This window comes from Neolamprologus brichardi, chromosome 16, assembly GCF_056152115.1.
Source record: "Neolamprologus brichardi isolate AB-2024 chromosome 16, ASM5615211v1, whole genome shotgun sequence".
NCBI lineage: Eukaryota > Metazoa > Chordata > Actinopteri > Cichliformes > Cichlidae > Neolamprologus > Neolamprologus brichardi.
The window spans coordinates 22,510,308-22,654,486 of record NC_142119.1 but is presented as its reverse complement, the minus strand read 5'-3'; the positions used below and the strand labels follow the sequence as shown (position 1 = coordinate 22,654,486).

General features: G+C 41.1%; 3 protein-coding genes across 3 annotated transcripts in view; 2 read left to right on the top strand and 1 right to left on the bottom strand.

The window, feature by feature from the left end:
• Positions 1–3,907, top strand: part of LOC102799207 (immunoglobulin superfamily member 2-like) — an 8,505-nt gene extending 4,598 nt beyond the window's left edge. Inside the window, exons 6-11 of the mRNA XM_087829711.1 lie at positions 1–82; positions 945–1,316; positions 1,417–1,800; positions 1,921–2,331; positions 2,892–3,284; positions 3,380–3,907. The exon at positions 1–82 is cut by the window's left edge and continues 284 nt beyond it. Of these exons, the coding sequence (XP_087685837.1) occupies positions 1–82; positions 945–1,316; positions 1,417–1,800; positions 1,921–2,331; positions 2,892–3,284; positions 3,380–3,579 (1,842 nt within the window). The 3' untranslated portion in view covers positions 3,580–3,907. The remainder of the gene's footprint in view (positions 83–944; positions 1,317–1,416; positions 1,801–1,920; positions 2,332–2,891; positions 3,285–3,379) is intronic.
• A 34,586-nt stretch (positions 3,908–38,493) lies between these two features.
• Positions 38,494–114,925, top strand: igsf3 (immunoglobulin superfamily, member 3). Its single transcript, XM_035906620.2, has 10 exons — positions 38,494–39,085; positions 39,252–39,409; positions 58,396–58,776; positions 86,271–86,690; positions 89,681–90,067; positions 95,923–96,330; positions 98,788–99,213; positions 110,061–110,471; positions 112,169–112,615; positions 113,736–114,925. The coding sequence occupies exons 2-10, from the start codon at positions 39,370–39,372 to the stop codon at positions 113,984–113,986; spliced, it is 3,171 nt and encodes a 1,056-aa protein (XP_035762513.2). The 5' UTR covers positions 38,494–39,085; positions 39,252–39,369; the 3' UTR covers positions 113,987–114,925.
• Positions 114,926–127,368: 12,443 nt separating this feature from the next.
• Positions 127,369–131,470, bottom strand: rpe (ribulose-5-phosphate-3-epimerase). The gene is made up of 6 exons (XM_006788371.3): positions 131,275–131,470; positions 130,843–130,922; positions 130,626–130,765; positions 130,316–130,450; positions 128,143–128,229; positions 127,369–128,040 (listed from the first exon to the last, which is right to left on the bottom strand). The coding sequence occupies exons 1-6, from the start codon at positions 131,394–131,396 to the stop codon at positions 127,918–127,920; spliced, it is 687 nt and encodes a 228-aa protein (XP_006788434.1). The 5' UTR covers positions 131,397–131,470; the 3' UTR covers positions 127,369–127,917.
• Positions 131,471–144,179: the final 12,709 nt, after the last annotated feature.

Genomic DNA, 144,179 nt, shown 5'->3' with positions numbered 1-144,179 from the left:
CGGTGTGCTGTGTCTGAGCGCATAACTAACAGCAAGACTCACAACCAGACACAAACTACCACTGTGACAGTGATTTCTATAGGTAAGATGTGTCTGTGTGTTTGTGTAGTGCAAACTATTCAAGACATATGATATTACCTTCATTGTAACAGGTGTTTGTTCTTATTGAGTGGTGTGATTTGTTGAGCTTTTCTAAAACCACTTTGGGAAGGTTTAACTTTCTATGAAGTATGATTTGTTGGCTCTGTCAAAACAGAAAAGGTTTGATGATGCTAAGGTTTTCATTGCATCTTGATGATGGACAGAATTACAAATGAGTATATCACAGGGGCAGTTCAGGATTAGCTGTTTCTTTGGACATATAAGTTAAAGAGGCAACGGTGAGCAGCATATGTGAAAAGGAGGGTAGTGGTTATAATAGGCAAACAATGCTGAATATCAGACTAATAGGCAGGATGGTAAAAGGAATTATTTAAATTTCTTTGCATTTTCATAACTATATGACAGGAGACATTAACACTCAGCAGGTAGGTTACACATTAACAAACCACAAGCACAAATGTTTGGGTTTTTTTGCCAAGCCAGGCTTTCAGGGAAAAAAAAGCTATCCTTAGAATGTTTGTGTTTGACTGAATATTTTGTTTTAGGGCAAATGTAGTTTAGGTTTCACTTACAGTTTTTAAAAATGACACGTAGTTGCATAAATACATGGCTAAAACTGGCTAATTCATACATTTATAAGCTTGAGACATAGATGTCATGACACATATTGGATGAAAGTCATTTTTGTGTATTCATTTTTATAAACAAGCTAACCTTTTCTTTTTTAAAAGATGAAATGATGCATGATTTTTTTTATTGTGCTTTCAACACTAATGATTGCTTGATCACCAGCTTCTACTTTCTTACTTGCTGTCGCTGACTATTTTGGATTTTTGTGTCAGACACGCTGATGGGAGTGTCTCTAATCAGTCGCAAGACTCGGGTGACTGTTGGAGAAAAATTGGAGTTGATGTGCCGGGTCAGAGGGCCACACACGCCGGTAACAGTGACTTGGAGCGTGCAACGTGAGGCTAAAACACCAGACACCATCCTGACACTTTCCCCTGATGGCACCATCAGTTGGTCTGCAGATCAGAACCACTACCAGCTACGAGTAGAAAGCAGAAAAACTGAAGTCATGTACTATCTGCTGGTCATTGGTACCAGCCACAGAGAAGGAGGAAGCTACCAGTGTAATGTGTCTGTCTTACTGAAGAATGTGCACAAGGAGTTGAAAGCATCCAATCAGCTTTCTGTGAGAGTAAACAACCCAGGTACTGCCAGCTGCAGCCATTTCGGGGCATCATTAAATAGAAAGAGTCATTTTTTCCCTCTTTCCTCAGAAAATAATGAAAATATTGTCTCCTTTTCTAGTAAGCAGGCTTGATGTGTCACCTATCCCTGCGTTGACAAGAACTATAAGCACTGACATAACAATAACATGCTCCATCATCACAAAAACGTCTGAATCATCACTCTATTCTATCACCTGGCTGCATGAGGAAAATGCAGGAAATAAGACCATTGTAAGCTTGGACCGGAATTCCATAGTAACAGAATCCCAGGTGGACCTGCGTCAGCGAATCAGCATGAGGCGCAGCAAAGGACCCACTTTTGAACTGACTATTCGGCAAGCTCGAATCTCAGATAAAGGTTTATATACATGCAAAGTGGACGAGTGGCTTCAAGATCCTCGTGGTGAATGGTATCTGCTCTCAACAGTGTCCAAAAGCACAGTGCTAACAATTACTGAGCCTGGTGAATACATTTATTTTTCATTACTTTATTACTTCACATGCCATATACAATAAGCACAAAAATAAATGAAACATGCCATTTAGAAATATATAACTTCATCTTCTTATTTCTATTTTCTAGCCCCCAACCTTCGTTTAGATAAGAAAGAGCAGCAGCTGACTGCCAAAGAAGGAGAGGAAGTCAAGCTCAACTGTAGCATCACCTCAGGAGCTTCTGGTTCTTCGGTTTTCTATCGAGTCATTTGGCATTATGCTGCACACAGTTCTTCTTTGAAGAATGCCTCCCTGGTGGAGCTTGACCACGCCGGCCTGGTGAGTTACCCAGAGAACGACATCAGAGGCCTGCAGGAGCGGCTACGCCTGTCCAGACCCACTCAGAAAAGCTTTTACCTAAGTATTCAGAAAGCCCATGAAGAGGATAGTGGAACCTACTGGTGCCAAGTGGATCAATACCAGCTGGATAATGAAGCTCACTGGCAGCTGAAGGCCTCAGACAGTGGTGGTGCTATCAAACTCAGTGTAAAAGTAACAGGTATGATCACACTTTTAGAAGAGTTCTGTTGGAATGTTAATGTTCTTAATGTTGTAGCTTATGTTTGCATGGATGTTTTTCTCCTCCTCTTTCCTGACTTTTCCTGATTTTTTTCCCTTCATTAGCCCTATAAATCTTTAACACACAAGGTAACATTAATAACTCATTCTAATCTCTTTATTTGTAATGAGAGATTATATCGAAAGAAGAGTTCAGATCAAGGAGCACGAGTATGTTTAAGAGCCCAGAGACAGCTGACATTAGTAAATCATTGGTGATTTGATCAGAGCTGTGTCTATACTGTGAAGTGTCTGAAAGTTAGAATTAAATATTTGGTAAGGTGAGAATACATTTATAAAACAACTGGACAAAAACATTTTCAAAGGATTTACACCAAGTTTCTTAAGAAATTGAATTATCAGGAGCAAAGTCAGAGAATAGGGATTAATGTACAACGTAAAATGTTTCCTGCCTGTGATTCCCCCCTTGTCCCCTGGAATTTCATTAGGTCTTACTGATACCTTGTTAAACAGAAATTTTATCCTTGTGCGTCTTCACAGAAAACAATCTCTCTATTCCAAAGGAGGAAGCAGAGATGAATACAAGCAGAAACCAGGATTTGACTATCCCCTGTAACATCAACAAACAATCCAGCCATGAATCCAAGTTCCAGGTCACATGGTTTTGGCAGAAAGAAATAGAAACGAAACAGCGCCCCATATTTACAGTCTACAGAAACTCGACTCTACAGGACAGGTTTGGGGAGAATGTTCGCCTTAGATACGACCACCCTGACCCCAGCCAATTCAGCCTCACGTTCTTGAACCCTGGTCCTGAAAATAGTGGCCTGTATTTCTGTGAGGTAGAGGAGTGGCTGCCTTCTCTGTCTCGTGGGTGGAGAAAAGTTGCAGTGGAAAAGTCAGGGCATTTCAATGTCAGTGTTCTCATGGAAGGTAGGCATGTCTTAACACATTTCTCTTAACACGTCATTTTTCTCAGTAAATATCAAAAGATGTGGAAATACCTTTCTTTGTCTTCGTCTTTGCAGGTGATGCTAATGCCGATTCTGAATGTAGCACAAGGACTTATATAATAATAGCTATTGTAATTCTCATCGTCTTAGTTTTAGTCCTACTGCTACTCGTAGTCACGATGTGCAGAAGTAAAGGCTCACTGGGAAACAAGTCAGGGCCATCTCTCTGGGGTGAATCAGTGCCTATGAACACCAGTCGAAGTGGAGATGACTGAACAGCAGAAGCTTTTTTTTTTTGTTTTTTTTAAACGCACATATGCAAAAGTTTTCAGTTGGACTCCACCTACTTTTAGACAAGTGGTCCCCCACACTTGTTTCAGAACTCGAGGGGACGGATCTTTCCAAGCTGTTGCACCAAGTCTGTGGAATGCACTTCCTCTATCTGTACAGCGTTTGGACTCAGTGGAGACCTTCAAAAAGCAGCTAAAGACATTTTTATTTCGAAAATCTTTTAATTAGACCAGGGCTTTTATGATGTATTTATGGATGTATTGTGTTTTTGATACCTCTCTTGTGAAGCACTTTGTGACATCTGTCTGTAAAATATGCTACATAAATAAACTTTTACATTTACTTTACTGTTCTTTTACTTTCTGCCTTTACAAGTGTCCACTTTATTTGAAATAAACAAACAAAAAGCATATATACAGGCAGCTTACATGTGTGGATCTGTGCAAAGTTGACAGCGTAAAATTTGCTTGAAAACCCCACGTGGGCGTGCGACATCATCTGTGAGTACCAGGTGAGTGGTGCACACGTATTCAAGGTTTTGTGAGCGAGGAGAGGTGTTACGTGTAGTTTCAGACATTTGTATGCACAGAAAGGGTTTTTATAGAGAAAATTATCCAGTTGTGAGCAGAACACAGGGGCACTAAAAGTGGAAGGGTCATCTCATACAAACTGCTCTTTCGGGTCCACATCATCTTCAAGATCAACAAATTGCATCAGGAGAGCCCCAGCATTTACTCATTGGTCTATTTTCACTCTACTTTTCTAATGGCAGAGCAAAATTTGTTCCTTATTCTTTCTTTCCTTTCTTCGTGTCACCTGTATCTTTTTTTAACATTACCCATTGCAGTCATCTGTATTTCTCCTTTCTTCTTTTTACATCACTTCTGTCTACTGTCTTTTCATGTGTACCTTACTCATTCTGTCTGCACTGTAGAGTCAGTGTTTACCACCTGGAATGCACTGGGTTGATTGGCTGACTAGTATCACGTGGGACGGCTTAACTCGCATCAAGTTGGTCTGTGCATTTCTTCAGCCACTGAACCTAGATCATAACCTTCTGTTTTGGCTGTAGGTCCGGGTCTGTATAGGATAACAGTCTGCCTGTTGGTGACCTATTGTCAATAACAGTCCATGAAATAGCTTTACCAGTTTACTTTCAGTGCAAATACAAATACTTTTGAAGAATAAAATCAGCACTTTGATAAACTAACATACCAAAATAAAATGTGTTGCTCTGCAAATACTCAGACTGCAATGCACTGTATATATATTCTCATATATTTATGTATAAGTACTAGTGAGATTCTGAGTGTCTGCTATTATTTGCCTTGGTTGTATGGTTGCTGCACTGGCACAAAACTGTATAAATCCAATCAAACTTTTGATGCTTTTCCTCCATCTGTCTCACACTCTCCTTCTTTCTCTCCTCCTCTTTCCTGACTCAATTTTTTCCCCTTCATCAGCCCCATAAATCTTTAACACTCCATCTGTGTAAGAAAATGGAATAGAATCTACTTATTGCGTTTGCTTTTGAGAGAACAGCCATAGACATCAGATTACTGTCATACTGAGGAAGGCTCTTGTGTGGTGATTGTGTGCAAGTTGGGGTAAAACTTGCAGTGTTTCTCTGAAAGACGCGAGAGACTGAAAGAACACTCAGGAACTTTATGGCAGACTGTAGTTCTCTCAGCCCCAGAGAGATGGTGTTGTGCTGCCTCCATGATGGTTTTATCATCATTTCACAGCCTGGTGGACTGGGCTCCTTGGTACAGCTACCCTCGAAAATTTTGTCTAATTTCACTTCCTTGTGTTTCCATGGCAATGCTTGTCAGTGCAAACAAAGAAACACTGAATTTGGGAGGCAAATCAATGCTTGTAACTGTGTAGTAAAGGCTAGCAGAGGCAAAATCGCATCCACAGCAGCAGCCAGCTTCTTTGTCTTTAATATGCTAATGTTTGAGTTTTTATAAACAGTCAGCACTTAATTTATGACAATTGTGCAACTTTTCTAAATACAGGAACAGCACTGCTGTGAACTTAAAACACACAAATGCTGTAGTGAAATCAGTGATTTAATAGTGGTAGGCATCCAGTGTCTGGCAAGAACACTACTCTTACAAAAACCAGTCTCTGTTCATACTCGTTTACATGACAAACTGGCAGTTGTACACTCAACAGTTATACTCTACAGTATCAGCATACCTGAATGGCACGGTGACACAATGTATTTTATTTTCACTTTTACTTGTGTTGATCCTGTGACCTCTCTAGCAACACCATGGGGACATTTTTGGTAAAATGTCTCCACAACAGATTTACTGACGTGAACCACGCTCCCAGTAGTTGGATAAGATTTGGCGTTTGTATGAAATAATTTCTTTGCTATAAAACACACACACATGCTAAAAAGCACAAATGAGCCAGATAAATGATCATTTCTTTTTTAAACAATAATACACAGAAAACCCCAACAATCAGAACACTCTCTTTGAGCCAGCACTTGGCAACGATGGTCCATATAAACAGTCCAGATAAACAGTGGGTGAGGGGGCTGAGTATGGAAAAGGCATCTGACAAAAAAGGTTTTGCCAAATCAAACATGTGGATCATAAAAATGAGATTTCCATACCAGATTGGTTGGAGCCCCGATTAAGGAATTTAAATGTGGGGGATATGGCTGGTATAGAGACAGAGACCTGGCTAATATAATTAAGAGAAGGGAGGAAGCTATCCTGTGTGCAGAAGATCGGGTGGCAGGGAAGCAAAACCAGGTACAGTGAAGAGGGATTCAAAGAGTTCTACCATAGTGCAGATAGGAAAACAAATAGGGCAGGGTATTCTTGAAGGAAGAGTGTACTCATGGTGTTGTGGAGGTTAAGAGTATCAGACAGGATCATGAGTATGAAGCTAGAAAGTGAATGGGGGATTTTGAATGTTGTCAGTGCAAATACCCTAAATGTTGGATGTCAGAAGAGAAAAAGGAATTCTGAAGCATTTTGGATAAAGTAATAGAGAGTGTCCAAAGGTGGGAGAGAGTAGTGTCTGGAGCAGACTTCAATGGACATGTGGTTGAATGGAAAACACAGGTGACGAGATGTTGAGATAGAAAGGGCTGCAATGAACACATACTTCAAGAAGGCTGAAATAAGAATGGAAGAAAGTACACACACAGGTAGACAGCTTATCAAGAAGGTGCAGTCGGAAATAAATACAAGACGTCAAGGTTGTCGCAGCTGATTAGGCAGGCTGGGGTCAAACACAGACCACATGGTGCAGAGGTTTTGGACATTTGAGTAGTTTTTTTATTTCCATCATGACACCAACACCCCTACTGGAGTGGTATAACTGTGTTAGGAGGTACAAATCTTTTAGTTCTCTTCACTGACATGTTGAGTAGGATGATTCTCCTTCACTGTCTAAGAAATGTATTTATGCCATGCTACCAGATTGGATGGCTGTCTTACCTGTGTCACCAATAAGGTGATATCTTCACTCGCACATCCTCCTCCCAAGTCAACCGACATGATGCTCCGCTCTCAGCCTTTCTCATATGTAAGGCACTAAAACTCTGTTTTTAATTAGCTAACAAACCATGTGCTGTTCCACAAAGGGGCTGGCACAAAAGTAATATTAAAACTCATCACTTCGCTAGAAAATTGTGTCTATAATATCAAAAGTAAAAATAATCAATCTGAAGAAAAACATTCCTCCAAAGTGGGGGGGAGGGGGGGGGGGGGTAAACTTTAGCTTTCAGCTATTGTTAAAACTCTGATCAATTTTATTCAACTCAATTCAAGTATCTCAATTTAATTATGACATGTTCAGTAACATCATGTATGCAGTAACATCATGATGAATTACAAAGCAGCACTAACAAAATGGATGGAGTGAGAATGCTGAAAACAAACAAACAGTTGTTGATTTGCCGTCCTTAGATTAAGTTCTCTCCTCATGTAACAGTAACAGAAATTATGCATTTACAGGTAAGAATGCGGCAAGGAAAGGTTAGATAGTAATCTGTAGGAGGATTTTGAAAAAGGAAGCACATGAAGGTAGCTGCAATGATTAAATGGTGGGAAATGAAGAAGCAAGAATGTTGCACAGAGTACAGGGAGGAGTTGAAACACGCTCTGGGTTGCAGGAAAAAGTTATCACATAACTGGGAGAGCACAAATGAAGTGCTGAGGAAAACTGCCAAGAAAGAAAGAGGGCGAGGAGATTTGGTGGTGCAATAAGGAAGTACATGACAGTATTCAAATGAAGCGGTTAGCAAAGACAAAAGGGGAATAGTCACTAGATGAAGAAAGTAGACAGGAGTACTGGGGGGCTTATCCTTAAAAACACAATAAGTTTCTATCACGAAAGTTGTGGGGCTGGAGCCTTTCCCAGGCACCACAGGGCGAGGTGTACCCCGGACAGGTTGCCAGCCTGCCACAGTGCCAAGGTTTTTAAAAGTAGAAACTGCTGCTAAAGTTCTTTATGCCTTTTCAAACATCCTTAAAATAACAATCAGAGGAGAGACTGACAAAAATTAAAAACGTTATTGTCTTTATTTTATGAGCACTTCATGTTTCTACATCTAAAAGTAAAGTTCCCCGCCATTTTCAAGCAGCCTGGTTATTGAATTGCCAATTTGAATAGGACTGGTTAAAACTGTATGTCTTTATGTTCTCCGCCAGGTGGCACTATTGCGTCATTAATATACAGCATCATTCAAACAAATAAATTCAAGCTTGCAGAGTTTGGAGAAAGGGGCCAAATTTAGATGGAGTGGTTCTAAGCAGCCTAATTAGCTACTTTATCTCTCAAGCTGCCTATGCAAGAATATAATCATGGATGTAAATACGTTTTTTAACTGAATCGATGAATAATTGAATCCAAAAAATCTAAAAGTTAGAAATTATTTTTGTATTTGTATTTATTGTCAGAGAGGAAGTAGCTGCAAAGGTACAATCTTTGTGACAAGGACAGGGGGACTGGGGAAAATTATCTTTCTCTGAATTTGTCAAAAACTTGCATTACCTGCTGGAAACAAGCAAAGTCATTGAATTAGTTTAAGGTGAAAATGTCCAGCAGGTTTTATTTTTGATTTATTATATTTAATGCTAAGTCTTGCAATGGTCAATTTATGAGCTGGACTGGGATGCCCTTCTCTCTATTTGATCCCCACACCTTTTTGTCCCTCCAGTTTTTCCACTTCTTCGTATGTTTTCTCACGTCCAGTCCCACAGGCTTGGCAATTTCATTAGATATGTATCCTATGAATCCTTTTATTGGGTTCGAAAATGCACAGGAGCGAACTGAACAGGCCAAATCACAATATTTGCCGTCTTCCTCAACGGGACACAGAATTACATTTCCAAAAAATTCATGCTATTATATTCCCATTTGCAGCGGGAAAGGTTTCAGAGGGTTCGTAACCTGAAGAGCAGGTAAATCAAGGTGTGAACAGACAGAGCGATTACACAGATTACACAGTTGCATTAACCAAGAGCTTGATCGCAGCGGAGGACGTACAGTGTTGAGCCTGAAGTTGAAGGTTCATGATGAGCCGTTTCCTGCTCTCTCTTTGGAGGGTCAGTGTGATGCTCTGCCTGGGTCAACTTTTACATTGTGGTAAGTAGCAGTGTGTAGTTGCATTTGAGCCTGATTGATGATCATGAGGAGTAATAGGAAATGTCAGATTATTAACTATGACCAATTTATAAAAGTCCAATATGTAAAAATAGATGTAAATGAAGGTTAATGTCTCTGATAATTCTAAAATGCCATCTGTGGTTTTTGCAAATTGATTTTCAAATTTTATAAAATGTAATTTAGCAAAAACAGAGTAAACTCACTGATAAATGTTCATTTTTTTGGTCTCAATAGTTTTAATATCAGTTTAATTGCTGCATGAAAACAAATTGGCTGTAAATTACTTTAAAAGTCTCGTTCATGAAGAAGTTGTAAAAAGTGTTTGCTTTCTCTGGGGAAAAATTATTTCCCACATGAAATAAAGTGAATCAAGCCAACATACCAAAAAAAAAAAAAAAAAAAAAAAAAAAAAAAAACGAACAAGAATAGGATTAAGTTGAAGAAATAGATGTAAGGAATGTAAGGGAAAAAAACAATCAAAAAAGAAGCCAAACAACAAGATAAAGTTACTATACTCCTGACAAGCTCGGTCTTTGTCTAGACTTGTATACATTATCTCATATAGTTTATAGCAGGAACTCCCAATTTTCAGAAATAGAAAAATTGTGACCAAGATACAGATGACATTTTTGACAAAACTTGCAAACATTTTTTAATCAGAATTACAATTAAATATATCTTTTTGAAAACATTCTTTATACCTGTAAAATTTGATATATCAATAGATGTTCGGTGCACAGTCTATATAATGTGCCATAACAGACAGTATATGATACTTTAATACTTTTAAATACATGAGTGACACTTTAATGTTTCAGGATTCCGATAACTTCATTTGTGTTTTGTCTCTGCTTTACTCAGGAGAGGCCAGAGTGAAAACTGAAGTACAAGCTGGGCCTCTGTATCGTGTGTTAGGCTCTCCCCTCTACATCACCTGCAGTGTGAGTGGCTTCAGAAGTGAAAACACTGACAAACATTTTGAATTCCGTATGACGAAGCCTTCAAACCCAAACTTTGAGATCCAAATCATCCGTTCATATGAAGATACTTTTGCATATTCCAATCACCTAATCCGTGTGAGAAAAAATGAAATTACTTTGAAACGTCTCTCACCAAACTCAGTCCGCTTCGAGATAAAAAGCCTGCAGAAAACTGATGAAGGGGAATATGAATGTACTGCAGTCAACTTAGAAGGTGCTTATGATGGAGAGTATTCTGCTAAGACAGTCGTTAAAGGTAATCAATCCCCATCCTGATTTTCAGTCATAACGCTTGAATGTATCTTCATGTAGGTATGGTTGTATGTTATCAGCTTAACAACATAAACGTATGCCTAAAAATGTGAGCTAAAGATAAAAAAGGAATATTTAGGTGTGAGCAAAAGACATATCCTTGGGGAACACCACAGACAACCAGGAGGGGTTGTGATCTGAAATTTTTTAACTTTTCATACTGATTATGATGTGAGCTATGATAAACCAGGCATGTGAACTGTCAATATTACCAACTCATTCTAATGTCTTTTTAAAAAAAGTTTTCTTTGTTCTTATTCACAGAAAATAATCTCTATGTTCCAAAGGAAGATACAGCGATGAATATAAGCAGAAACCAGGATTTGACTATCCCCTGTAACATCAATAAACAATCCAGTAATGAATCTAAGTTCCAGGTCACATGGTTTTGGCAGAAAGAAATAGAAACTAAACAGCACCCCATATTCACAGTTTACAGAAACTCCATTCTGCAACACAGGTTTGGGGAGAATGTTTGCCTGAGATACGACCACCCTGACCCCAGCCAATTCAGCCTCACGTTCTTGAACCTTGGCCCTGAAAATAGTGGCCTGTATTTCTGTGAGGTAGAGGAGTGGCTGCCTTCTCTGTCTCGTGGGTGGAGAAAATTTGCAGTGGAAAAGTCAGGGCATTTGAATGTCAGTGTTCTCACGGAAGGTAGGCATGTCTTAACACATTTCTCTTAACATGTCATTTCTCTCAGTAAATATCAAAAGATCATGTGGAAATACCTTTCTTTGTCTTCTTCTTTGCAGGTGATGCTAATGTCGATTCTGAATGTAGCACAAGAGCCTATATAATAACTATTGTAATTCTCATCATCTTAGTTTTAGTCCTATTGCTACTGGCTTATGGACATCAGATAAGGTGGAGACGACTGAACAGCAGAGGCTTTTTTTTTTTTTTTTTTTTTTTAAACACATGATGTTATATGCAAGACTTTTTAGTTGGACTGCACATACTTTTTAGTACCATTTAGAACCAGTCTTCAATCAACCTGTCTATAACATTCCATGAAATAGATCTAGTGATTTACTTTCAGTGCAAAAACAAATAAGTTTGAAGAATAAACTCAGCATTTTGGTAAACTACTGTGCCAAAATAAAATTGTGTTGCTCTGCAAATACTCATACTGCAATATATTGTATATATTTTCGTATATATGTGCTGGTGAGATTCTGAATCTTCTGCCATTACTTGGTTGTATGGCTGCTGTATTGGGGAAAAACTGAATAAATCCAATCAAAATTTTGATGCTTTTCCTCCATCTGTCTCACACTCTCCTTCTTTTTTAATATATTTTATTTTTGCTTTTACAACTGAACACAACATACTTATACAGATTCATTTGTAAACAGTTACTACAGTTAGCATATGTGGACTTGTAAGCATGAAGAAAAATAAATTAATGAAAAAAATAACTAAGGAGGTAAAGTAAATTTAGAGAAGAAAAAAACATAACAATAATAAATAAAAAAGTAATTAAATAAGGAGGGGGAGGAATAAAATTAAGATCAATTCATTTTTAAGAATTTTAGAAATGGCTGCCAAATTGTGCAAAAACGCACCAGTTTCCCTCTCCTGTCAAATCTTATCTGTTCCACCCTGGCCACAGACACCATCTCGTTAAGCCACCTCTTAAAACACGGGGCCGAAGGCGACCGCCACTGTAAAAGAATGCGTTTCTTTGCAGCAAGCATACCCATTGTGATTATCTGTTTTTGTGAACAACATCTATGTAAGAGACTGGAATAGAATCTACTTGTTGCTTTTACTTTTCGGGTAACAGCCATAGACATCAGATTACTGTCATGCCGACGAAGGCTCTTGTGTGGTGATTGTGTACAAGTTGAGGTAAAACTTGCAGTGTTTCTCTGAAAGATGTGAGAGACTAAAAGAACACTCGGGAACTTTATGGCAGACCGTAGTTCTCTCAGGCTCAGAGAGATGATGATGTTGTGCTGCACTTGCTCTTTAATTTTGCCAGCACTTCGCAGAGTGGTGGACTGGGCTCCTTGGTACAGCTTCTCTCTGCACCTTGCTGTACAGTTCACTCCCTTGTGTTTCCATGGCAATGCCCGTCAGAGCAAAACAAAGAAACACTGAATTTGGGAGGCAAATCAATGCTTTTAACTATGCAGCAAAGACTAGCAGAGGCAAAATCACATCCAATGTTTTTAACAAATTAAAAAACATTAACTTTACATTCAAACATTAAAATATTAAACAGTCAGTTCATACGTCTACAGTACAATCCCTCTCTTTTCTGAACTTGTACTTTTTGCCTGCATGTAGCTGAACACATTGCGCTGGTTATTGCTATTGCTGCAGTGTCATTCCAGATCTAATTTGACATCAGACTGATGTGCTGGCCTTCATGTTCCATGAAACGACTTGATTTCATGAGAATTTTTATGGCAATTGTGCAACCATTTTCCTATTACAACTTTTCTAAATACAGGAACAGCACTGCTGTGAACTTAAAATACACAAATGCTGTATTCACATAGTGAAATCAGTGATGTAGCAGCAGAATACATCTGGTGTCTGGCATTGTGAAAAAGTTTCTTGATTAAAAATGAAAGTAAAGAACACTACTCTTACAAAAAACAGTCTCTCTTCTTACTTGTTCACATGAAAAATTGGCAGTTATACTCTACAGTATCTGGTTTATCAACATACCTGAAAGGCACGGTGACACAATTAATTTCTTTGAACTCTCTAGCACCGCCATGAGGACATTTTTTGGTAAAATGTCTCTATATCATTGTTATGAAATGTGAAGCAGATATTATGGGAGTGCAGAGAATGAACACTAATCACTTTGGTGAGCACCTGACAGGATGCATAGTTGGATATCAAACTGGTGGCACTTCCTTTTTTAAGTGCCACCATCAGGTTAGCAATAAGGGTCTTAATAACCTGCCATGAAGCTCCTGAGCTGCATAGTTTGTCATGAACTTCCGAACAGCTACATCATTTATGACTTCTGTGACCTTTGACAGAGTCATCATCAGGTCAAGATTTCAATGTTTGAAACCACAAAGCTGCAAGAAAGGACATTCCCATTAGTGCTAAATACAAATATCAGCATGCAAATTCACAAAGAGACAGTGAACATGTTTAACATTAAATCTGATAACGCAACAGGATGGAAGCACAGATGGAAGGTTACTTTAGATTTCCCCACGTGTACCAGGCTCCCTGTAGTTGGATAAGATGTGTTGTTTGTATGAATTTCTGTCCTGTCAAACACACACACATGCTAAAAAGCCAGATAGATTATCATTTCTTTCTTTAAACAATAATACAGAGAAAACCCCAACAATCAGAACACGCTCTTTGAGCCAGCACTTGGCAACGATAGTCCATATAAACAGTCCAGATAAATGTGTTGTTGTTTTGCACATGTCTTTCCTTGTTTGTTTCAAATGTGAATTTTCCTTAGGGACTATTGCAGTCTTTCTAATACTTTCTTAACATTTCTCCTCTTTTTCAAACATCCCAAAAAATAAAGCAAGAGACTGAAGAATTTAAGGACACTGGGTAAAACTGTACTTCTTTTGGTTCTCCACCCGGTGGCACCATTGCATCATGAATCTACAGCATTACTCAATCAAATCAGTTCAAAAGGGGCAAACTTGGATTGGGGGATCAGATTAATTACCCACTACTACTTTATCTCTCAAGCTGCACAGGAGTACACAGGAGGAATCGATTATACTGAACTGCAACACAACTGTTGCTGCCTGTCTCACTTTATGCCGCAGGGTTTTGCGGGGGGAGCCCACAGTGGAAGATTCAACACAGAAGTCTAAATCAAGGTGGGAAAAGGCGCAGACAGATTTTGATACAGCTACACTGACTGAGGAAATATTGTTGGGCTTGTAGCTGAAGGTTTGGATGATGAGCTTGAAAAGTAAATTTTAAAGTAAAGAGTTAGTAAGTAGTGCTATTGGTGCTATTTAGTAAAATATAGATAAACACAGAATCACCATCATTAAATATGTTGTCTGTGTTGTGTGCAACTTGCCTTTTCAAATTTTATATGATTACAAACCTCAGAGATTAAACTCCCTGTTTCATAAATGAGAATTGTTCTTTGGTCTCTATATTTTAATATCAGTCTAACTATATAAACTTAAATTAACTCCAAATTATTTTCATGGATCACTTTTTATGAAAAAGTAGCAATAAGTGTTTGCAATCGTTGGGGAAAACTGTTTCCTGCATGACGGAAAATAAAGTGAATCATGCCAACACGCTCTTATTACTTGCATTGAGAGAAGATAATCATGAACATTTTATTAATTTAACACCATGTTTTTCTGAATCTACTGTAGGATTATCTTCTTCTTTAAACAGTAAGACTGAGCCTTGGAGCCACACTCCAAAAGAAAATGATTAAGACATGTACACACTGCCTCAGCCACTTCTTCATGATGGTAAACCACAGTATCCTTAATAAAAAATTAAAAAGCCACAGGTTAGAAGCATTTAATTGATTTTACTCAGTCATGCTATATTAATAACACATCTTGATATTGGTCAGCACATTAATGTTTACTTATCCTATAGACACCTGTGTGGATGTCTCACTGTTTTCATTTTTATCTTGAGTAGAGGTGGTAGAGCCATCGTCTCCGTCTCTGGCAGTGGAAATCTCAGCACAGCCAGCAGCACTGCAGGAGGGGCAGGAGCTGATGCTGTCCTGTGACATAAACACACAGGATGTGGAGAAAAGATTCTTCTCTGAAGCATGGCTCAAGGGAAGTGTGGAGCTGGCTCTCATTGGTCCCACAGGTGTGTTCACTGTGGCACCGGAGTACAATGTTCGTCAGAAAAATGTAGAGTTCAGAGCCGCCCGGACTGGAAACAGAGATTACCGTCTCATCTTAAAACCTGAGAGAACTGAGGACCAGGGAGAGTATATCTGTACAGTCTGGCCTCAAGAGAGAAGCCAAGATGATGCTTTTATTGAAGGAGAAGCCAAAGACTCCAGCCCACACCGGGTCAGAATTAACATATGCACATTGGGTTATTCAGGGTTTAATTCAGTGTACTTTTTACATTGTTAATTTTATCTGTTGTTATTAAGACTTACACCAAGCGTTACTTTGCTTATTTATTTTGTTTTCTGTTAGTAAAATTACTTTTTCATGAGTAACTTCTCAAACACAGCAGTACTATTTGTCTGGTACCTCATCTCCTCACAGAAAACAGGCTGTCAGTCAAAATGCAGCAGGCTGTAAATGCATCTCTCCTGTAAAGTGGATGGGGTTCAAGGTCAGCTCTCTGTCACCTGGCAACACAAACCAACACCAATGGCCTTGTTCACCAACATCATCAGTATAAATCGGGAGGGTGTTACAGAGATAGCAGAGGAGTTCATGAGTTGCAAAGTGAGGGTGACACGAAGATAATCGTTGGTCAAGCAAGAGAACCTGCGGCACCTACAGCAGCGTACTGGTTGCGCGGCAGACCACCGCCGCTGGTCGCCCGCTAAGGACAAGAAGGCACATGAAGTTACAGAAGTACCCATTTTGAGTTAAAACAAGATACATTTATAGAATCAGTTAATAAACATAGAGCTGAAAATGAGCGTAAGAAGCTATAATTAATCTAATATCTTCTTGCTGCAGCTTTGTTTCAGTTGCATAGCATTGAGAGTCACACTGATCATCTAATTTAACTCCTTGTAAAAAAGCATATTTCCCAAAACCCAGCAAAGTATGCCACCTCTCTTGGTCATCTTCTGGGCACAGCTGATGTCTGCACTATCTCTCTTTTTGATGTTGATGGAGTCATTTCTTATTCTGTCTCATTCCTGTGTGCAAGCTGCATGTGTCCTGCCTATTGTTAAATTGTTTTTTTCCCTCAGTTTGGTTGTTTACAAGTCCTCCTGAATTCTCTTTAATCTCCTTTCTCTTTTGTCTGCCAGTATATCCCAGAATTTCATTAAGTCTCACTGACTGGTCTGTTATTAAAGGTCTGTTAAACTAAAGTTTTACCCTTGTGCTTATTCACAGAAAACAGTCTCTCTATTCCAAAGCAGGAAGCAGAGATAAAGCAGAGGACCCAGAAAGCAAAATTTCATCATCCCCTGTAACATCAACTAACAACCCAGCCATAAATCCAAGTTCCATGTCACATGGTTTTGGCAGAAAAAATCAGAAACTAAACAGCGCCCCATATTCCACAAAACGCTACGTCTAGATGAACAGAATCAACTTTTGGAGATACCTTTCCTTGTCTTCTTCTTTGCAGGCAATGCTAATCACATGTCTGAATGCAACATGAGTACCTATAAAATAACTATTACAGTTCTCATCGTCATAGTCATGGCCATATTGCTACTGATGCTCAAGATGTGCAGAAGTAAAGGCTCAAAAGGAAAGAAGTCAACTCCATCTCGCTGGGGTGAATCGCTCCCTTTGAACACCAATCAAGGTGGAGACGACTGAACAGCAGAGACATTCTTTCTATGTGATGCAATATATGCAAAGGATTTCAATAGCTGTACTTTACCTTCTTTTAACTCACATTTTCCAATTAAATCACTCTTGTTTCAATTTATCTGTTCATAGCATTTCATGGAATAGCTCTACCGGTTTTCAGTGCAGCTGGGAATAATTTTAAAGAATAAAGTCATACTGTGGTAAACCAATGTGCCAAAATAAAAATGTGTTGCTCTGCAAATACTCACAGACTGCAATGTACTGTATATATTTGCCTATAAATGCTAGTTTTGATCTGAATCTCTGGACTTGCAAAACTGAATAAATCCAATCAAAATTTTGATGCTTTTCCTCCATCTGTCTCACACTCTCCTTCTTCCTCTCCTCCCTTTTCCTGACTCATTTTTTTTCCTTCATCAGCCCCATAAATCTTTAACACCCCATCTGTTTTAGAGACTGAAATAGAATCTACTTATTGCTTTCACTTTAGAGGAAACAACTGCAGACATCTGATTACTGTCATGCCGAGGAAGGCTCTTGTGTGGTGATTGTGTACAAGTTGAGGTAAAACTTGCAGTGTTTCTCTTAAAGATGTGAGAGACTAAAAGAACACTCAGGAACTTTATGGCAGACCGTAGTTCTCTCAGCCCCAGAGAGATGATGATGTTGTGCTGCCTTTGGTCTTGAATTTTACCAGCACTTCACAGAGTGGTGGACTGGGCTCCTTGGTACAGCTTCCCTCTTAACTTTACTGTAATTTCACTCCCTTGTGTTTCCATGGCAATGCCTGTCAGTGCAAACAAAGAAACACTGAATTTGGGAGGCAAATCAATGCTTGTAACTATGCAGCAAAGACAAGCAGAGGCAAAATCACATCCTGAGCGCCAGCCATTAGAACTCCCTCTTCATGCTCTTTGCCTTAATAAAGTCTCAAACATTTGCATATTAAACAGTCATTCCATCCATTTTTTTCTTTCATATTAGTGCTGCTGCATGCAGTGTAAAGTAAAAGCCTGGATTTACTAAAACAGTACAATCCCTCTCTTTTCTGAACTTGAACTTTTTGCCTGCATGTAGCTGAATACATTGAGCTGGTTATCGTTATTGCTGCAGTCTCGTTCCAGATCTAATTTGACATCAGACTGATGCTCTGGCCTTTGTGTGACATGAAAGCACTTGATTTATGACAATCGCGCAACCATTTTTCTATTACAACTTCTCTTAATACAGGAACAGCACCAACGTTGCTTTGAAAGGTTTCCCGCATAAATGTAAATTATAATAGCAATAGTAACAGTGATAGATAGTAATAGCAGACAGTAATAGTGATAAAACAGCAGTGGGCATACGGTGTCTGGTGCTGCGATAAATACGTCTTTTTGAAAAAATAAAATAAAAGAGCACTACTCTTACAAAACAACACCCCTGTGCTTACCTACATACATAAACAATGAAAATCCAGTTGTGTACTGTGCCTGTGTAGTTTATCAATGCACGTGAATGGCACAGTGGCAAAATAAATGCTAATAAATCCCCAAAACTCTTATTTTCACTTTTACTTTGCTCATCCTTTGACCTCTTCTCTGGCGAAACATCTCCACAACGTTGTCATAAAATGTGCAACACATAATCATGATGTGCACAGAACACTAATTGCTGTGCTGAGCCCCTGACTTTTAATCTAGTGACAAAAACTGGATGCAAAATTGGATTTTTTCTCCTAGTGCCACCATCAGTTTCGAAATAATGACCTTAACAGCCTGCCTATCTGACAGATGAAGATTCCAGGTCAAAACCCCAAACCTGCAAGAAAAGACATTCACATTAATGCTAAATACAAGTGTCTTGCATTCTATTTCACTAACAGTCAGAAAGTGAGGTATTATATTTGTATTTTATCTGCTAAAACAACACAAATTGGAGTTGACATTAGATTTCCTCACCTGAACCAGGCTCCAAGTAGTTGTGTATGACGTGGTATTTCCGTAAGTTCATTTGTGTCCTATCAAACACACATACGCATGCACACACACACACACACACACCGTAAACAGAACAAATGATCAAAGTTAGACCTAAAACACCCTCCTGAATGAGAGGATAATGTGTCCTGGCAGAGGTAGGGATATAACATAGGGAGGAGAGAGAGACACTCAACCTGCCATCTGCACAAATTACGTAACGCCTCTCATCGACACTGAAAGTCTTCTCTGAAGCACTGCCTCCTTTCACCTCATCTCGCTGAATCTCTTTGCTTATACCCCCAACTCCACTCTACTCCCTCATGACTCCTGTCTTGCCTTTGATATTCCCTTTTCTCACAAGAAGAGGACACAGCCTGACAGAGCTGCCTTCTGTTCCCAGTCTGAACCAAAAGCTTTCTCTCTCTCTCTCACTTGCAGACACTTTTCCCTCCCTCTCTCTTTCTCTTTTGCTCACAGTCTTATTCGTCAGCACCAGAGGGAGCTATTGTCACCCAGAATGACAGAGATCCACAGCAGTCATTCCGTTACCATAGAAGTGAAGTGCTGGCCAGCTTGTCATTGTAGCACCCAATCTGAAAATGTAAGACTTTGAAAACTGTCAAGTACTTTCTCTCCTTTCACTTGTTGATTTGAGGTCTCTTGGTGCTGGGAGCTTTGTGTGCAAGTTTTCTGTCTGTGTATATAAGAGAATAGAGGAAAACTGTCTGCAAAGTTGCAAGAAAGCATGAAGGCAGAGAGACGTATAGTCTCTATAGCTGTTTTCACACATGCACTTCAGCCCTGAACTTTTTTAGACCCTACCCAACGGACATGCATGAGTGAATGCAAAAGATTCAGTTGGAACTGGCATTGAGCAGTCTTTAACCTGTCAGCTCCCTGCTCCATTGTAAAAATTGTGAAGGTAATAGTTCTGTGTATTCATACAGACTGAGTGCTTTTTCAAGCCTCCAGCATACTTTACCCAAGCAGCACCCTCGCCTAAACCAAATGGTGAGAATGCATCTGAAGCAGAGTGTCTCACACTGTCGGCTACATGAGAAACAGGGATAGACATCTGAAAAATGACCTCTTTCTACTGACATGGTCTGGAGTTCATGTGTGAAAATCCCTTAAGGGTCTAAGGATGTAATGCTACTTCAAGCTGCACATTGTCTTCTGATACAGTATTTAGGAAAGTACTTGCTAACGGAGCGTGACTGACAGGTCTTTTCACACAAGCACACAGAGTATTACCTCATTTATCCAGGCCCACCGCTCAACACACAGATATGTGGGCACACAAACTATATACAACTCTCTAAACTGTTAAGAGCTGTCTGCCTTTTCTTGTTGAGGCCTGATTATTATCCCCAGAGACTGTGCCGGCTGGTAGAAGGAGCTGGAGAGTCCAAAATAAAAACAGCTTAAATGGTGCAATATGAAGTAATAGCCTGTTCTGCTCACTGTCAAGGGAGCTCTCAACAAACCCAGAACTCACTTTTTTTTTTTTTTTTTTTTTTTTTATTTCACAGCTTTACTCTCACATACTGGAACTGCATGAATGAATACCCCAAAGCTGCTTTATCTGTGTGCCTCCTGTTATTATAGTATAACTTACCAGCGTGTGTCTGTCATGTTTGCTTGTCTACATGTATGTGCATGTGCTGTCACTAAAACCTTTAATCATGTTAGAAATAATTGAGCCTCCCCTGACAGTAGATAAAAAAACAAGAACGAAGATTAAAAAAAAACACATCCAGCAAATTCAAAGTTCATTATAACTGCACCACGAAGCATTGATTCATGTGTCAAAATGAACTTGAGTTTGCTTTTTTTTTTCTCGGCATATTTTTTATATATTTATTTTTGTTATTGCTTCCTTTGTCATGCTGTTGGCGCATGAATAAAACAATGAATCCTAACTGACTCTTGATAGAGCATTTTTGTTCTTTATCATTCCATCTCGCCTATTCTCTACAGACCACTTCACTTAATCAGACATTCCCTTCCCACTGACAAACAAGAAATAGATTTGCTTTTTGGGGGATTACATGCTACATACCCTCCAGAGCTGATAAAATGATAACGCTTGCCCTGTCGTTGTGCCTTTATAGGACTGCTGGGGCTTTTCCTCTGGTGCGAGCCTTGCAGCTACTCTTGGTTGTTATTGTGACTATCAGCATTCGTGCTAGAAAATGCACTGCTTAAAAAAACATTAAGGGACACGCAATCCTGAACACAAAGTCAGTTAAATTTCAGAGATATTCGTCTCTCCCGTTAGGGAGCGTAAACCATTGTGAATCCACTTCAGCTGCTTAGGTGCAAATAAAAGTGGCGACAGGTTTACTGTAGAAGCAAGAACAAGACAATCCCTAAAAAAGAAAGTGGTTTTGCAGGTGGTAGCCACAGACCATTGTTATCTTCCTATCCTAACTGATTTTTCTCTTGTTTTTCTTTTTGCTGCTGTTTTTGTCGCAACTGGGAACATGAGATAGCACCTGCAGGTCATACAAGTTGCACAGGTAGACCAGTTCCTCCGGGATGGCACATCCAGACCTGTTGTCTCAAGAGGGTTTGCTGTGTATCCTAGCACAGTCTTAGCAGGCACACCAGGACATATGCCACTACACGAGGAGAGCTGGACAAGGCCGACAATCCAGCGGCAGTATCTGCTCCTTTGTGTGAGGAGGAACAGGAGGAGTGCTGCGAAAGCCAAAAAACGTCCTCCAACAGGCTACTCATGCAGCGATACCACGGCATCTCCAAATGTTTTACCACATCTGTCACATGTGTTCAATGTGAACGTGCTCTCATCTGTGAAGAGAACAAGGTGCCAGTGGCAGCCCAGCCAGTTCTGGTGTTCGCTGGCAAATGGCAATCAAGCTGTACAGTGCTGGACTGAGAGCACAGAAAGGACGTCGGGAGTCTCATCTGTGATCGATCATTTAACCACTCACTGTATACTGCATAGAGTCTGAGTATACATACATATATACTCCCTCAATTCTCTCCGTCACCTACAAACTCATCACTCTGATTAATTGAGATTTTTGGCCAGATTTCTTCTTTATGATTTCTTTTATTTTTTTCACAGTTCAGATTTTCTTGTGTATTTTTATTTCCTTGTGTTCTTAGTGGAGTCCTCCTGGTGTATGACCTTTTGCCTCGACGATGCACTTTGCCTGCTTCCTGCTGGAACTGGTTGTCCTACTGACTGCCTAATTTAGATCTAGGATTTTGCTCACCACGTCCTCGTCCTCCTACACTTGGGTCCTGTTCTCTACGAACCTTTACATCTTTAGAACATAGAAGCCAATCTAACCTCGAGATGACCGCTGCAAACAAGTGATACATAAATTCGACTGATTAAAAAAGTGTAAAAGGATCAGGGAAATTTAAAGAAAAGGCTCTTAGCAAATTCTAAACATTTAGCAAAAGCCAACATAATGGCACACAACTGGATTCTGACTGAAGTTATTGAATGAGAACTCTCTGTGGTGAGAAAATGGGAAAGCGGCTAAGCTGGTTCAACACTGTCTGTTTACAGTTTATCTGATTTCAATACTGACAGCAGTGCTACAGAGAAAAGGCCTCTTAGCTATAAGGGATGAGAGCCGAGAAAAATGTCAGCTGCCTCCAAAACATTTGTTCGCTGGTATCTCAGAGCGGGGCAACAAATGCAGCTATCAGGGAAGCCTATCAGCAGCAGCCTTCCAAGCTGCTAATCAGCCGACACATCACCCTCTGGCACTCAGGCTTTCCTCATAACCACTGTCCAACAGGGTCTCGCATCCAAAATGTTTCCCTGAAAGGTAGCAAGGCGAGAAATGTCATGGTCAGTTTGACTTTGACTACATGCTCCAGCTACAAATTTTCTTAGAGGAATGAGAATGAGATTGCTACCACCGTTTTTGGTGTTAGCTGCTAGGAAAATCTGGCACCTGTGGTGTCTGTTTGCCACCTTCCACCACAAATTATGTGTGAAATTATGTGCTGCTCTATGCAACTTAATATAGCTCCCTTTTACCGAATATGTTTCTTTACGCCCTTCTTATTTATAATTTCAAACCCTATGTTTTTTCCTTCAGGAATACATAATTATTTTTTCACCATTATGTGAACCGACATCAAACTGAAACTGACATTTAAGAGATGCAAGAACTGGTTCCTGTACTCTCTAAATTGTCATAATAATTCAAAGAGATAAGCACAACGACAGCCACCTGAAACTTAAAAAAATAATAGAAACTTTCAGTTGCCCTTGCTGCTTATGAGTCACTCTATTCCAGTCTTTGTGGATTATTGTATTTGCCTGTGTATCCAAATTATGCAGCAAAGTCTGAGATGACACAAATTGGCTCAAAGCTCAAATCAGACGCATCCATCGAGCAAACAGAGCCAATCTGATTGTATTTACTTTTTTCTTTACTTTAGTTTTGAACATTTGAGTAGCTGTGCACTGCCATCAGGACACCAACACCCCTACTGGAGTGGGATAATTGTGTGCTCGGAGGCACAAATGTCTCTGTTCTCCTCACTGGCATGTTGAATGTCTGACGATTCTGCGCTGTCTGAGCAATTTATTTACGCCATAATGCCAGTTTTGACGGCTGCCTCGCCTGTGACTAAGATGGCTGTGCCAACAAGCTGATGTCTTCATTAGCAGTGGTTTAGAAGCATTACCCCCCCCACCCTCCTCCCAAGTCACCAGAAATGATGCTCTGCTGCGCCCATCAGCTCCCATCAGCCTTTCTCTGCATGTGAGGCACTCCCCCAACTGCTGTAGCACTAACTCACGTTGCTAATTAGCTGACAAACAGTGCTGTTCCATGGAGGGGCTGGCATCTTACAACACATATTTGTATACATCAGCAACCGCATGCAAATATCCAAAATGTGCACTTATTTATGAAACTCAAGTATGCAGTGTCACATTCACATGGCAATAAAAGGTACTGCCATGTGCATTCATACATATGCACATAGATTTACTCGGCGTTTATAGGGTTTTTCATTATTAAGTGTATACACTATAGTTCTTTGATATTCAGTATATGCATGATCATCTCTTCTGTGATGGAGAATCTGATTACCATCCCCCATTTTAAATCACCCAGTGGCTACTATGGTAACCCACTCCTTGAGAATATTAAAGGCAACTGTGAAGAAAAAAAATCATAAACTAAATTAAACAGTAACTGACATTTATCTTAGATTTATCTCATCTATGATTCCTGTGATTCCTTTGTTTATACCCTGGACTACTGGTCAAATAAATGGAGAAATATAAACCATTATATCTTTTAATGTTTCTGTCACTGTCTCTTTCACTTGCACTGACATTTTGAGCAGCGGGTTGATGTGACAGTGAAGCATGCAGTCCTGTCAAACATTGTAAAAGTCTTAAAGAGCAGCACAGTAGGGCTTTAGGGCAAAGACGTGATCTGGTTCAAGTCCACATGTAGGTATATCATATTTCCTAGTATATGGAACAGGATTACTCAAAGTCCTAATGGAGCTAAGAAAAGATCACATGATACATTCCTTCATTATCAGCTAGGTAAAAATGTGAATGTTATATTATCTCATCTATAAATTCTATAGATTTATAGTTTCTCTCTTTATTGTCATTATAATCCATGCTGATTCACACAGGGAGGGAGGTTGGCAGTGCAGGGAAAGTTTGAATCGCTTTGCATCTGTAAGCAAACTGTAATTAGAGATGTAAATGCAGTTGATTTTCTTTTTGCTGCTAATTGAAAACATTACTGATTGGGATGTGGCCAAGAGTGTAGCAGCTTGACAGTTTAGCCCACAGAGAGCATTTTAGCAGCAGTTTCTACTCTTTCATTCAGGGTGAATTTCTAAACAAATTTTAATTCCTTAGACACATGTCCTGAACAATTTAGACAAGAGTAAATGTTCTCATCCTTTCTTTTCCTCTTAATTGGAATTTAATATGGCGAATATGTAGACTAGTTAGTTATTTACAGCTTGCCTAAGAGGGTTTTTATTTTACCCCCCAACCTCAACGGCATGAGACGAATGTAAAAAGAGAATGCAAGGGAATAAAAATAATTAACTTCAAGAAGAAGCTGGGCTTTTAAAATGGGTAAACTACTCTGAATTTACTTGAAGTAAACTAACCAAACCAGCCAATTCATACATTCAACAACAATATTGTTTTATACAAAATTCTAACACTATGAATGTCTAAATGTCACAGGAGACACTGAGACTCATCAGACCAGGCAATATTTTCCCAACTTTATGTTGTTCTATTTCACTGAGCCCGTGTGAATTTGGTTTCCAGTTCTTTACTGGGAGGAGTGACACTAGGTAGTGTCTTCCCATCTGCTTCGAGGTTAGACATGTTGTTTGTTCAGAGAGGTTTTTCTGCTTTTTTCTACTGTAGAATTAACGAGTTGTTATTTGAGCTACTGTAACCTTCATATTAGCTCATCAAAAATGCATTTTCACCCAGAGAACCATTGCTTATTGGATATTTTTTGTTTTTCTGACCATCCTCGGTAAACCCTAGAGAGGTTCGTGTGGGCAAATCCCAGTAGATCAGCAACTTCTGAAGCATTCAGATTAGCCTGTTTAGCACCAACAACCATGTCATATTCAAAGTCCCTTAAATCATCTTTTTTTCCCTATTCTTTTGCTCGGTTTGAACTTCAACAGGTCGTCTTGATCATGTCTACATGTCTGAATGCTCTGAGTTGATGCCATGTGATTGGTTGATTAGATATTTGCATTAATATTAATTTAAACAGGCATATCCGATGAAGTGGCTAGTGATGTCAGCAGAATCAAACAAATAAATCTAAATTATTTGTGCTAAACTGTATACTAAACAGCAAAGAAAATTAATCTAAGATGTGGAATAACCCATGCACCTGAATTTATGATTTGTGCTGTTGACTGTATGGGGAGAGTGCATGGATATGATCACATTTTTACTTGCTTTACAGCTGTGGATATATTTGATAACCTGTGTACAGTGGAAATAGCGAAATCTTGCACAGACACAGCTAACATAAACAGCTTACGCCTGGCAAATCTCAAACAGGAGATATGGCCCCATAGCATGTTTGTCACGCTTAGCCTCGCTTTTCTGGGTGAAAGTATTAAACCAACAAAGCTCATCCAAGTTTAAATCCTTGTCTAACAGCAAATGCTGTTGTTTAAATGAAGCATCTGCAGTATATTAGGGTTGTATTTGTGCTGAACAACATGCCATAAATATACATATACAAATAAATCAACCCAGCATGAACATTAGGTTGTTCAAAACCATAATGCCAGTGGTCTTTAAACAACTTGGTGAGGGCTGAGATACAGGTTTCACTGTAAAAGAAGCCTTTCATCCTGAGCATCTCTCCACCACAGCAGGCCCATTAGGCGTCATGATGCAGTGTGCAGTAATTGGTATTTCTGTTGGTAAGCAGCTTCCTTATCCCAGAGCTCAGCCTCACGCTGTGCTGGAGACAGTCTGATATCAGAGCTGCAGAAAACACACGACTGAACATGTACAGTGAGCAACATATCACTCCGATAAACACCTACCAGGATTTTTTTTTAAGACTCCAATACTTTACTAACAAAATTCAATCATTCTGTCGGGAAAGAATTTGTTTATTTTCCAGCCACGCTCTGCAATAATATCCATATTGAACATAACAGCAATCCCTCCCTAAAAGGTAATGGCTTTTGGATATTATGAGCATAGTTAATAAAATGACCCTAACGAAGCTAAAGGGAAGTTTAGAAATTACAATATTTAAATGGTCCATGTCATCAAAATTGGCTGCTCACTTTCCACGAATGGCACAAGGGTGGTCGCCCCTTTGATGTGGTAATAGGCTGTTTTGATTTCTGTGTGTCAAGCATGTTTTAAACGGTGAGAGGCATTCCCAACAGCTATTACTTCAAAATCAATTAAAACCTTTTTGCTAACAGCCCTGCCTGGTTCAAAAGGAGGAAAACTAATTCTCTCACTTTCCCCTCCCTCTCTCTTTGCCTCTTTCATACTCGTACACTCAGTCATTTGAAGAATGTAGAAGAGACGAGATATACAGAGTCCTGAGGGTCCTGGATTCAGATACTTTCTTTGCTTCGTGTGTGCAGTATGCTTACAGTAAAGCATGCACGTATGAGCCATGAGCTGAATTAAGCCCTGTTCTTGATTTTTTTTTACATTTTATTTGTTCAGTTTTTACAAAGGTTGAGAGCCTGTTTGTAAGTTTGTTGTTGCCACAGGGATTAAGTAAATCTACGGTCATTACCTCAGACAAAAGCTGAAAGGGAAAGGGGATTTTAGTCTTAATCCACCATTGATTGTTGCAACTAATGCTTATCACTTGTGCAATCCAAGCCAAATCTTTTCAATGACAATCTGATTAATTGCTCATCTGAACTTCCTGTAGCATTTGCAAGTCCTTGAACTAACATCCCATGGAACATTTAATATGCTTACACTAATATCATGTTTTGCTCATGCTGATCTAGAATCATATTTGCTCATTTAATCGTAACCTATAATTACTTTTAACTAGTATAAACTGTCATTATTTTCTTTGAAATAACACATTCGGTGCAAAGGGCTAACAAACCGAGTTGCAAATAGAAAATGTCAAGGCGTGCAAAGTGTTTTATGTTATGTTTCATCGAATTAAGGCCCCTCGTTGCCTTTAGTGCTTACAGTAAGAAGGCTTTGAGTTTTGAGGTGTATTTGGGCAAGATCAGATTTTGAGCACAGTCAACACATTCTTGTATGAGCCTGTATGTAGCCATGCATGAGTGTTTGTGGGTCCGCACAAGATGGTTACATGTTTATATTTTTGCACCTTTTCCCCCCTCCCTGCAGAACACTATTTCACCGGGAGCAAAAATACAACATTGTGTGAATCTGTTTACGGCTGTGGAGGGACATGAAAAGCACATGTGAACGTGACTAATCGATGCTGGAGCGGGGAAAAAGGGGAACAGGCTCGAAGGCATGATCGGGAAGGCATTTTTGCATGCAAGTGATAATATGAGATAATGTTTGCATCAGAGTTGTGGTTTTCACAGCTGAAAACTGGTGCGCAGACATGTATTCCTACACGTCTGCGCACCATGAGTCTCTCTGTGAATGTCCGTGCAGATAAATATGCAAGTGTGTTTGTTTAAGAGACTGAAGTGCACGACTCAGCCTGAGGTAGGCAGACAGCTCATGTTTCTTCTGCTTGGCAGGCAGCACAGATAAGATCGAACTGAGCTGACCATTTAAGAAGCCCTGGGCTTTACCTCTGCCAAAAAAGAAAACACGGCCAACTCAGAAATCCTTATCTGCAAATGCTCAACTCCCGTGTGACTGGTTTGATTAAGTATCAGTTCACAGATTCAGATGAACTCAACCAAAAATATATATACATATATATATACAGATATACGGACAGATAGATACTACAGTGAGACCGTGGTACTGTCATCAGTCTACCAAGTCAGATTTCACCACTGATGATGATGTCACGTTGTTTTCATGCCCTTGCAAAATTTGTAACTTTTGTGGTTTTAGGTTCAAGGAAACTCAGGCAGAGGCTTTCCCGGATAAGTGAATGCATTACTGAAATCTGGTTACTATTAAGTTTCCCCCTTAAAAAACTTGCTAGGTTAATGCTGCCATCTGGGCCCAGGGCACTCTTGCAAAATAGTTTTTGGATCTCAAGAGTTTCATTTACAAGTTAATGATTAATAAACTAGTGCTGTTTGAATTACTGCACAGTTTTGTTTTGGGCTTTCTTAAATAATATCACGACTGAATATTATTTGCCTTATCTATGGTACAAGAATGGCATAAGAATGGCCATAGTGCTAAAGGCAGGTGGTTCCAGCCTGTTGGCTGGGTGGAGTATATAGATACGTCAACTTATGACTCAGAATTGCTTGTAGGTGCAGGAAGTTGTGTGTCACCTCTTCCGTTTGTAGTTTTGTTGTCACTTACTCATTGTCCGTTGGTATGAGGGAGTGGATAATTGATGCAACCTAGTAGCTCAGTGATAAACACACTGTCACCTTAATAGCTTGACAATTTAAGTCAGTGTTCATTTGGCTTTATTGCAGAGATAATGGATTGATGCTGCTCTCATCTTTGCATGCTAAACATGAAGCTATAGGCAGCAAGCAGTTTGCGTTTCTTAATATATCAACCAGAAGCAGGGAGAAACAGCTCAGAAAAAGTTCACTAATTAGCTAGCACATTATGGCTTGTTTGTTTGGAGGATTAAATCATCTGTTACTTACTCTGCTCAGCGTGCTGGTAGGTTGATTTTTATTACCTTTTGGATGGAGCCAGGCTTTTTCTTATTCAATGTTTATGCTAAGCTAAGCTAACTGCCTGCTGGCTTTAGTCCTCTTTCATTTCAGGAGAGAAGTATTTGATCAAGAGCAACTTCCAGGGCTGGAAAAAAGAACCACCGCTGAAGTCCCAAAAAAACTGATTTTGTCAAATGTGCACTTGAGGCTAACAAAAATCCCTATTCAGTCCATTTTATCGTAAACTGCCAAACTTTACAGCAGAGATAATCATGACTAAAATCTGATATATATATATATATATATATATATATATATATATATATATATATATATATATATATAATATATATATATATATTTATATTTATATATATTTTTTTTTTTTTACAGTCTGCTATAAGATATAGCAAGCATGATTTTGTTTTATTTGTGTTGCTGGATCATTTTAATGCAATTATCAAATGCTGAAGCAACAGTCCATCTGCAAAGTCTACTTCAGTAGTAAAACACTAGTATTTATACTAAGCACTAATTAGCGGGTATCTGTGTCTGAGCCATGCATCTCTCTAAAACACTTGCTAGCATTGGTTTTGATAACTTGAGCCACCTCAGGCTTAAAACGTTCATTGTTGACAAGGTTTATAGCTAGTCCTGGATTAGATGGCCCTGAAGCACCCTTTAATTTTGCTGCTATAGGCTTAGACTGCAGGTGGACCTCCCAGGAAGCACTGAACACTTCTCCTGTTTTCCACTCCTCGGTTATTATATGCCACTACTGAATGTCATTCAGTTTTGCTTTCTCTCTCACACAGTTTGCATTTTAACTTGTTTGTTGTCTCTCTGTGCTCCTCTGCCTTTTGTTTCTCTTCACCACCCAACCAGTTGCTTTAAGGTACAGACACAGTAGAGAAAACAGTGTTTATAGACCAAAGCACAACCATATGCAATCCAATCACCTAGAAACCGAACATGGTTCAGTTGTTGTGCTGACCAGTCAGTCAACACATTTACTCCCTTACCACCAGTTTATCTTGATCACATGCTTGTTGCTGTTTTTAATTGGACATAGGTCTTTGGTGGCTGTTTCTGCCGGGGAACTTCTTCCTCCACACCACAACCCCAGTGATCCAAACCTCATACTTGGATTGTTGGAGTTCCCTTTTTAATATTACCTTTCACATAGAATTTAAAAAAAATGCCATGAGATTATATTGTCGCTAACTCACATTATATAGGTTGAAAATAAAGAAATAAAGCTTAATTAATTAAAAAATTAATTAAATCACTCATCAAAATATCGTCCCTTATTGCACGTAACATACAGCATGGCAGTGGCAAATATGCTAATATGCTTTTCTCAGTGGCTACATGGGATCTTTTAAATGCAGTGGGTTTGATTCCCAGCCATTGGCCATTGTGTCTCTTAGTACTTTGATGGAGTGAAAATTTGACTGGAAAAAGAAATCACAGGCAATGAATTGTTTGCACCGCCCTTATAATACAAACAGGTATTAAACATATGGCAAAAATAAAGATACTGACCTGAAAGCATGCTGTTTGAGACAGAAGTAATCGCCATTTCACACTCACCAATTATATGCCAGCTTGCTATGACATAATTAGTACTTAATGTTCCTGCTGTCAAATTAACCCCTTAAACCACTTTCATGCACAGACCCTTTATTTAACTCAGGATTATTTGAAACCAATTTGACCAATTTACCAATGGAACTGCTGCCAAGGGTAGGCGACATAACTCTAATGCTCACCATTGTTCCATAGAGATAATTACACACAATTCCCATACCTCTACCAAAGTGTTCAGCCAGTTAACACTGAGTGCTGCAATTTTATTTCTTAGATATTTTTAAGAATTATTTTATTCTTTTCATCTGTTAAAAAGGCCTCTAAAAACCTGTTAAAATATGCAAGAGAACAGTAACAATTATGGTTTAGATGACCAGCAGCAGACTAATAGTCTGAAGGTAGAAGTGCTGCTCTGGTAAGCACATATTAATCCCATAATTATTGTTTTAACATGTGTTAGCACCTTTTTATAAAAAGTAAAACAGTGTTAAATGCTTTCAATGCCCAATATGTTAATATTAGAATGAGGCTACGTCCACACGTACACGGGTATTTTTGAAAACTGAGATTTTCCGTTTTCGTTTTAAAAAATAATCCCGTCCGCACGTAAAGGCAGAAATGAAGGAAAACGCTGCTAGGAACATGCCAAAGCAACAGCTGGCGATATATTCCTAACCGTGCAGAAATGTTGGCCAATCAGAAGTCTAGAAGCCTCGGTGGGAAAAAGTAAACAAAGCTGGGGCATAGAAGCAGAACCGAGTTGTATGTGTGGAGGGACAGTAACTGTGTGTGTATATGTAAGCATTTAAACACTGCAGCGAGTACAATTAACAGTAATAGTATTGTAGAAATTCATTTCACCGAAACAATAACGTGGCGCACAGTGTGATTTTCTCCGTTTTTCTCGTCCACACGTAAATGCAAAAACGGAATTTTCAAAAATATCCACCCTGGCCGGAGTTTTTAAAAATATCCGTTTTCAGTGACCAAAAACGCCGTTGACGTGTGGACGAAAGGTGCAAACACATCTGCGTTTTCAAAAATACCCGGGTACGTGTGGATGTAGCCTCAGATATTATTAGAAATCCTAAATGTGACTGCTACTTCTCCAACAACTCTGAAGAATAACCTGCAGTGTACATACAATTTATTGCTTGGTTTATACTGAATGTAGGTAGTAAACACAATATAGAGTAAAGGTAAGTGATACATGTGAATGCAGCTCTCAGGATGATCCTCAGTGTCTATAAAAATTAATAAAATTCTGCATGGAGTGCTGCTCCTTTGTTACCAGCTTGGATAATGATGTGATTCAGTAATCTGGTGCTGTATTAACTCTGCCTCCAAAAGCCTTTATTGCCCACATGCTTTCTCTTCCAGCCATGAGTCATGTCAGTTTTACATGGGTTGTGCGGTGTGAATGAGTTACCTTGCTCTGCAAAGCAAATGCTCCAGTAAATGTGACCATGACAAGCAAATAATGTTTTGTAGCCTGGAGTTGATAGATAACATCTGCCTTTGTTGCTGTTACCCAACAGCAAAAAAAAAGAAAAGAAAAAAGGAAAAGTCTGTACCTGCGAGGGATGATGATGAAACGCGTGTGTTGTTGTGTAATGTCGTTGGTGTTTTGGGGCGTAAAGTCGAATGATTTCCCGAGCTCACCTTGATGCTCCTGCCTTCATAAGCTATTCCCTGAGAATATCTCGCCTGCGTGTGCGTCAGTTTGTGTATGTGTGTGTGTGTGTGTATACGAAAGAGACGGGCATGAACCAATGAATAATGCATGACATTCATCTGTGTTTGCATGTTGGGCAACACCCACATAATCAAGAAGAGAAAGAAAGACAAAGACAGACAGAGAGAAGAGATGAATGCAACACAAATGCATAAAGTCTACTACAATTACTTTTAATGAAGATCCCAGAAAAAAAAAAGAGTTCTGCTGCCTGCATTGAAGAACGAGTGTGCACAGCTGTCCTTCACTGAGACACAGGAGGATTTTTTTTTTTTATCCACACTGCTGCCAGAAACTACCGTAATTGTATTTGACTTGTTCTGCTGCTGACAATGTGTGTATGTGAACACCTGGTGTAACACTGTGTAATTTTACCTACAGACTAGTCTAGCCAGGCTGGGTGAAAACATCTACTGTGGTGTCCAAGGATTTGTTCATTTTATTCATGATTCATATTTAACTATATATATATATATATATATATATATATATATATGTATATATGTATTGTATGTATGTATATATGTATGTGTATATATATATATATATATAAATTCCCCGCTCGCCCCTGCAGGCAGTCAATCCTTCATGCTTGGGTCCTCTACCAGAGGCCTGGGAGCTTGAGGGTCCTGCACAGTATCTTAGCTGTTCCTTAGACTGCGCTCTTCTGGACAGAGATCTCCGATGTTGTTCCCGGGATCTGCTGGAGCCACTCGCCTAGCTTGGGAGTCACTGCACCTAGTGCTCCGATTACCAATGGGACCACTGTTACCTTCACCCTCCACATCTTCTCAAGCTCTTTTCTGAGCCCTTGGTATTTCTCAAGCTTCTCGTGTTCCTTCTTCCTGATGTTGCTGTCATTCGGAACCACTACGTCGATCACTATGGCCGTCTTATTCTACTATGTCTGGTTGGTTAGCCACCACCATTTTGTCCATCTGTATCTGGAAGTCCCACAGGATCTTAGCTCGGTCAATCTCCATCACCCTTGGGGGCATCTTCCATTTTGACCTCTTGACTTCCAGGTTATACTCAGCACAGATGTTCCTGTATACTATGCTGGCCACTTGGTTATGGCGCTCCGGCTTAGCGTACAACCTCAGGGTGCTGGACTTGGGGTGAAACCCTCCATGCATGGTCAGGAGCTTTCTTGTCTTGATGTCAATGGCTTCTATCTTCTCCTTTGGCCAGCCTATTATCCCAGCAGGGTTCCTGATCACGGGCAGGGTGTAGGTGTTGATAGCCCGGATCTTGTTCTTACCGTTCAGCTGACTCCTCAGGACTTGCCTGACCCTCTGAAGGAACTTGGTGGTTGCAGCTTTCCTAGTGGCCTCTTCGTGGTTTCCATTTGCCTGTGGGATGCCCAGGTACTTGTAGCTGTCCTCTATGTCTGCAATGTTGCCTTTTGGTAGTTCGATCCCCTCAGTTCTGACTACCTTCCCTCTCTTTGTTATCATCCGACTACACTTCTCCAGTCTGAACGACATTCTGATGTCATTGCTGTATATCCTGGTGGTGTGGATCAGTGAATCGATGTCTCGTTCACTCTTGGCATACAGCTTGATGTCATCCATGTACAGGAGGTGGCTGACAGCTATTCCATTACGTAGTCGGTATCTGTAGCCAGTCTTGTCAATGATAACACTGAGGTTAAGGGGTTAAGGCCTATGCAGAACAGCAGTGGGGAGAGAGCATCTCCTTGGTAGATGGTGACTGGCTATGGGTTTGAAGTTGGCTACGCCACATCCCCATTGAGTTCTTGATGAAGGCTCTTAGGGTCCTGTTGATCTTGTATATATCTAGCCATTCCATTTGTGGGGCATTGAGTCATAGGCCTTCTTTAATCAATCCAGGCAGTGCACGGGTTGGTCAGTCTGGTCTTGCAGTCTCGGCTGATTGTTCAGTCTACCAATAGCTGGTGTTTTGCGCCTCGGGTATTCTTGCCCATCCCTTTCTGTGCCCCACTCATTTATTGAGCCATGTGCCTGTTCATCTTAGCCGCTATGATGCGGAGCTTCCACGTGGTGCTGAGGCAGGTTATTGTTCGGTAGTTGGAGGGGACCGGTCCTTTCTGGGGGTCCGTGAAGATCAGAACTGGCCGGCCTTTGGTTAGCCATTCTGGGGGTTTCTCGTCAACTAGCAGCTGGCTCATTTGTTCTGCCAGACGCTTGTGGAGTGCAGTCAGCCTACTGGCTGCAGTCTTCAGCCAGTAGGCGTGAACCATGTCGAGGCCTGGTGCTGTCCAACTCTTCATACTGGAGACCCTTTCTTGGATGTCTGCCACTGTGATGGTTACTGGACCCTGTTCAGGGAGGTTGCTGTGGTCTGCCCCCAGATCCACCCGTTATGGGTTGCGTCCTTCTCCCATATGCTCTTCCAGTGTTGTTCAGTATTGTTCCAGCCTTGGTGGTGCTGTTCTCATATTGTTCCCCTGCCACTGAGAGTACACCTTGGCTGGTTATGTGTGGAACAGCTGGTTTATTCTCTTGCCTTCTATCTGTCCGGTGTACCTCTTTAAGTGGCTGGCCAAGGCTGTGAGTCGTTGTTTGGCAGTTTCCAAGGCCTCAGGTATGGACAGCTTCCTGTACTTCTTAGGCACCTTCTTCTTCGCACCTTTCTGCAACTCCAATAGTTGGCTAACCTCCCTCTGTGCTACCTTGATCTTAGCCTCTAGCCTCCTTCTCCATGGAGGGTACTGCCCCTTGTGGCTGTTCAACTTGTAGCCAAGCATCTCACTGATCACTCATTCCAACACACGTATAAGCACCAGTACATATTATCACGCAATCATGGCATCAAAGCAAGTGTAAAGAAGCGAGGACATAAAGTCCCACAAGGAGAATGCAGTAAGGGAGAGAAATAGTCTAAGAAAACTGAGGGATGGAAAAGGAGACAGAGATAGAATGAGATAGAAGGTCCAAAAATTTGGTAGCTTGACAGTCATTTCATATTAATACTCTACATTAAGAGCCCCTATGATGAATAATTAATCTGCTGGAAAATGTAGTGATTTGTGCGCCTGGCAGGCTAATGCAATGTAAAATAAAGCCCTGTGAGTGAGTCTGTGGATGTACACAGAATACATTTGATGAGTATTAAGTTTGAGCAAGAAGCTGTATATTTGCAGACCTTAGTCATGCATTACATTTGGTTTATAACACAAAGGTAAAATTACATCTTTAACTGCACCAGTCACTGCATGGTATAATAACAGGTCATCTAACAAAGCAGTGTGCAATCTTTCAAGCCAATGTGAAGTGTGGCATGAGAAAATGAGTAGTATTACTTTGACTGTGCAGTGACTCAACCCACATTAAATCCAACATGGAAGAGTGGCACTTGAATCTATCTGTTTTGACCAAACTGGAGAGCTTATCCCCCTTTTTTTCCTCACTTGAACCTGGGAGCCAAATATTACAAAACACATTCTTTTTTTTTCTTTTCTTTTTTTTGGCATACAAAATGCTAGAGAACACTTTCTCTGTTTATCTTTCCCTCGATCTTAACCCATCTGGATTATTTCCCCATTCCACTTCTGCCTCGCTCATTGTCTCTGTCTTGTTCCTCTTAGGGAAGCCTCTCAAAATAATTATAAGCAGAAGGAGTTCCAAAAGTTTACTACACATGCTTTCTGACTCCATCAGCACCCCCCCATTCCCATTTATGTCAAAGATCATTTAGGTAACCAGATTCAGTGTATCCTCTGTGTACCCCATATTACAGTCAGGATTCATCAGCAAGTTGGGTGGGTGCACATCTGATTCCATGCTAGTATGGGACTCCTCTTTTCAAATGCAAGTTTATTATCTCAAAAAGCAGCTTTCTTCTGAAATTTAAAGCGACAACAACGTTTGCGCGCACGTGTGTGAGCGAACTGCCTCTTTACACTATCATCTGTGCAATACTGACGCATTCATATGTTGCAGTAGGAAAAAAATGCTCAGAGAAACCTAATAAATCATTCATATATTTTCAAGACGTTGTATGAAAATCTGAGTATGATGAAATAATTGAACAAAACACCCTCGTTCCCCACAATGTGCCTCTGAGCTATACGACGTAACCTTGCTGACACCACCTCAATGGATAATGCCACAGGGTACTGAAATAGTAAGTCCATATTAATAAAAGTAATAATAAGTGGGCCTGTACAAGTGTCAAACAGTGCGGAACAACTGAAAGATACTAATGAGAAAGCTGTGGCTCTCAAGGCATCATCTATAAGGGCCCTGTTTGAAGTACACATAATGCAGACTTCTCTGTTTCCATGGAGACCTATTGTGATCCCTAGCACACACTATACTCAACATGCCCCTCAAGCTTTTATTCTTCTATAAGCACGTGTTTGACAGTTGTAAAAACAGGTGCAATTGGGTCAAAGGTGAACTTGTCTTTAGCACTGACATAATGCTAGGCTCAAACAATGCTACTCTGGCTTTTAGCTGCCCGCCTGTATAAAAACATGGCCTCACTTGGTTGTGCAATAAGGGCTCTGCGGAGAACTGAGCTAATTTTAAGTGTGGAGCAAAAATGTAGATCAGGAGTAACACACATGCCCTACCTAGCCAGCTCTTTTTGGATGTGCATTAACTCAGCAGCACTGGACCTGGACAAACCTTTGGAAAAGCTGAGGCAGTAGTCCACATGCTTCATAGCGGTGTTTAATCCCATTCTCACTTACATTTTCTTGGCAGCAGCGTCTGCTAAAGCCTTTGTTTGCTCTATAAGCACTCTAAAATATGTCTCTTTTTTCCCTCTTAATATCATGACACAGTTTAGACAGAGGGAGAGACAAACAGATGTATTCTTCCCATTAAACTCTCGTCTTTTAGATGTCATGTTGCGGTTTATTGACGCACTTGTGCTCTGTAAACATCTCTCTGTCTCTGGCTGTTGTTCAGGGCCCACACCCGTGTTCGTTAAGTTTCATTTGAGCTCAAATCCGAAGGCGAAATAAGAAGAGAATCATTTTCACTGCTTTCCAAAAAATGGTTTTCATGTTACATTCAGGCGATTTCGAACTTGCAATTCCCAGCTGATGAAGAAAATAACAGATGGGTCTACTGCAATTGCATTTTTTTTTGTACGCACATGCAAAAGGCCTACTCATTTATTTATGTGCTACACAGAAGGGAGCTTAGAGTTTTACTAAGTTAGAGCTTTTTGGGCTTTTCAATTCAATTTTTCAGAGAGCAGCTCTCTCACTTCACAGCTTCTCACCCGAGCAGTTTTATTCCACTTGTGCTATTTTCTGTCTCCCAGCAAACTCCCATTCACCCAGTCTATTTTAGATCCTGCTAATAATGGAGCAGCGTCACGAAAATCAATAAATCTGTGCTTATGTCAAAGCGATTCGTGGTTTATGTTCTCATAATCTGATTCAAAGAGGGATGGAGTTTCAACCCATGAAAGGTGAACTGCGTTTTTTTTCTTAGATATTTTTCTGCAGTTCCCAAACAGAGTGGCACCTCATTATGTTGATTGCCAGTTGTGTGTAACGCAGGTAGTGTATGGAGAAGAAATAAACAAACATCATCAAAGAATAGCCTGATATTTTATTTTTCAAGTGATAATCATCGTCCGTTTATGCAGTAAACAGATGTTGCGCGAACAATTCGTGTCTACCTCAAAAAAGTGGTTGAACTCTACCCTGCAAATAAAAAGCTGGGAAAACTAGTAGCTTAAGGGGCTTAATTGCCCTCCACTCCGATTAACCTATTCAATCTATCAACGGCCTGAACTAGAATTTCAACAAACAAATGCAAATGCGTCCTTGTCCCACTGCACCCCAGACCCACACGGCCGGGGCGTGGTTTTAGGGGTGGAGCAAGGCAGCACGCTTTCAAGTTTTCAAACTGCCAAAGTGCTTGGTCAGGCAGAAAACAAGGAAATAACTCCCGGAGAGGAAAAGCAAGGTCGTTTCTTTCTGAGGATGAACTGCTTCATTTGTTTGAGCTCGTAAAATCTTTTAATAATCTTGTCAAGATTTAGACGCATAGTGTCTTAAATTAGGACACAATGCCCACTTGAATTGGCAGTAACAACTTCAAATCACTTATTTTGGGTTAGAGTATTGTGATCAATCTGGTGTGGTTTTTTTATACAGAGTATAAAGCCTTGCTTGCCTCATCTGGAGCGCCCGCCCATTGGGCTTTCTGCGGAGCGATAGTGGAGAGATTGATTATAAGGTCTACGGGATTTGCCGTGGAAAAAAACAGAGCCTGCTTGGACTGCTTGCTCGTGATCTTGCGCTCCCATCAGTGAAGGAGAAGGAAAATTATCCGGGACTCATTCCAGTCTGACTCCCAAAACCGTCAGCACTCCCCGCCCCCCTTCGTGTATCCAGATACGCAGGAGTCACGCCGGACTTTTAGTTTTTACTGAGGAGGCTGCGAGTGCGAATCGCCTCCGCAGTCTCGGATGCGTAGTGAGCCGGTGCTGCGAGTGAGTGGGTTGGGTCGCCTAGGCGCCGGGCATACGCACACTTCATCGTCAGCAATAAAAGCAGATAGGTGAGGGTAAAGGCGAGAGGAAACGACATCCGAGGCTTTTTATTTATTTATTTTAAACAGAAGGACGTTGTAGAGAGGTGGGTCGCACATTTGGAAAGCCGCCGGCTGTGGATTTGACTCTCAAGGAAGCTTTTTTCTTCTTCTTCTTGCCTCCGGGGTTTTGTAGACCTCCTTATTTTCTGATTCAGGACCAGTAGCTGACCACACTGTCAGACGCCACCGGCTTCTCATCTAAAAGGAGGGAATATTAAAAGTGGATCAGCGGAGCAACACACACACATACAATGGCAACCGGTGCGCTCTTTCTAGTCTGCGCGCTGCTTGGTAAGTCATCTGAAAAAAGAAGGTGAAAAAAGCTTTCAGACTGCGTTTGTTATCTGATTTTTATTTATTTATTTATTTATTTATATCAGTGCTCAGATTTCCGAGATAAAATCGGCATCTGCTGTTTGTCTTTCACGGCACACCTGTATGAGACATGTCAATCAAACGGCTTTACAGGCAGGGGAACTGGGCTGGTAGTCATTCTGAGTCAGGTGGAAGTAGACTACTTCGGTTAAATCGCTGCAATAATAACAGATGCCCGTGAACAGCTGTGTGTGTGTGTGTGTGTGTGTGTGTGTGTGTGTGTGTGTGTGTGTGTGTGTACACGCGGTGAACTAGGTTAATGTGATATTTGGTCTTTAGTTAGAGACTAAGCTTATACAGTCCTGCAGTGTTAAATGGATTGATCATATAGGCAACCAGCTGCTGTCGCCACACACACGTGTATCAATACATCCCCTATAGATGCACATAATATAGGCACACCTGGATCTGTGCATAATAGATTCTGATGTCACCCAGTGCCTGCTCTGCTTTACAGTAAGTCATCATCATAAAAAACATTTGTCACTTAGTGTAATTTATGAGACCTTCCTGCAAATGCAAGTTTAGACACATTGATGACACACACACCACACACACACTAATACAAACATTCATGCAGACATCACTGCTGACACACACATATACATTTCATCCTGCCTGTGAACTGTCCCAAACAAACACCAGATGGCTTTTCTGTTCCTGGACTGGGTGGCCTGTCAGCACTGCTGAGGGGGGGCACAGAGGAGGGGGCGGGAGTGGGAGTGGAAGTCGGCCTGCTGGAGGCCCCCATTTGGCCAAGAGGATTACCAGCCTGTGCCTTGCTTCTCATCCCCTTTCAGCACATCGTGAGTCACTTTCACTAGGATCGGACCTCTGTGCAGGTTTTCCAATTCGAATGTGAGATGCGTTGGCCTTCACACGGTCACAGTACAGATGAGATATCGGTGGTAAAGAGGGATAAGAGAGGGGTTTTCATGTTGCATAATCATGATTCAATTTGGAAGCCCTTTGAGGTGGCGAAGAAGCTTTTGGGTGCAAGGAGGGAGACAGTAAAATGTAACAACTGTCTGTGTGGCTCCTGTTGAAGTAACAGTGTTTAACATGATACTAATGCTATTATTGCCAACATTATCAGTAATGTGAACCTGACAATTGGGACGTAGTCCAAACCAAAGGCAGAAACTCACCACAACGGAAAAATTACAGACTCAGAGTAAATTATCTGGAACCAGTTTGTTAACAAAAGTGCAAATTCTCTGGCTCTGGCTTTTTAAATTGGAGTCTTTTCAGACTATTCTGATTGTTCTGTAAACAATGTCTGTGGGATTAGACTGCTAGTCAAACAAAGGCATGACATGTCTTTAGGCTTTGGTAACTTGTGATTGGTATTTTTCACTGTTAGCTGACATTATAAACCAATCCCCCTCGAGAAGACAGAAAAAAAATATTGGGGTGGCAATCAACTGGCAAGCAGTCAAGTTCAGTTATTCCAAAATAGAAGTGGTAATTTAAATCAGCATGATGGCATCAGGAACTTTTTAAATTTTCCTACTTGAATCATTTCTGTTCACAATGATTTCAAATTCTATACCTGTCCTCCAATTTTAGAGCCATCAGAGCCATGAACTAAATAACGTGTCTGAAGGAAAAATATGCTTATATTTCATATTAGCAGTACTGGTATTGCTATATTGATAATGCATCACTAGCATATGCACTGCCATATACTTTCATATCATTTGTCTATCTGTCATCTACTTGCATACACAAGCAGCTGTGGTAGGTTAGAGGTACTTGTCTGGTGTGTGATCAGCTGTGTGATTCATTCGCAGTGTGTCAGCAAGCACATGTTTGAACTTACTTTTTTTATGTTTTAGTGTTTGTTTGTGTGTGTGTGTGTGTGTGTGTGTGATAAGGAAGAACATAATAAAGATGGCTGACGGCTGTGATAGATGAAGGCTGTATCAGTCATTATTAAAGACAGAGGTGCCACTTACACATTTTTTTGGCAGGCAAATCTTATATTGGCTTATTTATGCTGCTGAGTTTGCAACCAGGTATGTGTGTGTGTGTGTGTGTGTGTGTGTGTGTGTGTGTGTGTGTGTGTATGTTTATTTGTGGCACCAGGGTATATGATATAAAGCTTATAAAAGGAGTTGCCTGAAGGAACGAATATTTATTAGCTTTACAAACAGAATGTCTTCCTTCTCTCCTACAGCGAGCGAGAAAGATGTCATGCTTTTGGTGTGGTGTAAAAGTGTGTGTGCTTTGTGCGGGCGTTCTTCTGTTTGTGTGAGTGTGTTTGAAACCGGGCAGCCAACGTGCTAGCCAACATGTTCCAGTTTATGTAACTAAACTGGAAGTGTGATATGTGCGAGGTTGTCAAGTTTAACTGCGAAATGCCCCAGTGGTTTCCGTTTACTGGGTTGATAGAAGAGCGGCCAGTGGATGCTCAGGTTCTGATGAGCTGCCATTGGTTCTGTTGAGCTGGTCTAAGAGCAGCTTCACACTGTTTAGCGCAAAATCCTGACGCCTGTGTGTGTTTCACATTTTGTATCTCTGTATTTGTCGAATATCTCTTCCAACTTGCATAACAGGATCTGTTTTTACCTTGTTCACATGACGCTTAAACGTGTTATGAATGAATTTGCATAAACCTGCATGAGACAGTTAGTTATGGGGATGGGAAGGGAGTAATACAGGTTTTTAACGTGTAGTATACCTAGTATAGCTATGTAACATCGATAAAATCAGGTCTCATATCAGGCACTACAAACTCTATACCAATGATTTATGTTTTAGCTCATCCCTTACAAACTATGAAGAAGTGGATCTATAGTATAATGGTTTAAGCATTTGTGGTTTACACATTGGCCTATCAAGTGTGCTATATAGCTCAAATATGCTGGTCTAGCGGCTGCGGTGGGCCCTTAAGAGGGAGCACTTGAACGTAGCTTGCTACAAAAGAATAAACATATAACCCTGCTGTAGTGTCACAGTTTTGTGACTTTAGTGTTTTTCTATCTTTTTCTTCACCTTTTTATTTTTTTTCCCCTAACACATTGGCATGCTAATCGGGTATTGTCTGCATTCATTTTTAAACACGGCAAAGTAGCTTTTCAGGTCTGACTACAGTAAATTGTCCTTACTGGAGTGTAATAATGGAGCTTCATTCACTCAACAGTCTCTTCCTTTTGCTATTAGGATTGTAAGGAAAACAAATTAAAAACGCAGAAATGGTATCTTTTGGGGAAAAACGTCAGCAGAAATATGAAGTTTTAGTGGAGGAAGTAAAACTTTCAAAAGTGATGGTATGATGGTGGTGTGTGTGCTGGCTGTTTTCTTTTTTCCTTTGAGCCATCTCCCTTCTTCTCTTGTGAGGATTTTGATGCTATTTTTTGATCACTTGTTTCAAGTCTGTAGAGAAACTGAAACCATAGCCTGTTATCCAGGCTCATTACAGTGCTATTGATTGAAAAGAGAAAAGTTTTAAGTACTTGTTGTAGCACCATCAAACTTTGTGCTTATCAGCCGACCCTTTATCAAGCTGGCCCTCTAAAACCAGCCCAATCAAAGAAAATGACGGTACTTATAAGCTCATTATCAGTTTAGACATATCTAATGTGTAGTGTTCCTTCCCCCCCCCTGTGTTTTTAACAGAAACAGAAGGGCGGTACTTGCAGCCATTCAAGTGCAGATTTGATTGTCCATATGGTGCCGTGACAATTGTCACAAATGCTTGAAAGTAGTTCTACTTTGATCTCATTTTTCATTCCAGACAAGCTCATTACAATGTTTGCATTTCTTAATGTGAACAAACTGTATAATTAACAGAGAAAGGAATTAGGAATCTTGCATATGAAATTGACTCATCAAGACAATTGCACATAACTGTTATAAGTGATGTTATGATGCAGGTTACAAGGGGACCCATTACTTTCTTTTGTCATTTTAAATCACACCTCTTCAGAGTCATCCTCCCTTTTAAGCCAACTTTATTCAGATTGGCTGCCTCTTGCAAACAGAAGATTTGAACAGCAGATACACTACTGTGCAAAAGTCTCAAGACATCATTCATTTCTCTATATGGAGACATGAAGCCAGACTTTCGTGTAGATTTTTTAAGGTATTCTTGAGCAATTGTTCACCAGACTTTCTGAAGGAATTGCAAAGTTTTTCTCTGGACATTGGTCATGTTTTCACTAATTTCAGTCCAGTTATTGTGCCTGTGTTGACTTTCAAGCATGTAAGAATTACACCAGCTTGTTTATGGCTTTATATATAGTATTTCCATTGCATGTTTCAATAAATTGCCTGTTTATTTCCTATCTTTGAAATTAGTTTCCACAGAGTTAGCCTCTGAACCTGACCAAAAATGGGTGTCTTGTATCAACAGTTTTTATTTTTTTATGACATAGTTGTTAAAGTCATCGTCCATAACATAATAACATTGCCATTGCAACTTTCACTGAACTGCAACCAAGATACACATTCATACATGAGGCCAACATGTTCAGATGCCAGATTAATGGGAAGAAGTACGTGTCCCAAAGAGGTTGTCGACATCATCCAGGTCAAAGAGCAGAAAATAAATCTGCTGTAAACTGAACATTTAAATTAGTCTAAAGCTTGAGCTTTTGACTCGTATGGCCTACTTATACATAATGCTGACCTCATTATTTGAAATCCTGGCCTTGTTTACTGTAATAATGGGTTCCCTTTGAGGAGAAGTAAGATGCTACATCATTGCGTCATTAACTGTTTACAAATAAAATGATTGAACTGCATTGCCAAAAACAAAAGTTGTCAGAGGAATACTTGATTTACTGGGGAAAAAAGTTTCTTTTTAGTAGAAAAATTGATAAAACCACAAAATGTTTCATGTTCTTTTCTGTTTTTAACCATGTCAACCATCTATATTAAGAGCAAAAAGTCCTTGGATATTCATCTTTTATTCTTGATTCATTCAAACTATCCTTACAGAAGCAGTATTGTTACATTATTAATCATCATCATCAATTAATAGCAATACTTTTCATGAAAAATGGACACATTTGAAAGTAATCCTTGATCATATAAGTATATTTTCACAACACATCTTTTGCAAATGTAATCTTCTCTCATTAAACAGATTATACACATTGAATGTGATCCATTATACCCCCACGCTTTTAAGGACCGTGCTAATGTCACTGATGCTGACTCAGGCATTTCAGATTTTGTTGGGATTCAAAGTTTGCCGTGCCACTCCCTGATGCCCACCCCGCCTCTCCTCTGTCCCGAATAAGAACAACAGCTGAAAGCCCCCCACCCGAAAATTACGCGCATTACAGCTTGTTTGCGGTCAAACCAGTACGTCCTCATGCTGAGCACCTTGAGTCAGCTGTTACAGCATGGGGGAATGCATTTCATGTGTGTTTAAGCCTCAGCTGACACAAGAGACAGTGCCGTCTAGACACTGAGGCAGAAAGCAATAACTCATCGGCTTGCTGTTTGCATAGCTGATCTATGTTTATGGTATGGGAATTTTTGGTGCGAGTCCCAAGATTTGTTCCTCATTATTATTATATTTTCCTGCTGTTGTCGCCAGAGTCAGAGGACCAATTTCTCTCTGTTAGGGGGAATACGAGCTTGTGCAGCTGTCTGATTGCAGCACTGTTTGCTCCCCTTGTTATTTTCTGTGCCTGCTGTATTCTGTAGTTGCACGCACGCTTGTTTGCATCATAAACACCAGACCCATCTCTTTGTGTATACCCATGACAGGATGCCTTTTGTGCTATTGTTTTTTCATATCATAACATTGTTGACTCGACAGAGGGGGGGGGGGGGGGGGACTACCAAAGCAGAAACAAGACTGACAGCTTGGCTATCATCCACAAACTGTGATAAGTTCCCAGTAAATATTCATTAAAGTTGGGATATATAATGACAAGAGAAGCTATTCGTCGGTCAACATTATGACTGAGATGTCTCATTAGGGATGGAGCTACATGAGTGGTGTTTTGTGATTGTGCCTGTATGGAAATGTTTTGTCTTCTGGGAACTTCCTGTGTCATGTGTACCTAAAAGCAAGTCAGATACTGGCTGGTATGCATGTCCTCAGGCTAAGGAATTGTTGCCCTGTAGTAGACTCCACAGTCTACTACCCATTTGCTTGCACCCAATTGAGACCACAGTTTTCCCACAACACCAGTGTTGTCTGTTGCCATTCGCCCTCCTCTGTCTGAGTGGTGAAAAGCTGCAATTAAACTCATGTTTCCTTCTAAGGGAACATCCAGAAAACATCAGGAAACTGAGCAAACTTTTAGTGCTCACAATACATTTAAAACAAAAGTTCCCTATACGTACCCCCACCCCACCGTGACCCACATCTGAGTTGTCTCTCTCCAACATGGGGAGATAAGTGACTGAAGACAACCAGAGTTCTTGTAGGAGACTTCCTGCCTGCCACGGTGAATGAGGAAAGTGGCTGGAGCTGGAGACAGAGCAGAGGCAGCGTCTGCTTTGTGTCTGATCTTAACTCTGCTGCGGTATCTCTGGTAAACTGTCAGGCCTTTCCTTACATCATAACTCTGCCACATTCTCATTCCCGGGCCTGTTCGCTCATTCACGCCTCAGATCCAATCTCGTGCTTTGCGATAACATCCCAACAACATCCCTTTAGCCATTCAGTTTGTAAACTGTTTAAGTGTTCTTTGGAGCTGATTTGCATACGTGCCCCTGCTTCTCCTCACTCACATGCTTAAAAGGTACTCCAGCATGCCTCTCCCTCCTCCTCCTCCTGCTTCTCCTCCTCCTCCAGTGAATAGCCCCTGACCTCCATCCCCCACTCATTTTAAACAATACTGTGCCCAGCCCACCCCTTCTTCAAAGAGCACTAATTAGAAACTGCCCTCAAGTGTGATCCAAACCAGATATTTATCTTTGGAGTTTCAGGGGAAGGTGCTATGTTTAACAATCGCATTTAGTGGGTCTATTTACATGCACCATTCTTGCTTAGTTATAAGACCAACAAACCCCCACCCCAAATCCCTGGGGGTTTTGCTGACTCCTCCCAGTTTGCTATTCTGTGTTAGGAGTCATGATGACTGGTTGACAAGAGGATTCCACTTCACTCCTACCTACGCACACACACGCACGCACACACACACACACACACACACACAGAAGTACCCACAGTACTGAGTTGCTGTCCTTCCACGCTGCTACACTCCCCTGCTCCCTGCTTGATCCTCCACCCAAGCAGATCCCATGCGGGTGGGATGCACACCAGGCGCTGTAACTATGGCGACCGCTCCCCCCCCCCCCCCCCCCCCCCACGTCCTCATCGTCTGACAGGCACTCATCTCTATACCCGCGTTTAAAGAAGCACGTGCGCATAATTAAATGTCTATATCAACGTTTCTTTGCCTTCAACATTTCCCTCGCGAAAAGCGCTTGACTCCCTTTGCCGCTATGTTCTGTTACGGCGCTCGCTTTTACACATAAAACCAAAGATGTGCTGGCGTGTGTATGTGTGTGTTTGTGTGTCTAATTGCTTATGCATAAATGCATGAATTTACAAGCGCATGTCTTTCATTGCCTGAGAGGCAAAATGACTGACAATGGCAGAAAAAGTCTGTTTGAAGTAGAGTAATTAATAGTTAATTAGCTTTCTTTCCAATCTGCGGCTTAATGCACAAACGTGGGAACTGATAGCAAGTTGCCAGTCATACAAAAAAAGAACCTAACCAGTGTACATAAAGTAGACGCAGCTGTCTGGCATAATTGTACACAAGTACAAGATGGATAATGACCAGAGATAGCTGTGCGGTTTTTATAGCTACATTTTCTTTTGCGACAATTAACACAAACATTCGACTCTTCTGTAAGAGTTAGTCACGACTGCATATATTGTGTACAGCTTTATTATTATTTATATATTTCCTTTAGTCTTATTTCTGGAGGAATAGCTTGGTTTGGGCGTAGCTCTGAGACCGCAATGCTTTGTCATTCAGACCGGGTGGGGGATGTGTGTGTGTGTGTGTGTGTGTGTGTGTGTTGGGTGGCGGGTGGGGGGTTGGGAGGAGGGAATCAGGTTGGTTATGACTGGGGGGGTTGGGGAAGAGGAGGTTAGTGTGGTAGCAGGTGTCCACATAGAGTTAATGCATTTGGGGTGGGGTGTAGATGGAAGCACTAAGTGCACTGAAGGTGTGTTTGTGTGTGCACACGTAGATATGATTGGCCCAGACAGACTACCTCTGTCCTCTGTCCAGATGCCTTTGTCTTCCTCACAGTGACAAACAGTAGTTGGAATTATGGCTGTATTTGCCATGGAAAAATTGTCACTTTCAGCTATTAATGTAGACACCTCAATGTGGCACAGACGGCCCTGCTTCAAGTTCTGCTCATCAGTCTACACTGACTGTAGCCATCTGTTACACTGTATGTGTTTACCCTGCCTTTCAGTAACCCAGATTCCATAATTCAGGAGTCGCACATTTCCAAAAAAGCATTTCAAACACCTGATGTGGACCTGTTATATTTATATAATTTCCAACGGCATATTTTTATTCTTAAACTCTGCTTGCATTATCTTTAATATTGTTGAAGCCCCTTTCCCCCTCCTTTTCAATTTAACGGTCTTCTGATTGGCTTTCCCTTGGAACCAAGATGACCATATTAGGGCGCTCTCTGTCATCATCTGTGAGCCAAGAGTAGGAAAAAATAAGGGGAACCAAACATTTAGGGAAGTTTGAAGCTTTTGGGTCACAGAGATCGCTTGTACATAGGCTGGTGTGAGTAACTGATACTTTGACCACACTAAACACCATCATCACCAGTAATTACTTGTTACAGCAATTATGTCATGAGATGGTGTTAAAAATCCAACTTTCTGCTCTTTTTTTTGTGATATAAATCGTAGAGCAAAGACACCTTGACTCATTAGCGATTCGTGAGTCACTGGTAAACAATGCTTTGCGGGGAAAGAGTTTATGAGCATCCACTATTATACAGGTTTATGACAGAAATTAGGAAATGCCTGCATAATAGGTTCCTTTGAATTTGCTGTAGCCTTGGCTGGAGCGTGGAAGAGAAGGCATTACTAGCCAGCTCTGTATTCAATCATTATGCGCCGTTGTTAAGGAATGACCTTCACACACACGTTTAAGGTTTTAATTAAATTTATATGTCAAGCTACTGCTCTAGCTGTGTATGTCACAGTAGTGACTGTGTGTTGATTATCCGTTCCGTATGATCTCTCTGGATAAAACAATAAAACTTAAAAGCTCTTTTTCCGACGTGGTCCAACAAGAAGGCGAAGCAGCTGAGGGTGTAGGAGGGAGGATGAAGAGGCAGCTGTTCTGTCGAGAAGGATAGATTATGATCTGCTCTGCGCTGTTGACACTACTGACGAAAAATGCCAGCACCGGAAATGGAGAGGAGAAAATATGAATCAGCCCACACACTGAAAAATTACATTTCAGCTAAGCAGGCGTATCCTTAATGCTTGGTTCCATTTATAGTGCAGCGGCCACTCACACTTCGAGCATTCAGTACCATATTGACGCAGAAGTAGGAATTAGGAAACCCCCCTCGGCTTCCATCCTGGTCTCACCAGCTGTTACGAGCAACAGCGCAGGTGAGGTCATGACTGCTACAGCCCAGGAGGCCCATAAATTAGAACTAGTTAGCATAGTGAGGCGTGAGGACAGCATGACCCAGGTGTGATTCAAAGCAGGAGTCCTAGTTTACACCGAGATTTGAGAATTGGATTGGATTTGAATGCAGTGAGACTTGAATGGCATTAAAAAAAAAAAGATTGTCTATTGTCTTAAAATCATTGTCTTTGAATCCAGATACAAGATTGGATCCAATGGCTATTTGTCTAGGCAATGCATAGCATAATGATACAAGGTTTTGAAATCACTATAAAGTTAACTATCAGATATTTTTAAAAAAATAAAGGATGTAACACATAACTTTCTGGAAAACTGCAACTTGGGCTTCTTTTATGACACGTTGGTCTGGAGGATGTAACTTGTTTTTATTTGTGAGCTTTATTTGTTGTTATAACCGGACAGTCAGACTAACCTAACTGGCTGCTGCCTGCGATCTTATGCTCACCACGTTTACCTCAGGTCTCCTGAAAGAGCAGGAAAGCAAAAAAGTATTCATTCACACACGGACACATTTGTATTTCACGAAATGTCAAACAATTTCTCCCAAACATTGGCTCCGTCTCACTTGTGTTCTCCCTGACCCCCCCCCCCCCAAAAAAAAAATAAAAATAAAAATAAAAATAGAACTAATAGAACTAAACAACACTACACAAGGTACTTGCCTGTGAAGTCTTTGCGTATTAGTTTAGAGGGAGCATAAATGCTTACACAGAATTGAAGTGCACACTTATTCACTTACATATACAAAAATGTGCGAGTTAGTTTACTTCTGATCCTCTTCTTGCCCTCTGGCTTTGTTTTCTTTCATTTAACACATCTACCCCTTAGTGAATTCGGCCCTGTGTATCTGTTATTTATTATTAGTCTTTTTTAAGTCTTGCAATCATTTCCTATGTACTACTAACATCACCTCTGTCTCTTTTCTTGACACATACAAAGACAAGATGGTGACATACAGTTGAACTGCTGTTCTACCAACCCCGCGGACATCCTGTAGTCTGTCGTTGTCGCTGTGATTAGAAATGTGTGGGTGTAATGGGCAGTTGTTGTAGCTGTTTGTCAGCAGTTGGATTGACCAGCCGGCCTATGTAACTGACCTCTCGTGGAAGACGTAACACTTGCTTTTTCTTTCTTCATTTTTTCTTTTATTTTTTTTTGGCCATCTCTCCCTATCACTCAGATGTTTGTTCGACAGTACCTTAAGGGAAAACATTTAGTTTTTCACTTAAGTACTAAAGAAAAGACGCTCCCTCTTCTGTCATTTAAAAAAAAAAGTCCCACTTAATAAATGAGGCTGTCAATATTAAAGATTCTGAAGCTGGAACAAGGGTCAGAGGTTGTTAAAAACAGCCCTGCTGCAGCGACTTCTACAATCTGAGACACGGCATGATTATCACTGCAGGACCGACACGGATGGCAAGAGGAGTAAGAGGACGAGGCCTGAATTGCAATATTCGATGCTGTCTAGAGTCTCTCCAATACGATGAGAAAACTATAGGAAATAAAGTCGGGTATTGTCATCAATCTATTGCTGGGTTTACATTTGGATGATTACATAGTGCCATGTGGAAAGCCTGACAAGCCGAATGTTAAATTTCTTCTGCAGAGGCAACGTGAAGAATTTTAGTCTGTTAAATCACATTTCTTTTGCACAGACACTTTCACGTAAGAGGCATTACAAAAATACAATTCGTGCTCTTTGCGGCGCACGATATGATTTAGCATGTAAAGCTTTATTTTGTTGGACAGTTTTGAGAAAGGCTAGAATTTGTATTGTGATCATACCCTTACTGACTGCTAATGTGTCCCTCTTGCATTAAAAAAAAAAATCTCTCTTCATTGATCTTCTTTCCTTCTGTTTTGCCTCATCTTGGAATCTCTCTGTGTCTTTGGCACTCTTGCTATCTCTGGTAATGATGTTAACAGGGTCAAATGCTTTCAGGGGCCTAGAGGGAGAAATATACAGAGTGATTTTGGAGTATGGTTAATGAGTGCAGGGAAGAGTGGACAGGAAAATATTCGTCATCGCTCTTTGGTCTTTATTTCTTTCTGTAACACAAATGGCAGCACATTATTTAGCAGCATGCCTACACACTCACTGGCCACTTTGTTAGGTACACCTGTTCAACTGCAGGTTAATGCAGATATTTAAGTAGCCAATTGCATGGCAGCATTTAGGCCATGCGTTAAAGCATGTGCACAACGGTAAAATGACCTGATGAAGTTCAATCTGAGCACCAGAACTGGAAAGAAAGGTGGTTTAAGCACCCTTGAATGGCATGGTTGTTAGGATCAGATGGGCTCGTTTGAGTCTGAAATTGCTGATCTACTGGGATTTTCCTGTACCACCATCTCTAGGGCTTACAGAGAATGGTCTGAAAATGAGAAAATCTCAAGTGAGCAGCAGTTCTCTGGGTGAAAATGCCTTGTTGATGCCAAAGCAAAATGGCCAGACTGCTGATATGAAGGCAACGGCAACTCAAATAACCACTTGTTAAAACCAATGTATGCAGAAGAGAATCTTTGAATACAAAAAGTGATTAACCTTGAAACAGACAGACTGCCACAGCAGAAGACTACACCAGACGCTTCACCTATCAGCTAAGAACAGGAAACTAAGGCTAGACTCACCAAAATTGGTCATTGGGGTGGCTGTAGCTCAGGTGGCAGAGCAGGTCAGCCACTAATCAAAAGGTCGGTGGTTCAATCCCAGGCTGCCTCCTGGCCTCCCAAATATCCTTGGGCAAGATACTAACCCCATGTTTGCCTACTGGTGGTGGTCAGAAGGCCCGGTGGCACCAGTGTCCGGCAGCCGCGCCCCAGCTTGCCATTGTGAATGTGTGTGTGAATGAGTGAATGACTGAATGTAGTGTAAAGCGCTTTGGGGTCCTTAGGGACAAATGCAGGCCATTTACCATTAGAAGATTGGAAAAATGTTGCCTGGTCAGATTAGTCTCAATTTCTGCTACAAAACATGAAAGTGTAGCTCCAGAGTGTACCCATCCTCTGAATACTGCCCATCAGGATATTGCATCATGTCACAAAGCTCAAACCATCTAAAACTGCTTTCTTCAACATGACAATGAGTTCACTGTACTCAAATGGCCTCCACAGTCACCAGATCTCAATCTAATTGAGCACCTTTGGGATGTTGTGGAATAGAAGATTTACATCATCAGCTCCTGAGGCAAAAGGGGGTCCAAACCCCAAGGTGTAAAATATATATTCAAAAGTTTTTGCATTTTGTAATGTTCTGCAACCTGGAGGCAACCGTTCTTCCTCTTTTGCTCTTTTTCTTCTCTGCTCCCCGTGTAATCCTTTGCTCTTATTATTGCTGCCTTACTCTGGATCATTTTGAACCTCCCCTGGGCAAACTGGACACTGATGTAGTGCACTTTTTTATATGTAGCATGTTCATATGTTTAAGTCGTGTTTCACTGAATCATTAGACGGTCCCCTGTTCAACTTTCCTAAATAGTTTTTGCCAAAAAGCATTAAGGTGAAGTTTAAGGGCCGGCAGTATCTCAAACACTGGCTATAATCCCAGTTTAAGATTCAAACCACTGTGCACTAAACAAAAATAGTCACAGAACTTATTTAGTTTTATGCATTGCGTATCTCCCTGTAATATTAATCATTCATGCTAAGTTGCAACCTTATTAGTCAATATTTCATGATTTCTTGTGGTGGAGTTTACCAAATGATTAAAGGTGGAGTAAACACAAGTAAACCAACTTGAAAAAGTGGCAGCTGTGAAGAAAAACAAGGAACCCACAGAGGGGAAACAGCAGTCAGTGGGGGGAGAAGCTAATCAGAGAACTGAGAAGTTCAACTGACACGTTATTAAAATTAAATAATAATAATACATAAAGTCATTGATGCAATGGTGCAGAGGGTAAAAAAATAATTTTTTGCCTTTTTGAGGCTGCTTTTTAGTCTTTCAGTTATAGAGATGATTTTCTTGCAGTGAATACAGTATCACAGAATCAGTGTATTGTGATGTCATCATTATTGTGGACATATATTGTCATGCCTTGACTTCTATCTCTACTGAAGAACAACAAAAAAGTCTTCCGTCTGCATCAAGAAATGATTGGAGCTATACAGTAGGGTTGTGGTAGAGTGGAGTTTACATGTTCTCTCTGTGCCTGTGTGGGCTCTCAGTAGGTTATTTTAACTGGTGATTCTAAAGTGGCTATAGGTATGAATGTGAACGTGAATGATTGTCTGTCTCTACGTGTTAGCCCTGTAATCAAGTAGCGACTTATCCAGGGTGTACAGCTGAAATAGGCTCCAGCCCCTATGCGACATAGAATTGGATAACAGGTTAAGAAAATGGATGGATGGATGGATGTTTGGAGTTGTGACCACCTTTTTCCACTTTAGAAACAGCCTGCTTCAAGCGAAAGAAGTAAAACTCTTAACAAAACAAACACAGAAATATAAAAACCTCTGATGTGAAAAAGCCAGAGCTTTTATTCTCGCTGAGAAAATCTGATAGTATCTATTCACTCAGAATAAGGCAATTGAATAAATGCATTTAAAAGGAGTCTAATCTACTTTTTTTGTATTAGAGCAGTCAAGTGTTATGAATTCACAGTAATTTAAACTCATATATTATTTTAGTAAAGCAAGGCTGACGCATCACCTTTATATCATAAACAGAGACATACTTTATTCAGTCCCACACTGGGGAAATTCACTTGTCACAGCAGCAAAAGGGAAGAACAGGTGAATTAGAGATGCAGATGGTTATTATATACAGTAAAATACACCAAGATTTTTCTTTTTGATATATACGTAAAGTACAGTGGAAGTGATAATAATATACATCATTTTTAAACGGTATTTATACTGTGTGGGTATTGTACAGCCTGACTGCGGTTGTGATGAAGGAACTACGTTAGTCTGATCCTCGTTAGGTTGCTTAAACTTTTTACGGGCGTCCCTGTGTGCACATATAGAATATAATCTGTATTTACATGTGTGGGAATGTAATTAAAAATTGAAGCAAAGTGAGAATCATTGATGGACAGCTCTGTTCTCTACATTAGCATGTGTTTGCACCGCTGTGAAAATGCCCTCTATATTACTTACGCCCTACAGTGTTTTTTATTATACACCTTTCAAGGTGTATAATTATCATGTGTCATAGAAGAGTGATGATGTGAGGTGTAGGTATGAATGAATGCGAGTGGCCTCACTGCTGTTTCCGCTGAGAATAAGACACTGGCCACGAATGATTGGATTAGTGTTTAACCCCCCCTTCTTCTTAGCTTAATCCTCTTTACAGCTCTCTCTCTCTCTCTCTCTCTCTCTCTCTCTCTCTCTCTCTCTCTCTCTCTCTCTCTCTCTCTCTCTCTCTGTTTTGTGTGTGTGTGTGTGTGTGTGTGTGTGTGTGTGTGTGTGTGTGTGTCTGTGCATTTGCAATCATTTGCTCCCATTTGCTATATCCTCCAACCGATCAACAGGAAGGTCAGCTAGCTTGTGGTCATTCTTCATCACCTGACATGGGACACATGTTTTTGCTTGGACCAAAGTTGTGTGGGAAGCAATGGGCCAGCTATGATGAGGTATGAGATACAGGAAAGGAATACCAGAGAAGGAAAAAGGTAGCAAAGCAGGACATCTGCGGTATGCAGAGGTGGAGACGAGCGTTAATAATAGCATATCTGAGGCCTTGTTGAACAAATATGGACACTTGGAGATCAAGGCAGCGCAGCCAGAGGTGAAAAAGTTGGGAGATGGGGGGAGGGGGGCGCTCAGGATTACTGTGGAAAGGTGGTGGAATAGAGCGATCAGTTGAAGGTCTGCAGGGTTTGGTTTGTCATTGTCATCCTTTCTAAACAGCCTGCAGAGCGATGGGCACTTTGAAGTTTCACAGAGCTGCTTAAATCCTGCTTGAAAAGATGCAGAGAAGCGTGAGGCACAGAAAAGAGACAGGAATATCCAGAGAAAGAGAGACTGCAGGGGCAGGACGAAGGGGAGGATTGATGATTGGTGAAACACGGAGGAAGGGAGTGAGAGTAATCAGAAATGAGGAGAAGCTTGTTTCATGAGGATGACAGGAGACAAGTGGAGGAAAGCTCTTAGTGCACCAACACAGTATGAGTCGTATGGGTTTTTTTTTTCCCTCGTTCTTTTTCTGGATGTATGAGTAATATGTTTCCAGCAGTTCTAGGTGAGAAACTGCAGTGTGAGGAGCACTAATGCAGCAGTACAGACTTGGATTTGGGTAGACCGGGTGCTGCCAGATTAGCACACTGACATCACAGCAAAGAAACACTGGGGGAACCAGGGTCTGAGTCATTACTGATGGCTCCTGCTCTTACATACTACATTCCATGCTGTGGTCAGCCAGATTTTGTCAGCACATTTCATTGTAGACGTTCTGTCTTGTTTTAAGTCTTGAGTGCTTAATGCTTTTTCTCTGTAGAAACATTTTTTATATCAAGTAAAAGTCAGTTGCCAAATTTTTAACAGGTTATGATTCATTGCAGTGTGGTACAGCAGTATGTGCAGGTCCAAAAAGATGTGCAAAGCTGGCAGATTAGCAGAGAAAAGCTGACGGCACAGATTGCATACAAATTGGATAAACAAGTATGCAAGTTTATTAACGAAAATATAATAAATAATAAATGAAAACATGTTGAATTCCCTCTCTGACTGGTGTGCGCGGTTTATTAATCCATTTCTGTGGATGCTCATCTAATTATTTTTCCTCTACCACATGACCCCCAGGGGGGCTCCACAGAAATCCGGGGATAAATATTTTGCTTAGTGACTTTTTATTTTTTTGAATTCCTTTCCATTTCCAAGTTCAAACAAAAGATGACTTGCCTAAATGGGTTGTGTGTTATTGATTGAATGTGTAAATAAAGCATTGTCGATGCGTTATGAAAAGTGACTCAAGACCGCATTCAAAATGTCAATATGATTATGAGCCCCACACACACTGCTTACGAGTGCAGCATTATTAAGAGTGGAATTGGAACACTAGTTTGTCATTTCAAGTCTTGTATAGTATTCCTATAATATTCGCACAGGAACGTAGCAAGGCTTGGTGACCTTACCGGAAGCTACAATGAGATTCCGAACTTTTATCTTGTTTCTATAGTAAAGCAATAATATCACAACATAATTGTGCTGTTTGAGCAATTTAACTTGAGTTATTTTTGCGTTTTTGTTTTTCATTTGTCTTTGAAGAAAAGGTCAACCTATCTACAGTGGCTGCTTTCATAACTATGAGGGTGTACAATTTTGAAATCCTTGCCTTGAGGAATTATTTTAAACAGTTTTTTACTTCAATCTAACTGATTTCATAGAGTACTAAAGGGAGGGACTCACAATAATAGATTTGTAAAACTTGTTCATTTGTGGAACGTGTTCAGGAATCTCAGGAGGCAAGGAAAACAAAACAACACACGAGCCCCTCATCGAGATAACGATGCTTGCTCCGACTCTATTGAAAGTCTTCTCCTACAGCAAAATCATCGTAACTTTTCCTCCCGTTCATCTACGTTTCGCAGACTCTGCGAGCACGATTTGCAAAAGGGCCTTTGTTTTTCTACAAGATTGACCTTTTTGTCGCGAGGCGTGCACAGTGGATCACTTGGATAGGCAAACATGGGTGTTAATGGACTTGCGCTAACAGTGAATGAAAGGGCGGGTGTAGTGCAAGTGTGAGAGAAAGTTACTATGGTAAGAGTGAGGATGTTAAAGTTAAAAAGCTGTTCTAGTGAATTATTAATGCTGAGCATTGTCCCTACAGACACAGCCTCTTACAGACTTTCTTTCTTACATGCACACACACACACACATGCACCCACACACGAAAACACAGCTGCAATCCCCAGTTGCTTGTGCAGACAGGAAACAGCGTACTTGTCACTCTGTCTGGATTTGGGGGTATGTGTAAATGCTCTGTTGTCTCTGGCCCCAATGAGAGGGATGTTTGTAGTTGTTCCCTGAATGGCGAATGTTCTCTGTGTGTGTGTTTGATATGTGTGGTTTTGTGTGTGTGTGCGCGTGTGGGTGTATAAGGAGTTAAGGCAAACTTCACATATGCTGAACGCCTAAATATAGGCTACAAAGAGTGATAATAATCGGTCTTGACAAGGGCTTGGTTTGCTCGCAGTTTGTTGCAGTCCCCTGTGATGGTTTAGTTCACTAATTATTTTTGTTTTAAATGAGAGCAGTGTGTAGCCAGGAGGGAGATGTTTTAAAGCTACATTCTTAGCAAATGACAGGCTAGTAGAATAACATGGTGAACAATGTTGGTACCGGATAAATCTGTATGATTTGACCTCAGACATTTCAATGTTAATGTGCGTGATTAATATACACTTTATGAAACGTAATTAATGTCAGTGAAAATGTTAATGGCCACATATATATTTTGCAGGATATAAAATGCTTAGTTACTCACAGAGAGTTTAAAGACTTGAGCAGCATTGTACATAAACATAAAACACCAAGTTATAATCCCCGCCCCCTAGTGAGTGAAAATTACTGTTTCAGCTTTATTTCTACTGGTGCTTTCTGGTGGAAGAACTACTAAATATAACAACAACTCTTTTCTAAATAGTTTATTTGGCATTCCTGTCTTAAAATTTCTTGCAACCACTGTATGAGGCTATATTTATCATGAACAACATATTGGATACCAATATGTTGTTCATAATAAATTTGTTTGATCATATAAACCCAGCTGATTTATGGGTTTGATTCTAATCCTTTGTCTGCTCACACCTCTACTCGTGATGTGGACTAAAGATTAGGGATGCATCAGGCCAACCAGTGTTTATTATCCGTTTCAACCACAGCTGTAGTCTGTACAGCTTGACACGCATTTTACCAGCTCATGCTGACCTCTGTCCTGACTCCCAAATGGCTGCTTCTCACCACAGTGTAGTAAAGCTGCGGTGCTGTCCATGTGGGGAAGGGTTAACATGCGAGTGTGTGTGATTGCCGTGAGCGTGATTAGATCATAGCTGTGAGTTACTGTGATTTTTCTTTTTCGTTTTTCTAAGTGGTTACTGGTGTTCAGAACTCGTTCGGGTGAGTCTGTGTGCACACCTCGACCTTGGTAAGCACACCGGTGAATGCTTAGTTGCACATGTCACACTGTTTCTGTATTCCTGGGAGATGTGGGGGGCATAAACTCTCTTAATGCTAAATATTTAAAGTGCAGTTTTGTAACCTATGCTCTCTCTTTCCTCTCTCCCTGCCTTCACCCTGTCCACTCCTCCCTTGCTCCCACTACCTCTCCATTTTTAGCCGGTGTCGCTGTGGCTCAGCGAGTGGTAACGGTGCAGAGTGGGCCGCTCGTACGGACTGAAGGCTCACACGTGACCATCTGGTGCAACGTGACGGGCTACAAAGAGGGGACGGAGCAGAACTTCGAGTGGTCCATGTACCTCCCTTCAGTACCAGACCGGGAGATTCGCATTGTGAGCACAGCTACGAAAAACTATGCCTATGCCGTATATTCCCAGAGGGTGACTAGTGGGGAGATCTTTGTGGAGAAGCTGAGCAGTGACTCCGCTGTGCTGCACATCACCAAAGTGCAGGCCAAGGACCAAGGTCTGTTTGAGTGTTACACACCCAATACAGACGGGCGGTACCTGGGATCCTACAGTGCACGCACCAACCTCACTGGTGAGTCTCTAAGAGCGCACGTGTACACACAGAAACAAGCTTATGCACACACACACACACACGCAGTCAAACCACATCTCGGTACCACAGGTACTAAAACTGTGTGTAGCTGAGCATGAGCATGCAGCTAATGTGACATCTGTGATACGCATACAGAAACATAACTGGAAGATTTTATACTGAATTAGCATTCAGCTTAGGCAGAGGAGGTTTGCTTTGCACCTTTCAAACAGAGGTTCATTAGCACTAATCTAACCTTTGCAGCAGTGCAGTTTATGTGCCACTTCACAGATATACAGTACTGTGCAGAAGTCTTGAGTCACCCCTCATTTCTTAATATTTTGCTAGGATGGGAACTACGTGCAGCGATTTGAAACATGTACACATAACATCTTGAAAGTCAGCATTTTGTATGAACTTTATTCTTCAACACAGCCTTTCTTCTAATTTCTTTAAATAATCTTCAACAATAGTTCTCAAGGCATTCTTGAGACATTCAAAGCTCTTCTTTGGCTGCCTTCTGTTTCCATTTCCTGTCAAGATGATCTCGAACTGCTTCAGTAATGTAGTGCTCTAGGGAGGCTAGCCCATCGATGAACATGATGGATGATTTCATCCTTTGTGTTAGGTGCCTTTTTAATGCTTGAATGATTCATAGGTCAGTTTTTAGTGGCTTAACAACAAAAAAAAAAAAGCATTCCCGTGAAAAAGATCAGGTACAAGAACTGGATGGAAAATTGGTGAAAAGGCTGGAGAGCTTTTGCTCAAGAGCACTAAAAAAATACAAGAAAGTGTGTTACCTTGGGACCCAAATATAAAGACATGTGGAGTGGCTTTTTCACATTAAGACTTTTTCACATTACTGTATATTCTACTGCTTATGATAGCTGCTAGCAGAAATGTGAAAACTTTAATTTATTAAATCAAATTAGCTAAAAAAAAAACATCCATTATGGCGTAATGATATAACAGTTTGATCAGTGACTGTTAGGATAATTATAATTGTAAAAAAAAAAGCACCTGCGCACACTGAAACATGCATTGAAAGACTTTCCCCTCCACTACATTGTCATGCATTTCCCACCTGTTTTGAACAGGGGGAAAACCAAGATGCATCCACACAGGTATTCCCACACCACCCATTTATCTATTGCCGTGGGCTCTTTCAGTGTACTGGCAGAATGTGAGACTGTAGCAGTCAGTAGTTTCCCCTCTCCCGCTCCTTATTTTCCGGAGTCATACACACATCTACCCAAAAGGCAGTACTGAAGACACAGCTGTCACTCCATTCCCCCCATAACTTCATGCCTTTATTTCTCTCGCAACTGACCTTCCTTTTAAGGTCAAAGCAGATTCCGATGAGATGAAAGCACAGTATCACTGCGAGCTGAGAAATGCAAATATTTGCATACTTTTTGAGTCACCATTGCAAAGACATTGTTTGCCTAGAAGATCAATGGTTAGTTTAGCTTTCTTTTTCACCAAATAAGTTATTATTAGGACTTCAGTGGTTTGTATTTTCTAGCATGAGCAGTATGATCTGAATGTGGGGCAGGGCTCAGTTGCAGGGCACTGTGAAACAGCAGTGCTGATAGCACATAGTATTTATAGATCAGTGTGTGAGAGAGAGCTAGACAGAGTATGTGAGCGGAGGTGTTGAGGGACTGTTATCTGAGCCTCTTTCTGTGTCTCTAACCTCTTAACCCAGTTTCTAGGGTCAGAGGTACGCAGCAGGGTCTCCATTTTTCTTCCTTTCCTCTACTGTGCTTTTGAGTCCCTGTGTATTCCCCTGGCAGCTGTTTGCCTCCCTGGACCGCTGTGAGCAAACAGTACCTTGTTCTCCCTCCTGCCACCCTCCTATTTCTCTTCTGGCTTTCATACTGTCACAGTCTGTTCCTATTCATCATCAACCCCGGCCCCTTTCTCTAATTTGATCTCCCTCTGATGTATTTAAAAAAAACCTTTGCTAATGGTGCCTTTGAGGAATTGTGTTTCAAGGGTAGTGTCAAAGGATGATCGTAAGCAAGGGAGTATTATGAAAGACATATAGGCATGTAGGAAGTGAGATAGAAAGGGAGACAGAAGGGATATGCCTGTGTGAGTGTCTGGCAGTGGGGTGGCTGGGTTAATTGTAGGGGAAGAAGGCTGCACAGTAATCTGTGCCCTGAGTACTACTGTATTAAGTCTTACTCAAGGTGATATGTTTCATCCACTGTCATCGTCCTGTACAAAGAGCAGGGAAGGGTTTTAATGTGGAACTTAACACCTGCTGCCTAAAGGGAAGTAGTTTCAGTCCTGAACCTGCACATTATTCTGCACAATACTGTGACCTTTTGTTTAACATCTTGTATTGTCTATCAGATGGATACAACAACTGTGTGTTATTGACTACTTGAAATGTGATACCTGCTTCTCTTTTTATCTGAAAGGGGTTGTTTGTTTTTTTTAGGGAGGGGGTAGATAGAAAGTTTGACTTTTTTATCCTCCATGAAGGTAAAGCCATTAATCAACTGAAAAGGTTTCTCTGCTTGGTCCCAAAAGACCAATATTTCACCTGTGCAAATGATAATTAGCCACCACTGCACACATTCTGGATTATATCCACTAAATTATGGAATGGCTCCAAACCGCGGGAAGATCCTTAGTATGTAGGAGAAAAGGTTAGATTTGACATTTTATTATTTTCCTCTGTGCATTTGGACACTTTGACAGCATAATGTTCTTTCACACCTTTGCTATTTAGAAGTCAGATTCATTTTGCTCTTTTGCGAAAAATGGTACCAGCACAACCGCATCATGGCCCTTTGGAGGAGGTGCTCTCAGTCTGGTTCCAGTTGAGCTCCAAAAGGGTTCGCATACATCATCTCGATCTAACCCAGCTCGGGCGTACATTACATATTTGAAGTAAATAACTGCTGCATCCTTGAACATAAAGCAATCTGACTGTTGGAGAAGTTCTATAGATGTACACAAACTGTAGCATAAAATATATATTTTTTTATTTAATAAATAATTTTCTGTTTATCCACTAATCAAAAACAGTCTTCCTGTATTTACTTATGTTGCTTATTTCTGAGACACTCCAGGCCAGTAAGCAGACCGAGTGTACTTCTGTGAGACATTTGTTCACTTGGATTTGTCTTAGTGTCAAAGGATACGAAACCAAGAGGTTAAAGTGTGAAAACACCCTAAAAATCTTTTCTTGCCTTTGTTAAACACACAAGCAGAAGTGGATTTTGATCTTGTTTTACATTTGGTTATTTAATGAATTGGTGGCACACTCATCGCAGCTACCCAACTGTGTTAAAATTGTAGATTTTCCTTTTGTTGCAGGGATGAAAATGTGTGTGGAATGTTTTAGAATTCTGTTAGTGAAATCAAATTTAGTAGTTTACTGTTATGATTTGAGTATTTGCTCCTTTGTGTCACCAATATGAATTTGCTAGAGTCATGACTGAAACACCATCTCTGTTTTTCCATTCAAGCATGTTGCTTATGATTTTAATCTACCATGCTTCTCTGTTTTTACCTTAGTCTGTCTTAGCCAGAGTGTTAAACTTAAGTACATCTAAACACTTAAGGGTTTATTACAGAAGCTTAATCACAGCTGTCTGCATGCACTTCACAGTTGCTGCAGGTTCTCCCACATCTGTGATGAGGTAAATGATTTAGTTTCTCTCATCAGTTAAACAGGAGTGCTGCTCACGTTGTTATGTGTTGAATGCTCGCCTGCTGCTTTAAACCTTCAGCTTTCAGTGGGCAGCTCTGATGGGAAGTCTGGACAGCAGCAGATGTAAAGCTCCACATGACTCTTTGACAGAGCAATAATTATGATTCACACCGCTTTACTAGATTAGCAAACTGGGTTGAGTGAACCACAATTTGCTATGGTCATCACAATGGAGGGATATGTCGCATAAATGCATAACCATTTTTCCCTTTTTTCTGTTTTTTAATCATGTGCTTTTACTGTAATAATTGTTGTTGTTGTTGTTGTTGTTGTTTATGCATGCTCCACTGTCATTGTCAAATATCACATAAGGCGTGCATTTAACCCGAGTGATGTGAAGCTTTTTAAAGTCAAAGATTACCTGGCATTTCCCTCTGTACACCTCCGTTCTCTTAAGTTGGAGGCTGACTAAGCTCAGTCTGTTTCACTTGGGTGTGATTTTTTTCTATATTTCTATGTGTGTGTGCTTGTGCCTGTTTGACTTCCTCCTACACATCAGATTGCAGAAGAAAAGGACAACAGCCTGACATGGCCGTCACGATTGTCCTTATCCTACGCACCAGCCTGTGTGCGAGCTTGTCCAACAACAAGCCCTCGCTGAGACACGCTGCTCTCCATATACCCTCACTGCCATAGAACACACAGGAGTCATTGTGCTGGCACATATACAGATTCTAGCCTCCATGTTTGGCAGAAGCCAGGACTAGTAACAGAGTAAAAAAGATGGATAATCAAAGCCATGGTAAGTTCATGAACAAATGGCTTTCGGTTATTCGCCTCCTCTAAATGAGAGAAAAGAAGAACATGTCCATCTTGAGATGTGTAACATCAGAAAAAAATACATTATGCAGCAAGCAGTTTTGAGGAAGTAAAATTTTTGATATATGGTGTGTTTTTTTTTGTTTTTGTTTTTTTTTGTTTTTTTGTTAAAGAAAAATAAAATAAAATAAGAAAAAAAGGCAAACATAAGGAAATTGGAAAAGAGGGGAATAGGGACAGAAGTAGGCAGTATTGGAAATAGGTAGTGGAGCGATGCTGAAAAGAGTGTGTGACCAATAAATGATGAGCTCTTCGTCTCACTCCGATGTGATTGGTTACGCCTCCTAGAGGCATTACCCACAATACAACTGGCGCTATAGGGGTGCATTTTTAAATAGTCTCTGTCTGATGTGACTCCCGAGGTTAATGCAGTTACCAACCGCCATGCAACTCCTAAATGCAATCAGCCCGCACAAATTGAGGCGTCTAAGAAGGAAAGAGGAAAAAGTGAAAGACTAGAGCTGAGACCTTGGAGATTCCCATTATTCAAATCCCGTTGGGCAAAAAACCCCAAAAACAAATTCATAACAAACAGCAGCAAAATACCCAATTTTTTTTATTTTGGTTATTTTTATGGCTCATATTTCATTTATTTAATTTCTTTATTTTTTCTGCTGTGTATTCTCTTACCCAGCTCATATTCAGTTCTCTGGCATAAAAATGAACATTATTAAAAAACAAATAACTAGTATTTGAATGCAAAATGAATCATTTTATAAGTTAAACCATGACTGAACAAATATTTTAAAAAAAAAGAATGCCAACATTGTATCTGTATAAGTGAGTCCATAGGATGCTGAACACTTGTATTTACTTCTACTATCTTTGTGCGTATGTTGCAGGCTCATTTTTTATTTTCCCAGCTTAAAGTTACCTGCGTGTGTTTTGATGTTTTTCCTACGTTGCTGAGTTTCCTTTGAGGCTATTTTAGCGTGGTGCAAAGCACAGGTGAATGTCGGTTATCATTACAAGTCTGTTAGCCTGTTTCTATTAATCATAATTCCCCGTACACCGACCAGCCACAATAAACAGCTGATCTGTCACAGTATGGACTTCAAGACACTTCTAAGGGCGCCCTGTGATATCAAATACCAAGGCAGTAGCAGCAGATGGTCTCCTTCACATGCATGTCTACCATTGTACACATTCTAGGAGTGGACGGGGTCACCACGGGTACTCTGATCAGTCTTGCGCTCATTAACTGTCACTTCCAGCAGTCTGCAGTCTTCTGCATGCTTTGCAATCTTTTTCTCTCACAGCCACATTTTTTAGCAGTTTGTGATGTTGTAGCTCTTCTTCTGACCTGCTGTTTGGAGATGTTTTGACCTACGTTTCTAGCTATAACTATTTGTCCCTTTAATGTCCTTTACAATTCCTCTTTAAATATGATTAACTTTGCCTCCTGATGTTTCCCAATGACAAGTACCGTTCTATTAGAATTAATAGTTAGTGAGCAGTGATCCAGGCACAGTCCAGATAATGAATTTATGCAATTATTGGTTTGCAGATTAAACCAATCTGCAAAAAAACATGTTATGTCCATTGCAGTGCTTATAGGTTCTGAAGGGGAGTACTTCTTCCCCTTTGTTGACCCAGTAATAAAAAATGTGCTTATGTAGTGAAGTGATGCCCAACAAAGGTCATAATGCAGTTATCTTTTCTGTGTAGGGAAAGGGGAAAAGAAGAGTGTGGATTTTTCGAAGCATCGCTGAGACTGTGCTCTGCTAAAAACATACGTTCCCAATGAGAGTGGCGGGATCATGCCTCTGCTGAGCTCAGCACTGTGCACGTGTCTGATTTGTGCGTTTCCCCTGCCTTTCTGTTTGCAGAGGGTTCAATGCTGCCAAGCTGCACTCCTCTGCTTCACTTAATGGGATAGACAGAACAGGAAAATGTCATCTCACTATCTTTCGTACAAAGACACCCTCCCTCCTCGCCTGTTTTCCTGTTCTCTATGCTGTCTCCCCATCTGAATCCCGCTCGCTCCATCAATCTACAGAGTCAATTCCTACTCCAGACTTCAGCCCCCCCAGCCCATGTTTGTCATGCAGGTATATGGTTTTGTCAATACAGCTGTTCACTGAGCTTTATCACAGGAGAAAGCTGTAAGGGTGATTGAAGCGCAAGATTGTGGAGGAAATCTGTGATTGAATAAAGGCTGATGAGGGAAAAATGGGATGAAAAATAGGAAGGGAGGAATTTCTTGCTCTTTTCTTTTTTTTTAAGGGAAGAAGGGAAGATGAAGCCCTGTGTCAAAAATAAAAAAGAAGAGTAAAATGTTTGCCTGTTGGGGGAAAGGGGCGAGTAGGGGAGAGAAAGAGCAGATGAATAGACAGGGGAAGCTGTATCTCTGTGTCTCTTGGTATTGATCGGGAGCACAGGCCTGAATGTGACTGGAGTTTTTTATCTCTTTTGTCTCTCCTTGCAGTGACACCTAAATTTCTTTGCTTCCCCACAGATTTGCCTTAACAGCCCTCTGTTCCTTTTTATAATTAGATTTCCTTTCCTTCCATTTGTGCACGCCTCTTGCACTTATACAGATCTTCTGGCCTTTGTGTGAGTGAACCAACACAGTGAAGGCATTCCTTTTGTGACCTTCAAATGGCTTTTTTGGCACGTTAAATTTGGTTTTCAGGCTAGTGCAAAGGTTGTGAAAGATTTGGATAAAAAGTTAAAAGGAAAGGAGCTAGGCAATGCGTTATGACTAAGTGTGTTCAGAAACAGAGAAACGTGTGTATGTGTGCGTATGCATGCACAAACTGGCTCTAAGCTGCCGACCAGGCAGGACTCCAGATGGAAAGAGATTTTATCTCTGTGGCTGGCTTGCAATTTCTTGCACATCTCATCCACTTTAGCAGACGGGGTTTCCTGCTCGATAACATTACTGCCACTCTTACCCACCATACGCAGACACATTTATGTATGCACACTGGAAACACAAACACAGCCACAGTCACACACTGTAGTGAGCTGTCAGTCAGGACAGATGTCGCACCCATAATTGAGTCTGAGAGGGATGGTGCTGTAGTGCTCCCATTGGAGCACACGCTTTCCACTGAACATCAGTGAAGAGGGCTTTAACAACTTGGTGGATCATCGTGTTAGACAATACAACCACTGAATAGAACATGTAGCACTGAGTATAATAGTGCCGCATAGGATACCTTGATTCTCTGTAGTCATGTAGGACAAGTCGGACTTTATTGTATGTACATGTGCAAACTGTGTAGTGGGTAGATAAAAATGATTCCGAAATTATATTTTCCTACCAATCTATGGCTCTTTAAAACTGGCAGTTAAGCAACTACATTTTAAATTTATCTTCAGACCTTTCCCAAAACAGTCAAGATCACATATGTCTTTCTGACACTAGGTACCGCTCTAAGATGCCTCTTAGGTCCTGCCAACTGTCTGACACTCGAGTGACTTTGAAACACTGAATAGACGCGTTCAGTTAGAAAGCAGTTTGGATATCGGAAAAATTAATTGTGTACATTGCCAAAGTCACAGAAGACCAAACTAATGAGGTTGCAGATACTAACAGTTCCAACATTTTAGACTCAAATGCAAGCGGATCAAACACTGGAACCTGACTTCCATAACAATATTTTTAAAGAAGGGATCTAAAATTGGTAAGGTCTAAGTAAACAGGCAAACAACCCTGACTCAAAATAGTGTTAAACAAACAAATAAGAAGAGAATAGTTTGTTTAAAAAATACAATCATGTTTTCTGTACTCAAAGTTTAAAACAGCAATTTTATATTGGTAACATTATGATAGCTGGGCTCAGTTCACACCGCTCTACCCTATTACAGTACACAGTACTGTACCTGTGAAAACTACTAAGGTGCAAGATGGGCCAGCTATTGCTGTTACAAAGCTGAAAACCATCATTGCCTACAGACACATTTTGAGACATTCACTGCCTTGCAGATTTTGACTGTAACACTTACAAAAATATTAACGATGTCAGTGGTGCTCTGCATTTAGCTCATTGCCCTACACCACTGAGTTTGGCAGATGAGAAAGGATTTTGTGTGTCAACAAATTAGAAAACTACAAAATGCATGTTTGTATGCACACAAATGCATGTGCACGTGGATGCACATGCATTTGTGTGTATTAATGTTTATGTAATGGGCTCAAGATACTCCACCGTTCCTCTGGTTGATTTGATTAGCTTAGCTAAGCGCTAACCCTCAGGGGCCTGCTGCCTCCTCTGTGAGATTAACGGAGCACAGCCACCGTTTGAATATGAATTCATCATAAATATGGATGTGAATGAATTTGCTAATGAGTGGTTGTATTCACGGTGTTAAAATGTGTTGGTAAAGAGTGGAACTTCTAGTGTAATATCCTCGAGCAGTCACACGGTTCTGAGTGCGTTCCAGGAGGGGAGGGGGAAACTTTCTCACTTCAGTATCTGATAACCCCTTTTAATATGGATGCACACCACCATCCAAATGTATTTACACATTATGTTATGTACAAGAGCATACACAAATACTGGCATTTACGGCCTGCCATGTGGCAGGGCATAACACTTACACAACTGTAAAAGACATAACGTGTCCTGTGTGTGCAATGGTAGAATAGTGGCATTGTTGAGTTACTCTTTACTCCACCCATACAAATTTTTTGTGCTCTGCCAACTAATCTTTGGCAACGATCTTACCATTTGTGCAGCACAACTGGCTGTAGTGGCAAGCACAGAAGCTACACTTCACGTGACTGGGCCTCCATGTTGATGGCTCATACATAGCATCAAGCATGTGGAAGAAAGACCACGCAGGATAAGAAGCTGTAGATTATGTTAAGTATCAAGTTAATCAAAAGGCTCTAATAATGTTATCTGCACAGAGCAAGTTGACAGGGATGTTGCACTACTTCATAATAATAATTTCATGGGTAACCCTGTTGTTTATAGTTCTGTATACTCTTAGCAGTCCTTATTGACAGGCATATGCAAAGAACGGTTAAAGGAGATGGGGACTAAATGGATACCGGTTTAAAGATTAGCATCACACCCACCTCATTAGCATACTAATCACGGCCTCGTTATTTGCAATGGGAAACAGAGATTTAGTTAAAATGTCTGATGTAGTGGATTTGAGTGTAGGATGAATGCCACGGGCTATTTTTTAAGTGCTGGTGTAGAAGTGAAAAATAAAAGTAGAGAAGCCCTGGAGGCTTAACTCAATTTAGTGAAGCAGCACCGAGGCAAGCAAGCTCATTGCCTTCAAATTCCAACTCGGGGACAAAACACTATCTTAAATCTGCTGTACAGATTCTAACAATGTGTACACACACGCACACACGCACACACACACACACACTTGCAAGTATCTAAAAGCTTTTGTAAGTACGGACTGACGTTTCACACATGAACAGACAGAGGCAGTCGGTTTCTTCCTCTCAGTTGACCTCAGAGCAGACGACAAACATATGCTGGCACCTGTGCCCTGGTGCCTGGGTGGCCACCTTGGGATGTGTGCGGAAAGAAGTGGGTGTGAGCGTGTGGGTGTGTTGCATGTGGGTGAGAGAGAGCGAGAGGAGCAGGGCTGGCACATGCCTAATTTCCCTCAGTGCTGGCAGCTCATACAGACAGTTGCTCCCTCATCTGCTGCCCTGCTGGATGGGTGCCTAGTGATTGAGCACTGCCCACCTCCCTTTGTCACCCATCTCCTTCAGTGATACCATTTCTGAAATGGTAACGGAACACGTGTACAGTTGCTAAGACTTTTCACCACTAATAGACCCCGACTCTGTCTTTAGCTTGATTCAGTGTGGTGATACAGGAGCCACGAAGGAGGAGCCAAGCAAAGGCTCTAGATGACTATTCCTGGACTTGTATGCCAGTATATGTTTTTTAAGCGAGAGGGACCATGGAACTGGCCAAAAAACAAGGCTTTGTAGTCTGATTAAAAAGCACTGATATCTCTCACAAGGCTTATACATGCACATACACACACTAGAAAACAGAAATGGTCAGATGGCTCGGGCTATAACTGGTTCTATCCTCAGGGAAGTCTTTAATTGGTCACAGTGCTTTACCATCTGGGGCTGGAGTGACGATGAAGGAAAATGGTGGGAGCTCCTGTAAGGCAGGAGTAGAAAAGGCAGCTAGTGCAGGACAGGGATGGAGCCTATTAGTTTTAATACTTCCACCTCCAGTAATATTGCAATCATAATATGCTTGATGAAAGCCGCTTGTAGTGTGCAAGAGGAAAAGGTGTGTGAATAATTGTGCATGTTGTATTCCTCTGCCCGGGTGCACTCATGTGTGCCTGTAGGTAGACAGAGTATTGCATGGAAGCATCTGTGTTTGTGTGTAGAAGTGCGCTTAACTCTGGGATGTTATTGGCCGTCAGAGCAAAAGCCTGCACATGTGCTAACAACCTTCAGGACAGTAGTAACGGATAAAAACTAACAAACCCTCACTGGGGTGGTGTCTGTTTATATTTCTCGTTTTCCGGGTGCAGAGTGTTTGCTGTAATTCATGTTATTTGAATACATGGCCAGATGGAAGATATTAAAGGAAGCGTATGACAGATGGAAAGACATATAAAGTTGGTCTTTAGCTGATGAAGAGAAACACGGAGAAAGCAGGGGGGGAAAGAGGAGGTTGATACCAAATCGGGAAGGGTGGGGTAGAAGGAATATTTCATGTGTTTAGGCATGATGAGTAAATCTTTGATGCTCTAAAGGAGTTCAGTCAACGATAGCTTTGCACACAGCTCTTCTCAAACGCTCTTAGGAAGATTTGTCTTTCATACTCCCACCCCTCTTCAGACTACCCCTCCTCTCACGCCTTGCCTTTTAATCTCTTGCTTACTCTCCATCTTCCATACTCACTCACTCAGGCTCATTTCCTGGCTGGTCCTCAGTAAGAGGTAGTGTCATATTTTGTGCATATGTATGTGCTCGTGTGCCCGTGCGTGTTCCTGTGCATCTTAGTTAGTCTTAAATCCCCCTCTTCTGCCTTTGTGTATACACCGTTTCATATTTGAAACACCGTGGATCCCTTTCTTATCGCAAAATTCAGCCTTTTAACTCTACGTCACCGTTCTCCCGCCACAATAACAAAGCCCACTCTTTCACTCACTGCCCGTCTTTCTTTTCTTCTCCCACTTTCTCCTTTTGTTATTCCACTCCCTCCATACCCGTGCTCTACAGCTCAAGAAAGTGAACAAATTCACATAAAGCTCATAAAAGCAAACTAGCGAGATACACCGGTGAATTTATACCAGACAAAACTGAAGAAAGAAATTAAATAAATGAGCAGAGAAAGACAATGAACACAGATGATTCCACACAGGAGCCCACATGGTACAATTAAGCAGTTAACATTAATTCATGCTCTGTGGCACGTATAATAATCCCGAGCATGCCTTGTTGGTTCTGAGGAAAAGATCTAAGTGTCTTTGAAAGAGGGTTCACAGTTGGGTTGGAGTGCTTGGATTTTTTAAGGCCACCGTTTCAGTTCATTAAAAAGATCAAATTGAATTAATTAATTGAATTAAAAAAAATATTTTTACCCCAGGCATAATCATTTGATCATTGCTGGATTGTAAGTTTAACTCCATAATTCTGATTATTATTGATATTGTTATTCATACTTTATATTGTGGTTATATTTCCAGCTCAGTTGTTACCTGAGAAATCTTTTAAATACCGCAGCTTTCACCAGACTACCAGTGCTGTGTTCCTTTCCAGCCAAAAAAAAAACAAAAAAAAACCAGTCTGTAAATGTCTTAAACCTGCAGTCTATCTGAAAGCCTTCGGGTGGAAATAGCTGTGGCTGCAAAAAGACTTCCGATGTCTATGGGAAAACAGCTTCCTGACTTGACCTCTGTAAACAATTTCCTGCTGAGTTTATTGGCCTGTTTACTCATTCTTAGGTTATAGCAATGAAAATTTATAACAGATTTTTTTATCCTGGGCATACTGCCTTAAAAAGGCGCCTTATCTGTTATAATATTCATGCGCATATTGGCCAACAATTTAATTGATAAAAACCAACGAGCAAGCAGTTTTACAGCGAGACCCGGTCCTCCACCTCACATCTGGTTTTTCTTTGTGAAACTGCACTGACAGAGGTTTCAGAGTGGGACTTCAGAAACCAGTGGATGATGTTTTTCTTATACTGTCTGTGGTTCCTGTTACTTTAGAAATTGGAACTGGGAGGGATGCTGTTTTAGTAGTCGTAGTAGTAAACTGGAGTCTTTCAGCCCTCACAGGCACTAAACTTTTCTGCAGCACATTCACAAATAGAACCTTCTTATTTCTGTCCTTATTTAGATACACACCACAGCAGTGGTATTACACATTACGAGTTTGACAGTTTTATTGGACAACTGTTTACATTCACTGCTGCCGTCTTCAACTGCAGTATGAATTTGGACTTTAAGGGGGAGATCAAAATAAAACTTCTGAGTGAGAACTCGAGATTTCTGATTTACCACACACGCCTTCACATTGATAACTAGTATGAGCATCATTCGCACATAGCTAATTAGTGTATCATTACATACATATAGATGCTAACTGCTATTTCTCAAATGCTATTTCTCAACTTTTATGTACACACATGCTGTTTAACCAACAATATTGCAAGAGGCTCATAGTTAAAAAGTGATCTATTTTAACAAAAAGCAGATAACTTGTGCTCCTGCAGTTGGCTACCATTTGTTCCATTTTAGCCATAGCTGTTGCATAACCCTCCTCCTGATTTGTCTCTGTTAACATTCATACACTGAATTGCTGCTCTTAACTTTTTCAAGGTGTGTATGTCCTGACACCTCTATTAGTCATGTAATGGAAGCTCAACTCGAGGAGCAATGTGGAGGCAGCAGGTGGGGCAGAGGTGTAGGTAGAGAAGAAGGGAAGACTACAACTCACAAGCGACCGTGGACGTTTGTATTGCAAATTCTATCAGAACCCCTGTAGTTGTTGCACAGATGGCAGGAGATTCATGCTTTTGGAAAGCAACTCATGGTATGAAGTACTCAATTTTGATATCAACTTACATTTTCTTCTAAATTTTTATGTTGATAAGCATCATGTCCGTTAGCGCTGTGCATGATTCAGTGACCCATCACCGCTGAGTCACAGCTCTGGAGGAAATGTTTGGGCACACAGGGGGAAATACCTCAGTCACTTATCCCCATCTATGTGTGTCAGAGAGCAGCTGTTCCCTCAGGCTTGACGTTCGATGTGTTTAGGTGAGTTTGTAAGAGAGGGATAAAGTAGAGAGTGAGAGAGAGTGAGAGAGAGAGAGAGAGTGTGAGAGACCGCCCATCTTTGATGCGCCTGTCCCTTCCACCTTTAGGTATAATGAGCTGAAATAGCTGCAGGGGCTTCGCTCTGTTTCTCCATGTCTGATTTCTTTTTGCACCGTGTCATACGGAGAGGATGCCACTCATTAACTAGTTTAGAATACACAAGAATTTAAAAAAAGGAATTGATAATTATGTGATGTAAAAAAAAAAAAAAAAAAAAATTTAAGTGGGATCGAGATGCCTTCCTGTTTTGAAAAAAAAAAAGATGAGCTGGAGGAGTACGTCAACTAAAAAAAGAAGGAAAATAAGTGATAATTAGGTGCTGACAAGCAACTTGTCTAACAAAGGAAACTCACCAGATCGTGTGGTGGGGAGGGCATAAGGGAGCAGGGTTTATAGTGAAGGTGTTGGTGTGTAGCTAGAATGAAACTTGAGTGAGGAGAAAAAATGGGACAGAGCCCAGACATGCATGGCAGAGAGAGAGACAAAGGAATGCTTGAGAGACCCCTTTATTAAATGAAGAGGCCTTTTTCCTTTCGGTCACTGTGACCTTTGTGTTTCAGCGTATGGCACACATTGACGCTCAAACACCCACCCAGAGTGATGTTCCAATAGCGGTAGAGCACCGACTCCTCACTGAAAATCTCATAACAGCATCTGTAAGATCTCTCATATCCTCTTACCCCTCTCAGCTCACCCCCCTGATTTCTATTTCATCTCTCTTCACATTTTTAGAAGATTGGATTTGGTGTGATATAATAGCGCAGTGCGGAGGCCTCTTTGATCGGTCAAGATAGTGTGAGATATTCCACTCATAGTGCCTGATTTGAAAAGCAAATTATCGACTAATTTGTTGTCTGCTTTAATACTTTTTCCAAATGAGGTGGTTTACACTACAGGGCTGCAATTTGTCAGCTGTGATAATAAACAATGGTTAATGCATTCATTATAATATATGAATTATATTATTTCTGCACACTCAGCTCAGAACATGCAATGCGTTCATCTTCAGAGGATATAATGATAGTTAACAGAAGTTTGATACATTTCTTTTTAAACAGCACTTTGATGATTCAGAAATTCTGTGTGTGCTTATGAGCTCAGAGATGATGTTGATACACTTATGTGGTAGTGATCACTATGAAAAACATTGTTTTCTGTTTTATTGAAATTATACTTTATATATACTTTATATATTATATTAATTTATTGGGAAAAATATATATATATATTATTCATTTTATTTAAAAAAAACCCAAACATTTACATGCCTCTGACTTTAGCTTTATCAACTATTTGATTTACAAATGTGGTGTTCAGACTGCCTGAGAACAGGAAAGCTGAACACCCAAGCAGTAGGAGAGCACGCTCTACTGAGGAGTCGTAGAAGGCCAGCAGCAGCTCTTGGTCCAGGTTAATATTCCTCAGGACACAGACGACGTGCAGCCACCGCTGGGCCTTCTTTACTGGGGCATTTGTGAGATCAGTGGACATGTGGGTGCCCAGAAACCTGAAGGTGAAGACAGATTCCACTTGTTCTCCATATATAAAGAGAGAGGAGTAGACCCGTCTGTGTCTCCTGAAGTCCGTTATGAGTTCTTTTGTTTTAAGGATGTTCCGCTTCAGGATATTTTCTGAGCCTGATGAGCCCAACCACAGTGGTGTCATTGGCGTGCTTGATGATGACGTTGGTTGGGTGGGTTGGTGTACAGTCATATGTGTACAAGGTGTAAAGTAGAGGGCTGGGAAGGCAACCCTGCTGGGATCCGGTGCTGTGTGACAGCGGGGGCCAAGTCGGACTGATTGAGGCTACGTCCACACTAATACGTTTTTGTTTGAGAACGCATCGTTTTCTCACCGCTTTGGCCTCCCGTCCACACTGAGACGGCGTTTTCCTCAAGGAAAAACACAGCGTATGTGAATGTGGTCTAGTTTGGTGGTGATAATGTCTGGGATTATAGTGTTGAACACTGTAGTATACAAAGAGCATCCTCATGTAGGTCTTCCTGCATCATCAGGCCGTGTTTTAATGACCTGGGTGCTTGGAGGAGTTTGTTTCCGAAGGGGGATGTAGTCAAGGATGAGGAGCAAAGAGAGACGGTCAGATTGTCCTAGATGGGGGAGGGTTGTTACTGTGTAGGCCTGCTTGATGTTGCTCTACACATGGTCCAGTGTCCTGTCCCCCTGGTAGGACACTTAACAGATTTCAAACATACCTTATTAAAGTCCCCAGCAACAATATGGACACCCTCTAGGTGCTCTCTCTGCTGTTTACTGATAATGTCATGATCCTGGGCGATGTTGGCCCAGCATTCTTAGTTTTCTTGTGTTTTGGGTTTTGTTCTTTATTTATGCCTTGGTTTCTAGGTTGTTCTGTTAAGGTTAGGGATGGGTATCGTTTAGGTTTTATCTGATACCAGTACCAAACCGCTACTTTTAAAATGGTGCCGGTGCTTAAACGGTGCTCGAACCGGTGCTTAAAGAATGGAGAACACAAAATTGAATGGAGAACACAAAACCTCTCATGTTCAGCTGGGGGTTTTTTTGTAAAAAGATAACAATGTTAGACTTTTCTGCAGCTATAGGGGATTTATGGCATCACTCTTGGCTGGAAGCAGTGCTTAAACAATGGAAAAAACAAACTTTGTCCAAAAACCTTTCATGTTTAACTGTTTTCCACTTTTTCTTTGGTCATTTTAGCTTTTTTGGCCAGGGTGAAGGGAGTATCTGCCATCAAACAAGAAGACAGCCGCATGTAACTACGACGGTGTTTGCTAGTTCACCTTACATACATTAATGTAATAACGTGGTTAGCCTACTCAACGTAAATTACACATGAACAACATTAAGCTACTCACGCAGAGAAGAACGGCTGCTGCTGCCATCGTCATCTGTCATCATTTCTGCTACACTGGCAGGGCTAGGGGCCAGGACTCTCCTCTTTGGGTTTTTGGGGGATGTTGCTAACTACAGGTCCGATAACAGGCAACCCACCCGCAGTAGATGTGCTCGGTGTGAGGTCTCGCAGCAAGCTATCAAATACGGTGCATTTTTTGGCTTTTAACAAAATGCTATACGTCGCCAGGTGTTTCATCAGATTCAAGGACTTACCTCCTTTGCACAGTATCAGCTTAAAGCACTTGTTGCAGGCTGCTGAGTTTGCATCTTTTGCTGTGAAGTACAGCCAGACTTTGACCGCTTCGCTTTGGGCATTGCGCTTTAATCTGTAGCTCTGCTCTAAAAGAACGTACGTACCTGGGCCTGCCTACTATCCTCGGAAAGGTAAAATGATTGGCTGGAATCCAAAGTGTATGACATCTCAGGGGGAAAAAAAAGCACCAAAATAAAGCACCGAAATGTGCGCTGCTTTTCGGTCTGGTTACTACCGTTTATGTCAGAACCAGTGCCATTACCGGTACCCATCCCTAGTTAAGATGTTTCTTATTTGATTACCCCCTGTGTACCCCTCTGTGTATCTGTGAGCCCTCGTTTCCCCATGTTTTCCCCAGCCCGTTATGTCTGTGCTCTCCCCGTGCTCTCTCTCCTCCTGTCTGAACCTCTGTGTACTTCCTGTTTTACTTTGACAGTCTCTCGTCAGTATGCGTCATGTTGTGTTCACTCCTGCCCTGTCTCATTATGATTATCTTTGTCAGCTGTCTCCCCGTGTGCTCCCACTTTCCTCGTTAACCCTCTGTGTATTTATGTCCGCATCTCCCTCAGTTCTGTCGCGTTCTCCCTCATACATGGCCATGTGTTTCTCTGTGTATTATCTTATAGTTTCCCAGTTTAGTTTGTTTGGTTTTCCTCTCTAGCAATAAAGCTGTGAATTTTGAGTTCATTCCTGCCTCCTTGACTTTGCAATTGGGTCCTCATCCAGCCTGCACACAGCCGCAATCATGACAGATAATAAGTTGGAGGTGGTTGAGTGCTGAGCTAACGTTAGCATCAGGGTGACGTAAACAGTCAGTACTGCACGTTTCTGTTTCCTTAAACAAAAACTCCCAAAATGTAGTTGAGAAGCCTGTGTGAGCTGCAGATGAGCCTGTCAGTCACAGCTGTCACAGGACACAAATCTTTAAATCTTATTTAGGTAGAAATGATTTCCAAAATCACCAGCAGAACACTTAATCGATGACCCAAATTACTTAGCAAATTACTCTTTTTTTTAAAAAAAAAAACAATTATTGTTTTAGCAGTTTTTGAGGAAAAAGTATCACTTTTTTAATAGGAGACAATTGGGAAAAAGATCAAGCAGCTAGTCATTGCGCTTCCATCTTCAAGCCAGGGTAGTAACAGCTTGAGCACATCCCTAATCCCTAATTCTAACCCTTACATATGGAATCCAGTCTCATTAATCCATATGCCTGAATTTATGTTGATGCTGATGATGCAAAGGAGTTCTGAAAGACTTTAAAACAGATATTTTTAGACTGACTTTTTTATAAAGGAATTTTGTTGGGTTAGGAAAATTTGCAAAGCTCTTGTTTGTTCAGTTTTTCCCTTAAATTTGCCAACACACCTTTTGCTACTGGATGGTTTTCTAAGCCGTTGCCACCACATGACCTGAAAACCAAAAACAGACCATGCTAGTAACAGAACAGGAAATATATTTCCAGAAAACTATTAAATTAACATTTTACATGGAACATAAACTAGTAAAACAATGTTCTTTAAAAAATTTACGGAACAAAAAAGTATAGCACAGAAACATAATAGTTTCCTTGGACAAGATATTGTAGGCCTGTGTTGTATAACACATGGAACAGAAAACAGAATGGGTGGAAGGAGCTTGCTCCATATCTAAGATTCAATTAGGTACAGCTCTCATCTGATCAGAAGCTTATGTTGTATTATGGATGTGCCCCCTGCTGTGGACCCAGATCCCAAAATGACAGGCTTTGACTCCTGTCTTCTTCTTTCTTTTTTCCCCATGCTCCCCCCTCCTCTCGGATAAAAAGGGCTCTTGTGTGTCTCTTTTTCCCTCCCAGTCCTGATCCGTTCTCTGCCCTTGCTTCCTTGTTTTGTTCTGTATCGTGTCCTTACTATCAGTACAGGCTCTTGGGGACTATATGTAGGCCTGAGTTCATCAGAGTTTGCTAGTTGTGCAGTGTTTCATGAACTTGCTTGTACACTATTTAAATATAGTCTACAAACACAATAATAATTTATTTATCCTGTTTTTTGTTTGCTTATTTTTTTTACTTCTTGCTGTGAAATAACAAAGCATTGATGCTGATCCATGTGGTTGGCTGTATCAAGCAAAAGAGCATTTTCCCTTTGTTTGTCTTTGCTTTTTTGCTCTATTTTCTTTGTCTTCATCTTGCTGTCTTTCTTTTTCCTCCCACTTTACTCTCTTATCTACTCTCTCCCATTTTCTTAGTTGAACCTCTTCATCCCTCATTCTGAGTCATCGACAGCTCCACAGAAAATAACAAAGGAGTGGAGGATGTGAATGGGCAGGATGTTGGGTAATAGGAATACGAAAGACAGGTGTAGGCACAGCTTCTGTATTTAAATCTCTTTTTCCAACTTCCTGACCCGGTATGCCTGCAACACAAGCAGGCATACTGGGTCAGCAAGTGACGTCTGTTCAGCAAGGAGGTTGGACTTGCATGAAGTGGAACGGCGGCTCGCCCACTTGCTTTGTTTTCCTCTCAGCAGTACTCTTAGTTTCAGAGAGTAATTAACAATAATTACCCTACTGGCTTTGCCAAATGGCCATTTGCTTTGCAGCAACACAGGCACGCACACACATCCACTCACACACTCACTCTCTCTCTTAAAGCTTTTACCCACTGATAAGTGGTAACCATTTCAGCTGTGTCTAAACATCTCTAGTGCTACGTCTTGCAGTACACTTGTGATTGACATACAATATAGTGCCAAAGGTATGTATGATCACACTTTGTTTGCTTTCGGGGTTTGTTTTTTGTTTGTTTGTTTCATTTATTTATTTATATATTTTGGTGTGTATTTATATAATTAGTTTCAGCTTAGCTATAGTCATGCTAGGGAAAATGATGATTGGTGTCCACGGCACAACCAAAATTATTGCAACTGTGTGCAATCACCTTACAATCTCCCTACTTTTGAAAAGGTTAATTCAAAGATGACGACCAGATCTGAGACCACTTGTAGTCAGTTGCCGTCTTCAAACCGTCTTTGGGGCATTAAGATGGCAACAGAAGAGCAATAAGACAGAGTCGGTCTACAACCAGTTTTCAAATGAATGGGGTCAAGTTGGTAATTGCATGCAATCTGTTTGTGATAATGTACTGTGATGAATTCCAAATCTGTTGCCGTCTGTTGCTAGTTACATCAGATTTATAGTGGAGTCTGTGGGAACTCACACCGGCAGACTGCACAAAATCCACACATAGGGCACAACTCTGAGATTGGGCCAGGTTTGCACTAACAAAAGAATAAACTGTTGGTTTGGCAGCATGCTGCAGCTACTGCGATACGCTGATAAAAAGGAACAGCCGCACTCTTGAGTTAGAAGGTCAACCTTAATCTCACCATCATTTAAAGCAGGAACGTGTGGTCCATGATGCTGTAAAAAAATTTTTTTGTTTGTTTACAAAATAAACAAAAAAATAATGTGCTCTGCTGCAGGAAAGCATAAAAAGTTAAACTGTTTTCTTAGAAATCTACTGTAGTGTTATACTTATTAATTCTTTAAACTGACACCACATTGTGTGTTGCATTTAGATATTATTTCAAATTAAAAACAGATGGTAAAGGCAAAATTGGTCAAATATATGTAAGATAGGAGATTTGATGTTGAAATATTTGTATTGCTGCATTTGACTCAGTGTCTGAAAAGGAAAGTGTGATGCTGGGAACATTGTGCCAAGACTAATCTAATCGCACTAACACAATCCAGCTAATAAATGCATTTTGACAGACATATGTTATGTAAAAGCGCCTATCGAAGGAAGTAAAAGACAGACAGCACGCGAGAGAGAGAGAGAGAGAGAGAGAGAGATGTTTTCACTGTGTGCTGATCTCTGTGTAGAAATATGACTAAGAGCCTAAAACACTGGAACCCGCTCGACTAACTTTAAAGAAGAAAACAGGATGTATTCTTGTTTCTGTCTTGCACTGGGATTCTCTTCCTTTCTCTCGTCAATGCTCTGTGGAGTTCAGCTCAGTTCTGATATGTTTCAATAAAATACCAATATTACTGTGGAGCAGAAATACGTGCAGTTCAGCTCTAAATGCTCAGAGGTGAGCACTGAGTAAAGAATGACGGGGCAGAACTCATAGCTTTGAGCTATCCAACTGTGCCAGTTACGCACTCTTTCTGATAATATCTCCCCCTCTCATTCCAAGCAAATACACACTTTTAGCAGCAACTATCACACACGCATTGGCCGCAAAATAAGACATGCTGTTTGGTGTTACATTTAGTTCAATTTACAGTAAATTGCCTGCCACAAACCTTAATAACTGACATTCGGGTGTTTCGTTATTGGATTGAGCAGACCAGTTGCGCTCATTGGCACAGACTGACTCGACTGATTACAACATGTTGGCAGTGTGTCTGCATTCATAAATTCGATGGCAATTATCTGTTTTAGGCTGATTGTAGTCAGTCAGTCGGACTGAGACAGGTTGCCGCGCAGCGGGTGACCTGGGCAATAACCTTGTAACCAAAACCCTCAACCTCTGGGTGACCAGCTGGTCTTCTCAACTATTTGCAATCAGTGATGACAACAGTGAGTCAGGCCTTATTACTAGCCAGTAATTCAATCCTGAATGGAAACTGTTCATTAGAACCACAGTTTGATCTTCCAGCTACACTTAAGGCATTGGGATTAGGAGCACAACACTGATGATGATGATGTGGGTGGGACAAGTACTACCGCTTCACTTTCCCACCCAGATTTTATCATGCAAACATGTTTCTGTAACGTTTATGACTCCGTACAATGCCTTCAAAGAAAAGCTGAAGATGTTGCACACTGGCACCCATGATTTAAAAATGATATCTTTGTGCGTGTTTGCAGGAGTTATTTTATTTGCTGAATACAAAGCAGGCCTGCTTTTGTGAGGACTAAAGATTTTTCTGTATCCTCCAGCATGGAGTGCTGAATGGTCGGATCTTTACAATCCACAACAACTCTAATATATAGGGGAAAAAAACAACAACAACAAATGCACAACACTGCTATTTGATTTGCCGTTGGTGCTTTCTTTTGGTGAGATATCTTTTCTGGTCCTGTTACTTCCAAACCCATCCTAAAATGTAAAGATCAGGCTTAATAAATTATCATCTATTTTTCCATGTGTCATCTTTGTGAAATCCTTTTCCCCATGGTGGTGTGTCCCCATGTCACCCCCCACTTCTGTCTCTATGTGACTGGACTTAAAAGGCTAGCTTGGGGGATGACAACCGTCACTCACATCAGAGAGCTGAAAGAGTAGGAAAAGATCTGGAATGGAGGGAGATGAAAGTAAAAATTGCAGATGAGGTAAAGCAGGAAGAGCGTAGTTTTAAAGATTTATCGAGGATTGACAGCTTCGCTGCCAGTCAAAAAAGGAAGAAAAAGGATAAGAAATGCAAACCATCCACACATGAAAACCATCTCAAAATGTAAGATTACCTGATTCACTGGTGAAAAATGCATTTTTTGGAAATCCAGTCTCCGTCAATGTTTTGCAGAGGGTGGAGGGTATCTGAAATCCTTCACAAACCACTGAAATGTTTATTCATCCTATGATAATAAAGGCTGATTTGCAGGGAACACATGCAGAGTGTTTTGCAGCTGAGAAATGACTGAATGTGATTTTTGATGTTTTGATGTTAATAATGAATTGAAATGAGTCACTCTCATCAATGTCAGCCTCGTATCTCTGGTAGTTTTACCAGGGTTAAAAGAGAAATTCTTAAAAAGTTTATGAATATCTGAAAAGATATTTTCTTATTTATAATATTCATAATGTATTTAAATTTCAAATTTTAGTATGTGAGGGTTACATGTGTTTTTATTAATCCTATTTGAAACACAGCAGGTCATGAGTCACATTTCTATATCAAGCCACTCCTGAACTAGAGATAACATCAGAAGCATCTTATCCAGGCTAAGGAGAAATAGAACTGGACTGTTGCTCAGTGGTCAAAGTCCTCTTAGATGAAAGAAAATTTAGCATTTCTTTTACAAATCTAGGTCCCAAAGTCTGAGGAAAGCAGGGAGAGGCACAGTATGCCGTCTGTTTGAAGTTCAGTGTGAAGTCTCTCCACAATCTGTAATGATTTGAGGTCACCTGCAGATGTTGGTCCAAAGTCGATGCATCATCTACCTGGAAATTCTAGAGCACATCATACTTCCATCTCCTGACAAACTTCATGGAGATGGCAATTTCCTTTTTCCAGCAGGACCTAGCACTTCCCCACAGTGCCAGAACTGCTACCAAATCTTTTGCTGACCATGTTATTACTTTTACTATTACTGTGCTTGATTGGGGTAGCCCACTTGCCTGACCCCATGTGAATATATGGAGCGCTGCCAACACCTAACACTGCAGAAGAGTTGAAGGCTGCAAAGCAGCCTGGGAAACCTCAACGGTGCCGCTCTCCTTTGATGCAAAAATTGGTGGATGTGGTTCAGGAGGTAGAGCAGGTTCCACTAATCGGTAGGTTAGTAGGCTGGCTGCTCCCAATACATTGGATTTGAATGTGTGTGTCAATGTTAGATAGAAAGCTAGAAAACACTTAGACACAGAAAAAAGTGCTTGCATGAATGTTGCGTAAAGTACATTGAGTTTAAAAGTGCTATATAAGAACCAGTCCATTTACCAAGCAATTTATGGTAGAAAATATAAATATAGGGGTGGACAACATAGCCAAAATTATACCACAACACTTCAGGGAAACTTGTAATAGTGATATTTGTCGAGATACAGGGGGAAAAAGCTTGTTTTATTGGTGATTGCAGTTTACCGGCATAGGCTTGTGTAAGTGCAAAGAAAATTATGTGCATTTTACTGCCATTGACAACACGCTGCCTATTTTGAAGTGTGAAACTATTGCCACAAGGTGCCAGTAGCAGGTCGCTGTACAATATTGTCACATAATAAATTTGAAATTAAAAAGTGTTTTTTAACGTGGCTTTTTGTGCAATGCAACCGCATCTGCAATTTCCATCCATCTTTCCGTCGTATGGACCAATAACTATCGAGTGCTCCAGAAATACTCGTCATTTGTTTAATTTCAGGGTCGCACATCACCTGCTGTTAGTATCTTCTGCTTGGATGCCTTCATAGCCTAGTTGTATTCAGCAGTGTATTTTTGCTTTCAGTTTGTTGTTTCCATATTCAGGAACAGTTTTCCTGTTTGTATGAAAGTTTGTTCAAAGTTTTGTGCTTTGCTGGAGTTTGTTGAAGTTCATTCTCAGACATGGCTGGACTTTTGTTGGTGCTGTGCACGCAAGGGAACATTGATATTGTTGATATCATGAAGAAAACGCGTTCTTTTTTTTCTTTATCACACAAAACATCATGCTGATATATCATGGACAATGTGACATGGTAATTTTTGTCTTTTCTTTCTTTTTTAAGGAAACATTTGAATAATTTCTGGTGATATAGTAGTGTGTATTTGTATGTATATGTATATTTATGTGTAATTTATTTCTTTTCTTTTTTTAAGAAGTACTGTTATTTATCCCAAAAGCTGAGATAGTACTATTTTATTGTTGGAAAAACATTTAAAAAACCAATAAAATAAAGACAATATCACAAAACTAAACTAGACACCCTTAAATGAACTGCAGTGCCTGTGTTTGTTGTGATGAAAATACTTTGCCTGGTCCAAAAGTGTGGGTATTGATGTTATAACAGCTCAGACAACAACTGAGGCCTTTAACTTCTGAAGTGAAAAGAAGTCAATATTTTTCTTCAATAAAACGAGTTATTTGCCCAAGCGCTGGGCTTCGGCTACCACAAATTCTTCTTCTGAGCTGTGTGATCTTCAAGAAAAAAAAAACACAGAATGTCCTTTGATTCCTTTCTAAAGGCTCTTGTAATGTTTGCAGTTAAGGACAGAACAGGTAAAATAAGTCCTCAGAAGTGTGTGCGCACGTGTGCATGCACGTTTTGTTTTGGGTTTTTTTTTTGGTTTTTTGCATGTATGCCAGAGAATGCCATCTCACGCTGTTCCTAATCCTTTGCAGATTGAGGTCAGTGGTACTACTGGATGATCCCGGTGTACAACTTCAGCCCGACTGCTGGAAAGGCTGAGATTGGCTGGTGTTATCTGATTTGTTCTGTCCTCCCGACATATCCGGTGTAGGGCTCTGATTGGCTCAGACGCCTTGAGATGAGGTCAAAAATATTAAATATGCCCACAATAAACGGGCCATCCGACAGGAGGAAGCACGTAACTGCTTTCACTGTCCATTAGTGTGTCTACAGAAGGAATGCAAGTCGGTTTCAGGATTGTGTTGGTGGGTGCGGTTGTTATAGTAACTAATGACTGTTCTCACAGGCCCTCAGCACCATGTGGGAGGGTTGCTATGGCAATGCCAGGTTGTAGCGTAGGTGTGTTGTATGTAAGGTTGCTGTTCACTCATTGTTGACAGGAGTGTCAGAGTGAGAGGACTTTGCTACAACCCGTGTTTGAAGTGCAGAACTTTCGTGTATTGAAAACACCACAGAGCAAAGAAGAGATATTATATATTATTAATATTATTAGATATTATTAATGTTAGAGGAGTAACTTGCACTGAATTATGAAACTGATGTCCAAATTAACTAACCAACTCCAAAATGTATAATCAGCTACTAATTTATATTTTAATTTCATCTTTGAGAATCCATCATTCAAACAACACAAATTTTAGAAGAGTCCCATAAGATCACACCAGAGCAATTCTGCTGAAGTTCATAACTGATAATATTTAACAATTATTTCCCAGCAGTTACCATCATTACCACTAATTGCTCTGTTTCTGAAACTGTTACAAATAAAGTATTTGAATATAAACACTAATCCAGGCTCAGTAAGATTCCCATGTCAGTTATTTTATTATTGCAAGAAACAAACAAATATATCAGCAGGATAGCTTTATTATTCCTGCCCAAGGCTCCCATTTGCATCCCTTGCTGCTAGGCGGTTTTTCAAGCACTCAATATGACCTCTAGCGAACTTCCAAATTACCTTGAATCAGACCTTGTCTGTGTTTTTGTAAGACACAAAAATGCAGAAACTGTTTATTCCCGTCTGGACTTTTTATACATCTTTACTTAAGACACTGTCTCCTGAAATGGATTATCAGATTGTGGCCCACCTGATTACTTACCGTATTTTTGTGCCATTACTATCTTATTGTTTTCTTTTTCTTTGAGTGCTTTGTTAAACTCTGGATAACCATATATCGAGTCTCTCTCAAAATCCTCTTTGGTTCTATGCACTTTTGTCCCTCTGATATCTCTTTCTTTTTTAAAAGCAAATGACAGACATCACCACAGTGGCCTCTACTTGCATACATTCAAAATAATGCAAGAGTAAAGCTTTTCTTTCCCGTGCATCTACACTTAGACACAGCAGGTTACTGAGCAGAGGCAGACTCAAACATGCTGAATTGTAATCTTCACAGTGACATTCCCTTAGGAGCGTGAATAGCCAAACACAATGCACTTCAATTTTCTGGCTTTTAAGAAGTGGTCACAGTCCCTGCATGGCAAAGCGCAGAATCCTCTGTGTGAATTATTTGCCCAATTAAATTTTGTCCAGTAACCTTCATTTCTAGCGTGATCCGCCCCCACCGCCTATGACTGACCTTATTGCCTTTTGGTGTTTTTGCTTGTCGTTAATGGATTCAGTTTTGGAAGCTCAGATCTAATGCTGTCTCTATTTCAGTCTTCCTGACACACATACATAAAGTTTTGCTCTGGTACCTATCTAAAAATACCTCTTTAGCTATTTCAGGTTCCCTTTTAAAGGCTATACATGTTTATTTCTGTCGGTGTGTAGAGTCACTCCATCTTCCTTTCTGAAATTATCACATTTTGATGTATCTTCTGCTTCCTTGTACCCCCCCTCTCTCTGATCTCTTCTGTTCTCAACCATCTGGCTTGGATCCCATCCTTTTTATTCTCAGTTGTATTGTAGATAGAAGGGGTTGGGCTGAATTTATTACAGTAAATTTCGGTCTTGCTGTTTTGTATATTTACTCTGCGTGATCCAAATGTTCCAAAAGTTTAGTGAGACACTGTAAGATGACATTTTGTTATGTTTTCTGTAGCCAGCCATATGGGATATAATCGGTCTGAAAGAAGTGCCAGAGGGGTCTCTGGAGGATTCTGTCTGTGTGAGATGGAGAAAATACCATCACCACACAGTAACATGTGAAAGTCATATATGGAAGAGGAAATGGAGGGCAGTCACCTCAGGAAAAAAAAAGCAAGGCTGCATTTACACCTTTTCTCACACCGCATAAAATTAATAGCTAACAGTGGAATGGACTTTATCACATGTATAATAGCTGAAAACCTTTCTATTGTTTAAAGTCTTTCTTTTTTTCTTTTCAGAGAGGTAAAGGGTTCATATATTATTTAAGGAAACAGATGATGCTATTCTAAAATTGAGTAATTACAGAATAATTACCATTATACACTCTAAGTAATAATCGCCCCTGTTCTTCTGTTTGTTTTTCAGTTATTGCTGACTCTTTGACAGTAACAGCTCCGGCCCAGACTTTGTCCAAAGTGGAAGGCGACACACTACAGCTTACCTGCGAGGTGTCTCGGACCACAGTGCAGCACACTCACTTGTCAGTAGGCTGGTACTTAAGGTCCCCAGAGGACCCAACCGCCCCGCCTCAGGAGTTAGTCACATTGTCAAGAGACTTCGTTTTGCGCTCTGGGGGGCCGTATCGGCAGAGAATGGCAGCGGGGGACCTCAGGCTGGATAAAACTGGCGCTACAGCCTACAGGCTGACCATTCACAAGCTGCAGCCAGTCGACCAGGGGCTGCTCTACTGCCAGGCTGCTGAGTGGATTCAGGACCCAGATGGAAGCTGGTTTGCTATGACCCGCAGGCAGAGCGACAAGACTCAGCTCCGTATTCAGCCCACTGGTGAGTGAATCGTAAATGGACTGCTTTAAAAAGAAAAAATTACCTTTGCATACACAGTGCAGCTATCATTCAGCTCTCTCACTGAGCCATTTATCAGTGGATAAAGCTTGCGTCCAACAAGACCGTTATACCTCTTCTCCATTAGCTTCTACTCGGCTCAACTCTACTCTGTTTCAGTCATTTTCCATTACAAGTGAGTACCACCGCAACGTTGGTGGGCTCGACACAGGTCGTTTGGAACCCCAGCCAAGTGGATATTAAAAAAGGTACCTGTTACCAGGTACTGTCATCCAATGGAACACCCTAAAACAGAGGTGAGCCTGGCAGAGTTGGTACTAGTGGAACAGAGGCTTTAGAAACACGGACATGAGGAACTGGGGTCTGAACCACTAACCTTGTGAAACCTAATTCCCTTTCTCTCTGCACCTCAGAGATAGGCCGAAAGGGATCGTATTCTGTGGGAAAGAAAAGGAGGGGTGGTGGGCAGGGTAAAGATATTGGTTAATGTTAGTCCCCTCTGTCCTCTTGACTGGCACACACTCATGCATGTGGGCCGGGTTCCACTGATTGCTGATCAGTATCTCCGGCTAAGCTCATTAGCTTTCTAAAAAGGGCTTAACTAAACCTCCGCAGATTCCCTACTTTTGTATTTGTGTCTGTTTGATGGGCAACATTACAAGCACATCCAAGAAAAATGTAACCAGCTCCAAATAGCGTGGGTGTTTGACACAGGAGACCTATGGCTTCCACATAAGCAGCTTCCCCAGCAACATGTGGCCCATGGTTCAGAAGGCAGAATGTGTTTTTCAGCCACTTCCTGCCAACAGTTTGTCCGGTGTTGATTGGGCTAGAATGCATTGCTATGAGAGAGACAGAGCTTTCTTTTAATGCTTCTGCCAAATGTAAAGGAAGAGACCTATGGAAAGCGGAAAGCATTAAGGGAGTTTCCAGCTTAGGGAGGTACTGCGGGGGTAGCAGTAACAAGGTTTGTGTGATGTGCAAGTGTGTGGAAACAAAGAATGTGTTGAGTGGGCTCATATGATAATTATTTAATAGGCAGCCAACCTCTAGACCAAAAAGATGAGGAAAAAAAGGCAGCTTAATATCTCATCACATGTCCTTATAGCTTCTCACCCGACTCGAGCCCATCACATTCATCGTCCTGCGTTCCACATACATAAAGTATCCCTTTGTATGCTTCCAAGAAAGGGCCAAAGAGATGGGTGATAAACTGCTTTGACATTAGCTCAGTTACCAAGAAAGCACGCAGTGGCGAATGTCTCATGCCAGTAAATCACTTCAAAGAGGAGTCATTTTGCTTTTCTCCATTAAGCATCAGATCCGCTCTGGACCAATGCAACTTGATGGTGCCCCAGATAGTCGTGCGTGGATGAGAAGGAGAGTGAGAACTCCGATGTAAAGCAGGTTTGTCAGATGAGCTCCTGCTACTTTAGTGAGGAGACAAAGGGCACAAAGAGCTCATCTCTAAACACCCTTTGTCACTCTCTGTCTTCCCTATAATCTATAATGGATGCAGGGTTGTTGCGTGACAAAGAGAATAAAGCAGTTGCATTGTGCAAGCTATGAATGTAACTGCTCAAACTTCAGTGTAATGCGTAAATTCATTTTGGTTTTCTTTCCACGTGCTTATTGCATGACGAAGGAGCCACTTGCACGCCTTAAGGCTGAACTGGTGTATGTGACGTTCCACCTGTCCAAGTCCATATTTGACAGAGAGCCAGGGAAATTTAGAAAGGAGAGGGAGCAGCTTCTCCATTAGACTCCTATTATAAAAGATGGAGTGGATCTCAAGACAGCCCCATCACTAGCTAATCACCCACTGCCGGCATCAGAGAGATGAGCAACAGACAGAATGTTAATGTACCTTTCACTCCCCCCCCTTTTTTTTTTCCCACCATACCTATATTTTTTGGTCTTTCCACTCATCTCCTCCCTTGTTCCCTTCTTTCACATATCCTCTCATTTTTCTGCAAACATTGCTCATCACTGCAGGTTTTTTTTCCTTCCTCCTCTCCTCCTCACTTTGGCTGCTTGTGCTTAGCATTTACTTCTTTTTTTTTTTTTTTTAATTACACCCCAACATGAATATGTGTTGGCTCTTTAAGATGATCTTCTACCAGATCTATACTGTATTAAATTAAAAAATAATCCCAGTAATGAATGCTTAGAGTTTCCGAATATGTATTTAATAATATGTTTGGAATTTGTTGCCAGCAGCACATGGCAGAAGGCAGATTTATACACATTTATGTTTTGTATGTGTCAACAATATCCTCTTACCTCTTATCATAATTATCTCTGCGTAACTAGCTCCATACTAGGGGCAGGCTTTGACCTTTTCCACACAAGTGCATTTCTCAGAAAGTCTTGTAATTACTGCTTGGGGCTACCAAGTCACTGAGATGTTTTGCAGCTGTCTCCGATACGTACAGAACTCAGGATCTGAACATTAATATAACAAACAGACACAAATGCAATTGCACATGCAGAGACAACAAGCATGATTTGGCCAGGTAGGGGGCCCTACCAGTGTTTATTCTGCTCTGTGGTTTTAGATCATGCAGGAAAGAAAAAGCGTGCCTGACTGTTTCAGACAGCTAACGAGAATTTTAATTAGAAGTGGGGTTTTTTTTCCTAATTGCAGAGGTGAAAACTAGAGAAGAGAGAGCAGACCTGTCTGTTATGCCACTATCCCACCGAGTGACCTCAACCATCTCTAATTTATATTTTTTTTCTCTGCACGAGCTGATGCCATGTTATTGCCCCATGGCTTTCCTGAATACATCAAACCCCACCTCTACCACCCACTTCTCAGTCTTCTTAACCTCTTTCTCTTGGGTAATGCATGTTCAGCTTACCAAGAAAATGAAGCAGCACTGTGCACTTCGGTTTTGAGCAGCTTTAATTGAAATCTCCGTGCATTATTAGCCTTTAACCTTGTTGTTTTCATTTGTTTTCCTTTCTTTCAGACCGGGATTTCAGCATCCAGGTGAGCACGGAGCGACGGTCCTTCACGGCCGGTGAGCCGCTGGAGCTTCGCTGCACCATTGAGGCGCAGAATGTCCCCGAGCGTTTCTTCTCGGTGTCGTGGGTCTTCAGCAGCTCACCGGTGGCCGTGGTGGGCCCCAGTGCCGTGCCTAATCTGGGCCCCGATTATGTCGCCCGGGAGGCCGCCGGTCAAATGACTGTGCGCAAAGAGAGCGTCAACGTGCACCTGCTCAAGCTGCAGCACTTGCGCCCTGAAGATGCCGGGAAGTATATCTGCCGCGTAACAGAGCGGGAGAAGACGCCCACGGGTGACTTCATCGACCGCAGCAAGAGATCCCGCAATGTCCAGATCACAGTCCAGGCACTGAGTGAGTAATAATCTGTTCACTGACGCCAGTTGTGTGGCTGTCCTGTCCTTAGTTGTCAAGTTCACTAAGAATGATGACATTTTGATAATGGCTGTTTTATCTTCACTTAGTCCACATGTAATATCGTGCTGTGATCCTCTGCTGCGTTTCTCTGTCACCCCACCCCCGTGTCCTGTCCTTCTAAGGGTGGCTATAACGGATAGCTGCAGAGGTTCTATTGTTAGCTGTGAGTAAGAGGGAATGGGATAATGCTACTCTTATTCCTGATGTATTTTCTGTTTGAGTGGATTGCTAAGGATTGGTAATGCAGCATTATGGTCCTTCCCATTTCCTTGGCTTAGTGGGGGAGATGGGGAGGGTGGGTAACACTATAGTAGGATAATGGAGAGCAGAAGAGTCCTGAGTGAAGGAGGCTGAGCTAACAGCCATGAAATGAAAGTGTGGAGAAAGAAAAGAAGCAGAGAATGGCATCTAGCTCTCCAGGGCCCTCTAAGTGGCTCCCTAGGCTAAATTAATGTGTTCTGCTGGGGCAAACCTCCTCAGCTGGGTTAAGCAGGGCTAGCCAATGGGGTGATGTCAGCCTTGCAGCTGATTGATACAAATATACAGTTAAACCTTTAAAACCTTGTTCCCAAATCACTTCTGGTGTTTTTTCTTCTACACACTCATAGCATCTGTGTCTGATGCTGCCTTCCCTTGTCTCTCTGTGCTACCATGCCTCTGAGGACTAGAACAGTGCATGGAGCCAGCCAACTGATACCAGCATAGTAAAACATAATGGCCACAAAGTAGTATCTCTGCTCAAGCAGCCGATGCTACCTTATTCTGACCGCTCTGCAGCCCCTGTTAAATCACCCCAAAACAATGGCCCAGAGCCTGCAGCAGTCTCTTGGGAATATCTCTGTATGGAAGGTTTGTTTTTCCAACAAAAGGCCCTAATGCCATATAAAGGATGTTTATAGGGTTTACACAAGATAATGGGCATGGTTATTGGTGGAGAACTTTCATGAAACACAGCAGTAGTGTTCGGGGAGCGTGTGTGTCGTATGCAGACTTGCCTTATGCCTCCTTTCACTTACATTCAGGCACAGACACAAAGCTCGAAGATGTGCTTCATCACTTTAATTTGTGGAATTGGGGGGAAAGCTGTTAATGGGTTGCGACAGGGGTTTATAGTTGATGATTTAGCGGCGGGCAGAGGTTACAGCGAAGGAAAACCAGGGGTAAACACTCATGACAAATGAATGTTGATGGATGGAGTTTACCTTTGCAATGAGAGAGGGAGGGAGAGCTCACTTGCCAGACTGAATCTCTATCATAAAGATGGAAGGGACAGGTGGTAAGGTAGGGAAAGAGAGTTGGGGCTCTTTGGGATTGGAGAGAAAAATGCATTTTGTTCAGCACAAAGGAAAGGGAGCCGGTGGGTAAAAATTGAAAAAATAAAATAACAGGGAAAGGAACGTTGACTAGACTAAGAGATTTTTAAGGGTAGGCAGGCAAATATATCTACTTGTTACAGTCTATTCTTAGCTGTGTAAGAAAACTATGAGCTATTCGAATGAAAGACAAAAGTAAAGGATGAAGCATTTTCCCTTTTTTAATGTGAATCTGATAGAAATAAGAATTGAATTCATTTCATATTCACAGAGGACTCATGCTTATTAGGAGGGCCGGTGAGCTGAGAGGGAGGCAGCAGAGCTTGGCCTAAGGGAAGGGGAAAAAAATGTGAGAATTGTTAAGCCGCACCCCCCACGAGACAGCAGCACTAGCTCCGCAGAGGGGAGGAGAGCTTATGGGTCAACCAGAGCTCCGTGATGTTTGATGGATGCTGAAGTGATACGAGTCTAGATAAAGCAGAAAAACAGAGCAGAAGAGTCAGTAAAGACTTTTATCCTTCTCCTCTGAAGTGCCACTGAGCCCTGTGATCTGAACCTGCTTTCCTGTGCGTATTAAGGACTTGGTGAGCAAGCTTCACAAGGTTCAGGAAGAGAATCTCAACCCACGCACACACACACACAACTTATCAGTGTGTCTACTGTGGCTGTCACTCTGATGTGCCTGGGGCCAGTTACAAAACTGCACTATCTTACCCTGACACATGCTTCCATACACACTCATAAGCATGCAAACAGACACACACAGCACTTTTACAGTGTTGCACTCCAGGGAAAAGCTCAGCAATTTGATTTATTGCCCGTGGCCACCTCTGCTCTCTGAATTGTTTGACACAGACAGAGTTATTCTAGCTATCTCTTGGATTCAGTTTGAGAAGGAGTTACGCTTTTGGATAAGTTCCTGTGTCCTAAAATCCGTATCAAATATAGTATCTAGATCCGATCACTTTTCCTTTTTTTTCCTCTTGTTTTCTTTTTGGGGGGCTTTTTGTGTATTTCATCTTTAATTGATATCATGGACATTTTGCCCTAATCGACACTTACACGTCATTATTTTCCATCATCTAATTTTCTATGAGCACAGTGACTGTGCTGGTGCAGTCATAGCTCTGCCTTGATCTGTGTTTTATAAACAGCCAATATTTCATCAGGATTGGGAACTAAACATAAATTATACAGTAATTTTCATACAAGCAAAAACATAGCAGACAGAAACCACAGGCTCCTATGTTCCCATTAAAAACAATGACCAGCCCCAGTGTTGTTGTTTTTTTCAGTATGGAACTGGTTCCAGATTTGGACCCAGCGCTGCACTAGTGGAAAAAAGATTAAAAAAAAATGTTTTGAAAAACCTCTACTTTACACAAGTTAGAGATTTGAAAGCTTTCAAAAAACTTTCTGTGCATTTAAAAGTCTAAAACTGCAAGTAACATCCCTTTTCTAAAAATAAAAATAAATATATTGGGGAAATCCGTTTTTTAAATCTACAAATATAAGTCTTGGTTTTGGTATCAGTCTTAAAAAATTTATCAGTTGGTAAGTAAGTAAGTAAGTAAGGTTTATTTATATAGCACTTTTCAAGAACAAAATTCACAAAGTGCTTTACAAAGCAGAAGTATGTATACACCAAATTGGTTTGATTGCACTGGACTGGCTGGTGCATTAGCATGTCAATTGAAACTAGTACCAGCTACCCCTCACACCTCTTGATTTGATATACTCGTTAGCCTCATGATCAACCAGTCTTTTCCAGTCGAAATTAAAAACAAAACAAAACAAAAAAAAGATCAAAAGGGCCCGGCGGCTTTCAAGAGAAGTGGGAGGCAGAGTAACTGATCACTAACATGAAAGGGTAAACCTCTTTGTGTGCGGAGCCGATGTGACCATAATTTTAAGAATATAGCATAAGATGACACTATGAAACAAAACACCAGGACAAACAGCTGAATCTTCAGAAGGCAGAAGAGATGAAAAGAAGTTTGGTGTCATGGCAGACTGTGTTCACAGAAGCAAAATTTCAAAGAGAGGCTGTTGTTAAAGCCAGTTTTATTGTGGCAGAAGCAATGGCCAAATCAGCCTGGTGACAAAGTGAGGAGGAATTTTTAAAGTGCTGCATATTTAAAGTGTGCAATCCCAGACAAAAAGTGAGCATTTTAAGTACTAGGAATACTGTTACCGGTTGTCTATTTGAGGTTGCCACCAATCTGCAAAAACGGCTGATGGAAAAAGGAGAAGGCTTCACTGCAAATTTCCTTCCTGTGACACGGCTGATACTGCCCAGCTCTCGATCTTCACACGTCGAGCTGACTCCAGGGGCACTGTTGGGAATTAAATCAATGCTATGGCACAACTAAGGGAAAAGACATATTTAAAAAAGCAATCGAAGTGCGTAACTTAAATGAAGCTGCTTTGGGGGAGCGCCAAAGGAATGACAACAGATGGACCGCCTGCGATATGTGGTGAAAAGAGTGACTTAGTGGACAGGGCGTGGGAGAAGACGCACTGGTGAAGTCACAGTTTATCACACCAGTAAGTGTTGTGTGGTAAAACCCTGAAAGTGGAACATGTAATTAGCGCGGTAACACCAACATTTATCATTACATGAACCAACGGTTTAAGAGATGATGTTTGGACATGAAGCCATGCCCTATCACACAGAAGCGTCATGGTTAAATGAAGGGAAAGTGCTGGAGAGATGTTTCAAGTTGAGTTTATGGAAAGCAAAGGGAAAGATGCCAAAGAGCTCCTGGATGAAAAATGGCTCTGTGAGTTTGAATTTTTGTGCGAAATACCAGTTCACTGTGGTAGGGGCAGCTTCGGGGGTAGGGCCATGTGATGATGAAACATGCAAGAGCTTTTAAAGCCAATCTGGCCCTGTGGGAAACACAGATGTTAGAAGGAAACCCGAGTCACTTGCTGTCAATCGATGATGGAGCAGATCTGTACCGCTGCATTGCCCGTTGCACTTTTTGTTGAAAAACTGAGCAAACAGAACTGCGCTCTTGGAGCGAGTTTTCTGACTTTGGAGCCCAGAAAATCAAGTTTGAACTTCTCAGCAATCCATTTGCAGTTGACATGTGAAAGAGCACCTATAAGCACACGCACACACACTCAAGTACACACAAGCTGCTCCAATGCTCTGCATGTTTGGCAACACTTAACTGCATTTGGCAACTTTCCTCTGTGATAAAGGCGAACACCAAACGGGAGTCTCCTTACTTGTGCACACGTTCAATCCATCCTGAAAATATTCACAGCACAGAACCTGAACCAAACACTGAACTTGCAGTTTGAAGAGAAAAACAACGACCAGGCATCTGGCTTAAGCTGTTTTGCATCACAGCAAAGTGTGGTTAAATATATATGCTTCTTTTTTTTTAAATCTTTCAACAGATTGATCATTAAAATGTTGTTTTGTTTGTTGGTGTTAATGAAATCAGAATAATTTTAGATTTCCATCATGGACAAAACTGTTTTAATAGTCTGCGAGAAAACATTTTTAATGGAAATGACTCAGAAAAAAAGTGCATATTGAGAAAAATACATCAAAAATAAATTCTACTGATACATTCTTTCATTTTTTTCTCCTTTTCTCGTTTGTTTGTTAGACATAAGTGTTCTTAATTCTTAGATATTGTAGGAGAGTTAGAGTTTGTATTTCTGTATGAATAATTCATAATACAAATAATTATAAAAAAAAAAATCATAAATAAAATAAAATATTTACCATGATTTGGACGTAGCCCTTCTATGACTGACCTTGACAGTCCTTGTTGTTTAAAGGCCACTCATGAGTTAAAGGATGCTGATCAGCCACAACATCAGTACCACTGATCAGTGAAGTGACATTCTGCTTTGTAATAAGATGAACAAACTTTGAGCCTTAACATTAATGGCCTCAATATGAAGCACCTTTAGCAACACAGTGGGGGAGCTACACAACATTAAGTAGGCAGATAAACTGTTGTGACTCGATGTTTTAGAGCCCACTTGGAATTTGACCTGACAAACAGACTCTGATGAAAAGGCTGAAGAAAACTGTTCTCTGGTCTGATGTGACAGAAGTACAGCCTTTTCGTCAGACAGCCCACAGTTTAAAAAACCACAGTTTTTTAAAAAACCACAGTTTTTTAAACTGGAGAGACCTGAAGATGTCACATTTTAAGTCTGTTAAGACATGAACTTATTGAAAAACACTGCGAGCCATGCTGAATAGACTTTTGCAGAGTTCTGAATTTAGTAATCCATCCATCGCATCCATTTTATTTTGCTTATAGGGGGCAGGTTACAGGGGCAGCAGCCCAAGCAGAGAAGCGCAGACCTTCTTCTCCCCAGCCTCCCCCTCCAGCTTATTAGCATTATTATTTATGTAAATGGGCGTGTGGATATTTTCTCAGTCAGCTTTCTCTCTGCATCACAACCAACTCACTGTCTATCTCTGTATTTTCTCTTCCCACTCAGAGAGCAACATCACAGTGTTCTTGTCCAGTAATTCCTCAGTGGTCCTAGAGGGTGACGTGATCCAGCTGACCTGCACAGTCCACGCTACCACGGGCCCCGTGTCTGTTGTCTGGCAGTGGACAGACAGCAAAACAGCTTCACTGACCAAGGAAGTGGCTTCCATTGATCGGGATGGCACAATATGGCATAGCCCCAGCTACAGAGAGCGCGCCAGTTATGGGGAGATACGCGTGGAGAAGGTGCGAGCTGACACATTCTCTCTTTCCATCCACAACGCCTTACCTGGGGACAGGGGCCTGTACCGCTGCTCAGCCACTGAGTGGCTTCACACCGGCTCTGAATCTGAGCTAAACTGGGAGAAGAGTGAGGAAAGATCTGACACCAAGATGGTCAATGTCACAACTGTTGGTGAGCAATGTCATCCTAATCTGATCTGTATTCTAATATCTTCAAGTCAGTAAGGCATGTAAATGCCCTGACAATTCCAGCATGTCTGTACACAGAATCAAAGGGACACACATGGTTTGTGATTTGTTAAAGACTGACAAATGGCTCAGGAAAAACATGGAGTCCACATGGTAGAATAAAGCATGTTTTATTCATGCACTGCTTAGGGGCTAGAGCTATTATGACACACACTCTCACACCACCTGCCTCATGTCAAGAGCAGTGCTTCCATGACACCCATGATAGACCCACACGTGTGCACACACACACTTGGATTAGCCAGAATTATTAGAATGGAAATGCAGTGGAAATGTGTTTCACAGTCTGTGGGTCTCCTCTGTCATTGCTGACTTAAGCTGAACATCCTCAGTACAGGCAGAGGAAGCCACTGGAGCAGAGCAGTGAGGCGCTGGCAGGGCAGGAGCACCGGGTGCAGCATTCGCACACACACACACACATAGACGCACAACTAACGGATTAGCTCCCTACAGCAGCAGACAGTGGTGCTGCAGAGAGGAGATGTCAGTTTTTAAGTGGCCATTTCTTAAGTTTGGGCAACAACAGAAACATTTGTTTGAGGAACAAGGGACATATTATGCAAATCCGAAAAAAGGAAGTCCAATGATGCTCATCTTTCTTCAGTTGCACTTCTCGACAACCCTCTTCTCCTCCATGCTTGGCTTTCTAAATAGGCATGATAGCATGACGGTCAATACGTGTGTTATGTCTGATTTGTTCTGGCCTGTGTTTTTCCTCACTTTAGCTTCCAAAAGCATGTTTATTGGACCTAAACCTACCATGTGAATGGAACATTTGATTTAATTAAGCATTATTCTTTTTTTTAATGTATTATAAAAAGAAAAAGAAGATCTTACACTTCCGTTCCTGAGCTTAAATTAGGCCAATAGTAGCATTTTCCGATTGAGACAAGGGATATACCATTGGACATATACTGGACATTCAAAACTTGCATCAAAAGCAGGGTTTGTCCCACCCAGCCACCAACAACAACAAACACAGGATTGATTACTGCTTGTAAAAACAGTGACTGACAGTGTGGTGGGTGAAATTTCATGCGGTCACTGTGCCCATACCGTATTCTATATCATCCTTATTCACAATTCCCTTTGCTTCCTGACAAGACCTACTGAAAATAGCAAGTGGATGTCCTCTGGGACTTATTTCCAGTTGACTGGCATTAGGGGCCCTTTTGGTGTTTGAGGTGGCACACATAAGCAGATACAAACAACAGTGGAGGGTAGATATTCACACACACGGTGTTCCAAACAATCAAACACACTTTGTACGGTAATGGAAAGAAACACAATGTTTATTCACACAAAAAGAGAGAGTTGTATGGGGAAAAAAATGGATCAGCGTGAAATCCTCTTTTCTGTCACTGAGGCAGACAGACTGTGAGGGGAAAATGGAAGAGGGTTGCCAGGCGATGAGAGATGGAGTGAGAGGGGAGAGTTATTGTCTGTTAGAGAATTATGGCCCCAGGCGGCTGTCCCAGCTGTAGCCAAGTCTGGACAGAAAGCCATTGATTACATCCTGAAGGACGCTGAGGATGATGACTGTCAGAGGACAAGAGAGGGTGAGGGACAGAGAGAAAGCAACGATGCTGTTGACAAGAACATAATGGAGAATGCGCAAAGTCTCAAGGAAACGAATTATCCGATCTGACAAAAGTCAGACTTCATCAACATGTTTTCATTCCACCTCACGCTTTCATTCTTTTTTGTTGTTGTTGTTGGTGTTGTATCTGTGTATGGCCATCTTTCTCATTTTCAAGTGCAATCAGTCACATTCAATGAGTGCCCTGAAATAGGTGCAGCAGGGCCAGAGAGAAAAGGGAATGTTTTTTTTTTATTATTATTAATATTTATTTGTTTCACCCAGTCTATCTCTTTTCTCTCTCCCTCTCTGATCACTCTTGTTTTCCAGTGTAGGTGTCTGTTGGCAGTAATATAAGGAGTTGGGAGATTGTTTTTAGCTTAATGAGGATAGTTTAGACTTGGCAAGCAGTTGAGCGTAGATCGAACATCGGCGCTTAGAGGAAATCTCCCCCCTGGGTTTTCTTTGTTGCATCACTGTTAATTTTGAGGCGCTCTCTCACAGTCAAGCTTACAAATTCAAACTCACGCACACACAGCTGTCTTTTGACACCTTCCCCGTAATGATGCTGGAGGATACTTGGAGACTGAGAAATGCTTTACCTGTGAACTCTTAGATAAGTATGGTCTTTTTCAGCAGTGGACTTTCTTCCTCCTGGTACCTATGCTGAAACAAACACTCTTTCCCGAATGTGATTACTTTTTAAACTTTATTATGTAAAGATTTATCATTAGTCCAATAAAAAGCCCATTTGACTGTGTGCCAGCCTAACCTTCTTTCCCCTCTCCTTCCATCATCTAGAGTCCTCCTTCTCGGTGTCAGCCTCATCGCGCACACCATCCATAACCTTCGGAGACTCCTTTGATCTCCTGTGCCTGGTTAAGCCCCGCCATAACCCACGCGTCCCCACTTCCGTCACCTGGCACTTTAAGCCAGCTGGAACAGAAATTGATGGCGAGGCTGAGGGAGAGTTCAAAGAACTGGTGACTTTCACGCGCGAAGGCACGCTGCAGTGGGGGGAGCAACTGCTGGGATTGGGCACCCGCACCACAGTGGACCGCTCCCACTCCCACACCAATTTCTGGCTGTCTGTGACCCGGGCCGGGCGCCGTGAGGCGGGCAAATATCGTTGCACTGCAGTCCTGTGGAGGAGGAACTACGACAACAGCTGGAGCAGAGTGGCCAATCGCACTTCCAACCCACTTGGCATCAGTGTCCTACAGCCAGGTAAAGCTGCAAGGCTGTGTTGCCAGGTTGACACACACCTAATTGGAGTGGACACAGACCAGCACACAAACGGGGATAAACACAGATTCAAACATACAGTCACACACATACAGACACACACACACAGACTTATACACTTTCAAATAGGGTGAAGGCACCAGAGCTTAGAGGATTTCTACCTGCTCTAATTGCTCTTAGTCTGTGGTTTAGCCACTAATTGGAGTTTCTGTGGATGTCCTTATGTGTGTGTGTGTATGACTGAGTATGCAGGGCAGGGTGGAGCCTCCTAATGGAGCGCAGTGAATGGATTGCTAAATATCCCACAGGAAGAGAAAACTGAGTGAAGGAGGGAGGAGAGAAAGTAGCAAAGGACAGAGACGGAGCGAGAGAGAAAGTGGGATAAAGGGAGTGAGCGATCTGTCCTTGAACCCTTTTCCTCAGCGGAGGCATTAAACTGTCTACTCCGCCCTCATTGGCCTTCTGTGCTTCACAGGCACACTCACATGCACGCACAGAACCCATTCAGACACAGCCCAATTAGTGGGCGAATGCAAACAAACCCCCCCCCCCACAAAGAAGCACAAACCCGCTTTCGCCCAATTTAGCCCAGTCTGATGTACCTTAACAGTATGATACTTCATTTGTTCAGGTGAATTTACCTCCGGAAAAAAGCTCATCCTGCTGATAAAATAACCCACTATTTTCGTAGGATTTAAAGCAGTCCAACTAAGCGTTGTTGTACCTGCTGTACAACAGGGGATCAGATTTGTTGGATTTAGCAGGAAGAATGTCAGCGAGATGTGTGGGTGGGATGACAAGTAGGCTTTCAACGTGTTGAAATAATATCAGCAATCATTGAAGTGAAATAGAAAGATTTGGTCTGCAGTGTTCTATGTGTGACCGTGACCAATGCGTGCCTGCAGGCACCTGTTCAGGTGGGGATAAGTGAGATGCTGTATTGAGTTCAGAGGCACTTTGTGATGATCAACAGCACTTTTCAAGTCGGCCAGATGAATGTCGTCGCATGTATAGTATGAATAGTCTTTCATTCTGTGGTGCTGTTAATTCAGATGCTGTTGCAGAAAGTCATACTGCAACAGATGAAACTTTCTTTAGCAAAGCATCTTATGGTGAAAGTCAGTTTGGTTGTTTTGACCAAGTGTCCCACGTCCAGTAGAATTTCAGCAAAATCATATTTTCATCAGAACATGTTCTTGTCAGTCAGTACAATACACTGACTCAGCTTTCGTACTTGATCCAAGGTCAAGATGACCCAGCCGAACATCACCTCTCTTCCTGTTCTCAAACTCAACTCAGACTTAATGTCTCTCTCGCTGCGGTCCTCAGTGTAACCCACGCATGCACGTCCAGATGAGTGCAGATGGGACTAAAACATGTAAGAAAGAAATATGAGCAATAAGAGTTCCGTTTCATTATCCAGAATGCAGCAATACATAATGCAAACATGTATTAAACAGACCTACAGAAGCACCACAGTGCAGAGACGGCGCTTTACTTGCGTGACTGATTCTGCTCTGACCTTAACCGCTCATGCAGACCGCGCTGCATCTCCGGCCCCTTCAAAAAGTATTTGGAAATCGACTTATCATCCTGAATGCTCATTTACCTCCTGCCCGTGTGCAGTTTACTTTGTTTATCCATAACCAGAAAAATGTAAAAGGACACAAACACACAGAGACAAACATTTCATAGCAATCAGGGGTCTCCTCCTTCCACTCTCTTTTCCAGCGGTATCTGTCTCTAAGACAAAGTGATCGGTTAGCTTGGTAATGCCATTAGTTACCATGACGATGTGATCAGTTATCGACTTCAACCCAATCAGTAACCGTAACGATGCAGTCATTCTGTGCATGAGGGCACTGTCGCACAGGGGAGGGCGAGCGACTGATTTCCTTTATCTCATTGGTTGCCAAAGCTTATTTCAGTCATGGTCACGCCGTGTTCATGTCCACTGCCTCTTACGGGGTTTTCTATCTTCTTCTTCTTCTACATTTCTTTTTTTGGTTGTGTTGTCAGACCTGCATTTAGGCCGATGATTCATTTGTCAAAATGTAGGACGTCTCTTTCTGCCTCACGCCTCTCCTCACCATCTGTTTTTCCTCACTGTTTTCCTAAATGTTAACCACTCCTGGCTAAATGAGCGGCTGGCATTTACTGTTCCTCTCCCACAGAAGTGGGATAAAGGAGAGTGTGTGTAATGAGGTGTGAGCAAACACAGCATCTGACCAGATACATAATTGAGAGACTTTAAACCATGCTTCCAGAGGTACTTTTTCAATATGTATGAGCTGCTTTGGCAGCGTACATACATACTGCATATGGGCATGCCGCACACCTTATGGTCAGCTTCTGAAAGCTTTCATGTTAATACCTGACAGGTTGACCAGCTTGTTAAAAATTTGAAATCTGGCTACTTTGACCTTTGACCTACTTTGATGCACCACTACATTCAAATAATAATAATAACATATATATATATATATATATATATATATATATATATATATATATATATATATATATATATATATATATATATTTATTTTAGTGGCTTACCAATGTATAAAGAATCACCCAACAGAAAAGCAGCTTCTCTCAGCTTTCTGATGGTCTATTATTCAATTCAATTCAATTTTATTTATATAGCGCCAAATCACAACAAATGTCGCCTCAAGGCGCTTAATTATACCGCTATCTTTAATTCAGAAGAAAGGTACATGTGTGCCAAGCATAGGGAGGTTTGTATATGTGAAATGGCGCTCTTCATTAAAATATCACTGAACTTCAAAAGCAGGGACATAAAACTTGTTTGCCCTTGATCAACAGAAGAAAATAAAAATGTTGGAAGTCGATGAAAGCCGGACCAAACCAGGAGTAGGCTGGTCAGCGTTATACACCGTTAAACTAGTGGGGTATCTGTAGCCTAGTCCAAACCTACATTTTCCAGATTTCATTAACAGTACCATGCCTGTCCCATGGGTCATATCAGACAAGTTCACCACCATATCTGCACACACATGCAGTTATTATATTCATTGTGAGAGGCAACTCTGTGCAGCAGTTTGGCTTGAATTATCCACCATAGCCTACATGGAGAAAACCATCGCTCACATAGGAGCATAACCATCATCATCCTATACAAGAGCACAGTGTGCATGTGTGCGTGTGTACACACATTTGGAGGGGGGTTGTCTCCCTGAGCAAAAGTGTAATTATCTTATGATGGAACATGATTCCGTATTAGATCCCACAGCAGAGTATAGTCGCCAACAAACGGAAATAACATAAACACGCCGTGGCTATACAGCTTCACGTACAGTGGTAGTGATATTAGATTTCACCTGATTGAGTTTTCTCTTTGTATCTTTCTGAAACGCAATAATGGCAAACACATGTTCAGCATGGCAGAACACCAGGGAAGCCTCAGTCTCTCTAACACAATCTAATATCATCTACTCATAACACAGACTACACACACACACACACTCGTACGCAGAAAACACAAAACTAATTATGCTGAATCTTCCCTAATGGAACGAGAATTTAGATTAATGATAATTTGGGGAGATCAATACATTTTTCTCATCACTGTAGTGTGTGCGTGTGCACTTTTGTGCGCGTGCGTGCGTGCGTGTCTGGTATGAGGAGCAGGATATTAAGGCCGGCTGGTTATTGGCTGAGTTAGAATGATGATGGTGATGATGGGGTGGGGTGTCCCACTTAGAGTTTCTCCTCATCTAATCTCCCACACATGCGTTTCCCTGGCTACCTTTCGCTCACATGATCAAACATCGCAGTGCAGGAATGGATTCCTTTTTTATTTTTGTTTGTTCCTAGCCTCCTCTCTTGTTTTGCTCCCTTGTGGTTGCGCTTTGAGTTAGAGAATATATGCCTCATACCGTCATGTCCCGCCTTGTGGGCCAGCAGTTGGAGATGCTGCATGCGCCCTCCTTTCATGCCACTGAAGTAGTTGCCTCCCAGGCTTTTATTGATAATGCTGCCTTCACTGCAGTTACTGGAGATTGCTGCGTATCAGGGAATAGATGGGAGCTGTCTGTCTTAGGGCCTGGCCTGTCACCCTCATGTCTTCCTTTTCTTTCTATATTGTGTTCTCACTCTTCCCATAAGTATCTAATGTCTTCTTTCCCCTTTACTCTCACTTAGCTGCATGTTTCCCGGCAAACGCCCCCAGCTTCTGCCTCAGTCTTGTGATTTTCAGTATTTTATAATTCCCTTCTTCCCTCCTCCTCATAATTCTTCAGATAGCTTCTTCACCATTGTTAGTATTTCCTGTATAATAAGGATAGGGAAGCTCTGCTTGTTTTTTGCACAATAGAGGCTTTACCACAGTGTCATTGCTGGTGACAGGGTTCTAAATCTTTTTTGTGCCCCTTTCTTTTTTCCCTTTTTTTTGTTGGCCTGCGATGGATGTAGTTTGGGATTGCCACAAGCTCACCTGAGGCAGAACTCTGTGTACGGGGCTGCTGCATCCATTTCTGAAACACATCACCTGCCTCATCAAATGTGTTCTTTGCATATGCAAATGTTCAACGTGCAGTCATGGGCCGTTTGTCTGCACACACGCGCATAAACGCGCAAGGTCGTGATGTGTGATAAATTAAGAGACTTTGAGGGGTGTGGTGAAACGGAAAATAATTTCCCAAAAAGGTTTTTTGATTAATCACGTCTGTTTCAGACATTCAAGGTCAGGTTCCCTCCGATCGCGTCTTCTTCTTTCTCACGCGAGCGAATCCTCACGTTCTCTCTCGTGCACTCACAACGGCACATTTTTCTGTCAAACCCAATCCAATCTCGGGCTCGTTTCCTTGTTCGGCCCTATCTGCCGACACAATGAGATTCTCTGTGTTGTGTCTCTCCATCTCTCATAAGCACCCGTGTGTGTATATGTGTGTGTGTGTGTGTCCTGCTGCTGCTGTAATTGAAGTCGTAACTCAGAGCTAGATACAGTGCTGCTGCTCCCCATGTAAATCAGCAGCTAATAGTAGGAGCGAGCAGAAAACGGCCCTGCAGTGCTGCCTCCTGAATACACACCCGCTCTCGCCCTCCTCCATCCTGCACTAACAGAATGGCCACTGTTCTGTGGTTTAATGTGCATAATGTGTTTTATGCTCATCAGCAGACCCCTTTCAAACACACACACACAGGCAAGCATGAAGACACATGGCTCAGTCTGATACATCTTGTGCTCTCCCCTTTGTGCAAAGTTTTTCTGGGTCATTAATGTCCCGAACGTTGCCCTGACCCCAAGAGGATGCACACCTCTTGTGCATCCTGTTCCTGCTGTCCAGCCTGCTTACAACAGTCAGCCTTTCAGACAGGCAGGCAGGAAGTAGGAAATGAATTTGGTTTGACATTGGGTTTTACAACTAGCTATGAATATATATTGCATGGGTTTGCCCTGTATGCGGATGTGTTCAAGGCTGTCCTTATGTGCAGATATCCCTATAATAGGCCCAGTCTTAATGAAATTATTCAGGGGGAGTTGTGGAGTAGAATTGAGAAGTGGTGATATTCCTTTGACACAATGGGATCATAGATACATCATGGTCGTTAGCATAGACATTAGCCTCCTAGTTCAGAAGAGAAGCCAATTGTCAGTCGGGTGAAGCCTCTCCCTCATTGTTTCTGACACTCTTATCTATGCCCCCGCTCACAGACAAGCTCCAGACAAGGTCCAGACAAGCTGGCATTTGTAGCATTGTATGTTGTGTGTAAAGTGGCAGGGGTTGGCAAGTAGCATCAGGCCAAAGCGTGCTGTCCTGCAGGGGATTGGGGTGTGTCTAAAACCTTCAGTCCTGACATGCTTGGTGTCCTGGCTGTGGATAAGCCCCAGGCTGTGCTAAGGCTAATGCTAAAGGCGGAGCAGGCAGCCATTAAGACTATAAGTCCTCTGGAGTGGAGCTGAAGAGGCTGCCTGCTGCTTTTCAAAATCCCCCCAGGAGCATGTTCTCACTTTCTGTCTTTTACATCTCTCTCATCTTTTCCAGGCTCTCTTCCTCCCTCTGCACCCTCACTTTCACTTGTCTTGTGAATATCTGTTCAGCTGATGATTTATCCCTTAACTTTTCCATTTTTCTCTCATCCTGTCTTCTTTAAAAAAAAAAAATCTCATCCCTCTCTGTGTTTGCCTTTTTTTTTTTTTGCTTTTATTCATTCCTTTTGTGTGTGGCTCTTTCTCCCTGTCTCTTGCCCACTTTTTCTCCCTTTAAAGTGGAGGCAGTATATTGTGGCCTAGTAGAAAGCTTGTCAGCTCAGTGGTCATTAAGTAATCATTAGACTATTTAAAAAAAAAGAACCCAAAGTCTTAGGCAGAGACCCAGCAGCACCTCTGGCGTTCACACTTCTGCCTCATTAAAATTAATGTATCTACAGGTTAGTCTGTTGAATATTCATGTAAGCATCAGGTAATTAGAGAGACTGGCATAAATGACTGTAGGGCAAAGAGGTTATGACTGATCAATACAAAGACTGTGATGAAGGCACAGGACGAGAGGGTTGAATCAGATTTTTTTTTTTTAACCTGAAACTCGATGTATTAAAAGACTTCACCTAAAGCGGCGACAGCACAAAACACACACGCAAGAAAAGAAAAAAAAGGAAAATGAGCTGCAATTTTCTCCCTTGACAAAGAAAAAAGGATAACTTTTTTCTTTGATTCACCATCTCTAGTTGTATTCTCCTCTTCTCAGCGCTCGGCCGGGCAGTTTTGTAGATCCTTTGAAGTTATCCTAAAATTTTGTTACGAGCGTGTGCTTGTGTGAGCTGTGGTTGGTATGCTCTGATGTGCCACAGTAGCATCCTTAGCTGTACACTTCTCCTCCCCCTGGACTCAAACTTGTTTTCATCTGCTATGCTTCATAAACAACAATTGTGCAGTGCTGCTTTTGGGATTTGCAGTGCACTTTGCTATCCCCCCCTTTTTTTTGCATCAAAACTGGGCTGTTGTTTGTAGCCTTTATGTACTTGCCTCCACTGATGACTAAATGGAATAAAGACAGTTTTGTCTCAACTCTGCACTTTCCTGTAGCTATTAAACCAGACAATATCCGCACACATGGAGAAGGGATGAGATGAGGGTTCAGTGAGCCAATTAGTGTGACTGCACTGTGTGGATTTGTGTGTACTGTAATGACTGTACATGCCCAGCAAACTGCTGAAACACAGTATTTCCAGTAGAGCCGAGACAATTGTGGACTGAGCCGTGCTCTGTCTCTCATTACATCTCCATTTCATCAAGTAAAATTCGTTTCAGGCTTTCTGTGGAGCAAAAATCAGACTTTTTGATTAAACGTTATTCAGTCATGGATGCTGATGTAAGGTTTAACTGAGTCGTGGGTTTTTTTGTTGTTTTTTTTTACTTGAGGATGAGCTCACTGACATTCTTAAATATATCCTGGCCACCCTTGTTGATCATGAAGAAAGCGTTGCCCTGGAAACCACAGAGGCAGGTGAACAGTGCAAGATGCTGTCAACGTTAATGCTCAAGGTTAAATAAAAAATTGTTATGTTTATTCCATGAGTTTAAAGAAGAGAATTCAAGTGTTACTACATAAAGAATTCCGTGCGTTGCTGTTCACACCCGACTAACAACTTGACTGGCACGTGAACTAATGCGGAGCAGTGAGAACAAGTGTTTCCAATTACGGATTTGTCTTACTTCGTGGATGAACCCTTGAGGCTTATTAAAGAAACGCTGTAGCAAAAAGCGTGTGATGACAGTTAAAAAAAGGTATCGACAGCCTTGCTGACACACAAGACTGCAGAACTACTCTCGCTGTTTAGGGAATGCACATAGATGATAAGCATCCTTGTTAACAATCAACGCTTGAACTGCCTCCCTGTGCTGGTTTTCTTCCCACAACATAATGAATCTTCCCCCATCAGTGCTGCACATAAAAAAGCACTGCACACTGTACGCACATCATCCTGAATTTTTAGCTCGTCTGCTGCTTGCATCAGCACATGCACTCTTGCTAGGAATGGCTATAGTGTAGCTGACAGAAGGAACTTCGCTCTCTGTGGGAATGGACACGTGTCAGGATTTGACAGGCTGATCTGTGAAGTCGCTTTCACAGCATGAGGATTCTGCAGGGAGCGGAGACTTTTAAGATGTTTTGGCATATGAAAAGATGCATTTTCTTTCCTTTAATTTTGCTTTCTGCTTTTGCGCTCATTGTTCTCAGATTTTCTTTTTCTTCTACTTCTTTTCCTTTGTTTTGGTTGGGGTTTTTTTTGTCCCTTCAGTGTATGCTTGACTGAGCAATAATAACTTGTAATAGCTCATGATGCTACCTAATAGCTCTTAAATAATTAGCCTATTTTAGATTTTTAAATGGCATATCTGTAAACACTGATGTATGAAAGAAGGCTTTCAGCCCCCAGTTTTTCTCCTGGCTGCCGATTCAAACTTCAGAATGGAAATGGCAGAGAATCGCTTTGTCCTGTGCCAATCCAATCCTGCATGGTTCCACTTCAGGAGGTTCGGAAGTAATTCTCCTGAAAAAAAAAGAAAAAGAAAAAAGGATTGCCAGGATTCCACAGGGCTCTACCGCAATTCCGAATAGGGACATTGTCGGGCTTCCTCCCAAGTCTAGTGGGTACAGAGGTAAAGGGGCAATGATGATGACTAATTTAAGATGTTAGCTTTACTCTTACGCAACATGGTGGTCTCACAACGTCTTGTAGACATGCGTCTTTTGAATGCAGCTAAACACACGCATACTGAATGTACGTGGCAGCCTTGAAATATCACAAACGGCTCTCATTTTAGCATGCTTGCCAATCTGTGGATAAGGATGAGCCTCTCTAGGCAGATGGCTATGACCCTAGGCAGTCAATCATTCAGTCAGTCATAGCAAAGCCTACCGTGAGCTAGAAGGGTGCATGAATTTGGGGATACAGAAGGTTGTTTTACAAAGGAGAAACATAAAAAGGAATTGGGAAGCTTTAAAAGGAGGTCAGATATAGTTCAAGTTATCAAACAGGAAACAAAATGTACATGACAACTCATTAACATCTAATTAATACAAATGCACTGCATATTGCACATCATATCTGTTTTTATTTACAGTTTTGGGTTAGTTTGTTTTTACAGATATGCCTGACTCTCAAAGCATCAATACCCAAATTTTCCTTTGAAAATGAATTTTTCAATAAAATCTTTCTTTTAACTTGGGGGAAAAACAAATGTCAAACTGTGCTTCCATCTCAAAATATAAAAAAGGTTTGGAAATTTTCGGATGGAGGATAAGTGGAAAAAGAATATGGATGTCATCCAGCATTTTATGCCAGCTTTAGGTACTCGACAGTTTTTGATATTCAGTGGAACAGATGCATTGCAGCATTGCCAAAACTGTAGGTTTGAGAATCTATGGTGCTATTTGTGTTCTCAAGTATATGATATCTAAGTATCAATTTTTTTATTTTTTTTTTTTATTTTTTTTTTTTTGTGGGGGGGGGGGTTGTGTCTGTTTAATCTTTATGTTGTTAATTACAATAAAAACGGCATCTATAGATTACAACAGGCAGTTTTTTTAAAACTGCTGTTTTAATCCATCCAGAAATCACCCATGTCCTTTAGATAATGCTAGTTGATACCTCAAAATGTCTTTTACACTCATTCTGGTGTGAAGAAAGATGGCATTTCCTCAAGATGCATGTCTATAGCTGCTAACATGTATGAAATCTGTTTCCCTGCACACGGGTTTTACCAGTCAAATTGTTGTTGTGCAGATAAGATGGTTAAAACTAGTTATAGAGGTGGTGTGCCAATTCCACTGGGGAAAAACTGCTAAAAAATAAACTATAAATGCAAAACTATGCAGACCTGTTTGGCTTAATGTATGAATATTTGATTGCTTGTAAGTACCCCTGTTGTTATGATTGTTGAAGACAGATCTTCACTGCATTATAACAAGTATTTTCAGGTCTCATGTAAATTACAGAAGCTCTTACATCATGAAAAAATGTGCTTTTCACGACAGGAACGGAAAATTATGAGGTGCAGGTGGACATAAGATGTATGAAAACACACGATTTCTGTCCTTGTGTTTTCATACATCCTATGACAAGGATGTACATGTCTACATGCATCTTTGTGGTTTTCTACATACTTTGTGCTCAACTAATCCCTCTCCCCCCAGGCATTTGACAGTGGGACTCTGGTTGCGGTCACACCTGATGTACCTGCAACTAATCCTATCGCACAACCAATGTCACTGTAACCAATCCTGTCACAGCACTCAGGGCAGCCTCAGTTCCTTCCTGACATCTCAGTCACACCTCACTGTCGTCTCCTTCCTCTCCTATCTGCTCTCTTCCCTCCTTGCTTGACTTTATAAATGGATCCCTACTTCGTTTACTTTCTGGCAGACTGACAAGACCCCCCCCCCCCCCCCCAAACTGCTTTTGTGTTATATCTTACTTAATAACGTAGCCCTACTTTGCAATCCACCCCACTACCATTCACCCTTGTCTCTTCTCCTGTTCTGCATCTTATCATACATTTTTACTTTGATACCAGCAGACCTCCCATCCTTGCAGCTTTGGTTTTCTTGACATTTCCCTCTCCTTCCTGTTCCCTTCTTTCTCTCTTTCTTGATCAACCGCTGCACCCACCCACACATCACTATCTTTTCCTGCCCTGGTGCCACCAGAAATAAACCTAGCAACATGTCGTCTGTCACAAAACAGAAATTGCATTGTGTACCTGTCACCAGCGCTCACATTTTCCTATACCCATAGAAATGACTGTCTGCTCCTTTTCCTTTTCTCCCTTTTCCCCCATCTCCCTTTATTCCTTGCAGAGAGTAAGCTGAGAGTGCAAAAGAACAACCAGTCTCAGGTGTACCTGGAAGACAGCCGTGTCAGGATCAATTGCTCCATCACCTCCCAGACCAACCAGGACTCCCAGCATACCGTGATGTGGTACGTGAGACGAGCGACTGGGTCGGAGGCTGACGAGCTCCTGCTGAGGATCGAACGCTCCGGGGCCTTCGAATATGGCGCCTACGCAGATGAGGAGAGACTGAGACGGCGTGTGCAGGCTGAGAGGTTGTCACCCCGTCTGTATGTGCTGACGCTGAACAGGGCTGAAAGCAGCGATTCTGGCACGTACTACTGCTTGGTGGAGGAGTGGCTGAGTGACCCAGATGGAGTCTGGTATCGACTCTCCCGGGATTCCTCAGAGTTCACGCAGGTTCTGGTCAGAAAACCAGGTGAGCAAGCAGTACTTTTCCCTTTAACCAAATCCATGTTTATTCCCACTGCAGCGAGGTAGCAGCTGCCACTTAAGCCCTACATTTTGTGATCCTTTAAACCACTTAACCATTGTTAACTCAATCCTTCCTCCAACTTGCTTTCCTCCCTCTATGACATGCTATGTCTCACTCCAATGACCTTACACCTGCCCCAGCCAGAGCTCAGGTGGAAAAAGATGGATTGAAGTCATGCCAGCTGATGGAAAACCCTAATCCTCTTGTCCAGAATTCAAAAACTTGAGCTTAAAGCTATGATGTTCCAACTGCCACCCACACTCTGACATCCCACCTCATTACAGTTATTTTAGGAACACTCCAACTTGTATCTTTTTCCTCTCCCTAACTGAATTTTCCCTTTTCTCATTTACCTAAACCCTCCTACTCTTCATATACAAAGAGATTCTTTGTCTCACCCCATAAACGCCAATAATAACTGAACAGTCCTGCTGAAGGTGACTTTTCAGGCACTTGGGGAGCAGTATTCATCTGCCAGGTGTGCTGTTTACAATGCAGAATTTATAACATTGATCAGGCATCTGTCCAACTAGAGGATGAAAACACCTCGTGATTAGCCCGTAGAGTATGCTTTTAAGTTGAATCTGGTCTACCAGTGCATAGCTGAAGCACTCAGCTACTCACGCAAATGAAAATATTTTGAAATATGCGCATCGTATACAAGGCTTGTTTTGGGGAGACTAACTCATCCCTTTCATGCTTCAGAGAGTTAACACAATATATGTGGAAACCCCTCGTGTAACATGGACTGTAACTTTTATTATTCATGACCCTATAGATTTCAACTTTTATGGACATGTAAACATCTTCATGAGCTAAATATAAAATGCGGTATAAACTTCGTAGATGTTCATTAAGGTGTTAAAACATTCACCCAGAAAGTCATCCAGAAATCTGCCTGTCAAGAAAAAAGATGAGGGGAGACGTGTGCCAGAACTCTCCTTTTTTCCCCTGCTTTCCTGCTGTGCTTTCTGCTTCTCATTATGCTTTAACAAGGAGACCGTTCCAAAACTGTGTGTGAGATGAGTCCAGGCATGCCAAGTCTGTACTGTCATTTTTTTTAAAACTGCAGTGGAACTGGGTCATAGTACCACCCCTGAAGGACTGTAGTATAACCGCACACCAGACACAGTAGCCTTGGGGTAGGATCCAACCCTGCTGGGAAGCTGAAAGACTAGTGATAGCTCTGGGCAGCGCTCTGAGATTTATTTATTTTTTCCTTTTTGTTTGTGCATTTGGGAAGTTTAGTGTCCCATTTTCAGAATCATTTGCTGTTTTGTAGTATTAATTTCTTTGGACTTGTTCAAATTAGAGCAATGACTGGCATTTATTTTCATTCATTTAAAAAGAACATCTCTTCATGATTTTATCAGTAAAACACTGAAATACAGCTACCGAATGCAAAACTGACAGCAAAGAAAAAAGAAAATCATCATCACAGAAGCGTTTTTTGTATGGGGAAAGATAATATTAATATGCTGCTATTCTGAAGATCTTCAGAATAGCAGCATGGTAACCTAATCAGTTAATTAACTGATTTGCTTGTTTTGTATTTGAACTTGAACTAAGCTGAAATTATTAGAAATTTCTTGGAGAGCTTCAGGGTCTTCAATTTCTGTTTATTTTCCGGACCCCTGCAGAGGTTCGCTTGCAGGTTGAAGAACTGGAGTCAAACATGACTGTGGAAGAGTCCGGTCCAATCCGACTAGGCTGCAGCATTCCCTCACAGTCATCCCGAAACTCCCGCTTCTCCGTGTCCTGGTATGTAGAGCGCCCTAAAAACGACAACAATGAGGATCAGCCAGGGGAAGAAGAAGGAGACCGGGAGTGCGTGTTCTCCATTGGACATGATGCCGTTTTTGGAAATGGAAACTGCAGCCCCATAGAGGAACCCGGGCCAAATTCTCGCTTGCAGTTTGAGAGGATGGCCTCTGATCAGTACAGCCTGACCATTCAAGGGGCCCGGCCAACAGACGGGGGCCGATACTACTGCCACGTCGAAGAGTGGCTGCTCAACCCCCGCAACGTATGGTACCGCCTGGCCACCAACAATTCTGGGTACACTATTGTCAATGTATTACAACAAGGTAAGCTCGTAAAAGACAGAATCTTTTGATCTGTCGTGACACTGAAGTTTGCACAAAGCTATACTTTTATCTAACAGCATACTGGTAATTTATTACCAATTAGCTATTGCTTATTTGGAAATCTAGGCTTATCGTATGTATTGTCACACTGTGCAGTCCTAATATCTCCTAATATGTGTTTTGGTGCAGGCAAATGGAAACTAATAATAAACAAGTTATGCAGCTCTTAGTTACTTTTTTTTCTTAATTTCTATCTTGTGGGATCTGGCTTCCTCATTTGCAATTAACAAGTAAAAATGAGAGCCAGACATGGCCGCTTACTGTTTAGCACTGAAGCTGAGTCATTTACAGTGTCAAAAACTGTGCTGGTATTTAAAGCAGTAAAATAAATCAAATTACAAGGCTCAATAAATGAGAGAAGATGATTTAGAAGTGCAAAAAGTGCAAGCTGTAAGAGACCTGCACTCTGTACTTATCAGTACTCAGCTATGTTTATGTGTTTGCTGGGTCCCCTGGTTTTATTGTGTAAAAATGCTTGTGTAATCTCATTTCTAACTAATACAATCTGGTTATATACATCTTTTATTCAGTAAATTCTAGCCTATTCAAATGTGCTGCAGTGACGCCAGGTGAACTTCTAAAAGTTTATGACTACAGACAAAAAAGAGAAAAACTCTGAATGTTCTCTATTTACAGTCATTAAGGTCATTTTGTTTTTCTCCATTACAGAGGGCCACATCATTTTCCTTACTTCCAGATATAGACTAGCTGATCAAAAAGGCACTGAGCTTATCTAAGAAACCTCTAAGTTCCTTCTGTTTTTGCCAAAACTTGGTAAAACTATTTTTAAAAGCCGGAAATCCTGTTAATTATTGTTTTGCACAAATTCTGAGAGGTGTAGTTTTCAATTTCTTTTCCCCCCCACTTATTCTCACATAACCACATATTCATTCATGCGACATCATAGCAGCTTACATATGCTGATACAGCAGCTTCTCAGGTGGAAGTAAGAAATATAGTATGTATGTATATATATCAGCAAAAGGTGATATTTTGACGCATGAATGAGAAACTTTTGAAAGAATAAAACAACTAACATGTGTTTATTTTCTGCCAACAGTGTCCACCGTCCAGTCAGTGGTGTGCTCCAATAGCTCCCTCTTCTACTTTGTCTTTTTTTATCCCTTCCCCATTTTTGGCATCCTCCTCATCGCCCTGCTGCTAGTCCGCTACAAGAGCCGCAACAACAGCAAGAGCCAAGAAGGCAAGAACGGTGCTCCCTTACTGTGGATTAAAGAACCTCACCTCAGTTACTCTCCCACCTGCCTGGATCCGCCAGCTCTCAGCCTGCACCCCGGCTCGGTCGACTAAGCAAGGGTCCTGCCCGACTGCCTCGCTTAAATCGTGGATTTAGCCTACACTATGCCAGGGAGCAGATCTGGACTCCACCTTCAGACCTTACTGTCGTTCACTGCTGTGTTGAATTAGTCAATCAGTTGATCAGTTTGAAAATTCACACCCTGGTGGCTGTCTGTTTTATGTTTAAAAAAGTGTGTGTGCGTGTGTGTGTGTGTGTGGATGAGGTTGTGTCTAGTGTGTAAGCACAATTAACTGTGCACGTGCAAAGTGTGGGAAAGGAAATATCATGAGGTTCTCTCATTTTCTTTTTGTTTTGTCTTTTTTTTGTGAATCTTTATTTCTTAGTTGCATCTTTATTACTCTGAATATTCGTCTATTTTTTGAAATAGTGCGGGGAGGGGAAAAAACTGTGCACATGAGATCACGGGCCAATCTAGGAAGAACATTTAAGAGAAGGAACTCTATAATCAACTCTGGCATTAAGAGTATGCCAAAAAAAAAGTCTCAGCACTGATCCAGGAGCAGCTACAGCCTTGCCCACTATGCTGGTTGCCATAGTGATGTTCTGCGCCCACTGACTTCGTAGCTGCCGACTTGGTTGCCAGGCTGCATAGAGACAAAGGCTAGGACACACAAGTCTGTGTCCTAAGTGAGGATGTGTGTATGTGTGTTGGCCCACCTGCCTTCACAATGAGTTTAGCTTGGCAGACAGAAACAGGTCCTGGTGTGCCACTTAAACACTGCCAGACACTCTGGCCTTAGTGGGAGACTGTCCCACTCTTCTTCTCCCAGAAAAGAAACTGCAAGCGAAAGAGTGGGAGATGGGGAAATTATGGAAACTAAATGAACAGCTCCCTCCTGCTGAGGATATATGTACTTTAACACAAGTGATTTTTTTTTCAGTGCCAAGTCCTCCTTATTTCCTCAACAGCTGCTCTTTGAAATTTTAAAGCGGGGGGGAGGGGGAGGGGGGGGGGTTCAAAGGCAGATTGTAAATACGTCTTCTTACCTCCTGCTGTGGATTTATGGGACTTGTTGGCAAAAACAAAAGAAAAAAATGTACTTATGTTGAATCAGTTGAGTTGTCCTGGTTGAATTTCCACATTCTTGATTGAAATTGAATTCTTGCACATTTCTTTGGATTCCCCCGTACGACCACTTGGTCCTACATCTTTAAAAGATATCAGATGCATATTTTTTTTAAGGGATTTGTATAGCGCCACACTAAAGATTAAACATGTGTAGATGTATCATAAACCACTAAACACATTATCTGCACATCAGAAGACCAGTTTATGATGACAAATGTTTGACTTTTGTGATTATTCTAAGGTTGTTGTTTTTTTTCTATTTATTGTTTTTTACTGTTTTGCATAGCTTTGTAAGATTTTCTTTTTTGCTTTGAATTTCAAAAAAGAAAAAAAACTGCTTTTGCTTGTGTTGCCAGGCAACTGCACCAAGCACATATGTCAATAGCCTGTGTGTTGACAATGTGGTAGAAGTAGAAATGCTAGATTTGTCCTGCGCATTGCAGTCTGTAGCATTTCATACCAGGTTGTCAAGTTCGGTCAGTGTCAAAACACTGTATATCTATAACTATAATGAAATTTACTGTGGCTTTAAATATACAATAGTTGACCAGGCAAGTCACAAAAATAGATTCACGTAAATGCTTATTCAATTTTTTTTCTTATTTTTTGCTCGAGTCGCATTTATTTAGTGAAGTGTGATGTAACACCTTAGGTAGGATGTTTGGTCAAAGACAGTGGAACTGTTTAACATGTCTTCTAATCAAGGATTCTGGCTGAAGGCATCCGCTTCAGCTCCCCTGACGCAAGGGAGAAGGATTGAAAACCTCTGTTGCCTTCTCTGGAGTGCCAGGGGAGGTGTGAAATCCTCTATCCAATGTGGGCCTAACCCCCATTCACTGCCAGACTGGACATGAAAACTCTTGAGAAACGTGACATTATTGTCGTCTCAGTCGTGTCAACGTATATATTGCATGACAATATTGCAGGAGGAAATTTGATGTTTTGTAAACTTCGAACTCTCTGTGAATTGTGTTCGTGTGACAGAGCCCAGCCCAGCCCCTCCCCCGTCCCCGCCCCGACCCCACCCCAAACTTCCTGAGCCAAGAGTGAATACGAAGCCCCGGCCCCAGTCATCATTTACGATATTTGACTGCCAATTCTACATGCCCTTTGAGCCTGTGAAATAGATCATTTCAAGAATGGGTGTTGTGGAGACTGTGTTTGATATTTATTGCTCCTATTCGTCTTTTTAATGCTTTGCTTTTATGCAGCATTTCATTAAACATATTTATGTCAAAAAAAACAACAAAAAAGAAGCTACAAGTATGTTTCCTATACTGTGACACGAGCTACACAGCTTCCTAGTTTTTTTTTTTTAATTTTCTCCAAACGATCCTTTTCAAGTAGACAATACCATTTTAATCTGAGTGAGTCTGGGAGTTAGAAATGTGATGCATGTGCAGCAAATACAGCTACAACTAACCTGATCAGTGTCATAACAGAACCTGGAGCATCAACTAGCCGTCCATCCGTTATTATGCATATGCCAACATGATTGGATAAACACATTTTTGCGGATCATATCCTATCCCGGGTCAGGTGCAAGGTGCTCGGGGGAGAAAAAAGTGCCACACAGTGGAAACGAGACAAGTAGTACCAGCTCAAAGGCCAGCAATATAACGAGGCAACATTTTGATTTTTGAAACTAAGCAAATTCTACATGCATAAAACTGGCCTGTTTTGTATACATAGCGAATGACTTCCCCTTTTTTGCATTATGGTTTCTCAATGGTCCTAATTTTCTAAGTGTTCTCTCACATGAGCTTGCCTAACGACGACCTCGGTGGTCAAAATATTGCCTTATTATTTTTGTGTTTGTTTACGACTACATCTCTTGACAAGATTTTAAAAAAAAACCCTCACAACAGGAAGGAAGTCAGTGACATAAATAACTGGTGTGGTTTGACAAAAATGGTTTCCACTTCTTATGGGCTTGTGCTATCGTCAGCGCTAAATCGAAAGCTAAGAAGGAAAAAACAAAAAGTCTACATGAACTCATTTGTTGGTTGAGTGATTGCCTTTTATGAATTTCAGACATTTCCAGGGATGCTGGATGGGTAAACGGTGCCCACAGAACAGCTGCTTCGGCTTTAATGTGTAAATCCCACAATCTGAGACTTAATTCATGCAACATTAATTGTATCTTTCTAGACTTTAGCCAGGAAATGGAGGATGCGGTTGTGGTTTTTCATGTCACGTTGCTCACTACCATCAATAGCGCTGTACAGTCAGTCTCTAGTGTTTCTGTGGTAATAATACCACCCATACCTCCCAAGATTTCTCCACACATTCTGACAGTCTTGTAGCTGTGTTTTGAGGGCTGCATGTTCTGGCTGTGTGCTGGCTCCGGATTTAGGTGTAAAACAGTGTGTGTTGATGTGTTCAGTTGAACCAGTGATGCTTTATTTTCACTGATGTATTTTTATATCACCATGGTTAATTTATTTTTCCTTATGTTATTCTATCGAATAGTTACCATTGTGACCATTGAAGAGACACTTAGCTATTGTCAGTTTATTGCAATAAAAATACATTGATTGCCTCTTCCTGTTTTGCTTCCAACCGTATACATTTTGCAAAGTTTGGAGATGCGTCATTAAACCGATATATCTATCAGTTCTTCTCACAAAAGTCACGACTTGCTGAGCTGCTTTCTACACCCTTGCAAAACATCTACATTTGCTTTAAATGATACTAGCACTATAGGAGGCATGGTTTTTGTTCAGCTAGTGTAAGATTTTTGTCCTTTGCTGGGCAAGAGTTACTGTATTCTGTATGTTCCGTGTTTATTTTATGAATGTTTATTTATTCATTTGAGTTTGTGCGTAAAAGGAATTTAATCATCATGTTAAAGTATATATGTAGATCGATATGTTTTTGGACACTTTTTTTTGTAGTTTCACCTCTGTATACCATTACAGTGAATTTTAACCAAACATTCAATTAATGTGATTGAAGTGCAGACTTTCAGCTTTATATCAATTGATTTATCAAACGCACAGCATTAACAGCCAGTTTTATACAAAGTCTTCGATTGTCAGATGCTCAAAAAAAAGTGAACAATTGACAATCGTTTTTAAATTCTAATATATACAAGGTATGAGGTCCAACAAGATGTAGATATAAGTGGAGGAAAAAAACAAATCTAACACTGTTGACACTGTTGTCAAAATCTACAGTCAAGAGATGCTTTCCTGAATGGATATACAGATTTTACAACAATGTGCAAACCACTGACTAATAGATTAACTTGTACCAGAATGATGAGAAGAGAAAAGTGTGGAGGAGACAAACTGCTCATGGTCTGAATTCACATTATTTCAAACATGGTGGAAGCAATGTGATGGCCTCGGCATGTATGACTGCCAATACCAGTGAAAGTGATGGGATGAATTCTGAAGTTTTCAGCTCTTTGCTCATATTCAGCTGAAAAGCTGATTTAAAAAGTGCTTCACAGTCTAAAGGGATAATGACCTAAAGCATGCTGCATAACAACCCAAGAGTTTATCAAGGAAAAACTGTGATGTTCTTCAATGGCCAAATCAGTCACCTGACTTTCAGTTACTGAAGACAGAACTAAAGGCAGAAAGAGAGCAGCACCCAAAAGTGGAAAACAAAGGACCAAACATGGCATTTGGGTGACGTCCATGGGTTCTAGGCTTCAAAAGGATTGAATACTTTTGTTAAACCTCTTGAATTAAAGCTGAAACTCAGCACTCCATTTATAGTAAAAACATGTTGTGGTGGTGTACGGAGAAAAAAATTACAAAACTTGTATCATAACTGTAAGTTGGATCTTGGAGATCCTCCCACAAATTAACCAGCAACCTAAAAAAACCAAACACTTCTGCAGTAACACAAGTCCAACACAGGTGGAATTTTTCAATCTTTTACCATCACTCCATCAAACACTGCGCAGTAAACTGTCTTCAGTCAGTCTATGCCATTTGTTTTTCTCGCTCACTTTCTCCCAAATTCATATTTACCTGTTATAATGCACAGAAATACCCAGTGATGCCAAGAACAAATTCTGAAATTATTTCCATAAAGCATGGCCACAGAAAAAGAAAGGGTGAGGGGGAAAGAAATTGTGGTTTGGTTTTCATCTGGTTTTGTTATTCATGCAGATTCTCAACTTGCCTGAAAGGGAGGCCACCGTTAAAGATCTGTTGATGTAGATAGCTAGCACACACTGTTAACACATTGATGGTTGTTGGGTGTTTTTTGTGTGTGTTCTTTTCTGGCAAACTGTGTCGCAACTTCACAGGATGCAAAACACCAATGGTCCCCCTTTGAGCACTATTTCCCTGTCCCAGTTCATTCAAGATTTCTGTGCTGTCTGTCTCCACTTTCTCAAGCATTCCCTCTATGAGGAAAGATGTGTTTTGCATACAAGTTACCAATAATCACAAATCCATAGTTCTTGCAGAGAATCTAGACACCTAAGGGCACACTTGGGCAGACAGTACTTAACGATCCAGAGCAGCAGGGCAGTAGTCGGGCAAATATATTATGATTTATTACCAATAGAAGAGAGAAAGTGCTGGAGAGAATGCAAAGAAAGGACATTTTCTCTTCTGCTTGCACTATGGTGAGCTTGGATGCATAACAAACAAGGACAGGGATAAAAATGTTTGAAGATGGATACAGATCATGTGTGAATTTCTGCAGGGAATATTCGCCTGTGTGCAAAAACATGTTAGCTTAATCACGGAGCTTAGTATCTGCTACAGACAGGTTGTTTGGTTCTTAGAGAAGAGACATAAGGGAGGCAGAGCTACAAAATTAACACTCTGTGAAGGGTGATTGGTAGATGAGGACTGTGTACAGCTTGTTGATCTCACTGTTGTATGATACCACATTGCTTTGTGTAGTATGACTCACTCGGTGATGTAAGGCTGAATCAGAAAGAACGGGCATGAAATGTTAATCTGCACATTTACTTCTCGAGACATTAGCGTGGATGATGGACAAGAAGCGGTAAAAGTAGAAAACAGATGTGCCACCTGTACTCTTGAAAATTGCACTGTAATTTGCTATTGATGCCTCAGCAGCAGTCTTTAATCTGTGATCTGTGTAAAAGCTGCTTGAGAAAAGAATCAATAGCTCCATTCAAGACGTGTTTGTAAAGGTTGTTCGTTGGGGGGGGGAAAGGTCAAGAGATTATCATGGACACTTACAGGCAAATGATGTAATGCAGAAGACACCTCTACTGACAAACCAACAACAAAAACCCTGATGGCCCCACATCATTCATTATAGATATAAAACATTCAAACACACACTGAAATATTTTCATCTTATTCATAATTGATACACAAAAAATGAGTCTATTTCCACTGGTTTGGCTAAGAGGAAGTAAACTGGTGCTAAGGTTGCTGCAACATTCGCTTGGGACCCCAGCATTTAGTCTCTCAATTCTCAGAGGAAGCCGGGAGATTCAGATGCAGACCTAATTAAGATGAGCTTTTAAAGCTTGATGGATGGAATTGCCTTGCAAAATATTTGGTTTTTGTGAAGAAGAAAAAATTAAGAAAGTCCACTTAATCTCTTGAGCTTTTCAAAGCACACAGGACTTTTGACTATGAGAAGGTTTCTTTGCTAGATGTATTTTAGAACGAAGCCTTAGTGAGCGGGAAGAGCAGGGGTGAAGGTAGCGCTGAGAGAGTTTTTAAAGATTAAAGACTAGTGCTACCCATTTTATGATGCTGGAAGTACAGCGGTGGTAACATACAACAAAAATAAAGGTGAAGCTTTGCTATATACACATTTAGTGTCGCATTTACACCATGAAAAGCGCCTAAATCAAGTGCACTGAGGTTGGCGGGAGCATGTATTGCACAAATTTGATCAGCTTTAAAATCATTTCGTTTAAAATAAAAACTGTGTCAGCCAGAGGAGGCTGCTAAATAGAGGCAGAGGAGATTTCTCCTCGTCTGTTTTCTAGAGGCATGAAGGAGATCAAAACATGAAAGAGTAATTGCTTGAAATAAACTATTACCCAAATTTCAGTATAATTTATAGATTTTTTTCTGCTCTTTAGACATAATCCATTCCAATTTTGATTAAAATGTTTGTTTTAACCCCTGCAGGGAAGGCAGGAGGGGAAACGACTGCCTGCATGTATGCATGGGTGTGTGTACATTGAATATACAAAGGTACTGGACCACACCTCTTAATCGTTGATGTTTTTAGTCCTGTTGCCATGGGGGTATATAATAAACCAGGCCAGGCAGTTTACAACACTTGTGAAAGAATGTGTAGCTCTAAAGATCTCGTGTAAGTTCAGTGTCTGTAGTTGTAGTAAAATGGCATATTTGCAATAAGGCCTATATATTTTCCTAGATATCTTGCAATCAACTGTTAAGTGGTTTTATTGCAAAGTGAAAGTGTTCAGGAACCACAGCAATCCAGTCAGGATGTGGCAGATAAAGCTGAAATCATGCTGAGGGGCATAGTCCATAAAAGTCGCCAACACTTTGCTTACTCAATAACTGCAGAACTCCAGACCTCCAGGCATTAATATCAGCACAGAAATTGTGCCCTAGAGCTTCGTGACATGGATTTCCATAGCCAAGCTGCTCCTGTAGATGTAATGTGTAGGTGTCTCAGCACTTTTCTGCATATACTGTAAGTATGCAAGAAGGAGCTTGTGTTGCCCTTCTGAAGGAAGATCTGCATGCCAAGACATGCACAACAGTGCACCACCAGAAAACATCCTCCCTAACCAATCAACAGCCACAATACATTATTGATATGACAGTATGTTACTGATTCTCTGTACTACACTCTGTGAGTGCAATGAATGTTTGTAGAGACATAGAAGCAAAATACATTTAGAATTATAGAGTCATGATTTCTAACTTGCAAACAAATTTTGCTTGCAAGTTAGAAATTTCAATGGACTCATTTCTTTTTTCATTTTTATTTTTCTCTTCTTTTTTTTTAGCGTTAGCTTGCTACTTGCATTAACCAACTGAGCAGTTAGCTTGTTGTAGCAGAGCTGATGCATTTTTTTTTGGCATAATGTACTGGGTGCTATGTCATCATTTGCTGGGACTGTTATGAAGGGGCTTTAGAAAACAGTCCAAAATTTTCATGTGACCCTTTTGGACAGTGCATATAAAAAGATGGACATACACCACCATTTTTAAACTGAATGTGATCAGTAAGAGGTAGACTGACTGAATAAGAGAAGGGCAATGCAAGCTAATGGGGTCATTTAATGTAGAACTGAGCAATATGTTATATTTCATGAGCTAAAAAAAATAAGAAGTTATTATTAAAATGTTTTCTGAGGTTATAGATCAATTTAGCCAACCAAGCACAAGACTCGCCTCCTACTGGACATTTGGAAAAATGCATTGCAGACTCAGACGCTATATACAGATGGCAACACATCAAGCATTCCCATCAAGAACTCAATAAATAACAGTTGTAATGAAATCTAAAAGACTTAATCTAACTTAATCTTTTGTTGAATGTTAAAATGTAGAAATAGAGTAAGTTCCCAGCTAGTGTAAAATAGCATGATAAGTTTGTTTTCCTCCTCTCCAGTTTTCACCAGTCCCCACTAATGTTAACATCACGGAAGTGCACAAATATGTGAAATTGTCATTTAGGTCTCTAGGGTTTGTTCTCTGGGGTCTAATTATAATATTTCATGGCAGTCGATCTAGCTAAGACCATAGGCCTTACATATAGTTATAAAAAAGGAGCTATATGCAAGCTAATTGTCACCTTCCAGAAAATGCATTATTTCACACATCAGTAGGCCCAGCAGGAGCTGAGAGGCAATGAGGGCAACCATACCTCCATTACTATCCATTATATCCATTATACATTAACAGTATATTCTACAAAGTAGCCCACCTTGCTGAGAGCTGAAGCAAAAAAGATCTTTTGTAAATTTATCTTAGGCAAGATGTTTTTAATTGTTAATATAATGATGCACATTCAATCAGACGAGCCCTTTATGCATAAGTAAAGTTGGTAAACAGCAAGCTAATCAGTGATGTGCATCTTGTTCTCCTGTGGGATGCCAAGTAATTATGAATGAGCAGGAGCAGGCAAAGCGAGTTCACTAATGTGCCTTTAGTGCTGAAGAAGACTGGAGGAGCAGAAAGATATAATTCTGCTATACAATAATCCCAGAAAAGGAGGAAAGAGTGAGGAGGCAAAGATGGTGCTGCGGGGAATAGATGGAACAAAATAAATGGCAGCAGAGAGAAGAGTAGGAGAGGAAAATACAGAAACATAAAAAACATATTCCCCTGTGACAAGCTAGCTACTTCAAACAGCATCTTTGGATGAGCCAGTTGAGTATTTGACAGCATGTAGTAGGCTTTCCTATCTTGTTTTTCATCTCTCGTGATCATGCATATGGTAAGAGATACCGGTATCAGAATGTTTGAGACCCTGGGGTAAAATTTCCAGATGTAGATGTAGATACTCATACTCAAACCAGGTGTTAAAGCAGAACCCTGTTGTGGTAATGTGTGAACTGCAGTCTATCGAGACAGGTTCTGGAGGGACATGCTGTTTGCTGATCTGACCACCTTCACTGTTTGGTTGTACACCCTGTGGTACTCTGTTGAAGTCTGCAAACACCTCTGCCAGGCATTGAGACATTCAGCTCTCTGAAGATCAAAAGCCCCGCATGACGGCTGTCTGGATCATTTTTTTAGTGTAAAATCGTTTTGTGGACTTTCAACACCTGCTCGCGCAGGCGCTCTCAGCCATTCCCAGTGTGTGGTGTGTGTCCATTGTTTTATTTTGCACAAGGCCAGTAGCATGCTGTGAAAGGCATAGGTACTTTACATGTGACTAGGAGGACAAGCCAAGGACTGATTGATCTGGGACCATTCTTCTCTGTGCTCCAGTCATTCCCACATCTATTATGGCCTTTAACCACAAATAAGAGTACCTCTGGATGTTGTTGTCATGGCACTGGAGAAGGAAGTTTCTCATGGCTGACTTTGATCTATAAGTTAAGGGCCAGTATGTGAGGTGTGTGCATGTGTCCCTCTTTGAGCATCCTCTAACCCCCGTGAACCGGTTCTGTTCTTGTTCCCACTGCTGCTGCCGACATTTCTCTCTCTCTCTCTGCTTTTATAACTTTGTAACAAATCAACAAATGGTATGTAGATAGTGTGGAGAGTGAAACAGCAACTGTTAATTAACTAATAATGACACTACGACATGGCTTAAGTAGTGTGGAGCATGTGTAGGTGCTGACGACTCACTCACATTGAATTGTCTCTCATTTCCAAGTGGCAGCAACACAGGCATACAAAACGGCTGTCATCCTCTATTAGAACAGAAATTGGTCACAGGAGATTCACCCAATAATGCGCAAACACACATATAATACACAAACTCAACTGTAACACGCTCGCACAGTATGCAAACCTCTATATACACGTGTGCATCGACCCTGTAAGCAAAGATGATGACATTATCTGCCGTTATCTGTGATGTTAAAATAAAAATACAGATTTTTAGGCATCAATATTTCAGCAGCTCTGTGAATTGCCTCCAAGACATATGCTGCATTATTAAGAGTGAGCTGCTTGCAGTTTGAAGTATGTCATGGGTGATTCTCATTGACAGGAGGGATTCTTTCAGCAGATAAAGAGATGAGAGAAACCACAGATATGTCTCTGGTCTTTCTGGGTGTGCAGGAAAAACAAGGTTCTGCATCCAAATCTGATTCAACAAATGCAATGCTACATATCGATTCCTGGAAACACATCCTGCTCGTAAACTTGCATTTCTCCTTGTTCAAACAAATCAGACACTGGCACCACTGCGAGACAGTAATCGATTGAAAAATAACAGCCCCCTTTTTTCAGTGTAATGATTGAAACTGACAGAGCAATAAAAGTCTTTGAAAAGCAGTCAAAGGTTAAAACAGTGTTGTCAATATGCAGAGAGACAGACAGCTCCTCTTATTCACAGCAATCACTCTGTGTCCAATTATCTGCTGAATTTGTAGCGTTGTTGTTCACACTAGTAAGCCTGAACACACCATAGATTACAGCACAGAGTTTTTAATCTGGAGGCGTGTAAAATATTTGTTCGTGTTTACAAATGAATAAATACACCCCTGACTATTTAATCAAAAAGGTTTTTGTCCAAACTCGCCATCTTGTGTACAAATGGGAGAGGGGGAAAAAAAAAATCAGTGGAAGCCAGTCACGCAGCTTGGATCGTGTACTCTAGATTTTCTCTGTGGAGGAGCCATTAATCTCCTTCCACTTGAGTTAAAAGAGCTGTGGAAAATATACCCAATGACAAGCAGAAGTCTAACACTGAAAACCTGAGTGAGGATTAATAAAAACAGACTTAATATCAATAGTAGAAGAGATCGAGCAGGCTGCTGCAGTGAAATGTAAGATTTAATTGTCAACATATAACACAAGGTTATATGACAAATTCAAATTTTGTAAATGTATTGCACTAACAAAGAATAATAACTAAATTGCCCGAGGAAACAAACCGCTCCGGAGTCTGGTGGTACAGCATTGGATCCCTCCTCGTTTTGCCAGATGGCAGCAGGGTAAACAGGCTGTGGTGGGTATTTTTTTTTAGTATCCTTTGAGCTGTGTGGTGAAAATCAAAGCATTTTGTGATGCTTCTAGTTAAGTTGCTCTCCACTGCTCCTGAGTAAAAGTTAACAAGAAAATTCAGTTTTCTTAAGAAGTACAGTCACTCCTCAGCGTCCTTAACCAGGCAGGTGTGTGCCGGCAGTGACAGGTTCTCTGCGATACTCATTCCTGGGAACTGAAATATGTTCACCTGCTGTTCATCAGCTCCACTAATGTATAATGGGGTTTGAATTCAAGATTATTGCTGCAAGATTAATGTTTAAGGAGCACCTACAGTTCTGTCTCATTGAGGCAGCTCCAATTTTATGTCTAAAATATTTACAGTGTGTTAAACTATTAACATTTGTTTATTTTTCATACTGCTGCAGGCATTACTTTTAAACATGCATCTTTACACTGAATTGTTGTATTAAGACTGGATTTGCAGTAGCCTGTAACATGGACATCCTTCTATTTTGACAAATAGAGAGAAGTGCCTGCTGGATAAAATTCAGTGTACTCCACATTTTTGACTTGTTTGAAGTGTTTCAACCATTTAAACAGGATCACAACCTACAACACCTTTCTAGTACCGAGTTGGATGCCGATGAGATCTGGTGGCCGTGGAGACCATTTGAGTACAGTGAGCTGAGTCTGCTCAAGAAAGCTGTTTGAGGTGATTTGAGCTTTGTGATGTGTTATCTTGCTGGAAGCAGCCGTCAGAAGATGTGTACAGTGTGGTCTTAAGGCATGCATAAAAGCTGTGGTATTTAAACAATGCTCAACTGGAATTAAGGGGTCCAAATGAGCCAGAAAAATCCCCCCTTGACCACCATTTCAGCTCTACGACATACCTGTATTCTTGATGCAACGAAGGATGGATTCTCCAAATCTCCAAAAGTTGATTCTGTTCAACTGCATGTAGCGTTGGGGAAACCTGCAGTCACCTGAGACTGAAGAAGTCACTTGGATGAGTGACGGAGCGTTTCTCCCACTGAAAACGCTACGTCCAGATGAACAGAATCCACTTTTGGAGATTTACTTACCTGGATGATTAAGCATGCATCAAGACGAAGGATGGATTCACGCTTTCATGTCATTTATGCTAAATTCTGTCCCTGCCATTCAAATGTTGCTGCAGAAATCCAAACTCATCAGACCAGGTTTGAATTCTACCATCAGTTTCCTGTTCTGACAGGTGCACCACCCAGTACGACTTTCTATTGTTATAGTTTGTCTACGTTGAGGTTGGACATGTTGTGCATTGAAAAAAAATGTTCCGGCAACACACCACAACTACTTTGGTTGTAGTGTGCTGTTAAATGTAGACTTCTAATCTGAATGAGTCTAGTCATTCATTCTCCTCCAACCTCTGACACAAACACACCCAGATAACTGCTGCTCACTAAATCTTTTTGGACCCTGAAAACCCTAGAGTTGGTTGTGTGGGAAAATTCCAGTAGATCAGCAGTTTCTGGGGGAGAAAAAATAAAAAATAAAAAAATCAGTCCAGCCAGTGTAACACCAGCCACCACACCGTGTTCAAAGTCACTTAAATCACTCACCCATTCTAGTTCTTTATGCCTAAATGCTTGAGTTAATACAATGTAATTGGCTAACTAGGCATTTGTGTTGTTAAGCAATGTACCCAATGATATAAGTACATAATGTATAATACACATTTATGGTCAAACTGCAAAGAACACACACTTCCTTTCACTTATAATTTTTTAATCTGCAAAATCAAATTTCATGGTTTGATTTAGTGGTGTACAATACTTCTACTCAGTATAACAGTAAACAGCTTGTGATTTCAACAACAATGAACTAGTCAAAATTGGATTTTTTGATGTATGAACCATGATATCTGGGCCATTTTATTTCTGTGATTCATAGGGAGAACACAGTGTAAATCAAAACAATACTCGGGAATGTTTACAGAGTTTTTCAGAGTAGCATTGGCTCCAGTCCTGAAATAGATGTTCCTATGCTGAGGTGAGACTCGTTTTGAGTTAACTATTCAGGAGACTGTGGCAAAAAGGATGAAGTTCAAGTTTTAGGAGGCACGATGCAAGTTCACTCCATCAAAGTGATTTGGATTTGGCTGTCAACACACACCCTCCACTGAAGCCCCTTGTTTAGACTTGGACCCTCAACCTTTAACCCAGAAATGTCCATATTGATTCCTTTCTGCTGGCTGCTGTGGTGGTGTTGCTGGGACAGGTAGGTACAGCGTCACTGTGAGGACCATAAACAGAACATCTCAGCGGTCCAGCGAGCGTTTCTGGATTGCTTCGGCCACCACGGTGCGCAGGAGGGCGATGACAGAACGAGGGTCATCACTGCCAATCACAGCACTGCCTGACACAATCATGTTAGCCCCTGCCTAGAGCAAATGGGAGCAAACAAAATGTAAGAAAACCTAAAAGCACATATATTTTGATTTTAGACGGTTATTTGATTAGCCTGTCGTGTATGCGTCGTTTACCTCTGCACACTTATGAATAGAGTCAGGACCGACCCCTCCGTCTACTTCAATATCTAATGATGGGAACTGACTCCGCAGCCAGCTTACCTGGGTCACACATACACAGAAAAGAACTCAAAATGTGCCAAATACAATTTTCACAGATTAGTAGGAGAGCAAAGACACACAATAATGCCGATTTAATCACATGCACCCCTCCTCAACCAGACTGCAGGCCAAACAAAACCACTATATTGTGGTAAATATCTGCTTCAATAATGACTGAATAATGTTTTCAGAACTGTCAACAACCAACAGTCTGCACGAATCATACAGAGTGTGCCTTGGATCAATTTTTTGCTTTTTACACCAAATTTTCACCCACACAAGAGGTCCTCCTCAAAATGGAACACAGATTCATCTGAAAAGCATCTGTACGTGATCACTACAAAGGCCCGGCAGCACTTATACACCACATACTTCACATATACCTGAACCCATTGCACTGCTTTTTTTCTAAGTCTGCAATGCAATATTTTGTATCGGCCTGCTGTGGGCTATGCTTGTGGAAAACCAGCATTGCCCACAGCAGGCTGGCTACAAAGAATAGTCATGGTAAAATACACTATCAGTTCTAAGTGTTTACATATCAGGACATTTAAAAAAAAAAAAAAAAGATCTGATCCTTACCTACAATTATTTTAATACAAGCTCAGGTGAGCAATAATACACTGCATATTATACTCTGTTTTTATTAAATGAATAATGACAAAGCCAAAATTTAGAAGTAGTGTGTGACAATGATTCAGTAGTTTTTAGAAGCACCTCTAGCAGCAATAACTTGAAGGTGGCTTTTGGCTCATTTTGCTTTACAATGTTGCTTCAATTTCTTGAGGTTTGTGGGTAATTTATGTGCAGCTCTTTTAAAGAGCCGACTGCAGCATGTCAATCAGTATGAAGTCTGGACTTTGACTAGGCCATTGCAACACCTTGATTATTTTCTTTTTTCAGCCATTCTGTTGCAGATTTGCTATTGTGTTTCGGATTATTGTTCTGTTACATGACCCAGTTTGGGCCAAGCTGTAACTGTCAGATAGATGCCGTCACATTTGACTAGAATACTGTGATATACAGAGGAGTTCATAGTCGACTCAGTGGCTGCAAAACGAGTCCAAATTGTCACCCCTCTGTCACAGTGCTGATAGTATGAGCTGTTTGTGCTGATATGATGTGTTTGGCTTTCACCAAACGTGGCTCTGTGCACTTTGGCCAGACATCTCCACATTCGTCTCATCTGTCAAAAGGACATTGGTCCAGAAGTCTTGTAGTTTGCTCAGATGCAACTTTGCAAAGATGAGCTGGGCTGTCATGTTCTCTCTAGAGAGAAGAGGCTTTCTCCTGGCAACCCGTTCAAACAACCCATTCTTGTTCAATCTTCTAATTTTACTGTCATGAACTTTCTCACAGAGGCCTGTAGAGTCTGAGATGTAGCTTTTGGGATTTTTGCAATTTCTTTGAGGATTGCACCCAATAACCTTGGGATAAATCTGCTGGGACATCAACTAATGGAAAATTGACAAGTGCCTTCAATGTTTGCCTTCTATGAGCAAACTTTCTCCCTGTAGAATAACAGACTTCAAATTGTTTGGAAATGACCTTATAACCCTTCCCAGATTGATGGATAGCAATAATGGTTTCTGTAAGATCATGCTGTTATCCTTCCTCCTAGAGAATTAACACACACCTGAATCCTCCAGACCAAAAAATTAACAAAATGTCCACTTTTACTTTTTGATTGTTTTATCATATCACACTTACTGATGGTCAGTTAATAAAGTGTGTTTAATTAGCCGCTCCTGGCTGCTACATACCCTCTTAATTCATGTGGAAGCAGTATGAGTGCATGCTTTCTTTTTACCATGATTATACATTCTCCTGTGCAGTCTTTAATGCTATGACCATTTACTATGTATTTTTATTTGGATAATTTTAGGGGTAGTGTACAGAAAAACGCACAGATTTTTTAAAGCATATTCCTTTAATTTCTTTTCTTAAACTTCTCAAATAAGACAAACAATGACTTCACACCTCATATGCTAATGAAGAGTATAGAAACTGCACTGTGCTAAATTGTAAATTCAGTAAGTATGATCAATCCAATTTGTTCTGTTGTGGTTATGTGCTTAGTCCTTACCTTGGGCATCATGTCTTCCATAAACTTTTGTCCCCCAAAACCAGGTTCAACAGTCATTACCAGAGCCATGTCGATCTGGTTAGCCCAGGGAGCCAGCTCTTCAACAGTAGTACCAGGCTTAATAGCCAAACCCACCTGTAATACAAGTGAGCGAGGGTCACTTTAACACTCGCATGTTTATAACAAATGCCGGGGTTTTATAATTCCCTATCACTACAATTATACAATTACACTACAATTATGCAAATGTCTTTTTCGTCAAGGCAGTGAATAAGCAAGTCTGTCTCTTCTTTTGGGGTCTTTTCCTCACCTTCATGCCACTCTCTCTAATCTCTTTAATGAGGTTTCCAGGGTTGGTGGTGGCCTCTAAGTGGAAGGTGTACTGATTGGCTCCTGCTGCGGCCATAGGCTTGACCCATTGCTCAGGCCGAGACACCATCATGTGCATATCTGCAACATTCACACTGTCCCAATACTGTGCGGCACAACAATACAATAACAGTGATTGTTTTATCATTAAATCTCACCAAAGAACGGGTCTTGGCCTACTGACTTCCTCAAACACTCCACCATGGGATGGCCAAACGTGATGTTGGGTACAAAGTGTCTTAAAGAGGAAACAAAGAGAAACTTTTAGATTGCAACTGTTGTGCTCTTTATCTTGCATAAAAAGCTTACACTGACGTCTTACGTAAGTGTTGAGAAAGCTAAAAATGTCAAAACTATCACGGAGAAGTATAAGGCAATAACACTTTAAAGACAGTCTTGTAATAGTTTCGCACCCAAAAGGTTTTAGCCTTCCATTTAAACCAGTTACAAAAATATCGCCTGCCCGGCTTAACTTTTGACAAGCTAGGTTAGCTTGTTGATGTTAGCCAACTTTGGCTCTCAAGTACAGAGCTTGAAATTGGCTTGCTAGCAGCTAGCACGACAGGTAAACTATATGCTAACCAACTGACCCATCCATGACGTCCAGATGCAGGTAATCCGCCCCACACTCCATCATCCTCACACACTCGTTGCCCAAACAGGACAGGTCGCTGCTCAGGATGGACGGGCCAATCTTTGCACTGTAAGCCATGCTGTTAATGTTGTATTTCTCTGCATGCAGCCTGGCACCTAACAGGACAAGCTCGCCGTACCGTAAAGCTCAACTTCCGCTGATGACTTTCAAAATAAACTCCAAGGACGGGGAGCGAAACGTCTGGCGTCGTGTCGTGGAGAAATATTTAGCTAGGCAGCATAGACAAGCTTCGAAGATATTTAGGACATCATGCAAGTCTGTGTTTTATGGTAAGAAGAAGCTAGATAAACGTGTGACTGTCTTTAAGATATCTGTCTTTTCATTTGTGATATTCTTCCCGTCGATATATATCTTCAAAGTATGTATTATCGCATTTTTATGCTTAAACAAGCTTAAGGCAACTAGCCAACTTTTAATAAAGTACTAAAATTATGAATGAATAAAGACGTATTTTTTAACATCTTAACTTTTTTCCAAAACTTTCCTGTTTTGCTCTAAGTGTCAGTGGGTAGTTGATGACTTTCTCTCACATGTTTTGTTGTCACACTTCCGCCTTCAGGTTAAGACAATGTGTGCATTTTGACACTAGATGGCGCAGAGCTCATAGCAACGAGCTCCTACATATATTAGTGGTTTTTATCTGAACAGCAGAGGGCTGATTGGGAAAACGAAAGATCACACTAACAAAGCCTCTTAAAAAAAGAAGAAGAAAAAAATGGTTGAAAAAAAACTATAATAGTTATTTCCCCCACAATGTAATAAGTAGGTGCAACAATTTCTAGCAAACAAGGCAAATCCATTTCCTGAGACATCACAACAGATAATTATGCAAACACAAATTAGTAAATGGGCTGCACTTAGATAGCTCTGTTCTACTCAATTTGCACACTCAAATTGCTTTCTGACTGCAAGCCTCATTCACTCATTCCTCACACATATGCACACAAACACTTTTTCTATGCCTAAGTGCTTTGCCTAACATTCACACGGACTCGCATAGATGCATTGGTGGCAACTCGAGGTTCAGTATCTCACCTAAGGATACTTAAACACACAGACCAGGGGAGCCAAGGATCAAACCAATGGCCTTCCAATTAGTAGACGGCCTACTCTACCTCCTGATCTGCAGCTGCCTCAGTCACTTTAAGTAATTGGATGCTGCTGTAAAAAGTAATTGGATGCAGTAAATGGTGTAAAAAGGCCTGAAATTGTTAAGTTGTTTGTAACCTTTCTGAATTCTAATTGTTTAGCATGCTTTCTGCTCCTGTCTTTTTCTCTGCAATTGACTATTGCTTTATGGTTGAATCTCTCTTAGTCTGTCTGTGAAGAAAAGTTTGATTGATTATTATTGAAAAAGGCTGGCTTCCAAGTAAATGAAACAAACAACCCCCCCTCCCCCTCCCAAAAAAAAAACAAAAACAAAAACAAAAAACTAAATACATTTAAGTCTCCTAAAAACCTCCCACAGGACCTGACACCTGCATAGAAAACTTAAGTCTCCAATAATGTATTTACATATTACATCACATTTGGTATGCCCCCATTCATGGTTAGTTGGCACAAGTTGGTATAGAAGCTTAAATGAGTTATAATTCATCTCAGTTAACCTTTAGCTCCCTATTGTGTGATTTGTTTGTCACTTTCACCGTTCTGGATGCAGTCACCTAAAATAGTTTGAATATTTTTCCAGATGACTGAGTAAGCTGCTGTGATTTATAATGAGCAGAAAACTGAGCTGAGCCTCTCTTCAGCACTCTGGAAGCCACAAGAGTTGCTCTGTTATACCCAGATAGGCTCAACTGAATTTGACATTTAGGAGTTCTGGCCAAGTTTTTGCATTACCACTGCAGTGATGGAAATACTAGAGGCATGGCTTATCCTGATTGACAAGCGGTCATGATACACACAGATTCTAAGAAGGGCTCAGGCAGGATACATTTGTGCCGCAGAGAAGCTGGGGGCCTCAAGAAACTGAAGAAGGCATCACAAAAACGAAGCTTTGAGGTTTGAAAACCATATAATGGGCTGGTGCAGTTGTTGAAAGGGGCGTTTTATTGGTTGGCTCATACAACAGTCCTTCAGAGTTTTTCTCTGTGCAAAGTGTCTCACTCTCTCGAGCAGTTCTGATGAGAGAGGTGATTCACTGCAGCTCGTTAAGTGATTTAGAAAAAATTTAAATTTAGGAGTGCTTGAAAAGTCTCTTTCTACTTGGGTCACACTCAAGGTCAAACCACTGCCGGCAAGCCCAGTTGATGAATTTGTGTTTTAGGTAGAAGAGGCAGTCATTCTTTTTCCTGCAGCTGACCAAAACACAAAATGAAAGAAAAGCATTCTTACTTTTAAACAGCTTTAACACCATGCACCTACTTTCAGCCAACCATAAGCCTCTGTTTACTGGGGACACACACCTTTTTATGGTTAGGAGGAGGAGGGACTGCTGAGGAATGTGACTTGCAGTCATTTGTCGGATGTTTTCAAGCTGTACTTGGTCATTCTTGACGTATTCTTAAAAACAAAACAAAAAAAATTGAAAAATCAGCTTTGTATCAGCCGCATAATATCACATATTATCACATGCATATCAGTGATTATGCACTACATATAATGCAGTTTCTCAATAAGCATTTTGAGCAATAATATTATTTTCCCAACACATACAATGTTCATGTTGTCATATTGTCAAGTTTTTAAGATACATTGTAGTCATCTACAAAGCATGAATGAAGCCATGACCATGTTTGTTTGCTTATAATACCACGCCATCTCATCTTACCTACTTAACACTAAAGTGAGAGGGTGGACCTCTCCACAGACTTCAAAGCACAATTTATTTCAGAAAATCCTCAAATGCCTGTCTGTAGCCTCCTCTATATTTTCTACTTCTTCATGGTGAGTGATCTCAACGAGCTAGTGGATGAAAGTTCCCTTGTTATATGCGTTCCTGCATCTCACTTGCCTGTGAAGACTGTTAAAAAATGTCTTTTCAGCAGCACATCAGGACAATTAGGAACTGATGTGGATAAAAGCTGAAGACTAATCAATTCCATTCCCTGGTCTAGTGAGTCAGTGTGTGTCCGTCATATTTATAGTTGCCATTTTAAGAAATTTCATGGTTGGACAGTTACAGGAATTAATGTTCTTTGTTTTTCCCAGTAAACTTGCCTCACATCGGCATTCAAGGTGTCAACACTTTTTCAGTAAGTTGGCATGCGGCTTCATTGGCAGCAGTAATAACGATACGTCCCTGCAGATTAGGACTTTGGTGTTGAGGTTGCTAATTAACTGGCACCCAGCATTGTGTGTTCCCGAGCATGTCTGAACGTGTTTAAAGAGCTTAACAGTCTTCCGAGGTGAATCATGTACCAGAATTAATTATATACAGTAGCAAATCAGAGGCAACCTCAGCTAATGCCATCATACTGGTAACACAACATAATGGAGACAGCCTATCCTATAACAATTAATCATCTACAGGAGGGATGGTATGTTCATAAAAGAAGAAAAAGGCCCTGTGTTTGTGTTTTAAGTACTCTTCCAGATATCGTGTGTGCATGCACATTCAGCAGCACATATGCATGTTTACGCATAAGCTGGGTTTGTGACCCTTAACCCTCCATAATTAAAACCAGGAACACAAATGGTGACCATGCTGCTCAGTGTTTTATCGTTTTTCCTGTTCTGTTGTTGATTATTAAGAACTTGGTGCAACTCCAAACCTTTTATGTATTATCTTGATTGTAACCTTCCTCCTTCATCTCGCTAGGAGCCTGAACAAACAAACAGGAATTACCCTTTTTGTGATGGTCAGAAGGACAGTGTGGAACATATCTTTTTAGCCTCTCCCTTCCTTGGCTTTATGTCATCGTGGTTGGGGTCCATAAGTGGAAAGGGAAGGGTGGGGTGGGCGCTACCTCCCTCGGCTAGGTTAATGCTCCTGATCAACTTTGTTTCCTTCTTTTGTGTATGTATCTTAAGTTTAGACATGTTACAAGGATGCTATATGTGACATGTGGGCAAAGGTACATTAGAAAAACAGTGTATCAGACAAAAACAGCTTGAGTAATTCTAACAAGCTTCAAAGTCAATATTTGGTAAGACCACCTTTATTCTGCAGCACAGCCTGAGCTCTCTTAGGCAGGTTTCTTCTCATTTCTTTATTTTTTTTGCCTGTCCCGTTTGGTTCTTTTGCCATCAGAATTATTGTCTGAAGGCGAAGAAAGATGCCCAACGGATTTACTTTACCAAATTGACCATCCCACCCTTGCCATAATGGTCTATTTGATTCACCTTTTATTGTTTATTTTATTTATTTTTTTATTTTCACTTGCTAGATACGGGACAGACGTGAATGAGGAAAAGAAAAGGGAGAAAGGAAGAGGGGGGAAAAACAGCGGAGAAGAGGGATGGGGATAAAGGGCAAAAAAACAAAAACCAACTAAATAAGCAGACAAAAAGAAAAATACATATAGCAATCACCTGGATCACCTGTTGAGAAAGAAAAAAGAAAACAAGCAGAAGAAAACGAGAGCAATACAATAAACAACATCACAATGATATATGGGAATATAACCGTAAATACTAAATATTAAACATTATTGTGCAGCACGTAATATCGACAGCGCACAGTGTGCTTTGAGGTAGGAGCCAAAAAGGGTGTAGTTTGTGTGTGTGAGCACCCGTGTGTACACCTGTGAGCATGGACGCGCTTGTTTTTAAAAGGTTCCTTCATGTAATGATCTGCTAGAGGGTGTGGGGAGCCACAGCCCCGTCCTCCAGGGCATGAAGCAGGTATGGAGGAGATCAAGACTCCAGACATTCAGAGGCCCCCAGAACACAAGAGACCAAGGAAGACCAACAGAGGGGCAGCTGAGCCACTATCCCAGAAAGAGCTGAGGAGAGTCCCAGATGAGGGGTCACTCAGCAGCCGCGGAGCAGAAGCCAGGGGGGGTTGCAGTGACGTGCCCGTGAGCTCCGCCAGCAGCCAGCTGTGCCACAGTGACCGAGCCCCAGGCCGAGAGGCCGAGGGCACCCCACCCCCGAAGTCTTCTCATTTCTTTAAGCTGTCTTCAGGAATAGTTCTCATTTCAAAGCTCTTGTCTTGATGTATGCTGAGTCAACCAGGTAAGGAAATCCCAAAAAGTTCATCCTGTTCATCTGGACATAGCATTTCATCACCCATCCAAGTGATAAATCAACTTTTTGGATCTTTTGTTCTATTTTCTGTCAAGATGATCTCACACTGCTTCAGTAATTTTGAAGTCTGTGCTCTGGGGACGCCTATCCATGGCTGACGGTGTTCCATTGTGTGTTTTTCTGTCCAGGTATGCTTTTATTGCATCAGTGCAGTGTGTTTGGGATCGTTGTAATGCTGAAAAGCAAAACTATTACCAATCAGATGATTTCCAGTTGGTATTAAGTGGTGGAAATGCTGATGGTATTCTTCTGCATTCAAAATTTCATCCATTTTGACAAGAGCCCCAAAACGATCCATCCATCCATCCATCTTCATCCGCTTTATCCGGGGCTGGGTCGCGGGGGCAGCAGCCTAAGCAAAGAGGCCCAGACCTCCCTCTCCCCAGCCACCTCCTCCAGCTCGTCCGGGGGAACACCAAGGCGTTCCCAGGCCAGCCGAGAGATATAATCTCTCCAGCGTGTCCTGGGTCTGCCCCGGGGCCTCCTCCCGGTGGGACATGCCTGGAACACCTCACCCAGGAGGCGCCCAGGGGGCATCCTTGTCAGATGCCCAAACCACCTCAGCTGGCTCCTTTCGATGTGGAGCAGCAGCGGCTCTACTCTGAGCCCCTCCCGGATGGCCGAACTTCTCACCCTATCTCTAAGGGAGAGGCCAGCCACCCTTCGGAGGAAGCTCATTTCCGCCGCTTGTATCCACGATCTCGTCCTTTCGGTCACTACCCACAGCTCGTGGCCATAGGTGAGGGTAGGGACGTAGATCGACCGGTAAATTGAGAGCTTCGCTTTTACACTCAGCTCCCTCTTCACCACGACGGACCGGTGCAGCGTCCGCATTACTGCAGCTGCAGCCCCAATCCGTCTGTCGATCTCCGGCTCCCTTCTCCCATCACTCGTGAACAAGACTTGAACTCCTCCACCTGGGGCAGGAACTCATCCCCGACCCGGAGTGGGCACTCCACCCTTTTCCGGCTGAGAACCATGGCCTCAGATTTGGAGGTGCTGATCCTCATTCCCGCTGCTTCACACACTGAAGCCAACAGAACCACATCATCCGCAAAGATCAGAGATGAGATTCTGAGGCCACCAAAGCGAAAGCCCTCCGCCACTTGGCTGCGCCTAGAAATCCTGTCCATAAAAATTATGAACAGAACCGGTGACAAAGGGCAGCCCTGGCGAAGCCCATCACCCACCGGAAACGAGTCCGACTTATTGCCGGCAATGCGAACCAAGCTCTTGCAACGGTTGTATAGGGATCGAATGGCCCGTAGCAATGGGCCAGACACCCCATACTCCCGCAACACCTCCCACAGGACACCCCGAGGGACACGGTCGAATGCCTTCTCCAAGTCCACAAAACACATGTAGACTGGTTGGGCAAACTCCCATGCACCCTCAAGTATCCTCGAGAGGATGAAGAGCTGGTCCAGTGTTCCGCGACCAGGACGAAAACCGCATTGTTCCTCCTGTATCCAAGGTTCGACTAGCGGACGAACTCTCCTTTCCAGCACCCGTTTGGCAGCCCCAAAACGACTGGCTGAAAATCACAACAGTGATTTTACAGACGGCTGTAGACACTCACTGTCATACATGTCGTCTCACATCCTGTTATATAATAACAAAAATTTAAGCAAAAGGATTAATCACTACATAAGACCTGTTGCCACAGATTCACAGTCCAGTTGTTGTGCATTTTGGCATACCTCAGCCTTTTCTCCCTTTTTCCCTTCAGTAAGACTGACTTCTTGACAGCCACCCTTCCACTGAGACCATTTTAAACGATGTCTTTGGCCTTAAAATTATGTGTTTGTGCAACAGGCTATTGTAACAAAGTGCCTAAAGATACAATTTAAAATTGGCTCTTTGCTAATAATAAGTCTGTTATTGTAGACATAACACTGGTTCCCTTGAGTTTGGTGCCTTTTTATGCTTGAATGATTCATAGGTCAGTGTTAAGTGGCTTAACAAACAAAAACATTCATCTGAAAATGGTCAGGTACAAAGACCGGACTAAAAATAGTGAAAAAGCAGCCAATATTAGAAGCTCAAGACCACTTTAAAAATGACCAAAAAGTCTGGCTCCTTGGGAAAAAAAAAAGAAAAACAGAAATGAGGGGTGTGCACAGGATTTTATTTAAACAGCATCACCCGGCATACGTCATGGTTTGTATTCTTTGACCTCGGCATGTGTGCCCTGACCACAGCACACTTCCTAGCACTAGTGGCAAGCATAAAACAGTAATTGCCTGTGAAAAACCCCCCTCTAGGGAGAAATGCAATCTTCCTTGAGTCGTAATTTAGTGCTTCATGCTGGACTTGTCACTTCAAAAGACCAGAAGTGGGAGCATATTTTTTAAAAATAATAGCATGGGGTTATAGGAGAATAAAAACGCATTTATAGAGAATATTTTTGGTGATTTAATATCAGTAGCCCACAGAGAGGTTAATCTAAGCAAAGATCACCTCCTGACTTCATAAAAAAATGTAATCCACCTGATTTAATCTTTCATATTTGAAGTCTGGATGCAACAAAACACTGCCAAGTTTAATATTTTCCCTCAGTGTGTGCCTGCAGAGTGCAGGGGTTTGGTTTATGAAAACTGTAAATCCACTTCTAATAAGAATGCTTTCCAAGATCAGTCCTATACTATATGAGCATTCCTTTCTTCTTCTAAAAAGGTACACGGTCCTGAATTTAGTGTGCCAACTTGTCCTCCAGTTCTTCATAAAGCAACTTCTTTTTGTATCCATATTCTGCAAAAACTGTGAATTGTGACTATTTTCTCCTCTGTTGGAAACAGATTAAATGTTAAAAGGAACATCAGCTGCTAAGCATGACTCAACTGTGGAGAAAACTCTTTGGCACTGAGCATCCATTTCCTTTGGACAAAATAAGCTTATTGTGAAAAATATTTGAGAACCATCACTATTGCATGATTTAAATGGGAGGATGGATTCTGACCCCATCTGGTGCCTTGAACAGCTGCTGGACCCACTGTGGAGCGTGCTAAAGAGCCAAGCTGTTTAGACAAATTCGCCCAAATCCTTTTTTCTCAGTGAGGAGCAATTTAGGGATTTCAACTGCAGCACAGGGGAAAGGTAAGAAAAAAGAGTGAATATATGCAGTTATGTGTGTGTGTGCAAGTTCAACCACTTGTTCACATCTTACGCGGACGCAGACGCTAACTGTCTGTGACATTTTCTCTTCCTGTCGTTCAGGTCAAATGCTCTCCTGACAGGATTTTGACTAGGATGGCTCTCCAGGGAGGAGAGCAGTAAGTGAACTATGTCAAACTGCCTAAAACAATCATTTGTGAATTTTGCTACTTTAGTGGTGGAAAAAAGAGCAAAAAATATAAAAAGTTTTTAAACCAAAAACTGTCTTCAGAATGTTCTAATGATCAAAAGTATTCACTTTGAGGGAAAATGGTATTTTCAATGTTTTACAAGAAGCGGAATAAATTTTAAGACTTCAAGATTTTATTTTGTAATATTTGGAAACAATTTATAAATTAAAAAAATATAACACATTAAAACATAGTGTGGATCTGAACTGGGCCTAGAAATCAGTATAATTACCTCAACATAAAACTATAAAAACTATTACTAATATAACCAACTATAACAACGGTCTTCACTGCCAGCTCTTAGGCAAGCTTTCTTGTGAATTCTCTCCGTAGTCTTTGGGGAAAGTTCTCCAGTCTTCTTGATGGACATTCCAAAACTCGTCTTTGGATGTTGGCTGCTGTTCACGCTATTTTGAGAACATTTCAATCCGGGCTCTAGGGAGGCCGATCCATGACTGATAATGTTTCATTGTGTGCTTTTTCTACCCAGATGTGCTTTTACTACCCTTGCAGTGTGTCTGTAATGCTGAAAAAATAAGCTGCTGCCAATCAGAGTCTTTCCAGATGGTATATCATGGTGGATCAAAATCTGATGATACTTTTCTTGGTTCCAAATTCCATTAATTTTGACAATTTCCATCATGTTTTACAGATGGCTGTAGACGCTCGTTGTGGCACCGGTCTCCTGCTCTCCTCCTCCAAACATAGTGACAATGATTTGAACAGAAAATTTCACATTTGAATTGATCTCTCGGTAAGACCTGTTGCCACTGATTTTCAGTTCAGTTCTTGTGTAGTTTGGCATACCTCAGCCTTTTCTCCTTCCTTCCCTTTATTTAAAACAGCATCTTGACAGCCACTGGAGATGGGTCAGTTGAAGGGCCAGATGCATCTTTCAGGTCCTGTTTCAGGTTTTTGCTGGATTTTTTTCTTTTTCTGAAAGTCATGGGCTTCAGGTAGCATTCATCTACTGTAGCTACATTTTTTAGACCTAACGTCTTGGGGGGGGGGGGGGGGGGGGGGGGGGGTTACTTTACTTGTCCAGTTTCTTAAAATTGTTGAAGGACACATCATATATATATGCCAAGTGTTCAGCTAACAGCTCTTTGGAAATCACCTTGTTGGTGGAAAAATGCTATTTTATAGTAATGTGTGATCTTTGGCATTTTTCATGGATTCAACTAAAGAAATGAGAACAAATTATATGCTTTTATGAAAGGCTGTTTGTAACAAAGATATAATTTGAAAATTGTTCTATGCTAAGTTGTCTGTTATGTGTAGACACAACACTGGTTCATCCTTTGAATTAGGTGCCTGGTTTTTTTTTTTTCTTGCATGATTCATAGGTTAGGGAAAACATTCCTTTAAATCCTAAAGGTACAAACACTGGACTGAAAATGAGTGTTGCAGCCAGTGTTGGACACATATTGCTCAAGACCACTTTAAAAAAAAATAGCAAGAGCGTCTGGTTATAAAGAAGAGTTGGTTCAAAGGCTTTTCCACAGTACTGTACATAAGCAAAAATAAACGTATTCATATGCAGAAGCCAGAAAACTAAAGGGAAAATCCAATAAGCCTCTCAAAGTCACCAACTTAAGTAGGTGATAATATATTTATCTCTTCTAATATTGGTGTACTTTTTACTTATGACTCATCTAACACTGATAATTTCACTTAATGTCAGGATCTTTCTGATGTACCTAATGCTCATCCCTTTCAGTCACTGACACTTAATGCCAGGTTGCAAAGTAAAACATTCAAGCCTTTCTCTCCAGATTCACCACAGTTTATTAATCCTATCTTTAGTCAGTTAATCTCATTGAGATCAATACCTCTTTTGTATGAAAGATCATATTTAAAAGTCACACATGGCAAAGAACAGACAGATCCTTTCTCAAATCCTTAGGTCTTAATGTTTCATAGGGCAAGTAAGTAAATGAAATGAAACCATACCGCTGTCTCTCTCTGTACATTCAGCTGAGAGGGAAAGTCCAAAGTAATTACATGAAATGTATGATAATAAGTCTCCAGATACACTTCATCAACAATGATCCTTGTCAGTGTAACAACATGGATTTCTGAGTCTTCAGCTTGGCATTGTAAGAGCCAAGCACCATTATCAGGGGAAATTGCTTTACGTTCCATTAGAAAAGAAGAGGGCTATGTGAATGGCTCTATGGACTCACACACACACATACACATACACACATCCTGACAGAGTGTTGTCCCACTGTCCAATTAACCTCACACAGGGAACGGACGGAAGTGAGAGCAGGAGCGTGATGGGTCAGGACCTCCTGTAGGCACACAGACCTTTAAGAGCACTTCACTGACGTTTCCACAATCCCTGTGTTTTCATTCAGCCTCTAGATATCCTTTCAGACATTTTTTACCCTTCTTTTATTCATTTTTTTCCCTGCTGCTGGTTGGCAGCATAAAAGGCTAATATTGACTTTACTGACGTATCTTTGTTTGGCATGGGAACGCTTGAGGCTTTGGCTGCTGCTGGCCTCTTTGAGTGGCTTACCAGAGAGGCCTGGCAGAAAGCCAGCATGTATAGCAGCTAATAATGGACTCTGCTACGCTGGTCTGCTCATCACATGAGAGAAAAGCGAGGAGAAAGAAACAGCTATATTTGAACAGGACAGGAAACTGTAATTTGGATTATTGCATGTGCTCAGCACTGCGATAAAAGTGAATAATGTTGTACACATTGCTATCCATAAAAGCCAAATAATAATAAAAAAAGTATATATATTTAAGAGCATCTGGCTTCCTAAAGGCTGCTCCGAGCAAACACTAGAGAACAGCTTCTTAGGGGAAAGTGCTTTATGTTCTTTTTCTGCCAGGAAACATGCCACGACACTGAGAAAGTAGAAAAATATGTCTTGAAATTGAAGAGCAAGGATCAACGGGCACTATTCCAACAGGTTTCATGAGCAGCTTCATCAACAGAAACGGAGGCACGAAAGGGAGTTCCACAAATCCACATGAGCCTTGACAAATAGTTTTTTTTCACTAATGCAGAAACTATCTGAGAGACAAATAGAAACACTGGCAGTTTTGAAGAAGATCCACCCAGCAATGAAATGCAGCAATGTAACAAATCAAGGCTGTCTTTCAGGCTGTGACTGGGTGTTCCCTCTCTGTGTTATATAAAGTCTACCACTGGAAAATTAAAGCTGTTCATTGGGTTCATCAGAGTGGTTTTTCCTTGAGTTAAATAACCAGTCCTGTGGGTAACTGTTTAATTAACTTATTTTTATCGCAGAAACATGAATCATTAAAGTTTGCCTTCCAAACCAATAAACTGCAAGTTTTAAATTGGGATTCTGTGGAAATTGACTATAATATTGTCCAAAAATACTGTGAGAAATGTCAGTGGATTTCAAATAAACAGTGCACTTTGGTTTTCTTGCTGAGCACCAAGGCGATGAACACAAAGGACCGACAAAGCACCAAAGCTGTAGCTGCCTGCTGCTAATGACTGGCTGTGGTTTTCCTTTGATTTGGCTCCAGCTGAGCTGCTGCAGGTTATGAAGGTCATAAATATCAAGCTGCAGCCACAGGGCAAATAGCCCGTAGACATGAGAAAACGGCTAGCTCGTCTTTGTCTGGAGGCAAAATCCCATCCATTGAGCAAAAGCTGTGAAAATATTCTTTCAATCTATAATTTATAAGCTGCTAAATATAAAAACAGTGTATAAGAGGCCCAGCTTCAAAACGGAGAGCTGGTTAGACATCTAAAAAGGCAACGTGGAAGAGATTCAAAGGTTAAAATTCATGCCTTAGGATGCGTTGTAGCTTTGAAAACTGTTGTTTGAGCCCCTCATCAAAGTTGCATGCTTACGTGTCCTTTAGCAAAATACTGAGCTCCAGAATTGTGTGACAGGAAAAGAACCGTATTTGTATAAATCCTTGTGTGGGTCAAATGTATAATATACTGTAAATGCAGGCTGTTTACCTAAAAGAAAAAAAGTAAGTGCAACAGAAAATGCAGCACTAATACTGTATTCAGTCCTCATTTGAACTTGGACAACTAGATTCCTCATGGAATTAATTTGATCCAAACAAATACTCGTTTGTTTTGGGAAAATGTTTGTTTGCTCGCTTATGGGGATAGCGTAGCATTTTAATTTGCTTTCTTGTTGCATGTTAACATAATCAAAGATACGATAAGAGACCACACACGTTCTGTGGTGGTTTCCTAAAGACTTGTTGGCTGTAAACAAACAACAGATTTATTCAAATTTAAGTCTTTACTGTTCCTACATTTAGTGTCCTTTGCTGTTCAGTAACAAAT

Coding starts and splice junctions, on each gene's coding strand:
- igsf3 (XM_035906620.2), top strand. CDS start 39,370: ATGGCAACCGGTGCGCTCTTTCTAGTCTGCGCGCTGCTTG. Junction 86,691..89,680: donor GCTCCGTATTCAGCCCACTG/GTGAGTGAATCG, acceptor CCTTTCTTTCAG/ACCGGGATTTCAGCATCCAG. Junction 99,214..110,060: donor CATCAGTGTCCTACAGCCAG/GTAAAGCTGCAA, acceptor TATTCCTTGCAG/AGAGTAAGCTGAGAGTGCAA.
- rpe (XM_006788371.3), bottom strand. CDS start 131,396: ATGGCTTACAGTGCAAAGATTGGCCCGTCCATCCTGAGCAGCGACCTG. Junction 128,230..130,315: donor TGGAAGACATGATGCCCAAG/GTAAGGACTAAG, acceptor TGTGTGACCCAG/GTAAGCTGGCTGCGGAGTCA. Junction 128,041..128,142: donor CTATTCATAAGTGTGCAGAG/GTAAACGACGCA, acceptor CATTTGCTCTAG/GCAGGGGCTAACATGATTGT.